Below are 144,179 nucleotides of genomic sequence, written 5' to 3'. Positions count from 1 at the left end.
CCTGGCTGCTATCTGCAGCCCGGGAGCGCCTCTATTAGCCAGCACGGGTCCTGTTGCCGCACCGGCTAATTGAGCATTTCAATGCAGCTGTCAAACCTGACAGCTGCATTAAAATGCTTTATACCTGATCTCCCTGGTGTCTAGTGGGTGGGATCTCCCCCTCCGCGATCGCAGAGCGGAGATCCATTCTTCTAGCCGGGCCGGGCCTCAGTGTCGCAATGATGCTGATCCCGGCTCGACAATACATTGCTCTGGCCTGCAGCAGGCCAGAGCAATGTATCTCTGATCTAATGGATCATTGCTGTGTATATACACAGCATTGATTTCTATAATAGATCAGTGCTGTGTATATAGAAATCCCCCAAAAAGACTTTTTAGTTAATGTAAAAAAGTAAAAAAATAAAATAGTGTTCTTATTAATAAAAAATCTTCTCCCCTAATAAAAGTCCAAATCACCCCCATTTTCCCATTTTATAAATATAAACAAATAAACAAACATATTTGGTATCAGCGCGTGCGTAATTGCCCAAACTATTCAATAATCACATTCCTGATCTTGCACGGTAAAAGGCGTAAGCGCCCAAAAAATTCAAAAGTGCAAAATTGTGCATTTTTGGTCGCATCAAATCCAGAAAAATTGTAATAAAGAGTGATCAAAAAGTCGCATATGTGCAAACAAGGTACCGATTGAAAGTACAGCTCATGGTGCAAAAAATGACTCCTCAAACAGCACCACAGACCAAAAAATAAAAGTGCTATAAGGATGGAAATAGAGCAATTTTAAACACATTTAGTTTTTTTAAAAGGTTTTAATTTTCTAAAAGCCGTCAAATGATATAAAAGTTATACAAGTTACATATCGTTGTAATCCTACTGATGTGAGGAACATAAATAACCTGTCAGTTTTACCATAGGGTGAACGGCATTAACGCGAAACTCCCTGAAATCAAAACAAATTCCTTTTTTTTAAGGGTATGTGCACACTGAGTAATTTAGACGGAAAGTCCGTCGCGTAATCCGTCACTCGCGCCCGCTCGCGGATAGCGGCGGGCACGCGTCTCCGCCTGTGTCACAGACTCCGTTCTGTGCACGGGCGGATTCCTCCCTCCGTCCAAAGAATAATCAATTTCATTCTTTGGACAAAGAAAGGAATCCGGGCTTTCATAGAATGGAGTCTAGGACACAGGCGGAGACGCGCCCACCTGCTGTAGTTCACGAGTGGGTGCGAGCTGGGAATTACGCGACGGAGGTTCTGTCTGAATTCCTCAGTGTGCACATACCCAAAATCTCGCTTACTTGTGGCAAACATCAGTGAGGCTAAATGAATCTCAGGGTGTTATAGACATCAGGTGTGCTACCCTACTTACCAAGCAACAGGTAGCGCTACCTAGTGGTGTGGAGGGTGATATCCAACATAAAGACAGAGAAAAGAAGGAGAGAACAGTTAATAAATATAAATTAAATCAGATTTAAAATTAAATCCATTAGGGAATCTTGAACCAAAGTTCAGTATCTAAAATGCTTCTCTGCTAAGCACCTTATGTTCCCAGTTGCCTCCTCTAGCATTTCTATCTACTTTTTCAATGCCATAAAATACTAGATGCTCAATTTTACCATCGTGTGTATGTACAAAATGACGCGCTGCTCCTGACATGTTGTGATTTTTTCTCTTAATATCATATAGGTGTTCAGCAATTCTCATTTTCAATTCTCTTGTTGTACAACCAATATAAAATTTGTCATAGTATTTACACTCTATACAGTAAATGACATGATCTGTATTACAGTTCATAAACATCTTAATTGTATGATTTTGTGTTTTATCTTGATTCTAAAATTCTTTAGTTTTTTTTACTTTTTAGCACGTTACATCGTGCTCCTCAATAAGGGAAGAAGCCATTTTGTGAGAACCAAACTCTTTTGTTATTTGTACTTTTGTTCGGTACAGTTGGTGAGATTAGGTTACCAATGGTAATCCCTCTCTTAGGTACCATATTCACACCTGCATGAAGTATACTATTTAGTTTTTCACCTTGTTGAAGAATGGATAAACACTTGGATAAAAATATATCTAATGGCCGAAAATTGATTACTGTATTAAGTGGAAAATAAAAATGTTTGTGATTTTTCATTCTTCTTTTTAGTATTCCAATCCCGTTCGTCAATCTCCTATTTGGCTTTCTCTAGCATCCAGACGGGATACTGTCTGGCTCTCGGTCGTTGGTCTATTTTTCCAACTTCATTTTTATAGTCGCAATCCCTCGAGCATGACAAATTTTATATTGGTTGTACAACAAGGAAAAAAAAATTTTAAATGAGAATTGCTGGACACCTATACGATATTAAGAGAAAAAGTCACAACATGTCTGAAGCAGCGCGTCATTTTTAGATGCACACGATGGTAAAATTGAGCATCTAGTATTTTATGGCTTTGAAAAAGTAGAAAGAAATGTTAGCGGAGGTAACTGGGAACATAAGGTGCTTAGCAGAGAAGCATTTTGGATACTGAACTTCAAGATTCCCTAATGGATTTAATTACAAATCTGATTTTTAATTTAAATCTATTAACTGTTCTCTCCTTCTTTTCTCTGTCTTTATGTTGGATATCACCCTCCACACCACTAGGTAGCGCTACCTGTTGCTTGGTAAGTAGGGTAGCACAGCTGATGTCTATGACACACTGAGATTCATTTAGCCTCACTGATGTTTGCAACAGGTAAGCAAGATTTACTACTTTAATTTTGTGTATTTAAACTTGATGTTTTAAATAGATCTCTATGCAGTAATTAAGACGTGTGAGACGTCGAAACATGTTGCACCTTGTACCTATGGACTGATTTTATCTGTGGTTTTCTAATAAAGCATATAGTTTTATGGGAATGGACTTGCCATGGATACCTTTTTCCTTTTGTACTCTTTAAGTATTACCTTGTTTGCTGAATGAGAGATGTGAATGTTAGAACTCCTTTCAGATTTACTAATAAAAAGTAAAGTATTGTGTTTCAGGGTGCGTTCACACCTACAGGATCCGCAGCAGATCCGCAGCAGATTTGATGGTGCAGATTTGATGCTGTGTTCAGTTATTTAAATGAAATCTGCTGCGGATCTGCTGCGGATACGCTGCGGATCCGCAGCAGAAAATACGCTGCGGATCCGGTAAGTGTGAACGTACCCTCAAACAGGTTTAAGGAGACTATGACCAAAAGAAACCCACAGTAAGATTCCCATCTCAACAACTCACTACAAACGCGCCACACAAACTACACAATTTTCCTGACCACTTTAAGATTTGTAAAAAAAAAAATAAAATGCATTTTTACGTAGGTTTCAATTATAAGGGTAGCTTCACATGTACAGGATCCGCAGCAGATTTGATGGTGCAGATATCAATGCAACTAAATAACTGAACACAGCATCAAATCTGCACCACCAAATCTTCTGCAGATCCTGTATGTGCGGACGCACCCTTAGCCCAGGTTCACACTTAGTAACACAGCAGGCGTTCTGTGACACGGTCGTGTCACAGAACGGCCACTGTTAGTGAAGTTCACGTCTGCCGGTACTTCACTTCTTTTGATTTGGAATGTGGCCACATTCGGGTGTGCCCGCATTCCTAATCAAAATAGCAGACAATATAAAGTGCGTCTGGAGCCGCACTTTACATTGTCTGCACTGTCAGTTTTGTGCAGCTGCTATTCAATGAATAGCGGCCCCACAAAACTGACATGTCAGTTTTGTATGTGGCTGCATGGAATTCTGTCCAGAGTGTATACAGAGTGTGTACTCTCCGTCAGGAATTTCACAAAAATCAATAAGAATTGATTGAAAATTAGTTATTTATCAGTTATTTATTTATAGTTATCAGTTATTTATTAACAAATTAACGTTTTGTCAACTTAGCCTTAATCTGTATGGTTTTCAGAAAAAGTGTTGGACTCGACCAGTTTGTCCGGTTAAGGGTGCGATCACATGTACAGGATCCACAGCAGATTTGATGCTGTGTTCAGTTAGGATCTGCTGCGGATCCTGTACATGTGAAGGCACCCTAAAAATGCAATTTGTGGGGTTGTTCAGATTTCTTCTGGTAAACATTTGCTAACATTTGGGCAGGTATTTTTCCTGTTCTCTTCCATATAAACTCATCTTTTACATTCAGGTTACCTTATAATATGACAAATACAGAAAGTAAAAAAGAATTGCCTCCTCTTCGCATGAAGTCATTGCACATATAGAGCCTACTGTATGTTTTCAGCAAAATATAATAACAAGTTTTCATTTAATATCAGAGAACTTTCTTGCACAAGACCTATCCCTCTTATGCAACTAATTGTATTACAAAATCGGAACCAGAACGCGTCTCAGCAGTCAATGGCGCTCTCATGTTGCCTGCCTATCATTGTCTTGCAGACTTGAACTCCTACACACTTTATGAGGGCAGAATTATGAGCTCAGAGTTGTACCCTGCAGGCTAATAACTAGTGCACATAAGAAGCGTAATTCTGTTGTATAAGCGACATTATTGCTGTAAAGACACTCATCAATGAAATACAAGGACAAAAAGTCATTGGAATCTGCCTATTAGAGGATCACGGTAAGTATTGATAAGGTTATAAATGCTTACCTCAATAATAACAGCCATTTCAACCATAATACAATATAATGGTATATATAAGACCCACATATAAGTTTGATCACATCTACGTACAGAAGCGTAACTTGACACTCCTGACCTTTATGCAATATCTGATACAAGGCCCCCAAATGGTAATTTATAGAATAGCGCCAGGCTCCAGGACCTAAGTAGAACAGCAAACTCTATACCCAATATGTCATGCATCCTTTAGGGTTTGACAGGACATTTATCTATTAATGGGGTGTTTTTTAATGTGTGGTCTGGGTTGCACTGAAAATAACAAATGGAAATGTAGACTCAGCCCACTGCTGCCGTTTTTTTGAGTGCTCCGTTTCCGCCACATTCCTCTTCTATACTAAGGGCCCTATTACACCATCAGATTATCTGACAGATTTTTTTAAAACCTAGGAATGGAGGGAGCCAGGAATGGATTTGAAAAGAGGAGAAAGCTCAGTCTTTCCTTTATTACCTGTTCTCTATAGTGTGTGCCTGGCTTTGGCTTAAAAACGCTGTCAGATAATCTGCTGGTGTAATAGGGCCCTAAGTCCTGCAACGTTCAGTGTTAATGGGAAATGATTGCTAAGCAGCTGAACTCTGTGCTGTAAATTCTCATAAGCTACCGATCAGTCACTTCCTGTCTTCACTAGAACTAGTGAAGAAGTGGACTGCAGCAGAGACTTGGGAAACTTGCAGAGGTGTGGAAGTGGGCCAGATGAGTAAACCACTTGGTTATTTTCAATGCAGCCCAGGCCACTTATTAAAAAGCACCTCCTGCCTGGACAACCCTTTTAAATCTAGACCCCCTGTAATCTCCAGAAATGAACCTTTAATATGAATGATGCAGTGAGTCACGCATGTACACTGATCCAGTAATTCTCTATGACAGCTGCCACTAGCAGCCGAACATTGTAATTGGCTGTCCGTGGCAGCTCTATACGGTAGTGTGTATGCTTGATTCAAAGCCGCATTCTGAAGATTGCTGGGTCCCAGTGGTCACGATCCCAGCTATCTGGCATATATGCCCTATCCTGTGGATAGGACATCAGTAATTTTAACTTGGAATGTTACTGGATCTGCAGCGGATTTCAGAAAAATGCAGTTTTACATGGGGCCATTCAACTTAATGGTTGACATGAGATATATAAATATATATATATATATATATATAGCTTGTTTAATGATAGTTATATTGCATTCTGTATCAGTAAAGGAAAAGAAATCTCATTAATAGCCAGCATGTGGAGGACGTATCATGACAATACGTTCATTCATCTCTCCTGTAGAATCTCATTAAGTGTCCAGGTGCATATCCAGCTTATATCATTACTGCTGCTCGGCAAGCACAAGCATACAACCAAGGGGAGCAGAGAGTCCAGTATAATGGCTTAGTTCATAGTGAAAGAACATTGGGATTGCATGCATTGCTGATTTTCATTCTACTGCTTGAAATGAATAGAGGGTACGCAGACTGTGTTTAAAGGGGGCGTTCAAATTCCCCTTTTTTGTTTCTATTAAACATTTCATTACAATTTTAAATCAAACAGGGTTCTCTGCTCCATAGCAGTTTACACTATCTCCCATGTTTTCATTGCTCGATCCTATCACTTGTTAACTTATCTTCCATTTATGTATCCAACAAGTAGCAATGTGATAGACATCTATAGGTGCACTCCTAAGGCAACAAGATACTACATTGCAGTATTGGGGATATCTTGGCAATGATTCCTATTCTCTCTTTTTAGGGGCAATTCACAGCATGTTTTGCCCACACATTGTTGGTATACACCAGCAGCCTGTCCAAAAGTCTATGTGCCAAACATATGCTATTTCTGTAGAAGACTCTAATGTGTGGTCTGCTGGGTTTTCAACCCTGCATAGTAACAGTACATATTTGGGAAATTTTAGGCCATGCTTTGTCCATAGGGCTTAATGGTACATTGAAAGTACTCTACGGTATATGCCGGTATACCAGGTTGCTGATGTAAACATGATGTGAATGGCCCATTACCCTCCTGTAGCTGTGGGAATATATGTTTGATCAGGCTAAAATCCCTGGTTCTATAATATCTATTTTTCTCCTATGCCAACGGAGCAGTTAAATATTACAAGATCAGTGATATTTACTTTTAGATTAGGAATGGTAAATACTGTTGGGTGAAATAAGTTAGCAGGAAGAATTAGACAACCTGGTATTGTGACTTCAATAGCCATTGTCTCTTATATAGTTGTGCTTAAATGTTTACATACCCCGACAGAGTTTTAGCTCACTTGTCCTTTTTTATTTAATATGAATAATAACACAAAAACTTTTTTTTTCCACCCATGGTTAGTGGTAGGGTGAAGCCATTTATTGACTCCTATCAAAAGTTTACCTACCCCAGTTCTTAACACTGTGTATTGCCCCCTCTACTAACAATGACAGCTTGAAGTCTTTTGTGGTAGTTGTGGTATTTATTTTCTCAGATGGTAAAGCTGCCCATTCTTCTTGGCAAAAACTGAACTGCGCGCTTGAGATAAGTGACTCAATGATAGGTCAGGAGACTGAGATGGCCACTCCAGAACCTTCACTTTGTTCTCAAATCCAATGAATTAATAATGCCAGTCAGCAGTGTTCAAACTGTGATTAACAAATGGAAAATAAGGGGCACTGTAAAAAAACAAACAACAGTTAGGCAGACCAACAAAAATTCAGCCACTGACAGGAAAATTGTGCAGGATGCAAAGAACAACCCACAAATAACATCAGCTGAAATACAGGACTCTGAAAAATAGTGGTGTGGCTGTCTTAAGATGCATATGTCAGGAACTTACCTGACCTGGCTCCAGCGGCGTCTTCTCTTGGCTCGGAGTCTCACGTGACAGTCAGCCGGCCGGCACAGCTGATGCGGCTCCTGTGCAGGCCGAGTGACAGATCGCTCTGCCACTCGGCCTGCAGCGCCGCAGCTGTATTGTTGCTGGAATCAGGAGGCCGGACCAATCAGTGTCTGGTCCGGGCTCCTGATCCAGTATAAAGTAAAGTTAGAGCCAATTGGTTATCGCTGGCTATTAGGTTCATTCTGATCCCATCTCCCCTTGTCCTATTCCTGCAAACCCCGTCCTAATTCCTTTTCTGCCTGACGTACTCGTGTTCTGACCTCTGCCTGACTTTTGACTATCCCTTGTGTTACTGATTTTGTACTGCGTGCCAGTGTGGTTTGACCCAGATTGTTCTACTATTCTATATTGTGTTTGTCTGTCCGTCTTGTTCTGTGTTTCACTTACGCAGCATAGGGAACACCTTTGTGGTTGTCCGCGACTGTTTAGGGTCGACCGAGGCAAGTAGGTAGGGTCAGTGGGTGGGTTCAGATCCAGGGCCCACTGTCTCTGTCCTGTCTGTGCTTGCCAGTCCTGACAGCACAATAAGGAGGCACTTGAAAAAAAATGGGCTGCATGACAGCAGAGACAAGCCTCAAAACTTCTGGAACAAGGTAATTTAAAGTGATGAGACCTAAATCAATCTTTCTGGCCACAACCATAAACGTTACATTTAGAGAGTCAACAAGGCCTTTGAAAGGAACACCATTCCTACTGTAAAGCATGGGGGTGTATCATGGGGGTGGATTGCTGATGTATTAGGGATTTATGAGCTACAAAGGCACAGGAAACTTGGTCAAGGTTGAAGGAAAGCTGAATGCAGCACATTATCAACAAAATTGGAGGCAAATTTGCACTCATCAGCCCTGAAGCTGCGCTTGGGACGTAGTTATAAGAGAAAATACAGTAGTTTGACAATAAATGGCTTCCCCCAACCACTAACCATGAGTGGAAAAAAGTTTTGGTGTTATTTATCATATTCACTTAAAAAAGGACTTAAAAAAGAAATTCTGCCGGGGTATGTAAACATTCGAGCACAACTGTATGTGATGTCACTTCCCGTAAGATAAATTTCTTCTTGCATTACTGTTCGGTTATGACTGCTGCCCAGAGAGAGATAGGCTGCATATGCTCCTGACAATGGCCTGACAACATGTGCTCAAATGAAGAAGATGGCTCTCAGGCTACTGTGCATGCCTAGGAACCATCCCATTACCTTCCATGAGAATAGAATGGCCTTTGTGCTGTTTTTACATGCCTGGGAAATATCCTATTTACATACATAGAACTGTAAAGAGGTGGCCAGGGAGAGATCTACCTATTGCACATGCTCTAGTAATACTGAATACTCTTAATAGCCCAATTATACTCATAGTAAACTGTGCAAATATAACCACCACTGCTGGTGGTCGTAACTAAAGGTGACTGAAAAAATACATAGGGACATAGGCAGGAGAAGATTTAGGTTCTCCCTCTTGGTACAGCTTTGAATAATAACCTTAACAATCTAACAAGGATATCCCTTTAAATGTGTTTCCTGCCAAAATCACAGAAACAGAGAACATATGATTTGACATGGCATGTGGTGCACTTGTACCTTCTGGACTGATAGATCTACTACTGCATACAACATTATTTGGATATGATGATGTTTCCGAGCACAAAACCACCAATTTCTCCAGCAGCAAGAGAATTTAATCAAATAAGTAATTGTTACAAATGGAAAGTCCAGGCCGGAGCTGGATTATTGTGGGACTAGCTGCTGATGGAAAAAATGAAATGATATTCAGACTAAGCTGCCAAATTCTTCCTCTGGGTGTACGATAAGGATTCAAGCTGTGTTCAGTTGTTATTACAAAATGCACAGGAGACAAGATAAAAGATTTGAATGGATTTGGAGCAGGAATGCTCTATTCTTATAGGAATACAATTTTTTCTATTTCCTGGCCCAGAGTATTACCAATATATATTTAGTACGGCTGTAGGTCTGTGGCTTGTACTGTAGCTTTGATTACTTCTGTGTATTCTAGATTGCTATACTGCTTTAGACTTACCTACAGATGCAAGGATACGGTTACTATAACTGAATTTAATAACCAATGTGCTAACAGGGGTCTGGGTGGTCTTAATCATGTTCTGGCCTTTTGCAGGGTATTGCAATATGTTCTGAGATGTTCTCAGGAATTATGGACAAACCACACATGTGCTAGCCAATGATACCTAATCGTAATGGTGAATTCTATTTACTATACCATATCTTATTAAATTTAGATGAGTTTTACAATCGTTGTATGTAAGCAGGGGTGCAACTTCCAGGGAAACTCACCTAGGAAGTGCTCTGAACTAATCGTAATGGTGAATTCTATTTACTATACCATATCTTATTAAATTTAGATGAGTTTTACAATCGTTGTATGTAAGCAGGGGTGCAACTTCCAGGGAAACTCACCTAGGAAGTGCTCTGAACTAATCGTAATGGTGAATTCTATTTACTATACCATATCTTATTAAATTTAGATGAGTTTTACAATCGTTGTATGTAAGCAGGGGTGCAACTTCCAGGGAAACTCACCTAGGAAGTGCTCTGAACTAATCGTAATGGTGAATTCTATTTACTATACCATATCTTATTAAATTTAGATGAGTTTTACAATCGTTGTATGTAAGCAGGGGTGCAACTTCCAGGGAAACTCACCTAGGAAGTGCTCTGAAGGCCAGTAGCTGAGAGGGTCAAATGAGCACCAAGAGACTGTGCCAGCAGAAGGGTATGTGTAGGAATTTAAGAGGTATTTCCATCTTATAAACTGAACTTGAAGTAATGTGTCCCTTTCATAGCAGAGTTCCCAACCCCAGGACTGCAGCAAGCTACATTTATTTGAATTGGATTGTGTTGCAGTTCCTTGCACAGCAAGGTCCATATAATATGGAGCTCCCCTCTAAGTGAAAAAGACAATATGCTACGTAAGTCATCTTGGGCCCCCAGTAATTCGCACATAGCTGCACTAGAATCAAAGCTGCACTAAAGACATAACGGTGCACATGAAATCTGCTTACCTGGCGGTATTAGGCTAGGATTACAATGTTCTATAGAGCCTATAGCCATAATTGAACTTGCAGTGATACTGAACCTGAAGCCTTAAAGGCAATCTGTCAGATCTAGATCCTGCTCAGAGCTTAAAGGAGTACTTTGGTGGTGGTGTTTTCTTTCCAGTCTGACACAATGCTCTCTGCTGCCACCTTAGTCTATGTCCGGAACTGCCCAGATTACAAGAAGGTTCTATGGGGGTTCCTCACATGGACAAGGTGGCAGCCAGTGGCGGATTAAATGTACCCTGTGCCCCGGGCTGTCCACCAAACCTGGGCCCCCCGTCAATCCGCCCACATTATACTCCGCTACTGCCCCCCCCCCCACACTGTCCCCAATAAACACTGCCTGCCTCCCCTCCCTGCTGGCCCCAATAAACATAATGTTTGGTCCCTTGCTGCTCCCAGTAAGCATTGTCCACCCCACCTCCACTGCCCCCAATAAACATATTGCCACCTGGTTTCAGGAGAGGAGGGAGCTGATCTTATAGGGGAGGTCGCAGGGTCACAGCAGCACAGAGGATGTCAGGAGTGGAGGGTGCTGATCTTATAGGGGAGGTCACAGCAGCACAGAGGATATCAGGAGAGGAGGGTGCTGATCTTATAGGGGAGGTCACAGCAGCACAGAGGATGTCAGGAGATGAGGGTGCTAATCATATAGGGGAGTCCTAGCAGCACAGAGGATGTCAGGAGAGGAGGGTGCTAATCCTATAGGAGAGGTCCCAGCAGCACAGAGGATGTCAGGGAAGGAGGGTGCTGATCTATAGGAGAGGTCCGAGCAGCACAGAGGATGTCAGGAGAGGAGGGTGCTGATCTGTAGAAGAGGTCCGAGCAGCACAGAGGATGTCAGGAGAGGAGGGTGCTGATCTAATAGGGAAGGTCACAGCATCTCAGAGGAAGTCAGGAGAGGAGGGGGCTGATCTTATAGGGGAGGTCGCAGCGTCCCAGCAGCACAGAGGATGTCAGGAGAGGAGGGTGCTGATCTTATAGGGGAGGTCACAGCAGCACAGAGGATGTCAGGAAAGAAGGGTGCTAATCCTATAGGAGATGGTCCCCCTCTTCCCCCCTTATAGATGGTCATCCTCTTCCCCCCTTATAGATGGTCACCCTCTTCCCTCCTTATAGATGGTACCCCTCTTCCCTCCTTATAGATGGTACCCCTCTTCCCCCCACCCTTATAGATGGTATCCCTTCCCCCCCCTTATAGATGGTCCCCCTCTTCCCCCCCTTATAGATGGTTCCCCCTCTTCCCCCTTATAGATGGTCCCCCCCTTCTAGATGGTCCCCCTCTTCCCCCCTTATAGATGGTCCCCCTCTTCCCCCCCTTATAGCTGGTCCCCCCTTATAGATGGTCCCCCTCTCCCCCCCTTATAGCTGGTCCCCCTCTTCCCCCCTTATACCCTTATAGATGGTCCCCCTCTTCCCCCCTTATAGCTGGTCCCCCCTTTTCCCCCTTATAGATGGTCCCCCTCTTCCCCCCTTATAGATGGTCCCCCTCTTCCCCCCTTATAGATGGTCCCCCTCTTTCCCCCCTTATAGCTGGTCCCCCCTTTTCCCCCCTTATAGATGGTCCCCCTCTTCCCCCCTTATAGATGGTCCCCCTCTTTCCCCCCTTATAGCTGGTCCCCCCCTTTCCCCCCTTATAGATGGTCCCCCTCTCCCCCCCTTATAGATGGTCCCCCTCTTTCCCCCCCTTATAGATGGTCCCCCTCTTTCCCCCCCCTTATACCCTTATAGATGGTCCCCCTCTTTTCCCCCCTTATAGATGGTCCCCCTTTCCCCCCCTCTAATAGATGGTCCCCCTCCCCCCCTCCCCCCCCCCCCCCCCCCCCCGTGCAGGCAGATTTAAAAAAAAAAAAAAAGAAAACTCACCTTACAACCCGTTCCCCCGTCGATCCATCCTCTCCTGTCCTGCAGGCTCTGTCTGTCCCCCGGCTGTTGTGCAGCTGCCGGAGGTGTCCCGTCCTATCCCCCAGCAGCGCGCGCATCACAGAGCTCCCCGTGCGCCGGAAGTCACAGCCACAGGCGCACGGGGAGCTGTCTGATGCGCGCGCTGCCGAGGGATAGGACGAGACACCTCCGGCAGCTGCACAACAGCCGGAGACAGTAAGAGCAGGACTCTTGTGACCGCAAGCAAAACAATGCTTGCGGTCACAAGAGCCTGCAGTGGCGAGGGGGGGGCCGGGCCGCAGCGGCATTATAATGTGGGCGATGTGGCATGGGCCCCCCGGAGCCTCGGGCCCCGGGCGGCCGCCCAAACCGCCCACATTATAATCCGCCATTGGTGGCAGCAGAGAGCGCTGTCTCAGATGGTAAGAAATCAGCAGGGCATACAGCAGCTGATAAGTACTGGACTCATTTTTTAAATAGAAGTATTTTACAAATCTGTATAACTTGCTGACACAAGTTTATTTGAAAAAATAATAATAATAATAATAATAATAATAATAATAATACCCCTTTAAGTGTCAGTGCCCAGGAAAAAATGTAGTGGGGGAGGGCTTTTTTAGGTACACTGAGCCCTGCAAATAGTTGAATATGTACAGGGAGGCAGGAAAAGGCGCTGTTGTCCTAGGGCACAGGCACCCTAGGCCAGGCCTCTATGACATTGTTCACCAGCAAGTAAATAATATTTTGCTAAAATCATAACACACAGACAACATATAAAGGTATTATTGTACAATGTTAGGCCACGTTTACACAACGTATATTTTATTTAATGAAAACTGCCGATCGCTTTAATTATTGTGGAATCCCGGCCGGAGTATACACACTGTATACACTGTGGCCAGGATTCCATGCCGCCATACAAAAAAAACTGACATGTCATTGATTAGCGGCCGCACAAAATTGACTGTGCAGACAATGTAAAGTACGGCTCCAACTGGACTTTACGTTGTCTGCAATGGTTAATTGAAACGCGAGCACACCCTAATGTACCTGCATTCCAATTCCAAATAAGTGATGTTGCTATAGTACCATCCGGGCTTAAGTGCACAGACAGCAGCCGTTCTATTACACGGCCGGGTCACAGAACGGCAACTTTCTTGCAAAGTGGGAACATGGCCTTAATAAGGATTAGAACACCAAAGTTTATAAAACTTGGGGGGACGGGGTGACATTTAAAATGACATTTGGCTGATGGAAAATTAGAGAAATTCTGTGGCCCTTAATGTACACTGACTCCTGATGTCCTTAGGAGGTTACAAAGAGTGTAATACCAGGACAAGCTCTCTGCCCTGTGTAGTAATTCATTATCCATGGCACTTTAGTATGTAAGATCGCTCAGTTAAGATAGTTAAGCATATGCTTTTTAGCAGTGCCAAGAACGTGAGGGGCTTATGATTCATCACATCCACAAATGCTTTACATTAAAGAGGGTTTTTTTTTCCTGGTGACAGATTCCTTTTACTCATAAAAAGTATATTTTAATGGATTAATAGATATAATATTTTGATGCATCACATTTAAAACATTTAAGACTAGTATTAATACACTGTAGGTAGAGAAGTAGAGAAAAGAATAATTCATGGAAGGAAGAATGATTTCAGAGAATCATTGTAACACCCAGCGGACACTCACAGCAGGTCCAGAAATTCAGAACGGACGTAGTTTCTCCTTCTCATCATCCTGGGTTATTATTTTAGGAATAAAGCCACCTGCCCCTGTTGTTAGAATATGTGCACATTAAATATTTCATCCATTATCTCATTTCTATTTCTATTTCGCTAGCAGTAGCATAAATAAGTAAACGTATTTCTATCTTGTGTAAATCTCTGATGGACCACAATGCAATGGAAACTAGGCACATAGGGGGAGATTTATCAAACTAGTGTGAAGTAGAATTGTCTTAGTTGCCCCTAGCAACCAGATTCCACCTTTCATTTTGCAAAGTCTGTGAGGAATGAAAGGTGGAATCTAATTGGTTGCTAGGGGCAACTGAGCCAGTTTCACTTTACACCATGTTTGATAAATCTCCCCCATAGTGTGTTTGTGTTACATCTTATTTCCAATGATAATTGATGAGATTTATGGTGCGTTTACACAGGCAGATTTATCTGACAGATTTTGGAAGCCAAAACCAGGAATGGATTTGAAAAGAGGATAAATCTCAGTCTTTCCTTTATGACCCGTTCCCTGTTTATGGTCTGTTCCTGGCTTTGGCTTAAAAAATCTGTCAGATAAATCTGCCTGTGTAAACGCACCATTATTGTGCTGTTTTAAGCCTGGGGCTTAAATGGGGCGTTCCCCGGTCGCTGCCGGCACTACAACACGCATCAGCAGCAAGCGGGTGAGTGCAGGGGGGCCACGGGGAGCTGCAGGGGGGCTGTCCGAGTGATCGCTAGATGGTCCGGGCAGCCCATAGCAGATAGCAGCAGTCTGCTGCCACTGCTCCTGTTCCACGGAGTGACGGCAGCATATTGCTGCTATCTAGGTCGTTTGTCTTTCAACATGTTGACAGACAACGACAGACAACGATCAGTGGACATCGTTCATAACAGCCGATAATCGTTTCGTGTAATACGGCCTTTATAGTAAGATTTTCTCTTTTGCCTATGCCAACCACAGCTCAGCCATTATTTCTCAGATGGTAAAAAGAAAAGGCTTGGTTGCTATGGGCAATAGAGAGAATCTTACTCTAAGAGAACTTGATAAATCTTCCTATATATGTTTTCCTAATAATTAGTATATACCAATCTAGAGTAAGCACAGTTTGTGAAGCACAGCACTGGTCTATTGTGAAAAGATAACCAAGCTCCGTGGAGCAGTGGTCCGGCATGCATGCTGCCGCTTTATTCACTCTGGGCTCAAGGGATCTTTATTCTCCTGATTAGTGGGGTCCCAGTTATAAGCGCCAGCTGACCTCTTTAATATTCATATTCATGGCTCCCCTGAATACTCCTCCACCAATCAGGCGAAATTATCTTTCCACCCCTGATCATATTTCATATTGTTTAAATTTTTTAATGAGATATGGATGGATTGGATTGGTGTTGACACAAACAGAGACCAGGAGCTGCAACTTAACTTTCAGCTGATAGCTGACAGTTTAGTGTAACTGCCACTGCAGGTTTCCAGCACTGCTGCTTCGGCCTCTAAGAGCGCCTTACCATTCCATCACATTCAGTCCTGCTCTGCGCTGTCCCGGCTGGCGTGCGCGCCCCCACCTCATAGGGCGTGTCCCCGCCTCTTAGGGCGCACGCGCCAGCTGTCGCAGATTTGGAGGGGAAGTGCGTCCCTAATTGATGCACCAATGACCTGCCCTATAAATAAAGCCCCTGTCCTGACATTCCCTGTTTGAGCATCTGCATTCTTCCCTTAGCGTGTGGTCCCAGCTCTCCATCGTTCCTGCCCGTGGTTTCTGCCCTTGGTTCCCTGGCCATGTTTCCATCCCTCCGCAGCTTTAGCCGCTAGACCTGTTGTATTTCTGCTGTCTGCTGTTCCAACCTTGAGCCCTGCTGTCTGCAGTTCCAGCTGCTAATCCTGCTGTGTTTCTGCCAGCCCACGTATCTCCAGCTGTACCTTGCCCGCTGCCATTAGCAAGGCTAGCCAGGGGTAGCAACCTGGTGGTCGTCTGCCGCAGCAAGTCTATCCTGCCTTGTGGCGGGCACTGGTGAAGACCAGCGACCCCTTAGACTCTGCTCCCTGGTGCGGCTTACACCATCGCTAGCGGTGGTAAAGTGGATCCATGACTCCAGTGGTTACACTTATAGGCAGGAAAATACAATACATAGGATTTAGAAGTACCTTTCATATCAAGATAACTTCATAGACATGCTTAACATTAACAAAGCCTTATCTTTTTCCATGGTACAGTAGTTTACAGTTCCCTTAACCCCTTAAGGTCAAAGCCAATTTTCGTTTTTGCCCTTTTGCTTTTTCTACTTTATGTTTAAAAGGCCATAGCACTTGCATATTTTCACCTAGAGACCCACATGAACCCTTATTTTTTGCGACACCAATTGTACTTTCCAATGACAGACTTTATTTTATCATAAAATATGCTGCGAAACCGGAAAAAAAATCATTTGTGTTATTGTTTTCATTTCAGGGAGTTTCATGTTTACGCCGTTCGCCCTGGGGTAAAACTATATATGTTCCTCAAGTTGTTACGATTACAACGATATGTAACATTTATAATCTATCTTTTATGTGATGGATTGTAAAAAATTCAAACCATTGTTAACAAATATATGTTTCTTAAAATCGCTCCATTCCCATACTTATAGCGCTTTTTTGCTTTGGTCTATGGGGCTGTGTGAGGAGTCATTTTTTGCGCCATGATGTGTTCTTTCTATCGGTACCTTGATTGCGCATATGCAACTTTTTGATCACTTTTTATAAAATTTTTTCTGGATTTGATGCGACCAAAAATGCACAATTTTGCACTTTGGAATTTTTTTGCGCTTGCGTTGTTTACCGTGCGAGATCAAGAATGTGATAAATTAATAGTTTGGGCGATTACACGGGCGGCGATACTAAATATGTTTATTTATTTGTTTATTTATTTATATTTATAAAATGGGAAAAGGGGAGTGATTTGGACTTTTATTAGGGGAGATTTTTACTTTTTTTTACATTAACAAGAAGTCTCCCTGGGGGACTTGTATATACACAGCACTGATCTCTCATAGAGATCAATGCTGTGTATATACACAGCAAAGATCCATTAGATCGGTCATACATCGCACTGGCCTGCTGCAGGCGAGTGCAATGTATTGCCGGACCCACTAGACACCCGGGACAAACGGAGCAAAGCCTCTAAATGCAGCTGTCAGGTTTGACAGCTGCATTTAGAGGCTTAATTAGCCGGCGCGGCAACGGGACCCGTGCCAGCTAATAAAGGTGGTCCCCAGCTGCAGATAACAGCCGGGAGCGGCGCCGTTCAGAGCGGGGTCCCGGCGGGACCCCTCTCTGAACTCCCCCCGCGGCACCATGACGTATCAGATACTGTTTGGGCAATGTGTTATCATGCTGCACATCCAGCTAAAAAAGATTTTTTTTTTCATTGAATTTGCTCAAATAACTTTTACTCATTCAAAAAGAATAATCCAGAGAGCTATATATAGCAAGAAGCAGAGCACTGAAAGAAGGCTGTTACTTAACAGCGGAGCCGCTATTTCTGATTCATCGGACTGTCCGGGAAATAATTACATTCTGCTTAGAGATGAAGTAAAAATACATTGACATTTATAGTACTGCTCGCCAAGTCGGACATTTGCTTTTTGTTTTTGGAAGTATTTTTTATGCTTTAAAGAGACAGAGAGAATCGTGTTTGGCAAGGTGTATATTACGGCATGGCTTTAATTACACATCAATGCTCTTTTTCTTTTTTACATCATTCACTGGGTAGTGTTCTTGAGAAACCTGTTCTGTTCTTTTAAAGTCAATGAGAAAATTATGTATCCATATTATTCACCCAGTACATGCTGCCATTTGTGATCTCTATCCTCCACTAAGCACTGATTCACCACTAGTTGGCTGGATACAATGATTTAAAGCTCAATACACCTTTGTAATAAATAGGCTGAAGCACATTTTAATTAAATGTAATTTTTGAGTATATATGTGATTATTTACAATAGTCGATGGTGCCTTATGGTAGGGCTGGGCGATATACGGCAAAAATACCGTTACCATCTCTGGCGTCGGTTAACCGACCTCAACTTCGCTAGGACAGTATCTGTGGTATTTTTATGTCCCCCTCTGAGCTATAAGCTGCCGCCTATCCCCGCTCCTACTACGGCCCCACATGTCACCTCCTGTGGCATGTCACACACACACACCCTTGGCATCCAGTATGGGGGGCGACGTCTCCTACACACCTCCCATCCCTCCTCCTTCCCCTTCTTGATGTTGGTAGTTACTGATCATCTCCCAATGACAGCTGCCCGACACTGAGCTTAGGACCCAGGGGAGTATGAAGCACCATGAGTAACTGAGCTGCACTGTGTGAAGTGGCTTCTATTGTTACACAAGAGAGCATTGCTCTGCAAGCTGTGTCTGGACTACAACTCCCAGCATTCACCGGAAGACCTGCTGCTACTGCTGCTGCGATTTGCATTGGGCTGGGTGAACTACAACTCCTAGCATTCACTACATAAAAAATTAAATAAAATTAAATAAAAAAATGATCACGGTGTTACATGTCTCCTAGAATGGTACCGATGTAAACCTCAACTTGTCTTCCACAAATATTTTGGCACCGCAAGGCCTCTGTGACAAGGTATAATGGCTAAAAAAGGCCCCAAAATTCACCAGGCCTCTGTCATGTCTGCGGCCTGTGGTTGAGTCAGGTGACGCACTGCGGCCACCTATGGGGGATTTCTAGAAACATTGGAATAAGATAAATAAATATTGAGTTCCATTTCTCAGTTAGTATTTGCTGTGTAAGAGGGAAAAATTGGATCAAAATGGAATATGAGCCAAAAAAAGAAAAAAATTAAATTTCTCCTCCAACTTGCTTCAATTTCTATGAAACACCTAAAGGGTTAATAAACTTATGAAATGTTACTTTGAATACTTTGAGGGATGCAGTTGAGTGGAGGGATTTATGGGGGTAACTAACATACAGGCCCCACAAATCCACTTCAGAACTGAACTGCCCCCTAATAAAATCAGAATTTGAAATTTTCCTGAAAACTTAAAAAATTGCTGCAAAATTTTGAAGCCCTCTAACATCCTAACAAGTAAAGGGACGTTCACCAAATGACGTCACCATAAAGCAGACATGTTGTAGATGTTGCAGTAATAATTTGTTTATATGGCAAGACTATTTTTCTTAGAACAAGAGAATTTTGAATATAAAGAAACTAAATTTTTCAAGTTTTTGCGCAAATGTGTTTTTTTACAAAAAACTACTGAATGTATCAACCAAAGTATACCACAAACATAAAGAGGAATATGCCACGAAAAAATAAATCTCAGAATAACCGCGATAATTGACAGCATCGCTAGTTATCTCTACATAAAGAGAGACAGGTCAGATTTGAAAAATAGGCCCTGGTCATTAAGGCCAAAACAGGCTGAAGAGGCAAGGGGTTTAAAGGGTTACTCCGGCGAAAATCTTTTTCTTTCAAATCAACTGGTTTAAGAGAGTTATATAGATTTGTAATTTACTTCTATTTAAAAGTCTCAAATCTTCTCATACTTATCAGCTGCTGTATGTCCTACAGGAAATGTTTTCTTTTGTCTCACACAGTGCTCTCTGCTGCCACCTCTGTCTGAGAGGAGAGGTTTTCTATAGGAATTTGCCACTGCTCTGGACAGTTCCTGTCTCAGAGATGGCAGCAGAGAGCACTGTGTCAGACTGAAAACAAAACAACACTACCTGTAGGACTTACAGAAGTTGATAAGTATGAGAACATTTGAGATTTAAAAAATAATAAAATACAAAGTAAAGGAACAAAAGAGAAATCTTAATCATCTCAATAGTTGCTGTCATCACTATTTACCTTTAGCGCCAATTCTTCTAGGTACTTGAACACAGTTTCTCAGCAAGGAGGTTGGACAACTAACCCTAGATGTTTTGTGGATCTCTTTATGTAATCCCAGATAGACTGGATGATGCTGAGATCAGGGCTCAGTGGAGCCATGTCATCACGTTCAGGACTCCTTGCTCTTTTCTTACTCTGACATTGACTGTATGTTTGACGTTGATGTCCTGACACTGAATAAACATTTGGAGCCAATCGGACCCCTTCAGACATCTTACTGACTTTGCCACATTTTTTGTGCACCTGCCTAAACTTTTGCACAGTTTTGTATTCAATGCCCAGATGGTAATCACCTATCAAGTGAATAGATGATAAATGTCCATTACAACCTCTGTCAGGGTAGGGCCACACTGCATCTTTGCTGTCAGTTTAATATATCCGTTTAATGGGAAAAAAAACTGATGCAGATGTAATTGGGTGCACCTATTTGGATCTTCTATTCCATTGACTTCCATCATAAAAAAATAAATTTAAAAATGTATCCGTTAAACGGACTGCAAAAACACAGTGTGAACCCAGCCTAAGTTGTATTCTATAACTTCTCAGCGTCTGAACAGCAATGCACCTGTAGGTTAGTACATTGTTTTCAGGCCAACCTATGCACTTTTGTCTTTATTGTCAATGATAGCATTAGATTGTAGAGGAACTGTAGCCTGACTTTCACATCAATCTGGCTCTATCATTGTGTAAAATGTTCCCTTGCTGTATCCTAGAGATACATATCTAAGATATTCCCTACAGTGCTGAAGACATCTGCTATAACCTTTCATGATGGCAATTAGTGGAAAGTAAACAAAGCCAAGCAAGTACCCGTAATGCTAAACCCTCCATTCCTAACAACTGTTTCTTCTCTGCTAACCCGGCCATTACCACAACACCAAATCAGCCCGTGTACGTTTGCCAGCTTCTTGTCAGTCTCGGTTCATGTCGCCTGTATGTAATTTAGATAAAAGAAATAACAGGCCACATATATAGTTTACATATATGCAGCCCCATGTATCTGATTACACCAGGGCACTCTGGCACACACAAACACTACTCTATTTGAAATTCAATTTCACTTTATTCCCCTGCCAGTCCTAATAAGTCTCACATGCTCGGACCTCACCAGATCCTGCAGCTGAATGTGCTCAGAATACAGTGGATAGAAACAATGGGCTGTTTGATTCCAATCTCTTCTTTACATATTCTTTATTTTCACTGCCTAGCCCGCCAAATATGCCGTCCCAGAAGGGATTTCTGGAGTGAGCCAAAGAGCAAGTGTTATCACAGGGGAATCTAAGGCCTGAAGTATAGAGGTTTCAGTTCTGTGACAACATAAAATTATAAACTTCAAGGCATGAAGATTACGGGGTATGAAAACAAGAAGCAGATAGTTCAAGAAGCTGTAGAGGATTAGAAAAACATGGCTGCTTTGTTCCAAAAACAGCACCACACCTATCCACTGGTTGTGTGTGGTATTACAGACACAGTCAGGTGAAAAGTACAGACACATAGCACTTTTTGTAGAAGAAAGCTGCCATGTTTCTCTAATCCGGTACACCCCACCACTACCTCAATAGTTTCCCAGGATTTTAGCTACAGAATACTTAAGAGTGTGTCTGTTCTTTCAACTGACTTTTTAGGATAAGGTATCCTGTGTGTCCATGAGGAGCACAACTACTGTATATCTGGTTGTTTTTTGTCTTGTATATTGCATTTTTCAGCAAGTTCTCTTTTAGCAGCCTGTCTCTCTTTTCTTTTTGTTGTTCCCAGGTCCTCCCCCTCCTATCTCTCTCCCCCTCCATAGATTTGTATCGCTTGGAATTTGATCCCAGTAAACAAAAATCATTGGTAAGCTGATTTTCAGAGTACATAACAAGTTAGCAGGGAATAAGGGGGGGTTCATAATGAGAGAAGTAAGCATTTTTGTCTGATAAGATATATTACAAAGTTTCTATCTACGCAAAGTTTGTTAAAGTGACAGTACCTATTAAGGCATAGGACACATTCATAAATAGCATATTGAGAATCCATAACAACATATAACTACATATATGTAGTATAACTACAACATATAACAACATATAATGGCCGCTATTTTAAAGTGATAGCCGTTCTTTGCGTAATAATGGCCGTCATTACAATATGACGTTATTTGGTGTCAAATAGCTAAAAAAAGACTGTAGGTGAACATAGCCATAAACTGTTGTCATTTTAAGTAGTTTTTTTTTCTAAAGTGGGACTTGACGAGATCTTAGCTGTCATGATGCTATTATAAACATCCAATCATAAGAGCTTTATAAAATGTAGGGTTTACTATGGCTAGTGTGTGTTTATAGTGATAGCTCACACTTCAATAAACAGATTCCTGAGACATTATCCAGTTTTATTTTCCCCATACACTTATGTCTGCAGGAAAATAGTGTCTAGTTCCTCTGGTATTCATTAGAAGTTGCGGCGGAACAGACATAGAAGTGAATGATGTCACCTGACCACAAAGCGAAGTTCACAAGTGTTCAGACTGTTACATGCAATCAGTTTGCACATGTCTATGATCTACGCTGAGGTTTTGGATGAGAAACTTTGTAATCATCATAAATGTGTATGTCGTAAAGCACAGGGGTATGTACATGGAGAAGATTAAATGTAATTCTTCACTGCTCATATTATACACATGCTTGTTATTTCTCCCAAGATGTTTTTTTCATTATCTTTTATAAAGTCTCTCCTTCTTCAGGTGGGTCTGCCTGAGGAATGTAGATACCAATCCCAGTTTTACATCTCATATAACATAATAGGTGATCAATAGTCTGCAACTTGTCAAGCTACTTCTGTTTCGGCCATCATGGCATGCTTGGAACTGGGGAGCAGAGCTTGGAACTGGTGTCTGATAGAGCCAAATGTTCTCTTTGTTATATTAGGAGATACTAGTATTATAAACTGCGTGGTGGTAGGTGGGGGCTCTATTACAAATTTTCCATAGGAGTCCATGAGCTTTAAAGGGGCACTATCAGCAGGTTTTCCCCAATGAACCTGCTGATATGCCACAGATGTTCTTTACCTGATGACTGCATTGCTGTTAACCATTCTTCTCTTCTCCTCCACATTATCTTCATATTCCCTAATTGCCCCTATCAGGGGCTTAAGAGCATTTGAGGCGTCACCCATAGGCCCGGAGCACCAGCTTGGCTCCTTATGGCTGTTATTTGTCTGTCTGGGAAAGATGGTACAAGGATGAACCATGGGAACGAGACAAGCCAGCAGAGGCAGTGTATTGTTCTTGGTAATGTTCTGCTATGAAACATTGTCCTGGCATTCACATGGATGTTACTTTGACACATACAACCTACCTAAACATTGTTGCAGACCTAATATCAATGGTCTCTGGAGAATAATGCACAAAACCACATTTTAGTCCTATCGAGCATCTTGGGACCTTGCAGCTTATAAGACCTTTAGATGCTGCTGCTAATGTGAGGAGTCCATGCCTCAACAGGTCAGAGGGAGACCTACCCAAAACCAAAAGGTTTGGGCTGATTAATGTATTATACCACTACCACAGTATTGCAGATGCAGCCCCATTATACATTGAGACATGCCGGTATTGGAATCGATAATAGACTATTTCATTCTGCTATGTCTGCGGTTGACATGATCTGTGATGTCAGAGCAGAGTCAGACCAAAGATTTCACAATCTCAGAATGTCTTAAATAACACAATGCCCCATTGTTTAAGAAGAAAAGTCTACAGTATAAACTACTTAAGAAATGTAAGAAAGGTATCATCCATAAGGACTACTTTTCAGGACTTTAAGGACTACTTTTATGTGTTGCCTCCTAACTCTAATGCCAAACATGTATGTGGCTATAGCAAAGGAGACTCTCTGGTAGACTCAGAGCATCCATATATTACAAATACAGCTCATTCCTCTACCAGAAGAACTTAGAGGACCTTCTGGATTACTGTAAAACTGGCCATATATCACATAGTTCTACAGCAGTGGTTATCAAGCCATTATCCATACCTCAACTGAGAGGCCCTCCAGGTTATTAATGGGCCTCCCATCTTCAACCAGTTAGACCTAAATACACATATGAAATATTTTTTCCTTGTACAGGGCAATTAGCATCTGCCTAAAAAGGCTGTGGATCAACACAGTAGGATTATAGATTGACCTTGACAGACTCTTGGCTAGTTTTGTAGAGAAATAATCACAGTGGGGCACTATAGGGCACGAGAACGGGTGAGTTCAGGTTGTTTCCTGGCTTTTTGGAATTAGGTGGGACTTCTCTTTTAATACTAGAGCTTCCTCAAGTCCCATATTTAAGCATTTAAATTGGCCTAATTCATAGATCCCCACACCTTTCCTCATGGTTCTTCTGCATTGTGCTTTAAACATTGTTAGGTTCTGATGTAGTCTGTTTGGTCCAGCAAAGCCAATGGGGTACACACTTTGGGGGACATTTATGAAGACCAACATACTCGTATGCCGGTTTAAAATTAGGCCACACCCCCTTTACCCCCAACCAGATTCACTAAGAGGCACACAATTCTTGGTAAACCCAGCCAGCCCCGTGCCTGGTGCAACAAATCTACACCTGCTTTTAGCAACTGTAGATTTGTATCATAATTAAGGCGTAAACCATGATAAATCAGGCGGGAGGAGGCCACACCTCCTCCCTGCCTTGCTGCCCCCCCTTTGCCTGCCCATTAGGCATAGGGCAGGCATACGCCAGGGAGAAGGGATGAATCTGCCTTGCATACGCCACAGGTGCAAGGTTCATAAATTTCCCCCATTATGTCTATTATAATACAGGTGTAATATGCCCATATGTGGAAGCCCAAACATAAAACGGAAAAACTGTCCTTCGTCCGGCTGGTGATGAGGATTATGATGTGACATTTCTCTAACACATCCAGTGTTCAGGAAAGCGCTAAATAACAATTCTGCCGTATCCAAGAATCAAATCAAAATATCTCGACTATCTTTTTATAGAGAAAAAAAAATGGATTCCTGCCTACCGTCCTGACATCAACTCTCTTTATTATTTAAACTTGGCTCCTATAAAATAAATTGTAGTTGTTTATTTATTCTGCTTCATACTTTTCGGATGGAACAAAAGAGCAGATGATGTGAATACAGACAATAATTAAACTCAAGATGATGCTTTCTCTTTCTAGCACTTACGGTAAAAGGTAAATTGTAGCCAAAACTAGAAAAAATGCATTGCAGTCTAGCCAATGTAAAAATGATCTTTGACAGTGGAATGCAAACTTCTGGAATAGCCATATCTATGTAATCTAGTACACTCTCTGTCACGTCCGTAGGGGAACAGTGAGCCCTAACTGAACCCAGCCCACTGTCTCTACCTACTTGGACGTACTGCCCTAGGTGGCAGACCCCAACTGGACGGCAGTCCCTACGCTACTAAGTGCAGGGCCAGACAAGGAGAAAAGTCAGCAGTCCGAGTCAAACCAGCCAGGTACGTATAAACCACAAATCAGAACCAAAATCACAGTCAGAAAACAAGCCAGAGGTCAAATCCAAGATAGCAAAACAGTACAAAATCACAATACAAAGGGAATACCGTATAAACAGGCCAAGGTCAGAAACACTGTCAGGAGCGAGGTACAAAATCAGATAACAAGCCAAAGTCAGGTAACAAATGCAGAGGTCAGGAATACAGGAAGTCAGAACACAGAGTAATGCTGGTGTAGTAAAGCAAGGCAAAACTATCACTGGCAGCTATTGAACCTCAGCTGCTTGTTTAAATACACCGCCCCTGATTTGCATGAAGCGCCTGGCAGCTCGCGATTGGCTCTGTGCTCCTGCACAGCTTCGCTCCTGCCCCCTACCTCTGATAGGCTGCTTATCTGCAGCATCAGCCGGCTGGGCGTGTATGGGAATGTCAGCCTGCCTCTGCCTCTGCAGCACTGCAGAGCAACCAGGTAAATACATGACACTCTCTATCGTCATTCATTTCCCAGAACCATACCCATATCTACATGACTTTCATGGTTTACTGGGACTATCAGACTTTAAATTATGATTTATATTGTTATGTTTTGCCAGAGATCCTTCATGTACAGTATAATAATTCAATGTATCCACTATCCCAATACCCCCTCTAAACATTGCTAGGTCTCCTCGGTCTACTCGAAGACATGCTGAAGAATAGTCACAATTTTAAGCTATAATTTTAACATTTTCTATTATTTTAATTTCCAGCAACATCTTATATATATTCAAATATATGAAAAAGAATTGAGCATTCATCCATTGGGAACATGCTACAGTGATTGTGTGCAATTATTACCTATATTTAAAAAAAAGTTTTCTAACAGTCAAAAAACTTATCAAATCACTGGAGGCCTATCTACTGGTACCATAAGTTGGGTAAACTTTTGACATGTCATAGAGAATTGTCAAAAGTTTTGATCGGTCCGGGTCTGAGTGTCCTTTCCCTGCTCTGTGTTAGAAAAAAAGAGCCTATGGGGGATATTTATCAAACATGGTGTAAAGTGAAACTAACTCAGTTGCCCCTAGCAACCAATCAGATTCCACCTTCCATTTTCCAAAGAGTCTGTGAAGACTGAAAAGTGGAATCTGATTGGTTGCTAGGGGCAACTGAGCTAGCTTCACTTTACACCATGTTTGATAAATCTCCCCCTATGTGTTAAGCCATTTTTTTTCGTACACAGAGCGGGGAGAAGACACGCTGCATTGTGGACCTCTCCCCACTTGTTTTCCCAGTCGGGAAAAAGGTCTGAACACTCAGAGGCAGACCGATCAAAACTTTTAACATTTCTCCATGACATGTCAAAAATTTTCCCAAACGGCAGTAACACTTTAAGAAAATGGGGTTCCCAGGTTCTCCTGGTTGAACAGAGTTAGGGCAAGCATGTGCATTGTTGCTCTATTCGAATACTATGGGACTACTGGATACCCGCCATTATCTCTTTAGCAGCAGGACCAGACTGAAAAAAATCATCCCTGACGCTCACACCCCAGCAAACCGCATACAATATCACTCCCCACATATATTAAAATAGTAGTACAATGCATGCTTTAGCACATTCTGCTTTAATTGGTCATGTCTCTCATCACCCCCTTAAACAATATAAAAACAAACATCACATGGTCAGGGGCAGGTATACACACTGGCTACCATAGTACACAAATGTCATCCTGCCCCCCAGCCAGCCTGTCCCTGACTCAAGCAGCCTACAGACTTCCAAATCTGAGCAGCCCACCATGAATTTGCCAGGTTGAACAGACTGTTAGTCCGGGCCTGTTTGAATGGAGCTGCATGTCTAATTGCTGCCTAATGCAAAAGCAGTGTGAGGAGGTCAGTGGCGATGTATAGCATCATCATTTACCTCTGTGGGCTATGCAGTTTCCTAGTCAAGCAGCATTAATACAGCAAAATGCTGAATTCTCAATCTTTATTTCCTGTAAAATTAATCTTCACAAACATCATAAAGTAAGTAAAAATGCAGTCTAAACTTTTCCTGTAAATTCACATTCTAATGAGATTGTTCACTTGCAATAACAATTGATGGGTCCTGACCTTCAGATACTTGGCTGACCTTGTATGCTGCTGTGCCAGCTGAGCTAGTTATTAATGATTGTGTGTGGCTTGTGCTATATTAAAGTCTATGGGAAAATGGCCACACAGTATAGAAAAAGGTATATAAAAAAGAAAGGCTCAAATACATTAACCAACTCAAAAATATTGTGATTATATGAACTTTTATCTAAGCCTTTGGGATGAGATGATCCCAACCCCTTCAACACACAAACATAGGGAACATAGGAAAACATCCACAGTGTATGCAGAAAAAAATAGGTGAATTCTAAAGTTTGATAACTTTTGGCAGCAATAATATCCACTAAACTTTCACTGCAGCTACAAATAAAATTTGTATAGCACTGAGGAGAAATCTTGGACTATTCCTTCCAGCAAATGTTTTACAGTTCATCAGTATTATTGGAGGAATGCTTACCATGCAAAGCCTTCTTTGAATCATGTTAAAGCATCTCAATAGAGTTAAAGTCATCGTCAGCCAGTCAGCGACTGGCAGAACACCGCCCCAGTTAATGACTGGTTGAGCAGGCAATCGCTCAGCTGGGTTGTGACGTTGCAGCTGGAAGAGCTGGGTACGTGACGTGCCCGGAATTCAGGCGGAAAATACATCTGGCAGCCGTTAGCAGGAACCAGGAGCGGTGCTACAGAGGCAGGGAGATAGGTCACTTTATTTAATTTATTTTTTTCCCGCACCCCACTGCCTTCCTTCCTTTTTGTGAATTTTGTGGGACTTCTCCCTGAGGTCATGTTCCACTCTGTATGAATATTGGCTGTTGTTTCACACGGCCGGTGTTTGAAGCGTCAAACATTGGCCGATGTTTTAGATGTACACCCAAACGATACTGCAGTATCGGCCAGGTAAACATCACTTTATTTTAATTGGAATGCGGGCATATTCGGGTGTGCCCGCACTCCGATTAGCCATAGAGAATAATGTAAAGTACGTCCGGGAGCCGTACTTTACATGGTAAGAACAGGCCTGCTTTTCACTGAATAGCGGACGCACAAAATAGACCTTTCAATTATTTTGTGCAGCCGCAGAGAACCACACAGAGTGTATACAGAGTGTATACACTACAGCCGTGATTCCATACAATGTTATGTAATTGTAATGTCATTAAACAAAGGCCGTTGTTGCAACCTGCAACAGCAGCCATTGTTTAATGTAAAAATGCAGTGTGAATGTGGGCTTAAGGTTATGAACTGCTACGCTGACTTTCTCTTAAAAGGTGTTTGATACATTGTTCCCTTGATAATGGCAATTCATTCAGGCCCTGAGGCAGCAATGCCCCCTTCCCTGTCTTTTTCCCCCTTACTGTCCTCACCAGGCTCTTCTCTCAGCTCCTTCTTGTGAGGATGAGTCATCAGCAGGAGGGCTGCTCTAGCTCCTGTTACACCAGCCTCCCCCTCCCCTGCCTTGTCAGGTGACTCTGCTTGCTCAGCTCCGATTGGCTGAGCAACTGCAAGTCATGTCACTTGCTTATCTTCTCTCCGTTAATGACTCCCATCACATAGGCAGCCCCCCCCCCCTCCCCTCATACTCTCTCCTGCTGCGGACTCAGTGAGTGAAGGAGTCATGTTTATCTTCCCTCATTGACAGACCCCTGTCTTATCTCTCCTGCTGCCCTGACCTGATTAGGGACGGCCATCCTGCAGATGTCACTTTGCTATGTACACTACATTGCAAAGTGAAAGTATGTGTGCAGCTTCAGTGCAGGGGCTGACAACCTGTGTGATTATATAGCAGCCTGATGGAAGAGAGAGAGGGGGTCATGTTTAGTGTATGATGGGAGTTGAAGTGAATGGAAGGGCAGGCACTTCCAATGTCACAGCAGCCAAAGTGCATCATGGGAAGCTGAAACCAGGAAGTAAGGAAGAAATGAAGACTGAGAATGAAGCTCAGGCCATGTGCAGACAGTAGGAAATTCAAACAGTAACAGCTCAGGAGGGATGATAAGTATATAAACTATGTTTCTGATAAAAATGTTTTTATTTATTTACTTAAAAAAACAAAAAACTAAAGTGCACCTATGTAAACTATATTCACCGTCAGCACAAAGTGCAAAAAGGACTACAACATGTTATTTTACAAAACACTACAACTGGCAATTACTTTAGAACCATGACATTTAAGAACTAGTCTTTTTTTGTGTTTGTGTATAACTTAGAGTGTTGTTTTCTTGAAGTGGGTGACCTATAAAGTACAATCTTGAACGTAAAATAATCATGTTTGATGCTATAGCGCCATCTTGTGGGAGAACAATAAAGGTGTCAAGAAAACCCGAACGCATAGCATAGATTTATATAAAAGTATTATAGGAATAATTAGTTAATAATATTTTTTGGCACAAAGTACAAAGTCCTTAAAAATTAGTCAATACTACTTTGTGACACAAAAATATTTAAGATCACAGTATTTTTGTCAAGACTGTGCCACATTATTTTTACTTTATACCAGTACTTCTCAATTCCAGTCCTCAGGCCTCAAGAACAGGTCATGTTTTGAGGATTTCCTTAGTATTGCACAGGTGATATAATTATACTCAGTGCATCAGGTATTAGCACAGGTTTCCTTTGTATGGGATAGACTCAAAACATGACCTGTTGGTGAGGCCTGAGGACTGGAATTCAGAAGCACTGCTTTATACTATTATTATGCTTGTTACACACACAATCAAAAGGAACATCCCTATAGTGGGTATAAAGTTTGTAGTTGCACACAGGCCCTCAAATGGATAGGGGTCTAATTGAGTGATCTTAAAAAGATCTACCATACTTTATTTTATCTTCTGCCATGAGGGCATTGTGGTACACTGTCAGGTTTATAGATAGTATTGATAGACAAAAAGGTAGATGATAGAGAGAGAGAGAAAAAAACATATATAGCAACACTGCCAATAGACAATATTCTATATGTACTCAAGCCAGGACACGTTGTCAATAAAAAAATTTAAAAAATTAGAAAAAGGTCATCTTCGTATTCTCGGATAACCCGTATTCTCACAATGGCTCACTCCACTTCTATCATGCAAGTTTCAAGCTTCTCTCCCGGCAGTACCCTGTCATTCCCTTCTTCGAAAAAAATTCCCCGAGGCTTTCTTCACCTGCCAGAGAGGCTACAGTGAAGAGGGTACCCCCACCTTCTGGAGCTGTCCCAAACTCTCATCGTTTTGGAAGGAGATCTGGAGGATTGCTTGGTCCTTCACAGAAGCCTTTGTTCTCCTGCATCCCTCTGACATTCCTTCTACTGAATCCAATATATTGAAACTATAAGACTATAAGTCTTTACTGCTACCTTAGTCCATAAATTAATTTTTGCTTTAGATAAAAAAAATTATAAAAAGAAGCAAACCACAAGAATTATTAATCAAAATTTTATTGATAAAAATAGTCCAAAATGCAGAAATTCACAGCATGTAATAATACTCTATATTCTTGAAAAGCACCCAAATCTTAGGTAATAAAATACAAAAGTAGTAAAGTTAAAATAAAAGTAAATGATCTGATCACATAGAGATTATAATGGCCGCAAAATACAGCAATGATTTCCTACAGTAATAAAGAAGTAAATATGCTCTAGAGGAAATCCGTATGTGACATTTTGGATGATAAGATGAATTTGATTCATTTATTAATAAGTTGAGCATCAGTAAATGACTCAGAACCTCTTATCAAAGAATAAGCTCATTTCCTATGGAGCACGCTATCAAACAAAACTCTATCCATCCAGAGGTCCAATCTATGATGAATGGGCGCTGTTAATAAAAACCTTTGACATGTCACAGGGACATTTCAAAAACTTTGATTGGTGGGGGTCTCAGTGCTGAGATCCTCTCCATTCAAGGGAAAAAAGACATTTCACTCCCCGGTTCTCATCAATTTCTGTGTTCATTATAACTATGGGGCTGCTGTGCATAAATGATTGACAGCGGGGAGGTAAAGTGTGCTCCTATGCACTTCTCCCCGCTCTTTTTCCAGCAGTGAGACTCGACCTATCAAAGGTTTTTAAGTGTCTGTTTTTTTATGACATCACTGTTTTTCTTAATGACATCTACACTTTAGGGCTATGTTCACACTACGTACATTTCAGTCAGTATTGTGGTCCTCATATTGCAACCAAAACCAGGAATTGATTAAAAACACAGAAAGGATCTGTTCACACAATGTTGAAATTGAGTGGATGGCCGCCATTTAATGGCAAATATTTGCTGTTATTTTAAAACTACGGCTGTTGTATTGAAATAATGGCCGTTATTTACTGTTATATGGCAGCCATCCGCTCAATTTCAGCATTGTGTGAACAGATCCTTTCTGTGTTTTCAATCCACTCCTGGTTTTGGTTGCAATATGAGGACAACAATACTGACTGAAATATACGTAGTGTGAACCAAGCCTAGAGGAGAAGTCCGGTGAAAATTTTTATTAAAGTATTGTATTGCCCCCCAAAAGTTATACAAATCATCAATATACACTTATTACGGGAAATGCTTATAAAGTGCTTTTTTCCCTGCACTTACTACTGCATCAAGGCTTCACTTCCTGGATAAAATGGTGATGTCACGACCCGACTCCCAGAACTGTGCGGGCTGTGGCTGCTGGAGAGGATGATGGCAGAGGGACAGTGAGGGACACAGGGCACTGGAGGGACACTGAGCATCCCTCTGCCATCATCCTCTCCAGCAGCCACAGCCCGCACAGCTCTGGGAGTCGGGTTGTGACATCACCATTTTATCCAGGAAGTGAAGCCTTGTTGCAGTAGTAAGTGCAGGGAAAAACAGTACTTAATGTGCATTTCCCGTAATAAGTGTATATTTGTGATTTGTATAACTTTTGGGGGACAATACAATACTTTAATAAAACATTTTGCCGGACTTCTCCTTTAAGGTTCTTTAACATGGGCTGATTATTAGCAGGCAGAAAAGCTTGGTGCCAATAATCGGGCCATGTAAAGGTGGTGTGACCTAGCTATATGAGTGATTAACCCTTGTAAGGGCTCTGCAAGCGAGTGCTGATCCCGCTGATCAGTGCTTGTTTTCTGCCTGGTAGGGCCATGTAAAAGGGCCCTTTAATGTCAAACTAGACAAAAGTAACAGATGTCAGTTTTTCTTATACCCTAGAGACATTCTCTTGTCATTCTTGGTTTGCAGAGTTTCCTGATATTTACTATTTATTGTGTATGTTTGTGTTTTGTTTTTTATGTAATTCCTAGGTAAGTATTTTAACTTCTGAACTGAAGCGTGTCATGCCATAGCAGAGAATCGAATGACAGGTTGGAGACCATTTTATAAAAGGACACACTAGTGTGTATTACTAAGCCTATTGACTAAGAAGAGCACCATAAATACAACCCTTGTGGATAATATGCTGATGTATTGAACTTTACGTACTAAATGAACATAATATGTCTGACATATATGTCAGAAAAGAATGCTAATATATTACCTATAGGGGTTCGGTGTAAACATACATACAGTGAAACCTCTCCAAAAGACCATATCCAGATCAGATTTTGTGTAATTTTCAGTCGAACATACATTATCCACAGTGGCCATTTCTTTAAGAAGACCATCCCCATAGAAGACTGCCTTTTAGTAGTTCCAATTTGGGTGATCTTGTCAAAGAGGTCTCTCTGTATATGTTTTTTTTAACATTATCCTATTGCATAGTAAAGAGTAGTCTACTATGCTATTCCTTTATTTATTTTTCTCCAATAGAGTGCCATATACTATACTGTATATCAGCCAAATAGAGTCCAATGAATACACTGCATGCTGGGAGTTTTTACTGGAATACAAACGTAAGCTCCAATTTGAGAAATGATTTGTAGATGACAAAAGGATACAGCATAAAAGGACAAAAGGATACAGCATAAAATACTGAGGAAAACATGCAGTTTTAAAAACGCAGCAGATGCAGCACATGTGAATGTAAAATTACTTGATAATTTGGAGAGCAACCAAAACACATCCCCCTGTAACAGCTCCCCCTAGTGGTAGCTGCAGACAACAGAATTTTCAGATTTTACTCAATTGTTACCCAATTATTTGAAAGAAAACTGGAAGTTTTGAGCTGTGTATCAGAAAAATTTGAGCTCAGACCCCTATAAAGTTGTAAAATTAATCAGCATACAATTTTAGACTTGCAGATTGCAAAGAAAACAAAATGAAATGGTATACAAAAGCAGACATTCATTTTAGAGTTTTAAAAAGTGCATGTGCAGGGTACACAGGTTAACACCACATGACATAATTTGTGTTTGGTTTATCCTTATATGCATAATCTGACATCTCAGGATAAGGAGCATCAGGCTCATGGATACAACTGACTGTGAGTCCACTTTATTCTTTCTTATTGGATCTTTTGTTTAAAGGAGAAGTCCGGCAAAAAATTTTATTAAAGTATTGAATTGCCCCCCAAAAGTTATACAAATCACCAATATACACTTAGTACCGGAAATGCACATAAAGTGCTTTTTTCCCTACACTTAGTACTGCTTTAAGGCTTCACTTCCTGGATAACATGGTGATGTCACGAACCGACTCCCAGAGCAATGCTGGCTGTGGCTGCTGGAGAGTATGATGGCAGAGGGACACAGGGCACTGGAAGGACACTGAGCATCCCTCTGCCATCATCCTCTCCAGCAGCCACAGCCCGCACAGCTGTGGGAGTCGAGTCGTGACATCACCATGTTATCCCGGAAGTGAAGCCTTGATGCAGTATTAAGTGCAGGGAAAAAAAAAACCTTTATGTGTATTTCCCATAAGAAGTATATATTGGTGATTTGTATAACTTTTGGGGGCAATACAATACTTTAATAAAAATTTTCGCGGGACTTCTCCTTTAATATGCTGCCCCTTTAGGGTTTACTAATCTTACACCTGCTGACTATATAGTTAGTGTTGGTTACAGGTTCATGATTAAATGTACTATTCTATATACCATTTCTGTCTTGTTTACCAGGGTATAACACTTCATCATCTGTTTGGAAAGAACCCGTTCCACAATAGATGGAAATCTTTAGGGGCTTGTTCACATAGGCAAAAATGTGTGGAAAAAGGAAGTGACGTCACTTTTTTCAGTGCAGTCCCACATAGTACCAGGAAGTATCCAAAAGAACCAGGGGAACTGGTATGACAACTGTGGTGGGTCGAGATAGATGAGTATACCTTCTATTTTAGTCTCACACCACTCCCAAGAATATGTAAAAAAATAAAATAAAAAAAAAATGTCATCCCCAGACCATAATAATAATTTATTTGTGAATAAACATTAAAAAAGGTCAAAAATCCCTTTTCTACGGGAGGAGGCGGCATTATGAAGCTATCACACCCAAATAAATCTATTGGCACTGCCCAATAGATCTCTGAATCACTATGCGTAATCATTATGGTAAATAGGTATTTGGTGCACATTGCGTACTACTTTGCACACAACGCACCAATTCCCTTCTGTAAGACTGCCTGCCCAACACGCCTGAGTTACAGTTCAAGGTGGATTCAAGATTTTGCACATTCACAATACCAGTGTTGTCTTGCATCATCCTTGGATCATGTCACTGCTCGAGAGTGGTGATCCCTAGAACTTAATTAGCATATTTAATAAAAATAAGTCTTAAATGGCCAAAGGTGGTGATGTACTGCATTTAAAGAGATTATTCAGCCCATTTTTTTTTAAAGCTGACACCTCTGTTCTAATGCTTCCCTGGTCTTCAGTAGGTTTCGAACAGCGGAAAAAGTTAGGTTCGATCAAACTCGAACCTAGCTGGACCATCCACATTTAATTGCTGATGCCTTGACCATCAAGGCATCAGGACCGTCAAGGCATCAGGAATAATAGACCGTCAAGGCATCAGGAATCAAATGCAGAAGATTCGGCTAGGTTTGAGTTCGATCGAAACCTAGCTTTTTCCGCTGTTCGAGCAAGCCTAGTCTCCAGCCTGTGGTGATGACACATCAACATCACTAAGATCACCAGCGTTGTCATTGATTGGCTCTGGCGGTCACATGTTGTTTTGACAAAATTTTACTAGAATTACGTGAACAGAGACCGGCAGATGACCAGGATTGTATTTGAACAGGAGCAGGGGAGCTTGGTAAGGTGAGTATTACTTCTTATGTTATTTTATATAATTATCAGCTATCTGTAAAAAGAAAAAAGATACACAGGAACTGTCTTAGTTCCTACCCTGGCGCCGTGGCCTCTCAGCGCCCTCCCCACCCTGTGTTTGTGATGCTTACGGCCTTCTCTGCCTCTCCTGCCTGTCACCGAACCCCCCCCCCCCCCCCCGCCTGTCACTGCCTGGTTGGCAGAGACCATATTATTACAATTAGAGATGAGCGAACCTTGAGCATGTTTGGCTTTGTCCAAACACAAGCACACAGCATATTGGTGGCTGAAAAAGTTAAGTGCAGCCCTAAGGCTGCGTGGAAAACTGGATACAGTCAAAGGCTACGACCATTTAATGTCTTTTATTGTTTGTTTGGCAGCCGTGTTTTTGGACAGCCATCATTTTGTGGCCAAATAATGTCTGTTACGTTATTTGGCAGGAAAAAAAAGATGTTGTGCCCGGTTGTGGCCAAAGGCTATATTCATGTTTTCCGGGACTCCATTGTTCATCCACTAGTAATCAAATGCCACATGCTCAGGTTTGGAATAATCCAGACATGCTTGAGGTTCGCTCATCTCTACTCACAATAGCTCAAGGCTGGAAAGTAAATGGTCACTATGTGGAGGGATTGGTAGCCCCTTAACATTGTCATCATTGTCTATAGAAATGATATTGTAAACAGTAGATAACTTGATACTCATGGTTTCAGAGGTGAGATAATGGTAATGATGATCATGACTATTCTGCATTGTTTAGCTGCATTTCTGTCTTATACATGTACATGAAGTGACACTACATGCCATCACATATACTGTACATCACATGTCTGTAGGCAAAATAGTTCTTTATTTTTAGTTACATAATAAAAATATATCTGATCGACTTATTTCCAGCCCCTAAAAACACAACACAATCGCTTCCACAACTTTTTAGATTCTGCTAAGCTCTCTACTTTAACCCCCTGATGAGACACCGTCCCCCTGATACTGCACACACCCTATCGATCAAAAAACAACTCACATTACCATTATAGTTCAATCAGTAAAAAGTACATTAGTATTGTTCACAACATAGTAATAAAACACACAATGTATAAACATCAGTTATCTAAATGGTCATTCACATTTTGACAATGAAGGTCTGAGGTACTTTGAAGAACACATGAAGCACCACTGACGTCGACCGATTCATGATGGTCACAGACAAAGCCTCTTAGAATCCTGAAGGAGAGAACGTATGGGAATTATCTATGGGAACGTGTTACACAGAAAAAAAAGTGATGGACACTGATCTGCTGCTCGTCCTCAAGTGGGAAGACAGAATTCCTAGATTCTAGCAAAGCCAGATTGAACATTACACTCTTAGCTCTTCTACAAATAAATACAACATTTTCGCATTTCAGGTTCATTTATTGGGTATGCAGCTATATCCTTGTTCTTGAGATCACGTTGCCTCCTTCATAATGCTGATGTTATGTCTTTATGCACTTAACATAGACAGGTCAAGGCGCTGGCTATCGTTTAACTTACGTGGGGTTCCACTTCTTCGTGGGGAGGGGCTACGGCTTCTAGATGTCTGAAAATATTTTAGAATAGAAAGAAAATGTATTAATATTTCCTTAAAGGAGAAGTTTGGCGAAAATGTTTATTAAAGTATTGTATTGCCCCCCAAAAGTTTTACAAATTACCAATACACACTTATTATGGGAAATGCACAAAATGTTCTTTTTTCCCTGCACTTACTACTGCATCAAGGCTTCACTTCCTGGATAACATGGTGATGTCACTTCCTGGATAAAATGGTGATGTCACGACCCGACTCCTAGAGCTGTGCGGGCTGTGGCTGCTGTAGAGGGTGATGGCAGAGGGATGCTCAGTGTCCCTCCAGTGCCCTGTGTCCCTCAGTGTCCCCCTGCCATCATCCTCTCCAGCAGCCACAGCCAGCACAGCTCTGGGAGTCGGGACGTGACATCACCATGTTATCCAGGAAGTGAAGCCTTGATGCAGTAGTAAGTGCAGGGTAAAAAGCACTTTATAAGCATTTCCCATATTAAGTGTATATTGGTGATTTGTATAACTTTTGGGGGGCAATACAATACTTTAATAAAGATTTTCGCCGGACTTCTCCTTCAAAAAGGTTCTACACATTTCTGTAATATTAATTTTGCTATGTTACAATAATATCAAAGTGCTTGGTAGATAAAAGTGTGGTTTGAGTGTTATCGTGCCTGCTTGCCCAGTTTTGAACCACATTTTCGCACCAAGAGAACTGAATCATTCAAACAGACTGGTTAGTAGAGTGTGGCTATCTGACTTTTTTAAAAGTCTACAGTTGTTATGCAGGTGTCATACAGTGCATCCCTCAACCCTGACCAGTCTTCGTCTCCCAATTGTTAGAAAATACCCCCACACCATGATGTTGCCACCACCAAGCATCACTGTATGCATGGTATTGGGCAGGTGATGAACAGTGACTTTATTCTATTAATCCATCCATATGGCAGGATATGTTGTAGTTTGATCAGTACATACAATACAGATCCCATATACAATTATACAATCATGTTTTTGAGGCTTAAATGAGATACTACCTGGGCACAAGAAATTTCATTTTTTAACTCAATTGTATGATTCATTACATTTATCTCAAACACAAGCACGTAGAGTACCACTTTAGTCTGTTATAGTTTAGGAGCTCATTTATTGCAATTGTGAATGTAGACACTTACAAAAGTCCGGCCTGGGCTGACTGATCGAGAACGTAGAGGGCTGCTGCTTCTACTTCGGCTCTTGCGTGGGCTCCACTGAAAATAAATTATACAAGAAACTGTATCATCACATATTTAACAGTTCTTTACATGAGTACATACTATAAAGAGTACCACTTCAGCCTCTATAAACTATGATTATCTTGTATACCTGGTGAAAAGGTACATTATACACAGTGAATTTTGGTAGCTTACTATAAAAATTCTTACTATAAGAGTCACATGTGAAGTGGCCAATGAGGTTAAAGAAGAGTTTAGTCTTACCAGTGCACCTCTCTTTGTTACAGCTTCTCCCTTCACAACAACTACGTCATTTTCCATTAGAGCGGGCCACACGTGGTAAAATATCAATGGAGCAGTGAGCTCAGAGTCATATGTACGGCGATATCTAAATGCAAAAAAACAAACATATTGTTATACACTCAGTTCAAGGGCATACCTTTAAGGAGTGCAAAAATAGAAGCCACCAACTGGCATTGAAGACCAAAGAACCAGAATCTTCATGTTACACCCCTGACTCTGCCCTATCACATACTATATATACTGCACTCTAAACTACATGGACAAATAGCTGCCTTAAGTGGATAACCCATGTACATATGGCCTACATTTAGACTCCTCCTTACTTGGTTTCACTAAACAGTTCTCCGTCAACGGCAAATGCAATGTCCAATGGGGCCTCCAGGGTTTGCATGGCAAATGCAACCCGACACACTTCCCGGATAAAGCCACTGATCAGAATGAAGTCTACTTCAGCTGGGAATGAGATTTTAGGATTGACATTCATGGCACTGATTACCTCCTAAAATAAAAATTCGAAATAAAAAATTATTCTTGTAATATTCACTTGGGAAATAACAGGAAAAGCAATACATTTCACCAACAGGTACATAATAAAAACAATCCCGCTGTGCTCAGTGTGCTGCTGTATGTGAATGAGAGGGCGCGCGCTTGTCTGCTGCCGCCGCTCTCCGCTCGGTGAAGTAACATGTTATTTCTTTGGGCGGAGAGGAGGCGGACGAGCGTGCCGTGTTTACTCAGTGTGAACTGGCCCTTATAGTGAATTTCATAAATACTTACCTATGTAAGGAAGTTTGTGCAGCCCATTAATTCCATCATAGTCCGCAGCACATTCCCATTTACACTGGAAGATGTTCAGCAAACTAACAATGATTTTAAAGGGGTTGTCCAACCCCTTTTGTGCCATGCTTGGGGACAGGATGAGCAAAAAAAATTACATAGACTTATTTCCTGGTTCCCGCACTGCCGCTTGTGCCGCCACTTCAGTTCCCATTATGCTGACACTTTTGGGTTCTGAGGCATTACGTAGCAGGCCCACTTAGCCATTCAGTACAGTGGTAGGACACAGCTATGTCCGCTGAATAGCTGAGCAGGCCTTCTACGTCATGTCTCAGAACCCAGAAGCATTAGTACATCAGGGACAAAAGCAGGAGTGTACGGGTGGCAGCAGAGGAGCCAGGGAGATAAGTCTATGATATTTTTTCACTAACCTCCTCCCTGGACATTCTGCAATAAGGGGTTCTGGTCAGACAACCTCTTTAATGAGTGCACAAAAGATGCGATCAGTTGACGAACCATTTTTTCATTTGTCAGCTGATTGCTGGCCCTTTCACACAGAAGCATCTATTAGTTATCATGTGATAATGAACTTTCCCTAGATATTTTTTTATCTGTAAACTGGAAAAGTATGGGATTCTGTTATTAGATTGCTGGACAGGCAACACAGAAGTAAGTTAAAAGCCTCTGATTGACAACCCTTGACACTGCAGGGGTGCCAATTAGAACACTGACATCCATGACACCTGTCAGTGGACCTCTTAGGTGCCACAGTCTCTAGTGATCATGGAACTTAAGGGGTTAAATGACAGACATCGGCATGATCACTGATGTTTGTCATTTACTGTGAGTACCAGCTGCCGATTTCAGCTCTGTTGCGTAATGTACTGTATGTCATGTGTCATTAAGGCACAGGCAGCCTTGATATATATATACGCATTTCATATGTTGCTATAGGGCTAACAAGACACATTTAATCAGGAAGATGCAATAGACTAAAAATATATCCTGTGTATATCCTCAGTGCCTTATGCATTGGAAATGTAATTTTGAAAAAGCCATACATTAACACTAGACTGGACATCGTAGAGATCTAGATTGCGGACAATGTAGTCAATCACAGCATCCTCCAGGGATTCCGGTCCCATGTGAGATGGAGACAATGACTTTCGTACTCGAAGTTTAAATTGTCTGAACGCCATCTTGGCGGCATGGAAGGATTCCTGCATAAAAGAAAAGTAAACAAAATGTTGTATAATAAGATTTTTTATCTACCATGGCGACTATACCCAAAATTCATCTTGAACTATAACGGAATTTTCACCTACCACAGTTGCAATAAAAATGATCCTTTGCACCATCTCTAGGTCTTCAACGTAACGCCTCAGTAGGTTCTGGGCATCTAGACGATCATTGGCATAGATGTCATTAAAACGGGATATTAACCGGCTGTGGCGGGAGGAGTTGGTGAGTTGGGCAGCAGTAGGTGATTCACTTCTGGCAAATGGACTGGCTGACCTGCTGGAATGGCGGATTGGACTCGGAGAGCGGCTTCTGGAAAGTCTGCAACATAATGATATATATGCACAAATAAATATACACGACATGGCAACATAGAGGTTTTGAATTGTTTCATTTACTTGAATTCCATTTCTCATATAGTGTCATACATCTGATCACTGTAAGGACACCACAGATTTGGCCGCAGAAAAACTGACCCACCATTCACATGTGTTAAATGCAGATTTGGAGAGGACTCTACGGGGATTTCATTCATTGCAGCATGAAACTTGCCTAATTGTTTTTAATTTTAAAAGACATATTTTTTTTTTGTCAACCAAGCCTTATATTGGCTTGATTTCCACAGGACAAGTTGTATTTTTAATATGTAATACATATAAAGTATTGTATAGCATCTGTTCTTATCTTTTAATTACGGCATGGAAATTGTCACTGTGTTTTGGGATACGTTCTGAAATCATTCAATCACTCCGAGCCATATAAACAACATTGCTAATTGTATTCTGCAGGTTGTTGTGATTGTGTTGTTACCAAATTTATACAGTTTTATGTTTTTACATTTTTGCAGAACATAGGTAAAAAATATATAGTTTGGGTACCTATAGATACGGTGAGAGCACTTTTTTACTTTATTTTTCCCCCATAATAAAGCATCTTTAGGCTATGTTCACACAACATATATTCTCTTAAAACTACAGCTATTGTTGCCGGTGTTGTTGCCGTGATTAATACGAATATATACATAACATTGCCGTCTATGGAATTCCGACCGGAGTGTATACACTCCAGCCGGGATCCCTAGCGGGGCCGCGAGAAACTGACATGTCAGTTTTCTGTGGCCACTATTCATTAAATAGCGCTCGCAGAAAACCCTGTCAGTGCACACAGTGGAGCAAGCGGCTTCGGCCACACGCTCCATAGTGTGCAGTGGGTAATTCTGATGCAGGCGCGCACGGATGCACCCGCATCAGAACTCTGCTGTGCTAAAGATCATCCGGTTGGTACTGCAGTACCGGCCGGGATGATCTTTCCTGAGACCAGCCGTTCCGTGACCCAGCCGGGTCACGGAACGGCCCGTCTCATACTAAGTGTGCGCTTAGCCTTAGGCTGTATAAACAACAGCTGTTGTTTAAAAATGCAAATTGCATTGAAGTCTGTGGACAAAGGCCGGAAATAATTGACATGATCATTATTTCAACGGTCATAGCAAACAACCGCCGCTGTTCAATACATTGTGTGAACAATGGCCATTGTTTGCATTGACTTCAATGCAAATCATTTCATTGTGAAAAGAATGGACACTTTTTTACATTTTTTTTATTTATTAATGTTACTGATTTTATTTTTACAATTTTTGCAGTCCCACTAGCGAACCTGACCACTTGTACTGCCATGTATCATGCCTGTCAATGATATATTAACATCCAGCCAATCATGGTAGGCCTATAGGCTTACGTCTATCATAGTTTTGGAGACCTGTATTAAACCCTTTGTTGCCATGGCAACCCCATGGCACCAGGGGCACCAATAGGGTTGCAGAATTGTCTGATTGGTATCTACATAAAAGTAACAAAATTGTTTGCCTAATAGTCCCTGTACACAGGACTCACTTCTTGAGAGCTGAGTGCATTCATGTACATGCTACCTCTGTCTCCCCCTTGCCTCCTCACATTTGGATGGAAGCAGCTACTGAGTAAACCTGGTATTCAGAAAAATAGCATAATATTTTTTAGGCCATTTGACATAATTACCAGTTGAGCCTCAATTAATAATACTATATATATATATTGTAAGGATCTTCCCGGGGGATGGTGTGTTGGACACAGTTCAGCAGCACACTTGGACTTATAAAACAGCTTGGAGTTTATTTGTAGCATAAACAGTCCATAACAGAAATATAGCAACACTGTGCTTAAAGACCAAAACAAAAGGTCCTGCCCGTCTGGGCGCTAACTAACACAACAGGTTACCTCTCTGGCACTTCGATAACAGTATCGCAGGGTATGGACAATCCCCAGCAGCAGTGGTATCCCTTGCTCCCAGCAAACACAGCATGCAGGCTGTTCACTCCTGGCTGAGAGCCAGGACCTGTACACTGTATGAGCTTTTTGCCTTCTCAGGCTGATTGGGATCAGAGCTCACCTGATCCCAAAACCCACACTGGATCGAGGGGGAGGGAATGGCAGATCCCACTACCAACCTATCCGCCATTCCAGTAAATCCGGCGCGGAAAACTTAAACAACGACTCAGCAGCATATCACTGCTGAGCAACCGATCTCTCCCAGATTTACCATCTCACACTAAGCTGTAACCTAGGTGAGATGTACACCTCCTCGCACACTTTACCAGTGACATGTCTACAATATATATAATCATAATAAATAATATATACTGCCTTTAACTAAATGCAGCATCTTTTTTTTCTAGCAAGACATCACCCCACTTTTTTTTTGTAAATAAACCACTATAATGAAGACACCTTGAAGTACACTCCCAGCTTAGAAAATTGGTTGCCACCTATTAGCCATTCAAACTAAGTTAATTATGTCACGCTATCCTACTTACCTTCCATGCAGTATACTCTTCTCAGCTGATAAGATAGAGATCTCATCCTTCAGTAATCTTATCTGGCGCTGGTAATCCTCCTCAGAATCTAGTTTCCTCAGTTCTAGTTTGTCATGAGCTGCCCTCAGACTAGAAATATCCAAAAGAATAACAAATTTATAACTTACAATCTCTCACAGTGAATTCATGTGATGGTGCCCATACAAATAAACCATGTCTAAACCTGCCAAGAATCTGCAAACAGTGTAATGTGTATGAGAGCCACCCAACCCTACCTTGATGGCAGAAGGACTAGGCATATTGGACACTGTTAGGAGACAGGAAAAAAGGGCTACTATGTTATGTACAGCAAGCCTCAACTTTACCCAGAGATCATTGAGGCTTTTCAAAGTAACTACTACTGTATGCTGGGATGGATTTTTCCCATGCAGATATTGGGATATCAAATGTTATGTGCGTCCGGAGTAATTTAAATTTAAATGTTTTTAAATAAAACTATGAACCAAAGGTAAGTAACTTACTAATATAGTGTTACCAGCATGTTTTACTTGCTTTACAGGAAGTTCAAAATGAAAGAACTTCACAAGGTGTTCCTTCTATCCTAAGACAACAGATCATCTTCTGCTGTCTCAGGAGTCTTGGCTGGATTTAGGTACTTTATGCTATAGATTTTCCACTGCAGTAAATCGACAGTGTATCTGCCCTGTGTGACTATACACTAAGCAAGGTAAAACATCAGAATATTGAGGTGAGATCATATCCCCTTACTCTGCTCTTAGCTGCAGTATCTCATCCTCTGTGGCTAGGAGGGTAGTTGCTGACTTGGTTTTTGTTTCGTCAAGATCCATTTGAGCTTCAAGAAGGCTATAAGTAAAGAAGAAGAAATGTTTATTCTCTTCTCACTAAATTTAGTAGCTCACAATATGAAACCTATGGTTATCTGAAAAATTTAGGATTTGAATTGATAAATTTTTTTTGTAATATAGTTATAGCAACCTGACAATTTTTTTCTGCAATTCTGGCATTTGGTATTCTGTAGTTTATGCCGTTCATCATGTGAGATCAATAAAATTATATTTTAGTTGGTTGTCCACTGACAGAGGCGGGTTGGCCCAGGGGGCAGGATGGCATGTGCCAATAATTGGTTGGGGGGTCCACTAAGACTCAGTCGACAAACCCCAAAATGCCTCCCGCGCCCAGGCTGAATCCCTAGCTACGCCCCTGAGTATGTTTTCAAACAATGTCTTTTGAGGCGAAAATACAGCCCTATTTTGATAATTACAGCCGTAAATAATGATAAAACATGAGTCGTGATCAAGCATCAAAGGTTGACACATATCAAAACCTCATAAATAGTATGGACTAGCACCATGGTTTGCTTGCCTTACTGCAAATGAACTTGTGTCATTTCCTAACATATGATACATGTTATTTACATCTGTATGTAATACAAATACATAATTCCTGACAGGTAACTTACTCTTGTCTCACTGAGTTCAATTCCACACGCGTAGACGCCAACTGAGCCTCCAGCTTGTGCAGCTCTTTCTCTTGAGAGGATGACAGTTCCCTCATTCGTTTGTCCCTTTCCAAAGAATCCTGAAATGTAATGTTGTTTCAATTACTCTCTCAAGCAAATATACCATGTTAATACTAGAGCAACTGATGAATTTTGTTAATGTGTCCAGTGCAAGATCAGACTATTTTCCTCCTCCTAATAACAGGCTTACTAGTTGTCACTCCTAATCCATTAGAATTATCTTTATATAAGGTATATGGCCCAGACCTATCTGCTTGAAAACTACCTGCTTTACCCATAGCAAACAAAGTTTATATCTTTCAAATTGCAGCTCCTAGAGCCCCATATATACAGCAGTCAGAAGGGCAGGGATGGTAATAAATCTGACTTCTCTATGGGTACAAAACTCCCTGCATCCCTATAGATTTATATGCACAATGGGGGATATTTACTAACAAATCTAAAAACACGATTTTGTCAAAGATGTTTTGGCATAATTTCCAGTCTAATGTGTTTAGTCAAATTTATGTAAATTGTCTAATAGCATAGTAAATGTGTCTTAAAAATAATGGTCTTTTAGTCTAATAAATTCACCTGGTTCGGAGCAGACATAGTGATGCGCCAATATATGCGACTTTTTTAAAAATTGCGCAATTAATAAATTTAGCTAAAAAAGAATTCTGCCGCACTTTCGATCCAATTAACAACAAAAAATCTAATTCAAAAAGTTGCTTCTAATTTGGATAGTCTTGTCTTAAAAAGCTTCATAAATTCATATTATAAATTCATTATTTCGAGCGCAAACTAGATATATTAGACTAAAAACAGTTTGATAAATGTCCCCCAATGTGAAGATATTGGACATTTTGCAAAAAGTTTCTCTCTGTCCTTTTGGAGAGATTGCCTGACTTGGCATATGGCCCCTAGTAAATGATCTAAGACTCCCATAAGGAGTGAGACACTGACTTGAAGGGACATTTCTTTGCCTAAGAAGTGTGAGAGCTATTTTGCATATCCTTTTTTCTCTACATATAGTCAAGCGTCAGCCACTAACTACCGCTGTACAAAAAACATATGCTGCATGGTATTTTTATTTTTTTAATGTTTCAAAAAAATAGGATGTGAACAAAGCCTGTCCAGGTTACTTTGTGTTTGTGATACTGATGGTGATGTACCTGGAGGAGAGAGAAGCTGCTGTCTGCACTGGACGTGTTGGAGAAGCAGGTACCGAGCCATGGCAGAAAACGACTCTTAAGTGTTTCAACTCCTGCATATTGACCTCCTTTAATAGAAAGAAGAAAGCATGTAAAATACTCATAAAAACATACGAGTAAAAATAATATCTTCATTGCAATGTGTAATGTATTGTATTGTATTGTAAAGTGCCAGTAGTAAGTAATGAGATTATAACAAGTAATACAGAAGTAGTGCCATCTCAGCTTGTTATCTTGTATAACTCGTGCGGCGGGAACCCGACGATCAGCTTGTTTTTCACAATGACATTAAAATCTATGATGTGATTACCCTTTTAAGAATAAGTACAGAGGCAGTAGACCTATTCCAAATGAGAGAGGTCAGAGAAACACACCACTGACAATAGGTAATGGGGAAAGCTCAACCTCTCTCCCGTTTCCTCCCCAGAGTGACCTCTGCACACGTCACAGAGCATGCCCATTAAACTGTGACAAGGGGGATATAGTGTAAAGCACCCATCTTTGTTTTACTATAGGATCCATGCCTCTATGTGTGTACAGTACAGAGTTCATATCTGTACATTATATAGGGTACATGTTTGTGATGAGTTTGTGCCTCCATATGGGGCTGTTTCTTACCTTCTCTTGCTGTGAAGTTGAGGATTGTAAACAGCTGTCCTTGGATTTTCGAGTTTAATTCAAGAAGTTCACAGCAAATGTTCAGGTTCTGATCACAAGAATTGATCTGTAAAAGTAAAAATAGAACACAATTGTGCGACTGATTTAAAGCCAATAGAGAAGCTTCAGCACAAGCTGTGCCAGGAGCATTTCATGAAGTGACTATGTCTCTTCTGATCCTCCAAGGATACAGTCCCTAAGGTTCATGTAAATGTCAGAACCCAGTATATAAGGAATGTACAAGAACAATACATTATACGGCAGGGAGCTGCATGAAAGAGGATATTCAGAGGTCAGAGAGGTCAGTGCTGACTTAAGAGGAGATAGCCCGGTGATGTAGCTGTAAATTAACTCTTTGTTGTCCTGTTTTGGTGCCTCATCTCCCTCAAACCCTCCCCTCTCCAAGGAGAACAATGAAGACAGGGGGAAGAGCTTTAAACTGCTTTTTAATTATAAAAATGCATTTTTCGGCTAATAAACCCAATTACAAAGTTTGTTAAAATCCCCTGTACTATTGATTTCTGCAAAAAAAATAAATAAACGAAAGTGACACTTTAAGAGCATGCTTCTGTATGAAATTGCAGATATAAGGGGGTACATGAGAATCATTATTGTTATAGCTGAAGAAAATACTTGTTCACATCTCTGTAGACTTAAAGGGGTATTCCCCCCAAGAGCTAAAAAAATGAAATGCTCCCAAACCTAGCTGGTCTTCCTCACCAAGTCCCCCTGAGTATTTGAGCCGTCTCCCATCTTTCTATCTGCTGCCGTTCCTGAGTTACAACTTTTTCTAAAACATGGTCTATATCCAAGATAGGAAACTACATTTCCCATCATGCAATGCTACTGCCTGATGATGGTGAAGTAGCAGAGCTGAGACAATGAAGGAGATGATGACAGTATAGCAGAGCTGAGTTGGCTGTGTCGGTGTAGCAAAGCTGAGTTGGAAGTGACGGTGTAGCAAAGCTGAGTTGGCGGTGACGCCGCTGTAGCAGAGCTGAGTTGGCGGGGACGCCGGTGTAGCAGAGCTGAGTTGGCGGTGACGCCAGTGTAGCAGAGCTGAGTTGGCGGGGACGCCGGTGTAGCAGAGCTGAGTTGGCGGTGACGCCGGTGTAGCAGAGCTGAGTTGGCGGGGACGCCGGTGTAGCAGAGCTGAGTTGGCGGTGACGCCGGTGTAGCAGAGCTGAGTTGGTGGGGACGCCGATGTAGCAGAGCTGAGTTGGCGGTGACGCCGGTGTAGCAGAGCTGAGTTGGCGGTGACGCCGATGTAGCAGAGCTGAGTTGGCGGTGACGCCGATGTAGCAGAGCTGAGTTGGCAGGGACGCTGGTGTAGCAGAGCTGAGTTGGCGGGGACGCCGGTGTAGCAGAGCTGAGTTGGCGGTGACGCGGGCGATTGCGAGGGGCGGAGCTTGTCGCGGGTGATCGCGGGGGGGCCGAGCTTGCCGCGGGCGATTGCGGGGGCGGAGCTTGCCGTGGGCGATTGCGGGGGGGGGGCGGAGCTTGCCGTGGGCGATTGCGGGGGGCGGAGCTTGCCGCGGGCGATTGCGGGGGGGGCGGAGCTTGCCGCGGGCGATTGCGGGGGGCGGAGCTTGCAGTGGGCGATTGCGGGGGGCGGAGCTTGCAGTGGGCGAATGCGGGGGGCGGAGCTTGCCGTGGGCGATTGCGGGGGCGGAGCTTGCCGTGGGCGATTGCGGGGGGCGGAGCTTGCCGCGGGTGAGTGGGGGATGCCACGGGGGATGCCACGGGTGATGGGGGGGGGGGGGGCGGTTGGTTGTGGTGCGGAGGGCTGTGTGCTGCGGGTGAGTGCTGCCAGGAGGCTCTGGACACAGGGGGTGAGCTCTGGGCTGGGGGTGACCGGGCGGCTGCTGTTAGAGAGGGATGCAGTCACAGCTGCGCTGATCATTGTCTCCCTCTGTAACAGCAGCCACCCCATCAGTCACTTCACTGTGCTGGGACTGAGGACACGTGATGCGGGTGGGGGCCAGGAGCAGGGAGCGTGTGGGTGTGGACTGAGGTCTGATGATTCTATGCAATCTGTGGAGGTGAATGCAGCTGGATAACAGCAAAACTGTGCAGAATCCATAATAACTGTATATTGGAAAGATGGAAAGCTACGGGTGGCCAGCGTATTAAAGGACAAGTGCCATGAAAAACTTTTTCCCAGTAATTGAAGCACATTACAAAGTTATATAACTCTGTAATATGCTTCAATCACCTATCTGCCTCCCCTCCCTGTCTTTTCCCCCTTCCTCCCCCCACCAGGAAGTGTCCTGACTCACACAGACCTGATTACTGTCGTCACCGTCATCAGCAGGAGGGCTGCTCTAGGTCCTGTTACACCAGCCTCCCCCTCCCCTCCTTGTCAGGTGACTCTGCTTGCTCAGCTTATCTTCTCTAGTGACATGACTCCTTCACTGAGTCCACGGCAGCAGGAGAGAGGGTATGAGGTGAGAGGGAGGGGGGGGGGGGCTGCCTATCTGCCGGAGTCAGTCGGAGGGAAGAGAAGCATGACATGTGACAAGTGATGGCTTGCAGTTGTTTAGCCAATGGGAGCTTACCAAGCTGTCACCTGACAAGGCAGGGGAGGGGGGAGGCTGGTGTAACAGGAGAAGGAGCTGAGAGAAGAGCTTGGTGACGGTGACGACAGTAATTAGGTCTATGTGAGTTAGGACACTTCCTGGTGGGGGGTGGAGGGGGGAAAAGACAGGGAAGGGAGGCAGATAGGTGATTGAAGCATATTACAGAGTTATATAACTTTGCAATGTGCTTCAATTACTGGGAAAAAGTTTTTCATGGCACTTGTCCTTTAATGCAAAAATAATTTGGGGGGGAATACCCCTTTAAGCTCTATAAAGATGTTGCTATTCAAACATTGCGGAACACAGAACATTTTCAGACATTACAATGTTAAATACTTTTTTACTTATCTATGTTTACTTGTGGCTTCTGCTCGCTTGGCGAGCCAGTGCATTATATTACATGGCAACCATTTTGCCTTGCCTTGACAGATCATCAACACTAAGTAGGAAGAGTCCGGCTCTACCTGTGTTTACAGTAAGTGAACAATAATCACATCAAACGTTTCAACCACGGCTGCAAGTCTATACATGTCAGCAAGCGTAAAATGGAAAATAAACATAGGCTCCTTTTACTATATGCTCCACATCCTGATAGTAAGAAATCTGAGTACTTTACTGTTAGGCCAGCCATACACAGGAGCTAGATGACTACAAATATACTCAGCTGAGCATGGGGAGTGGGGTAAAAGCCATTGCCAACCTTCCCTGGCAGAGGCTTATCTCTATAAGAAGGACCTTTACTGAATAGGGCCAGGTACTGGCCTTTTTTTTAATTAATTTTTTATACTGACCAGCTTAGGCAAGCTGAGATTTAACATAACCAATGTTTTGAGGGTTTTTTTTAAATCAGCTGTGATGGTTGCAGAGTTGAGAGGTCCTCATACACATTAGACCATCAGAAAACTTCCCCAAAAACTGTGGTTTTATGTTGAGTACAGCACTTTGCTATGTCTTGCTCCTCCACAGAGAATGACTTGAGCTGCGGGTCACACCCGACCCGCAATTCCATTCAAACAAAGAAGTTGGGCCGTCATTCTAGAGATCCCTAGGGGGCCCAGAAGTCAGAGCCCTGCGATCTCATACCCCTGTGAATAGGGGTCAAGTTAAAATAACTTGGCAAACTCCTTAAGTAGATTATATGTAACATACGACAGTCTCTGCCATTATTATTACTAGGTATAGGATAGCCTGGATCGCTCGATGATAAAAAATTAATCATAAATTATTTCCCATGCCTTTGGCACCGGAGGAATTATGATTAACAAATTATATAGAATAGCAGGAAGCTTCAACCCCAGTCTGGACTTATAAGAACAGTAGACTACTAGCTTGTATTTACACAGACTATGCTATGGTAGATTTATAATGGGTGGGCTCAGAGATACTGTGCTGGCCACAACTCAGAGCTGTTTTAATATGGGGTGTCCACTAAAAACAATGAGCCCTAACTGTACCAACAGAATGAATTCATCTTAGTTCCCGCCAATAACCAAGAAAAAAAAAATTGTCAATACTGGTGATTAAATAATTTCCAATTTCTGGTTTTGAGGATTGGCGTCTTCTCTGATCTTCTCTTTTCTGCATTTACACCAGACCCTGTTTAGTAGACTGATCCAGTGCACTTTTCCACAGCTACCTGCAAGAACCTGACGTATCCCGATATATCCTGTTGTTACAGTTTATTTGATGTCATTAGCTGAGGTTCCATCGACCCAAACATCTCTTGGCCGATACCTGCTATCTAAGTATCCAGTTTCCATATACATGACTTACCTCTATCTATCCTATTTGATCCAGCATTCATACCTACATATAATCACTCTATCTGCATCACTAGACCCAGTGATCTTTACAATTTCAGTACTTTACAAAATTACAAAGTTTAGATAAAAAATGTTGTCCAAATACATATGCCACTACCATCAAGCATTAAAAACAGCAGCATGTTTCCAAAAGATTATCATTGGAATTTTTAACTCCCTGAAGGATTCATTAGAAGTGTGAAGCAAATCCTGACTTCCTTTCTGGGTGACCACCAATTGAGTACATGAAGCTACATGGTTACAGGTAGCGCTATCTTCATATGCACAGTAGGCTTATTAAGGTCACTTGCGGTATATTCATATGGTTAAATAACCACTCTCGCTATTTGACGACACTGTGTGAACAAACCCTACGGCAATAGTGAGCATGAAAACAATAGCCAAAAAATAATGCAGCTCCAGGATAAATACTTTACAATACATAAAGGACAGGAGTAGGAACAATTCACAAGTTATGTGATATGTACCAATGAAAGGGAGGCTGTATATAAAACAAAGAAGGGCATTAAAATAAATCTATCAGTTGCAGTTCAGGTTCAAGCTGCAAAGGAGACCTTTCATATATCAGTCTTTGATTCCATAGCTTTAAAAAATGTCTTTATTCTTTGGTGGCCATTCCCGGTTACTGAAGCTCCGCTCCAATTTAAAAGGGTACTCTGGTGGAAAAAAATGTTTGTAAATTAACTGGTTCCAGAAAGTTATACAGATTCAAAATCCCTAGCCTTCCAGTACATATCAGCTGCTGTATGTCTTGCAGGAAGTAGTGTATTCTCTCCAGTCTGACACAGTGCTCTTTGCTGCCACCTCTGTCCATGTCAGGAACTGTCCAGAGCAGAAGAGTTTTTCTATGAGGAGTTGCTACTGTCCCAGACAGTTCCCGACATTGACAGAGGTGGAAGCAGAGAGCACTGTGTCAGACTGGAAAGAATACACCACTTCCTGCAGGACATGCAGCAGCTGATAAGTACTGGAAGACTGGAGTTTTTTTTATAGAAGTAATTTACAACTTTCTGTCACCAGTTGACCTGAAAACGATTGTTTACCCTTTTAAGTGAATGGGAGCTGAGCTATAGCAACCCAACAGATCACCGCACAGTAAATGGAGTACAGCACCCCTGCTGAACATCTGATTGGTGCTTTTGCTGGGTTTTGGTATTGCATTGATCTCCATGATCAGTCCTCCTTCACAGAGACTTCACAATTAGTTGTGTGGTCCTCTCCTGCTACCAGCCATTGGCTGTTCATCTCCTTTTACAAGGGGAAATGTGCAGCTGATGGGGGATGATTTTTTTTCAGATCTGAATGGCCTGATGAGCTGACAAACAGACATTTTCTCATTTCCTGGCTAATCGCTAGCCCTATAACATAGGCCAATAACTGCCCTTGTAGTAGGGCCTTTTGACCTCTAGGAATATATTTAAGATACTGCAGATATTCTTACTGTAGTCTAATTATGTTATGACATGTCAAAAGTTTAGATGGGTCAGAGGCTCAGCACTGAGGCAGAATGTGAAGCACGCTACTGCACACTTCACCCAGCTATAACTAATGGTTGGAGGGGGTCTCAGTGCGGAGACCCCAACTGGTCTATATGTTTGACATTTCTGTGCTACCCATCAAAAGTTAATACAAATGACAGTAACCCTTTCAATGGCCTAGGTCACAATGGGCACTGACATTAAATGCTTAAAACCACCATGGATCCTAACAATAATCCCTTTTCAGGAGTTCCTTATTATTGCACAGATTCTAGAACTGTCTACCACACAATGTATTGTCACATATGTTCTCTCTATGGGATTTAGCACTTAAAGCTCCCTAGGACCTGGGAAGGGAAACCTCCGGCTGTTGCACAACTACAATTTCCATCATGCCTGGACAGCCTCTGCTCTAGACCATCAAAGTGACCAATAACAACGCCACAAACTTTTGCACAAAGGTCCATGAGCCTCAAAGCAAAGCTAGTATTTAAAAAATGCCATGTTTCCCTACAGTAAAAATATTATAATAAGGCCGCATTCACACAAAGATAATCAGCCTTCATGTTACATCACATTGTTGAAGACCACAATATGGAGCTAATGTTATGTTGAGTTTACACACAGAGATTTATCTGACAGATTTTTGAAGCCAAAGCCAGGAACAGATTATGAATAGAGACCAGGTCATAAAGGAAAGGCTGAGATTTCTCCACTTTTCAAACCCATTCCTGGCTTTGGCTTCAATAATATGTGAGATAAATCTGTCTGTGTAAACACACCATTAATGTATGGGGCTAGTCACATAGGGGGGTAAAATCTTTACATATTTAAAAAATATATATAAAAATATTATATATATAAATATATATATAAATATATATATATATATATATATATATATATATATATACAGTGGTGCCTTAGATTACGAGCATAATTCGTTCCGGGACCGTGCTTGTAATCCAAATCCACTCTTAAACCAAAGCAAATTTTCCCATAAGAAATCAGAGAAATGCAGACAATTGGTTCGACACCCCCAAAATAATGATTTATTATTCTGAATAACATGTAAAACAAATGAAACAAACATTCAGAAACAGCAGAATATGTGATATTATAAGTTACTGTACAGTAATGGAGAGGATGGGAAACACAAGGGCTGACAGAGACTGCAGGGAACATGAAGGAATGAGCAGGGCAGATGTGGGCACATACATGCAGCACTCTCTGTCTGGGGAGAGAAGGGTTACAGCTATGGAGAGATTACCTCCACAGTCCTGTCCCCTGAGGTAAGCCCCAGCCTGAAGTGGATCTGCTATGATTTGGAAGGTGAGGGAGACTTCCTGGGTCAGAGTACAGTGCTGTAGACCCCGCTATGCAGACCATGCCCCTCCCCCACTCACGCTCCCACCCAGTACAGGGGGCTCTTAAACCAAAGCAATGCTCTTAAACCAAGTCACAATTTTGAAAACTGTGAGCTCTTAAACCAAAACGCTCTTAAACCAAGTTACTCTTAAACCAAGGTACCACTGTATATAAAATGTCTTGAAAACCGTGCAAGTAGAAAGTTACTAAGGTGGGTGCAATAAATATGTTTATTGTATATTTAGTATTTTTTATAGCATGTTCATGTGTAGTGAATATGCTTATGTAGCATTACATTTAGTATTTATATTTATTATATATTATTAGCGTTATTGTAGTTAGTTAACATGGTTATTATATATGTAGTGGTATTATATTTAGTAAATATGCCTACTATATTACATATTATTAGTGTATTTAGTAAACATGGTTATTATATATTTAGTATATTTGGTAACTATGTTTCTTATATATTTATTAGTGTATTTAGTAAATGTTTCTTATATATTTATTATATTATCCGTGTATTAAATAAACATGGTTATTATATATTTAGTATAATACTTGGTAACCATGTGTATTATATATTTATTATATTATTAGTGTATTTAGTAAATATGTTTCTTATATATTTATTATATTATCCGTGTATTTAGTAAACATGGTTATTATATATTTAGTAAGTATGATTATTATATATTATTAGTGTATATAGTAGTAGGCATTATTGGAGTGTATAAATGATGCTATCACTATTCTTGCCGGTCAGTAGTGCCTGTAGGTCAGTACAGAGGACACCCTCCTCCCCTGGAGCATTGTGTGGCCGCCATTCTAGCTGACTGCACATGCGCACTGACTGCCTCTATAGTTCCCGGCACTGGTTTCTGCCTTGAATGCGCTTCCTGTCTCCATGACAACGAGCGTCCTTGGTTACCGCTTTCTTCTCCAGCTCAATCACAGGCCCGGGCAGTGTACACACCTCACACAGCTACAGTGTATATATACTGGGATAGAACCGCAGCGGTAATCCCTTTAGGACACCACAACTTCCCTACTACCTGTATGATACTGTATATATACTACACCTAATACACTGTATATAGTCCAGCATACTACATAGGGATGTGCTGGATATGGAGATGTCTGTATGCACAGGCGTTACCGCATCCATATACAATATATACAGTGCTGATATGTAGAATGTGTGGCAGCATGGAGCCCCGTGTGGCTACTCACATGGTAGTCCTTGTACCAGTCGTCCAGCTTGTCCTGCAGCAGCCTGCACGTCTCGCTGTTGGTCAGCCTCCTCAGGGTGTCTGCCATGGCGGCTCCTCACTGCTCACTAAGATGTCGCTGCCGTGGGACCTGCGCCTTTTATAGAGCGGGGCGAGTCCTGCAATCTCTGTGGCACCGTTGCTCCGCTCGGGTGTTAGGGACGCCGCTCTATCAGCCCGGAGACTTTTCAGTTGTAGCAACGGCTTGTATCCTGCCCACCCAGCCAGCCACCCAGCCAGCTACCCCCTCCTCCTCCTCCTCCTCCTCCTCCTAGCAGGCTGTAGTAGTGGGGGACAGTCCCTGCTCCATCCTGGGAGATCTCATCTGATTTCCTTCCGCCACATACAAGTATCACACTTCCCACCTATGTCTAGCCAGCTGTTACAGAACTACAACTCCCATCATGCCCTGCCAGCTACAGGCACAATGGGGGAGATTTATCAAACATGGTGTAAAGTGAAACTGCTCAGTTGCCCCTAGCAACCAATCAGATTCCACCTTTCATTCCTCACAGACTCTTTGGGGCAACTGAGCCAGTTTCACTTTATTCCATGTTTGATAAATCTCCCCTAATGTGTATGTTTATTTATTTCAGTTTTTATTTTTTGTAAAATTTCCTGATAGGAATCAAGTGGATCCCATTATAGCCAATGGAGTCCATTGGGGGCGCTGTCAGCATCCCTCATATGCAAGTCCTGGAAGTACGGTTATTTTCCTTATTCTGTCCCTAAACCAGATCATAGAAAAATGTGCCATGAAATATTGGGTAGAGATTGGGAGGCTAGCCTTTCTAGTAGAGATAAGCGAATCTTTTGCTCCAGCCTATGTAAAGTGCATGCAGCAAAAAATATGCAAAGAAGTTCACAGTATAAACTGCTGCACATATTCCTATTAAAAGCAATGGAGTGCAGACTGTACACATTGCATACTTTGGTATGTGGTGCCCACCAAATGGCACAGTGAAAAATGCTATGTGAATGCATTAAAAAAGCTTGTGAAATAAAAGAAAAGCTAAATACGACCCTAATTTTGAGTGAGCGGATAAAAAAAAAGCCTGTATATGTATATGAATTTGATGGTCATAATCAATTAAGCCCATTATTCCCAATTTCCCATGGAGTAAAATGGAGCGCATTCTTTTATTTTATTCCATTTATTTTATTCCGGTCATCAAAATTGGGATGCTTTGCAGCCAAGCACATGGATATCCATAAAGACAGTTCAGATTCCATCATCATACCACTGCACCCCCCATCATCCTCTTGTTCCTCCATCATCATACCACTACACCCCCCATCATCCTCTTGTTCCTTCATCATCATACCACTACACCCCTCATCATCCTCTTGTTCCATCATCACCATACCACTACACCCCTCATCATCCTCTTGTTCCTTAATCACCACACCACTACACCCTTCATCATCCTCTTGTTCCTTCATCATCATCATACCACTACACCCCCCATCATCCTCTTGTTGCTTCATCATCATACCACTACACCCCCATCATCCTCTTATTCCTCCATCCTCATACCACTACACCCCTCATCATTCTCTTGTTCCATCATCACCATACCACTACACCCCTCATCATCCTCTTGTTCCTTCATCATCATACCACTACACCCCTCATCATCCTCTTGTTCCATCATCACCATACCACTACACCCCTCATCATCCTCTTGTTCCTTAATCATCATACCACTACACCCTTCATCATCCTCTTGTTCCTTCATCATCATCATACCACTACACCCCCCATCATCCTCTTGTTGCTTCATCATCATACCACTACACCCCCATCATCCTCTTATTCCTCCATCCTCATACCACTACACCCCTCATCATTCTCTTGTTCCTTCATCATCATACCACTACACCCCCATCATCCTCTTGTTCCTTCATCATCATACCACTACACCCCCATCATCCTCTTGTTCCTTCATCATCATACCACTACACCCCTTATCATCCTCTTGTTCCTTCATCATCATACCACTACACCCCCATCATCCTCTTGTTCCTTCATCATCATCATTCCACTACACCCCCCATCATCCTCTTGTTCCTTCATCATCATACCACTACACCCCCATCATCCTCTTGTTCCCTCATCATCATACCACTACACCCCCCATCATCCTCTTGTTCCTTCATCATCATACCACTACACCCCCCATCATCCTCTTGTTTCTTCATCATCATACCACTACACCCTTTATCATCCTCTTGTTCCTTCATCATACCACTACACCCCCCATCATCCTCTTGTTCCATCATCATACCACTACAGCCCTCATCATCCTCTTGTTCCTCCATCATCATACCACTGCACCCCCCATCATCCTCTTATTCCTCCATCCTCATACCACTACACCCCCACCATCCTCTTGTTCCTTCATCATCACCATACCACTACACCCCCCATCATCCTCTTGTTCCATCATCATCATACCACTACACCCCCCAAAAACATCTATACTCACCTGAATGGTTCATCTAGTCTTCTAGTCAGGCGCGCTGGCGGGATTCTCGCGGCGGAGGGGGCGGAGCTTCGCGGGACCTGGTTTTTTTTATGCCTAGGTGATGCTCCCAGCCCCGCAAGTCAGCCGGGGCCTGTCCCAGCCAGCCTCTTGTGATCGCAGGCAAAACATTGCTTGCGGTCACAAGAGGGAGGGGGAGGCGGGCAGAGCAGTGGCAAGGGGGGGGCCTCACGGGCCCCCTCCCTGGTAGCGGCCCCGCTGCGACCGTGGTAGCTATGCCACTGGTCCCCCCTCTCCCCCCTTATAGATGGTCTCCTTCCCCCCCTCCCTTATAGCTGGTCCCCCCTCTTCCCCCCCTTATACATGGTCCCCCTCCCCCCCCTTATAGATGGTCCCCCTCTTCCCCCCCCCTTATAGCTGGTCCCCCTTCTTCCCCCCCTTATAGCTGGTCCCCCTTCTCCCCCCCCTTATAGATGGTTCCCCTCCCTATAGCTGGTCCCCCTCTCCCCCCCCCTTATAGATGGTCCCCCTCTTCCCCCCCCCCCTTATAGCTGGTCCCCCTCTTCCCCCCCTTATAGTTGGTCCCCCTTCTCCCCCCCCCCTTACAGATGGTCCCCCTTCCTATAGCTGGTCCCCCTCTCCCCCCCCCTTATAGATGGTCCCCCTCTTCCCCCCCCCCCCTTATAGATGGTCTCCCTCTTGCCAGCAGATAACACAAAACAAAAACAAAAAACTACACAACTCACCTCCCGTCCGTTCCCCCGTCGAGCCTCTCTACTTCTGCAGCCTCCGGCTGATGCGCGGCTGCCGGGGGTGTCCCGTCCTATCCCCGGCAGCGCGCGCATCAGAGAGCGCACGGGGAGCTGTCTGATGCACGCGCTGCCGGGGATAGGCCGGGACACCCCCGGCAGCCGCACATCAGAGAGTCAGTGGCGGATTATAATGTGGGCGGCATGGCGTGGGCCCCCTGGAGCCTCGGGCGGCTGCCCAAACAGCCCATATTATAATCCGCCACTGAGCAGGAGACAATGTGGATTAGGACAGAGGACATTTTTTTCCACTTCCTGGATTTCTATCAGCTACCAGTGTGGCAGAACTGTACAGATACGGAAATACATTGTATAGACACATCTATATAACTTTTAATGTACTTTTAATAGAAAACAAGTTTTTCTTATCCGGAGTTCCCCTTTAAGATCCAAGAAAAAACCTCTAAGGATCAAATAAATATATTTTCACCTTCTCTGTGCCAAAAGGCATCATTTCTTTACTTTTACACTGTCATAGCTGTATGAGGCTTGGCTTTCTAGCTGGGTTTGTTCTATGTCTCTAGTTTTAGCCTAGGTAGCCTTACATTGTATTTGTGATGGCGTAATATAAAAAAATAAATACCATTATTTTCCCATATGCATTTAATTCTAAATATACATTGAATGCTAAATATGTAAATTAGCTGCTTTAGTAAACTGGGGGTACCCCCCGGCCCTCCAGTGCACCGTCCTGGCCCATCCCCAGCTTGTTCTATGCTGCTTAATTATGCAAATACATAAAGTAATGAAATCTTCTTCCGTAGCCAAGATCCTGTGATTATACAGTAACAATGCACAGTCTAGGCCAGGGAGGAAGACGTCACTGCTTTATCTATATACATAAGTAGGCAGCGCAAAACAAGAAGGCAGGTGGGCGGGTCAGTGCACCAAAACAGCTGAAAGAATATCTATGGAATCTGCATCATATTGCCTACAGGTACATAACAGCAGCTTCATATGTACAAACCTGCTCTTACTTTCCCTTTAAAGTTCAGTTCACACTGATCTGACTAATTGTCAATGTATAGCCTAACATATCTCAGGAATAGGATGGTGTATCAAGAAACTAAAAGGGTAAGTGTAATCAGGACACCCTGAGATATGTAATGCTAGGAACATTTATTTTTTTGATTGGCTACAGATCCTCTTTAACCCCTTAAGGACAGAGCCTGAAATGGCCTTAATGAGAGAGACAAATTTTATGAATATGACCTGTGTCACTTTAGTCATTAATAACTTCGGGATGCTTTTACCTATCCGGCTGATTCTGAGATTGTTTCTCGTGACATATTGTACTTTACATTTCTGGTAAATTGGAGTTGATACTCATAACAAATCTTTATGAAAAAAAAACAAATAATGTGAAAAAATGTGAAAAAATGCATTTTTCCAACTTTGAAACTTTTTTGCGTATACAGAAAGTGGTTATACCACATAAATTATATATTAAATAGCATTAGCAACATGTCTACTTTATGTTGGCGGCATTTATTAAACTATATTTCATTTTTTTTAGACAATAGGGAGCTTAAAACATTAGCAGCAAATTTCCAAATTTTCAGTAAATTTCAAATCAGATAGTTTTAGGGACCTGTTCAGGTTTAAAGTGTATTTGAGGGGCCTGTATGTTAGAAAGCCCCACAAAGCACCCCATTTCAGAAACTGCACCCCCCAAACTCTGCAAAAGCATATCCAGAAAGTGTTTTAACCCTTTAGGGGAGTCACAGAAATAAAATCTAAGTGTGTAAGGAATTTGAAAATTTTAATTTTCTGTGCAGAGATTTTATTGTAATCCAATATTTTTCATAATTATAAACCTATTACCAGAGAAATGCACCCCAATAATTATTGTCCCGTTTCTGCAGTTTATAGAAATACCCCATATGTGACCCTATTGCGCTATTTGACGCAACCACAAGCCTCAGATATAAGGGAGCGCCTAGTGAATTTCAACGCCTCCGTTATATTTGGTCATTTTTGACTGTACCACTTCAGGTTGGCAGAGGCTCTGGGGTGCCAAAACCCAAAAAACACCCCTAAAGGGACACCATTTAGAAAAATACACCCCTCAAGGAATGTAACAAGGTGTGCGGTGAGCATCTGGACCCCATAGGTGCTTCACAGATTTTCCGAACAATATGGCGTGAAAAAAGAAAAATTTATTTTTTACACTAAAACGTTGTTCTAGCCTTCAATTTTTCATTTTCTTAAAGGGATAAGAGGCAAAAAAGACACAAAATGTGTAGCGCAGTTTCTCCCGAGTACGGAAATACCCCACATGTGGTGATAAAGTGCCAAGGGGGCGCAGGAAGAGCCTCCAAAGGGAAGGAGCGCCAATTGGCTTTTGGAAGCTGAATTTCACTGAAAAGGATTTCAAGCGCCATGTCGCATTTACAGAGCCCTCGTGCTGCCAAGACACTGGAAACCCCCCACAAGTGACCCCATTCTGGAAACTACACCCCTCAAGGAATCTAACAAGGGGGGCAGTGAGCATATGGACCCCACTGGTGACGGGCACAAATGTGGAACAATGTGACGTAAAAGTAAAAAATTTCATTTTTTCACTTTCATGGCACAAATGTGCCCGTCATCAAGGGGTCCATATCCGCACTGCACCCCTTGTTAGATTCCCTGAGGGCTGCAGTTTCCAGAATGGGGTCACTTGTGGGGGGTTTCCAGTGTTTTGGAAGTACGAGGGCTCTGTAAATGCGACATGGCGTTCATCATCCATTCTAGCCAAATCCAACCTCCAAAATCCAAATGGCGCTCCTTCCCTTGGGAGGCTTGCCCTGCGCCCACATGGCGCTTTATGTCCACATGTGGGGTATTTACGGACTCAGGGGAAATTGCTCTACACATTTTGTTTTTTTTCCCTCTTTTAACCCCTTGTGAAAATGATAAATTCAAGGCTAAACCAACATTATAGTGTAAAAAATGTAATATTTCATTTTCACGCCACATTGTTCCACATTTGTGCCCGTCACCAGTGGGGTCCATATGCTCACTACACCCCTTGTTACATTTCCTGAGGGGTGCAGTTTCCATAATGGGGTCACTTGTGTGGGGTTTCAACTGTCTTGGCAACACAGGGGCCTTTTGAATGCAACATGGCCCCTCGAAATCCATTCCATCCAAATCCAGCCTTCAAAAACCAAATGGCGCTCCGTCCCTTTGGAGGCTTACCCTGCACCCGAATGGCGCTTTATGTACACATGTGGGGTATTTCCGTACTCAGGGGAAATTGCGCTACACATTAAATGTTTTTTTTTATCTTTTAACCCCTTGTGAAAATGAAAAAATCATGACAAGATTAATGATTTAGAGTAAAAATTTTACAAAAATTACACTAAATGTTGGTCGAGCCTTGATTTTTTTCCATTTCCACAAGGGGTTAAAAAAAAAAATGAACACAAAACGTGTAGGGTAGTTTCCCCTGAGTACGAAAAGACCCCACATGTGGACATAATGTGCCATATGGGCACAGGGCAAGCAACCAAAGGGACAGAGCGCCATTTAGAGGCTGGAATGGAGGATAGAGGCCATGTCGCAATTACAAAGCTCCTGTGCTGCCAGGACAGTAGAAACCCCTGACAAGTGACCCCATTATGGAAATTACACCCCATAAGGAATCTAACGAGGGGTGTAGTGAGGATATGGACCCCACTGGTGACGGGCACTTACGTAGAACATGTGCCGAGAAAATAAAAAATACAATTTTTTTCATTTTCACGTCCCAAATGTGGCCGTCACCAGTGGGGTCCATATGCTCACTGCACCCCTTGTTAGATTCCTTATGGGGTGTAGTTTCCAGAATGGGGTCACTTGTGGGGGGCTTCTACTGTCCTGGCCGCACAGAGGCTTTGTAATTGCATCATGGCATCCTCTAATGGGAATGGCAGCCATACCTACTTAGCTGGGGAAAAGGGACCATTCTAATTTATTTGGGGGTATTAGGCCAATTATTAGTTTATAAGGTTGAAAATGACAGGTGTCCATCAAATTCAACCTGTGTTGATCCAGAGGAAGGCAAAAACCCCTCGTGAGGCAGACGACAGTAGCCTCATCACAGGGGAAAAATTCCTTCCCGACTCCATAATGGCGATCAGAATAATCCCTGGAGCAACGTGACCCCTGAAATAGGAATAAGGGACAGAATTTAGATAATGTAGAACCCCAATGACGTGTGGTACGCCTTGGAGCGATCCAGTATGCAGAGGCCGGGGGTAACAGATCCCCCTGTTACCCCACACTCTGCACTTCTTCTGGGGTCTCCCGTTCTCCAGTGTGGGGGACGTCACCTGGAAAATGTTTCCCTGGTGCGATACGGGGTCCTTCATATCCAGAAGCGCTGGGTCCGCTCCATGGCCGCTAAACATTAGGGCTCTATTACTACTTCTGATATGTTCGGATCGTGCCGCAAGCTACAGTAGCTCGGGCAGCGAGGGACCGGAAGAGGGGGGTGCTGGTATAAAAGTTATCCCCATACAGGTGGTGACCTTTATCCAGCAGTGGGAAGATCAGTTCCCGGACGATCTTCCCACTTGTTCCGAGGATGGGGGGGGGAGGGGGCATCTGGGGGCATCTGGGGCTGGATTCGGGTGTCCCTTCCTACATACACTCGAAGGGTACGTGCACACTGCGGAGTCGCGACAGATAACCCTTCGTGCATTCCGCAGTTGGCACCCGCCGGCGGACTGATGCAGGCGCATGTCTCCGTCCGTGTCATAGACTCCATTCTATGCACGGGCGGATTCCGCTCTCCGTCCAACGTGTTCATTCTTTGGACGGACGATGGAATCCGCCCATGCATAACATGGAGTCTATGACACGGGTGGAGACATGCGCCCGCATCAGTCCGCCGGCGGGTGCCAGCTGCGGAATGCACAAAGGGTTATCCTTCGACATTCTGCAGTGTGCACGTACCCTAAATCTGTAAGTACACCCTGAGGTACTCTCACAGAGTTTGTAGAATTTCACTCCATACTGTCATCTCTTATTGGGACGGTACTGGCGGAAAAGACGTGTCTGGGGGGCAACGTACGCTACGCTACCCCCAGACACGTCACTGGATGATGAGGATGATGAGGATAAATGGAGGAAAGAAGGATCCCCCCATTCATCCTCACTGGCTGTTTCGGTGTCGGAGGCCATAACGTATGTGTCCGACACCGAAAACACCCTGGGGGCAATCTTTATATGGGGACTAGTATATGGGGTATGTAGTGGTGTAGTGTCAAACTTTATTCAATGTAGTGTGGTGTAATGTAGTGTTTTTTACGTGTTTTTTTTACAATAAGTATATAAAAAAAAAAAACTACGCCAACAAAGGAGTTGCTGATAAATGCCGCACTTATGTGCGGCACTTATAAGCAGACCGTGGCAGTAGAATATAGAAAAAAAAAACCCTATGCCAAAAAGGAGGAGTTGCTGATTAGCAGCGCACTTTCGTGCGATGCTGATCAACACTCAGCAGCGATAGGGTGCGGAAAATAGAAGAAAAAAAATTAAAAAAAAAAAAAAAAAACTTTTTCTACATTCTGAACATCCCTGTAGCTGCTGATAAGTGTATTACACATATCAGCCGCTAGAGGGCAGCAGAGCGCAAAATACGGAAAAAGCCGACGCTGGAGCCGAAAATAGCCGAGAGAAGCCGAACGTGACGTCACGGAGGAAGCCGAAGACCCGAACAAACACGAGGACGCCGCGAACCCCGGAAGACGCCGATCAGGAGCCCGGGACAGGTGAGTAATGTACAAATACCTGCTCTGGACCCCTCGGCTACCTAGCTGAGGGGTCCAGGGCAGGTATTTACTATTTTGTGGGACTCACGGGGATCAGGCCAGTGGCACGGTGACCACCATTACTTTTTACAGTAATGGCGGTCGGTGCCGTCCTCGGACAGCACCGACCGCCATTTTTTTCCGGGTCATCGGGTCACCGATGACCCGGAAAGGTTCCGATCGCCGCTATTGGCTGATCTGAATTGATCAGCCTATAGCGGCGATCGTAAGCACGGGGGGTGTTAACCATCCCCCGTGCCGTGAAGCTAAGATGGCCTGCTATGATTTATAGCAGGCCATCTTCCCCGACCGCTGTGTGTGAACACACAGCGATCGGGGAAACATCGGGCGTACCTATACGCCCGTTTGCGTTAAAGCCCACCCTGCGGGGGCGTATAGGTACGCCCGATGTCGTTAAGGGGTTAAAGGCGAAAACCAGCAAAAATTTTTTATTAAGGGTGCGTTCACACCTACAGGATCCGCAGCAGATTTGATGGTCCAGATTTGATGCTGTGTTCAGTTAATTAAATGAAATCTGCTGCGGATCTGCTGCGGGTCTGGTAAGTGTGAACGTACCCTAAAGAATTGTATTGCCCACCAAAAGTTATACAAATCACCAATATACACTTATTACGGGAAATGCACATAAAGTGCTTTTTTCCCTGCACTTACTACTGCATCAAGGCTTCACTTCCTGGATAACATGGTGATGTCACTTCCTGGATAAAATGGTGAAGTCACAACCCGACTCCCAGAGCTGTGTGGGCTGTGGCTTCTGGAGAGGACTGAGGGACATTGAGCATCCCCCTGCCATCATTCTCTCCAGCAGCCACAGCCCGCACAGCTCTGAGAGTTGGGTCGTGACATCACCATTTTATCCAGGAAGTGACATCACCATTTTATCCAGGAAGTGAAGCCTTGATGCAGTAGTAAGTGCAGGGAAAAAAGCATTTTATAGGCATTTCCCTTAATAAGTGTATATTGGTGATTTGTATAACTTTTGGGGGGGGGAATACAATACAATAAAAGTTTTTGCTGGACTTCTCCATTAAGGCCATGTTCACACAACGTGAAACACCGGCCGTTCTGTGACACAGAACGGCTGGTGTTAGTGAAGATCATCCTGGGCGTAACTGCAGTAGCGGTCGGATGATCTTCATTTGTACTGAATTGGGATGCGGGCGCATCCGTTCGCATCCGGACCTGCAGCTACAGACTATGGATGTGCATCTGTAGCCATCTGCAATTACATGGATCTATTCATAAGTGAATGGTTATTCTGCCTGCTTTTTTTGCGGCAAGGATCACAGCCCCAGCACGGACCCATAACACCTATGTGGCGTATGAATTGGACAAAAGAAATACGGTCATGTGAACATACCCTAAGGCTGTGATTCCATATTTGCATTCAGAATGCAGTCCGAACTTGATGAAAAACAAACCTATATTTCGGGGTGCGAGCATACTGCGGGTGCTTGGGACATTTTGTGCAGATAAAACTACACCTGCATGCAATGTCCATTAGCTGCCCGAAGTCACAGCGACTTTGGTAATATCGGGCAGCTGTCACTTACCACAACATGCTCCTGCCTCCCTCTTGTCTGCAGAAGTATCAGCACAGATGGGCAGATGGAGCAAGTGGAGTGCCAGAGAGCAGAAAAGATAGGACCTTTCCTGCTCTCTGGATAGCCCCTTTAAGGGTAGCTTCATATGTAACAGAATCGTAGTGAAATTTGCTGCGATTCCCCTCCTGTCAGTTTTAATAGGATTACATACTTGCAGAAGAATTGTCATCCTGCTGCGAGTATGTTAGCAGCAGCCCCCTTAATCCTCTCATTTAAACAAACTTCTGACACGTCATAGCGACTTGTGAGGTTTGTATTAGTGGGGTCTGGGTGCTGAGACCCCCGACAATTGCTACGCTCTTACTTAAAGTGGCGGGGACAAAATTATAATGGGAGCCTATGGAATTCCTGGCAATCACGTCTACTGTAAGTTCCATTGGCTCCATTATAATTCCTTCCACCAAGATTTTACAAGTGAGAACAGAGATGAGGGAGCAGAGGGCACACAGCCTTCATTCTAGCAATCGGTGGGGGTCTCAGCACCTGAACCCCCAACGATACAAACTTCGATGACATGTCAGTAGTTTGTATAAATGATAGCTACCCTTTGAAATGTCCTTGTAGTTATAATTTATAAAATCTAAATCAACAGTGGATGTGATATAAAGCAAGTTTGCAATTTACATTCATTATTTTTTTTTTAGGTATTGCGCTATACAACAAAGCTATACTTACTTTTATCCAGGTCCAGTCTCCTGAAGGCAGTTTCATAGTCTTGTGCTGGTTGAAAAAAAAGGGACTAAACACAGGAAGCCCCGGTCATGAATTGCCAGAGGCATTGAGCCGCTACACTCTGTACTGGCTGAGACTTTATGCCAGGCCTTCCAGCATCCAGTTTTGTAAAAATGGATCTTTATTTTGCGGCAACAGTGACACTGACACAGGTTTGTGACACTGTTTGCACATGCCCTGCTCTCCGTCTTTATATTGCCCCCTCCCCCACAGAGAAAGACTAAGGGCCCTATTACATGGGACAATTATCGTGCGAAAAATCAATCGTTATATCGTTCGAATTTAAACGATAATCAGTCTGTGTAATTGTTGGCAACGATCGAAAAGTTGCTCATGTGTCGTTGATAGTTGATTTAGATCTGAGCCTCAAATCATTGTTAATCGTTCACTGATCACTCACTGTAATTCCACATTCTTTCGCTCAAGTTCCGCATTTGTTCACTAATCGTTCAGTGTAATAGCACATTGTTCATTGTTTTGCTGGGAGCAGAAGGAATAAACGATCTTAGTAACGATCGCAATAACCATCGTAGTAACAATCGTAACTAACGACTATCATTCTGTGTAATATGGTGAACGATTTCAGGTTAACGATAAACAATCCCGTTTGTGATCGTTTAACGTTAAAAATCGCTCCGTGTAATAGGACCCTTACAGCCAGCTCATCTTCTGGCTGGAGTGCCTAGTGGGTTCCAAAAGTGTCACAGACCCCCATGTGTGACATTGTCAGCCCAAAATAAATGCACTGATTTTTATAGTGTGTGATAAAGAGTGTCAAGGGCACTAAAAAAAAAAAAACACTAAAAAAACTTTAACACTTCAAAATCAGCATGGATTTGATGTGGCTTTGCACGTTTGTTTGTTTTTTTGCTTTTTTAGGGTATAAACCCACACACCGTATATGCAGCAGATATGCAACAAATACGCAGCAGATTTGTTGGTACAGATTTGATGCTGTGTTCAGTTATTTAGATCTAATCTGCTGCGATTTTGCTGCGATTTTGCTGCGAGTTTGCTGCGTATCGCAGCAGTAAATACGCTGCATATACGGTGTGTGGGTTTATACCCTTAAGCTCCCATTGATTTCAACGGGAGCTTCCATGTGGAAACACACTGACGGGTGACCTGCCATTATCTGCGCTCAGCACCGGATAGAAGGCACGTTTTACGAAGGTTTTTTTTTTAAGGTAAAAACTTTTTTCTGCAAAAATATACACCATCCTATATTTCTGATAACATCTAGTCAGCTGCTCCCTTCCTTATCTGTTATACTGTAATGGCTGAGCCTCCTGTATCCACCCTAGCAGCTATTTATACAACGTCCTCACCACTGACCAAAATAGCCCAGACTGCCAGCTTCTCCCACCACTACATTCCTATGGACCACTGGAAGAAACCATGCCATGATAGGTGGGGGGGTCAACGAAAAAAAAGACTAAATTATAAGTTACACTTTAACATTAACCCAATATCATGAAGTGGGTTAGTGATGTTTTAGTTTCCATCTACAAATATTTATATACCTTATGTATAACACATTCACTCAGCATTGTCCTCTCCCCCCGTCGCCTGGTGGTATAGTCCGGCGCCGCCTCTGTGTTCTCGCTGTCAGGATCAGGGCGGAGGGAAGATGGCGGCGGCTGAGCAGGTCAGTCCTGAGCTGACTGCATGCCGGTGTGATTCCTGCTGCTACGCGGCTCTGAGAGATAGAAGAGCCGGGGATTTAGCTGCAATAAATAACTACAAAGCCTGCTGTCCTGCATGTATACACTGACAGGCTCTATACATACTTACAGCTGCAGGCTGGAGAGATGCTTATAGGAGGGATCAGCCCGGATTTATTCTATTGTAGGTTATTTATTGTCTTCTAATACCAGACTAACCTATAATAGTCCCACGTGTGGCATACTGGTCCCCAGTGTCTCCCAACCTGTTACTGGCAGGGCGTGCTGGGAGTTGTAGTCCTACAACAGCTGGAGAGGTGCAGCTGAGTGTAATATATTCTTTATGCTGAAGTCTCCTATAATCCCCATGTTATAGCATTGTATTGCAGCAGGTGTTCCCATTCCATATATTATTCTTCCATCCATATAGCCGCATGAGAGTTCAATCTATTGTGGAATGGATTATATTTCCTAACTCTACCATTTTACGTGTTGGAAAATGTTCTAAAAGAAAATCCAACTTTCTTTTGTTTTTACGTAGTGTAGTATAAAGTGACACGTGGGCTTTATTCTGCTTAAAAAAATAAAGACCTTTAAAAATATATGTATTACGGTCAATAATGTTTTAATAGTTTTGATAGATCCACTCAGAGTGATACCAAATATGATGTACATTTATTATTTATAGGATAGGACTAGGGAGTGATGAGAACTTTTAGGATGTCTCCTATTCGGAGCTGTAGATCAGTGATGTAACCATAGATCAATGGGAGCACCTGCAGCGCTATGGTGTCACAATTCTCTATGGACTCAGAAGGATGGAGATAATCAGGTTCTATTGTAGCCTCAGTAACAAGTTTTGTTTCAAGCGACTCTGTGCCCACAATCTGAACCCCCCCAAACCACTTGTACCTTTGGATAGCTGCTTTTAATCCAAGATCTGTCCTGGGGTCCGTTCGGCAGGTGATGCAGTTATTGTCATAAAATACAACTTTAAAACTTGCAGCCCGTGCCAAACGGGAGTATCTGTGCCCTAACTTTGCACCACCCCTCTGTCCCTCCTCCCACCCTCTCCATCATTAGGAATGCCACTGAAACATTTACTCCTGTCTGAACATTTGCACAGGTGTCTTAACGATAATAGGATACAATCTGCGTGGAGCATTCCTAATGGGGAGGAGGGACAGAGAGGTGGTGCCAGCCTAATGCACACACAATCTAGGCCACGCCCGTTGGGCACGGGGCTGCCGGTTTGAGGGTACAAACCCACACACCGTATACGCAGCAGATACGCAACAAATACGCAGCAGATTTGTTGGTACAGATTTGATGCTGTGTTCAGTTATTTAGAGCTAATCTGCTGCGTATTTGCTGCGTATCGCAGCAGTAAATATGCTGCGTATACGGTGTGTGGGTTTATACCCTAAAAGTTGTTTTTTAGGACAATAACTGCATCACCTGCCGAACGGACCCCAGGACAGATCTTGGATTAAGAGTCGCTTTCAGGAGACATCCCAAGCCCACTCTTTTTTAGAGAATCTGTTAGCTAACAGCTAATGTTCCAGGTGGCTGACGCTGTTATATCAGGGAGACACCTCTTAACTTTCATACACAGTGGTACCTCTGTGTTTAAAGTTGAACAATTCAGTATTCCAATTAGACTTTGCTCGGTATCTGAACAAAACAGGGGGAGATAACTGTCAACTGAACTATTGTTTAGGATACTGACCACCATTCTGCTCTAAAAGCTGTGATTGGACTGAGATAGCTATATTTCGGTATACTTATTTGTATACGTGATATATACAGTACATCTCTATACATCTATATTATAGCTATATATACATCATACAGATCCCTGCTTTTAGAGCAGAGTGGTGGTTGGTAACCTAGACAACAAGCTGTCAATAGGAGGGAAAGAGCAGCATATCAGGAAGAGGAGACAAGTTTGCTAACTGAATGTACAGTATTTGCAAAAATATTTAACATGTTGATCCCTACAAGTATAACTACATTAAGATGGGGAATATCCCTTTAATGGAGTTGCATTAGTTCATGCTAATATGCAGTCTACAATCTGCTGCTGCTAGTCACCCTCTGGCAGCGACCGTTCTCATGTGGAACATCATGTCCAATCCTCCTTTTAATCAATATGTGTTGGCATGGAGAGTTGTGTGATTTCCATCTCCCGCTGAAATTGGCACGTTTGGTGACATTTGCACTCAAGACAATATGGATGCTGGACCAATCACACCTATATGAGCTTTTTATTAAAGGGGGACTTAAGGAGAAGACCGGGAGCGTGGAATAGAGTATTAACTGTTGAGGCAAATGTCAGCCACGCATCGATATTGCTGGTAGCTATTACACCTAGCAATGTGCGGTTGGCGGACGTGATTTTAGGTCTGCGTCTAAAGAAATGATCAGCCAATGATCATTTCATCAGCTGATCGTTTTCTTTATTACATGGAGCGCTAATCGGTCAAATCGGCCCCATTAGGCTGATTATCACTCCGTGTAATAGGGCCCTAACACTGGCTCAGCTCAATTAGCTTTTGTTTAGTGTAAGTAGCATTAAACTCTCCTCTTCTACTCCTTAGGCTGTGTTCAAACATTTCATTTTTGCTGCGGTTTCTGTGAAATTGGGGTAAAACCACAGCAAACATGCATTAAAAATTTCAGTGTGTCAACGCAGCCAAAAAAAAAAAAAAAGCATTGTAATTCTCCGTGTAAATATACAGAAGCTTTATTTAGTCATCATATAATGAGCATTAAACAGGTGGTGTAATATATAAAATGTCATTTTTCCCCTTTTACCCTAGAGCTCGAATGGGCCAGTCAAGAAGTCCATGCGGGAGAAGGCAGTAGAACGCAGGAATGTGAATAAGGAGCACAACAGTAACTTCAAAGCCGGATACATTCCCATTGATGAAGATCGCTTGCATAAAACTGGCCTGCGCGGCAGGAAGGCAACTTAGCCATTTGTGTCATTGTCCTTCTGTTTATCTTGGCTGTCATCAACCTAATTGTAAGTACAAGCTAGGAGATGTGTGTACAAACACTGGAAGGTAGTGTTCATGTCCTCTGCTGCTATGTGAATTACTATAAGGTGTGTATGGCCAACCCCACCACCTAAAGCCTTCAACAAAACAACAAGAAAAAGTGGTAGAAAGTTGACCATACACATAAGATAGCAGTCAGCAAATCCTCTTAGGCTGCATCTCCGCATTGCAGACCCCACATATGTTTGAAAACCATTCTTCTTTGTATTCTCCAGTAGCTTTGCTTGTGTTGCTGAAAATCCCAGCAACATGTTTGGAGGACACAAAGGGGTGAGGTTTCAAATGCTTGTAGCGGGTTTATCCATCACTATAAGGTATATGGGGCTCTCCTGAACACCACTGACAGATGATGCTGGTGAAGATAGGGGTCAAGTGTTAAAGTCACCGCCCGACCCCTTTGTTCTGGGAGAGAGCTTTCTGGTGATGCGTAACGATCCTCATAAAGAACACAGGATTGTTTGGTTGTGCTGAATGTTCCTGTGTATGGAGAGAATGGGCTGTAAGTTATTAAAGGTATATGAGGACCTTTACAGCTGACAGTTACCTCTCCTAATTCTTTTTATTAATTTGTCTCTTCTGCTCACATATTCAGGTTTTTAATTGCAATTAACTTTAAAGGAGTCTGGGGGAACATAACAAACTCAACTCATCTCTCCACTGCTGCTCCTGGGACCTCCTGCAGAGCCATTGTCACGACCCAGTTGATGGACAGCCCCCTCAGCTAGTCAGTGACTGGGGCAGGATGCCACTGTAGTCACTGATTGGCTGAGTGGGCTGTCCATCAGCCGGGATGGGCATTTTGCCTTCCGGCGGGGGTCCCGGAGCCTGTCAGACAGCGCATCACGTGCACAGGGAGAGGTAAAGCAGTGGTTGATTGTTATGTTCTCCCCTGCCCCTGTTGGCTCATAGATGATTTGCAGCAAATTTGCATTGACATCCTTCTGCAAGTATGTAAATGACAGCCCCGTTACCACCCGCCCGGCTGGAGCATACTTTACCTGTTCCATGCTCTGGCTTGCTTGGGGGGTTCCCAGCTGGACATCCCGCTCAGCCAATCAGTGCGCTGCCCCGCCGCAGTGCACTGATTGGCTCAGTGGGACATCCAGGCGTCGGGATCCCTGAAGCAAGCCAGAGCGTGGAGCAGGTTATGTATGTATTCTCATTCAAACGACCGGCAAGGGATCTGCAGCGGATTTCGCTGCAGATCCCTTACATGTGAATCTATCCTTTAAAAACAATACTAATGTTTTAACTCAGGAAGAGTTCAGAATCAATATTTGGTGGAATAATCATGATTTTAATAAGATTTAAATAATAAATAAGTTAAAATAAATAAATAAGATTTAGTGTACTTGGTTTGGAATTTAACTGACACTGGAATAGAAAGGCTGTCTGACCTGTAGAGATGCTGATTTTTAGAAAGCTGTGCAGTGGTCTCCTAATTTTTTGCCAGAGCTGTAAGTGCCTCAGTGAGTTACTGTTTTCTCTCCTAGAAAGCAATATCCTTACATCAGCGTAATGAGCCATTGTTGTGTTTTTATAGATCACTTTGGTTATATGGTTTGTCATCCGTATTGGTCCGAATGGCTGCGAAAGCATGGAATTCATGACAGCGGTTTACTCCGGTTCAAACAAGTTTCTGACATGGGAGTAATACATCCATTATACAAGAGTACAGTGGGAGGACGACGCAGTGAAGACCTAGTGATCACTGGGAACAACCAGCCTGTAAGTTACATCTACATCTCCTTAATGAGGAATTGTTCTGTGAGCAGTATTGAACTGACAGTACTACAACCAAGACACCTTTTAACAACAGTAACTAAGGGCCTTATTCCCACCCATATGAATTTATATGCCAGGGTTAAAATAAGGTGATGCAGGGCTCCTGCTGTAACTACCTGGGTTAGTTTGACCCGTTACATACAGAAATCATGTCATGACCCGTGGCATATAATGGATCGGCCAGTGTCACTTACCCCATTGGCAGTTTAGCAACATAGTCGCCGGCTGCTGATGGGTATCCATGGCCTTCTGAAGCCCCCAGGGCTGCCATATATGCTGCTATACAACCATGCTCAAAGCTCAGCTGTACAGATTGCCTCTCAGCTTAATTCTGACAGGCTCAGTACACTGCACCACAGTACTAATGCAGTGTATTGTATCAGCGACCAGGAGATTGCTTTTGAAGGTGCACTAATGGAACTAGTGCAAAGGAAAAACAAAAAAGTTAAAATATAATTAAAAATGCAGCCAATTACAGAACAGCTTTCAGCCTGAGTTTTCATGTACCTAAGGGAGTTAGATGTAATAGCTGTTGGCCATGCTGGCATCTGGCTGACATGAATGTGTACGGGCAGTCTTATATATGTACGCACACTCCAGCTTACCTTCACCTCCAATGTAGTGCACGGATCCGCATCCAGCCACATGCAATAAACGTGTAATCAAAGAAGAAAGTTGATCCAGCACTTAGTAAAGCTTTCAATGCTTAGAAGTAGTTGTTTAAATTCTGATGGTGTCTTGCTGATTTTAATCGTATGGAATAAAGCATTGAATGTTTTAAGTGTTGATCATCTTTCTTCTTTGATTACGCGTATGGGCAGCCTTGCAGTATGTTCACAAAACATTTTTCCACATGCATCCAAGGCCAAAATGTGTGTGCAGATCATGTGGATTAGCCCCCTATAAAGGGGGCTAATCCGTATACGAATACTGCATATCAAAATATTTCTCTGCAGAATATATTATGTGCCAGTAATAATATTAATGGATACAGTCATTATTACAGTAAATACTATTATGATGCAATGAGATATTCCTGGATGGATGTTTAGTTACATTTTTCATATGTAATCTAGACCTACAGTAGATTGTGTGCATTATATTCATGAGCAATATCATTTTTGTGTTTTTAGACCTGGTGGGTGTGACAGCATTACTGATGGCCATCCCTATGTCTGCCTTGCCTTTGTATAGTGCACAATGCTCCATTTGTATACTGATTTTACTTTGCAGCCTGCACACACTAGGTTTCCTCAGTAACTCACATATGTCCTCCCAGACATGTAATGAATTGGTTTTTAGCCTTATGTTACAGTATATTATTGGTCTTTCATTTCAAGGTAATTCTTCAACAAGGCTCGACAGTTTTGAAAGTAGACAAGGGCAAGACCTCCATTACCAGTGACATTGGCATGGAGTTTGTGGACCCTCGAACTCAGAACACCTTGTTCAGCACAGATTATGAGAAGCATGAATTTCATTTGCCAAAAGGAGTAAAAACGTTGAATGTGCAGAGAGCATCTACAGAGAGGGTAATACAATTTTTTTTTAACTCACAAACTTCTTCAGCCACTGATAATCAAATGCAGAACGCTCTGGTTCAAGCTTGAGGTTTTCTCATCCCTATCAGCTACCATTCTGCCACTAGTAAAAGTGAATGGGGTATTTCTTGCCTTGTTCACAGGCTTCAGAAAACTCAAAATCCACAACATACTTATTAATTAATGAATCTTTTATAGGTGTTTTTTACTTGTAATTCCTTTATTCCATCTGTTTATTTTCCAGATCACCAGTAGCGCAAGCAGCGATCTTAAAATAAATGTTGATGGAAAAATAACTGTACGTGGAAATGAAGGCGTCTTCATTATGGGAAAGACTATAGATTTCCGCACTGGAGGAAACATTGTACTGAAAGCAGTAAGTGCAATTCTGTATCACTTTTATTGATTTAATAAATCTGTGTGCCTCCTGGATTTTAATTTTGTCTTTTTTTGTCATTCGTGGCATTTGGGTTATTTTATTTTGCTTGGATCAAGAGAAAAATACAGATAATTGTAGATGGGAATCTGACAATACAAGATCTGAATTTTAGAAGATTGTGAATGCGGGCGCTTTATTTGTACAGTGTTCTCTACGGATACATATCGAATTAGCTTCTTTTTCAGAGTCACTAAGGATCGACCTCTCATGTGTTTTTTTTTTTACTAGGAAAACAGCATAGTCCTGAATGGCAGCGTGATGGTCACTCCTTCCAGGTTACCTACTTCCACTGGGGAGCTGATGTACGATGATGGAAACAGAGCGTTACAAGCTGTGCATGTGTGCAGATTGGGACTCTATTCAGAGTACTGGTGGAGAGTCGTAACATGGCTGCCAAAACTTCAGTTAACCCTTGCAGAGCAACATTTTAAAGAGCAAAAAACAAGCCAGCAATTCCCGCAGTATTTTTCCTTGAGTGTTTGTGTGTGGACTGTTCGGATGCTTTTACTATGTTTGCAGGCCTGTTTCACAATATTAAAAGGTAACCTATCATTTAAACAAACTTCTGACATGTCATATCGACATGCCAGAGGTTTCTGTCGGTCGGGGTCCAGTTGCTGAGACTCCCACCGATCGTTAGAATGAAGGGGCTGACATGCACAGTAGCTCACACTCTGCCTCTTCATCTGTGTCTCACTGCTAAAGTGGCAGTCGACTGAATTATAATGGAGCCCTATAGAACTTCCAGTAATTGCTCTACCAGAAGTTTCATAGGGTTCCATTATAATTCCATCAACTGCTACTTTAGCAGTGAGACAGACTTGAAGAGGCAGACCAGGAGCCACTGCGCGTGTCTGTCCCTTCATTCTAACAATCGGCGGAGGTCTTAGCACCCGGACCCCGACCGATAGAAACTTCTGACATGTGGCTATGACATGTCAGAAATTTGTGTAAATTATAGGTACCCTTTAACCGTCTCATAAATTAGAAATGACACTCCATGTAAACTTCCAGGACATTGCAGCAACCTTTCGGTCAGGGAGTGTATCACTAGGACGTATCTTTATTGCACGTATAGGTGACCCTAGTAATCATAACAGGACTGTGAAATCAAACTCTATTTTTTCACTCCGTCTCCAGATCAAACTTTGACTACTTAATGAATGTCTTATTTTATAATAATGAATAATACTAAATGTACTGCATATAAATATGCAACATATGCATTTAGTAAATTAGTATACAATGTTAAAGGGGTTTTCTAGAAAGATACCCCTGGTGTCCCTCCATACCTACTGGACCGAAGTTTGGCCTTGTTTATTATTTTAATGCACAAGATTCGCAGAAGCAGAAGGCACAGTTTTATGTTTCCCCAGAAAACCTATTAAATAATATTTTAAAGGGGTTATCCAGGATATAAAAACTACAGCTATTTTCTTTGAAAAAAAAGCAACACCCCACACCTTCAATGGAACGGAGCTGCAAACCCAAACTGAGGGTAAGAATGATGCAATTTATGGGAGAAAGTCACCTTGTTGTTCTGAGCCTGGATTACCCCCTTTAGGCTATGTTCACAACATTAAAATAAAATGCAGTGTGAAAGGTGGAAAAATTGTCAGGTTTTTTTTTGCAGAAGTTCATGCTCATTATTTTGATGGTCATAATCAGTTACTGCTGTTATTGTACACTGTGCGCATTGCCGACCTATTTCCTATTGACTATAATAGAGCACAATACTACTTTGAAAATTCAGCTGTATTTTTAACTTATAAATACCACCATATTTTGCTTTTATTTTACTGTTTGTAAACATAACCTTAATATTTTTAATTTAAATCTGGAATAGGTACATTTCATAAAACTACCCAAAACTGACTTCATAGATCTAAAAAATTTATATATTAGAAGCTTTTTTATACCCCCAGACTTAAGTTTATAGCGGTCTACAAAAGAGCCCTCTTTCCTAGGGCAGTTATCTAAGAAAAAGGCCAATATTGCCCCATATAATAGGCCCAGCAAGCGGCTAACAACATTTTTTGGCTGATTGCTTCATTTCAAACAATATAAACAAGCCTAGTTTGCGACTTTTTAGATATGCATGTGTTTTTTGTTAATGGCACTGAGATTATGTGAATCAGTATACATTCAGATACTTTCTATCACTTGTAGGCCCTCTAGATTTATTCTAATCTAAAAGTGTCCATTCACATTAGATTTTAACTGGAATGGCCAGCTATCTAGGGGCTGCTTTACACAGTCCGATTGTCTGCCATGAGCTAAAAATGCTCATTTGGCAGATATTCAGCCCGTGTAAAAGTGTCAGCGATCAGCCAAGGAGCAGGAAATCGCCCGTTCCTCGGCTGTTCACAATGTAATGTATTTAAATGGCCACACGAACAATACAGGGATTGTTCATGCAGCCTGGGCGCTCAATTAATGTAAGGGCACTTGTAGACCTTTACTTGTAGAAAGTCCCAGAGTGTGTGAGGAAAGAAGGAATGGCGTGTTGGATGTCAACATGCCCAAAGCTCTTGTTTCAGGGAAAGGAAAGTTGGAACCAGTAGTATCTGGCAGCAACAATGTTCCTCCCACACATGGCATAATTTTGCGGGAAGATTGCTTCTATGTAAAGTGTACCACTAACATTAGATTCTAAATTTTTACTGACACCAAACCAATTCACACCAATTCACACTAGGTTCACACTGAGTGTTTGCAATCCGTTTTTTTCTTAAATTTTTTGCAAAAAAACGGATGCATTTGTGTGCATCCATTTTTCCATTGATTTCCATTGTAAAAAAAACCCAGATCAAAACGGATCAGTTTTTTTTTGACGGACACAAAAACGTAGCTGACACTACTTTTGTGTCCGATCAATCCATTTTGATCCGTTTTTTTTACAATGGAAGTCAATGGAAAAACGGATGCACACAAATGCATCTGTTTTTGCAATCCGTTTTTTTAAAAAAAGGCATTGCAAAAATGCAGTGTGAACCTAGCCTTATCAGGGTTTTTACATTATGTTATAATGCGGGATGCAGATAATCGGTGTAAACAGGTTATTTCTCTGAGGGAGTAGCCGCCCTGTGGAAAACACCTGCATTGTTAATAGGCGTGAAGTGGTACAAAGTTCTTGGAGAATTATATGGTTAGTCTTTAAAGGTATATACACACAGCATTCTTTTCATGTGTATTTCAGCCTGTCTTCCATGCTGAAATATGCATGAATGTCATGCATGTGATTGGGGTTTCCTCGTTCGGGTTCACATTGGATAATTTACATCCACATTGTGGAACATAGTGAGGATTATACCTTTGAGCAGGTCAGATCATTGTGCCTATCAGGTGCCCATCTGCAGCTGAAAGTCAAGGCTCCCCCCCATATGCCTACACTTGCAGTGGTTTATTTTGCATTAGCTAAGCCTGGAGATATGAGATGTGTGTTATTATATTTTAGTAGATGATGACCATCATATGCATCTAGCTTATTCATTTAACACATTTTACATTTGAATTTTCTGTTTCTGTTAAATGGATGTGTTTTGCTTCATTTTAGCAAGACAGATTTGCCTTTCTTACTAGAAACAGAAAAAAAATCAGTTGGGTTCCCAGTGGTTGGGCATAGATGGCATTTATCGTTAACCCTAACATGATATTCAGAAGTTTGGCTTGGAAACACTAATCTCTTTGACCTTAACCAATGTGCACTAATAAACCAATACAGTATTATATATGAGTGTGTGCTGCTGATGCTAAAATATTTATTTGTGGTATGTCAGAACTTGAGTGTTTTCCAGATTGCTGTATAAAAAAAATAAAAATAAGTCTTGTACATAAATGCACTGTGTTGTATGTTTGCTTTATTTCTTAGTGAAATTATCTTCATTAAGGCTGGGTTCACACTACGTATATTTCAGTCAGTATTGTGGTCCTCATATTGCAACCAAAACCAGGAGTGGATTAAAAACACAGAAAGGCTCTGTTCACACAATGTTGAAATTAAGTGGATAGCCGCCATTTAATGGCAAATATTTGCTGTTATTTTAGAACAAAGGCTGTTATATTGAAATAATGGCCGTTATTTACTGTTATATGGCGGCCATCCACTCAATTACAACATTGTGTGGACAGAGCCTTTCTCTGTTTTAATCCACTCCTGGTTTTTGGTTGCAATATGAGGACCACAATACTGACTGAAATATACGTAGTGTGAACCCAGCCTAAAAAGGACCTGTAGCTAACTAAACATATACTATAGATATCGCTATCATCCAATAGCTAAAGGTCCCAAGGCATTTTATACTCATGTCGCCGAGGGGGTCTCCGAGACTCCACTGACTGATGATGTGGGATCGGGCATGATGGAATATCACTGCCCTACCCATTTGTTTTCAGCTAGATAATCTGCCAGCAGAGCAGTCTGCCTCTGCCTTACCCCTCCCCTACCCGTAGAGAACACAGGAACATTCGGCTGTGCCAAACATCATTATTATTATTGAAAGGACATGGCCTTTAGATATGTGGGTTTATAGTTTGACAAATTAGTTAAAGGGGTAGTGCGGCGCTAAACAATTATTCACTAAATAACACACATTACAAAGTTATACAACTTTGTAATGTATGTTATGTTAGTGAATGGCCCCCTTCCCCGTGTTTCCCCCCACCCACGCTAGACCCGGAAGTGTAGTACTCTATACTCACCTGATCCGTGTCGACCCCCGTCCGCCATCTTGCGACAATGATGTAGTCTTCGGGCGGCTGGCTGAACCGCTCCGACCGTCCCTCGTGCTGGCCGCCCTCTACCGCGTCATCAGCTGCTCAGCCGCGATTGGTTGAGCATAACTGTGCGAGCAGCTGATGACACGGCAGAGGGGGGGCCGGCACGAGGGGACGGGTGGAGCGGTTCAGCCGGCCGCCCGAAGATTACATCATTGTCGCAAGATGGCGGACAGGGGAGGTGAGTATAGTGCACTACACTTCCGGGTCTAGCGTGTGGGGGGGGGGGGGGGAACACGGGGAAGGGGTCCATTCACTAATACAACATACATTACAAAGTTGTATACTTTGTAATGTGTGTTATATAGTGAATAATTGTTTAGCGCCACACTACCCCTTTAATAGTCAGATTGGCTTGATTTTAATATGAGTGACTATCAGGTGATGGGTGTGAATGATTTATATTTAGGGGTATGTACGCCCCTGGCTATTTAATCACACCCATCACCTGATATTCACTTTCATTATTACACTTAAGTTCACACTCATCTGTCTATTTACTGAATTGTCAGACAAATAATGTACCCACGTGTGTCTGGATCGGAAAAGGTGTAAAAAATGTGGGTAATCAGCAACCTCATTTAATGACTCCTCATTTGAGCTTTGGATACATGGTGGTTTTGGCCATGACAGGGGTAACACAGCCAAATATCACTGTGTCGCACTGTGGGGATCACGTTGCATTGCACCTAAGGTTAGTAAGTAGGGTCATGTTGTGATCTGTAAAAGGCTGGATGGATTTCTTGCGTCTGCCGAGTCACAATGCAACCCCATTTACTTACAGTAGGTGCAATCCAGTCCAATCCACACAGCGCAACATGGCAAACTTTAACCAGGCCAAGATCGCTGTGTAGCCCTAACCTAAAAGGAGTTGTCATAACTGGGCAACTCCTGTCTTTATGTCATATTGCCTCAGGTAGCCTCACATTTGTGCCATCAGCATGCATGGGTTTTTTGTTTTTTTTACTGTGTTTTAGACAAATTAGCATTATTTAATGGGACTAACCAGGGTTCAGGATTTCTGACATACTGTCTTCAAGGAAAACACATGGAATATATTATGTCATTTATTACAAGATATTCATGCACATATTCCCATTCAAATGAATGGGATGCACATTGCCCTCATTATTTGCCAGAGTACCCAGCTTTGGGGTAAATAGCCATTATAGATAGGGTTTCGGTCTCCCCTATAGGACCCACCCCTTTTAACCCAACACAGTGTACTGACATATAATGAAATGTAGCACATGTGACTTACATGGTTTATTGAATATGCTGTAAATATGAGCGTTATCATAGTTAATAAATAGCCAAGGGAACCTCTTGCTATAATCGATCATAACTTACCATTTGTAGGAGTACACTTATGGTTACCATACATACGTATCACCCAAGAATGCTAAGAATGTGACTGGGATTAGCATTGGTGATCCTGTATTCCATATTTACTATACTTCTCTCTCTCTCTCTCTCATCTCTCTCTCTCTCCTCTGTATATATATATATATATATATATATATATATATATATATATATATATATACACACACAGTGGTACCTTGGTTTAAGAGCTCACAGTTTTTCAAAATTGTGACTTGGTTTAAGAGCATTGCTTTGGTTTAAGAGCTCCCTGTACTGGGTTGAAGTGCGGGTGGAGGAGGGTCATGGTCTGCATAGCGGGGTCTACAGCCCTGTACTCTGACCCAGGAAGTCTCCCTCATCTCTCAAATCATAGCAGATCCACTTCAGGCTGGGGCTTGCATTAGGTGACAGGACTGTGGAGGTAATCTCTCCATAGCTGTAACCCCTCTCTCCCTGGACAGAGAGTACTGCAGTCATGTGCCCACACATCTGCCCTGTTCATTCCTTCATGCTCCCTGCAGTCTCTGTTAGTCCTTGTGTTTCCCATCCTCTCCATTACTGTACAGTAACTTACAATATCACATATTTCTGAATGTTTTTTTCATCTGTTTACATGTTATTCAGAATAAAGAGTGGATTTGGATTTCAAGTGCGCTCCTGGAGCAAATTATGCTTGTAATCCAAGGCACCACTGTATGTGTGTGTGTGTAGATATATATATATATATTTTTTTTTTTTTTTTTTTTTTTTTTTTTTTTTTTCACTGTATCCTGATAATAGGGTAAAACAAAGCTTGCCCGGCATACAGGAAATGTGCTTCGCTATAAATAGCAGTCCAATATCATTGACCTGAGAAATACAATAGTAATATTCCAGCCCTAGTATACAGCTGTGATGGTGTCATTGCCAAAAATTAGAGAAATGTTAATATTATTTCTGCTGTTGGCCAATCTTACACTGGCTAACCCGGCTCCTTATCTTCACAAGACTTTAACCTTGAACTTTTATTGTGATGGACATTAAACTACGTGGAAGTAGGATCACGTCACAATTAAAAGATGTATTGCAATAACTTTCACCTTTGTACATTTTAACCTGTTTCTAGAGGACACTTGCTCCCCCTCCTGTATCGGACCCTGCTTGATTGACAGCTTCGGCTGCTGGTGCTTGCAGCGTTTCAGGAGCTTGGGAAAGCTTGCACAAGAGAATAAAAGCACAGCTGGACAGATGAAAGGTACCATGTGTCTCCCTGACCTAACAGCTGTCTAACAGTGTCAGCAGGTTAGCAACTGAATTACAGCTGACACTTTGGGCCATATAACATTGGGGTACCTATCATTTAAACAAACTTCTGACATGACATAGCGACATGTCAGAAGTTTGTGCCGATCACGGGTCAGGGTGCAGAGACTCCCAATGATTGTTAGAATAAAGAAGCAGATGGCTCCTTATCTCTGTCACACTGCTAAAGTAGTAGTCGATGGAATTTTAATGGAGCTCTATGGAACTTCAGGTAATCGGTGTACTTCTGCCCCTTCATTCCAGCAATCGGCAGGGGTCTCAGCACCCTGACCCCGACTGATACAAACCTCTGACATGACAGAACTAAGACATGTCAAAAGTTTGTTTAAATGATTGATACCCTATAAAGGGGTCGCCCCGGAAAACTGAAGGTTTTCAGGCTTGGACCCATCTCGAAGGCACTCGCTCAATTATGACAATTGCAGTGTGAATGGTTGCATGATGTTAAGGCAGCATTGTATAGCCATTGGCCAATGCATGTGGGATTGGGTTTGCACTTATGAAATGATAAAAACAGAATACCCGCCACCAGTCCAAGGGTGGAGGAAGTTGGACTCCCAAGATGGGACTAAGGGCCCTATGCCACCGGACGATAATCGTTCAGATTATCGTTAAATCGTTCGAATCTAAATGATAATCGTTCGTTTGAATAGCAGTTAACGACTAACGACCGAATGAGAAATCGTTGATCATTTAATAAGACCTGGACCTATTTTTATCATTGCTCGTTCGCAAATAGTTTGCATTGAATAAGAAGTCGTTTGGTCATTCGCAGTAGTGACGAACACAATAGCGACGACAAAACGACCACAAGAACGATCATAAGTAACGATTATCTTTCCATGTAAATGGGCGAACAATTTCAGGTCTTTCATAATAGCTGTCGTTTGGATCGTTTATCGTTAACGATTATGCGAACGATAATCGTTCGGTGGAATAGGGCCCTAAGTCAGAAGCAGAGCACTGACAGTGAGGAAAGGCAATACCTTCTTGGCCTTCAAAATCATAGGGCCTTGCTGGGTATATTTTCCACCATTGCATATGTAAACAAGGCACAAGACTATTACCTCGTTCACCTCCGAGGCGTTGTACCTCTGCTAATAATTACCTTCCAGTTTCTGAACTTTATTAGTTGAAACTATGTGATTGAATATTAGATGTCTTCATTCCCAGTCATTGTTGTAGACTTTGTCCAGTAATAAAACATGTAGGAGGGAAAGTGTCCTGTATCCAGCAGATATTCTAGAGACTGGATACTGACAATACCAGAGCGGGGAAACCTACAATTCCCCAAGCTGCTTCTAATTACTACAAGACTTACCGTTGACTGACCAAGTTTCTAATATATTGATAGCAGGAAAATGAAAATAGCAACACAATCCTAATTACTCGGTTACTTTGGTTACGGTTACTGTTACTGTGGACGGAGACTACAGCGTGCAGGTATTTTTAACCTTAAACTTCAGCTTTCCTGGATATAGATATTTGATATGTTATGCTGATTAAGCTATTAGGACAGGCAATGGAGCTCAAGTCTGATGAGTTATATGTTAAATACTTCTGTAGGTTATTGAGTGAACAGTATTATTAGGAAATGCTATATTCTGTATATCAATTAAAGTATAGGTATATTTTGGTATTTAGTGTTTGCATGTGTAATGTAAAAGCAGCAGTGTAAATGTCTGTGTAACATCATCTATATGCACGCAGCTGCCATCATAGCACCGAGCCCTGCCCTGCTCCACCCAAGCTGCCTGTCATCGAGAAAATCTACAACTTAACATAAAGTTATATTGCTAGACTGTACTGAGCATACATATCTTTTCAGAAAAATCTTTACAGTTCAACAAAGACCTATACAATTCACAAAATCTGCTTTAAAAGGGACTATCAGCATACTTGCTGATATGTATCTGCAGTCGCCTACCTCATCTTTCCAGTGCCAGTCTTGTTATTGTTTGTAGGTCCCTGCCATTTTGGAGAACCATTTAATCCGAATGAAATAGGTAAATTAGCTCATCTGGAGTACTGGAGGTGTCTCCCCCCCCTGGAGTACTGGGGGTGTCTCCCCCCCCCCCCCAGTGCACCGTTTGGCCCACCTGCCACCTTCTTCTGTCATGGCTGGCTAAAGACCTGCCTGCTTATGCATAGTTAAATATGAATAGTAGGCATGACCGCAGTTGTGTGTGGTGTGGGGGGGGGGGACGAGAACTCCAAACAAACAAATTTACATATTTAATTTGGATTAAAGTTCTCCAAAATGGGCGTGACCTACAAAGAAAACAAGGTTTTTTGCTGATAGTTTTCCCTTTTAAGTGTATGTCCACGCCCTGCAGTTTGTCTGCAGCAGATCTCCAGCTAATTCAAAATACATTGATTTGTTATGGTGCAAAAACACTGAAGAATTTCTCTAATTGTTCTGCAGCCGATCCACATGTGTAGTGGTACCCTAAAGGGAAAATTGCATTGAAATGATCCCCTGATATGCACATGTACGAAGAACCACCTCTGATGTACGGAATTAAAGGTCTCCATACAGCACTGAGACAACCTTTGAGATTTATGTTCCTTAGAGTTCTACACAATATTCTAAGCAAACAAATGGTGAAATCAGTTATATCAGTGTTGAATGCTCTAATTAACTATTCAAATGCAGCTTGTCAAAGCTGACAGCTGCATTTGAATAGTGTATGTGGCCCCCTGTCTCTGGTGTCTAGTGGGCTATCTCCCCCCCCCCAACCGCCCCCCCCCAACCGCCCCCCCCCCCCCCCCCCCGATCGTGGAGGGGAGATTCCTTGTAATGAGCCGGCCTAGGGCTCAGCGGTTGGAATGACGCTGATCCCGGCTCGGCAACCTATTTAGATGGTCTGCAGCAGACCATTATAATAGAGCACCGATCTGATGGATCATTGCTCTATTATATACACAGCATTGAGCTCAATGGGAGATCAGTGCTGTGTATATAGAAGTCCCCCAGGGGGCTTCTAATTACTGTTAGTAAAAAATAAAAGAAAGTGTTTTTATTAATAAAAAATCCCTGTTTGAATCACCCCCCTTTTCCCATTTTATAAATAAAAATAAATAAATAAACAAACATGTTTGGTATCGCCGCATGCATAATCGCCTGATCTATTAATTTGTCCCATTTCTAATCTTGTACGGTAAACGGCGTAAGCGCAAAAAATCCCAAAGTGCAAAATTGCGCATTTTTGGTCGCATCAAATCCAGAAAAATTGTAATAAAAAGCGATCAAATAGTCGCATATGCGCAATCAAGGTACTAATAGAAAGAACACATCATGACGCAAAAAATGACACCTTAAACAGCCTAATAGACCAAAGGATAAAAGCGCTATAAGCCTGGCAATAGAGCGATTTTAAGAAACATATATTTGTTAACAATGATTAGAATTTTTTTACAAAGCCATCAATAAAATAAAAGTTATACATGTTACATATGCGTTGTAATCGAAACGACTTGAGGAACATATATAACATTCAGTTTTTTCCATAGGACACACGGCGTAAAATGAAACCCCCCCAAAGAAAAAGAATTGCGTTTTTTTTTTTCAATTTCACCACGCATATAATTTTTTTCTGGTTTCGCAGCATATTTTATGGAAAATTCAGCCTATCATTGCAAAGTACAATTAGTGACGCAAAAAAAGGGCTCATGTGGGTCTGTAGGTGTAAAAATGCAAGTGCTATGGCCTTTTAAGCACAAGGAGAAAAAAACAAAAACGCAAAAAACGAAAATTAGCTCGGTCCTTAAGGGTTAAACACTTCAGTAAGCCAACAGCACAGTATAACGGTATGATGAAGAGATTAATACAACAACACATTACCATTTATTTAAAGGATGTAATGCTTAGAAGTCCCTTTAACGTTTGCTACATCGGTATTGTCAGAAAATCTAATCTATCCTTGTCAACTATTTACATAAACTGTAAGGCAAAATTTTAGGTGTACATTAGTATATTAGCAGCTATTTTTTTCCTCCAAAATATTACATGTCAGTTTAGTAGCTTCAATTTCAATATAGATCCTATGATTTTGTTTCTACTTATTTAAGGTATCATGGGAAGTTTATGGCTATTCTTGGTTGACATCTTGTCTACTTAATGGATTCTCTAAGAGGACAGAAATCCAAGCCCACCTCTGGATGTTTCTCTGGGATAACATGTATTCATATTATTGCACTTCAACTGGAATCACTGATCTTGATGGTATAGAAACAAGGCAGCAAAAAAGTACCTTCTTGGCCCAGTTTACCAAGATTGCAGAGGACCATAAAGAAGATTGACTTGAGCAATAAACATGATATCATCATTACATATCCAAGTTTTTCACAAATTCTTTTCTTTGGAAACATTGAATGTCAGTAATAATTATATCTCAGTGGTTTTAGAACAGAAGTGGGAAACAGCTTTGCCTTCTTTACGTACTTTCTGGATTGACCGGAACAGGCTTACCTTGGTTCCAAAAGGTAAGACCACATAGCATAGTGGCAAATGTTATTATGTGCCGTTTTATTGAGTTTACAATTTAGGCTGGATTCACAAGTATTATAAGTCAGTATTCATAGCCAAAGCCAGAAGTGGAAAAAACACGGAGGAAAACTGTTTTTGGATCCTTTCCTAGTTTTGGACCAAATCTGGACCAAAATGTTTATCTGAGTGCTTTTTTCTCTTTGTTCTAGCGATTGGTGGGGGGTCTTAACAGCTGCCAGAATATTTGATGGTCTAAAAGTCTGTGGTATCCTGCCTATAATTGATTTATATCATATTCTAATAAACATACTGTACTGTCAGTGAACTCTTTACTAACATCATGTCTTCTTTTCTATGTAAGGCCTTGGGAGACTGCCATCTTTACAGACATTAAACTTATCTGCCAACAGTATTGTACGGATACAGAGAGACGACTTTGCCAACTGCACCCAGCTCCACAACCTAGATCTGGGAAACAATAGAATTTACAAAATAGACGCAGATGCTTTTAGAGACTTAAGGAATCTACAGGTGATTGCCTTCTCATAAAGTACTATACAAAGGTTTTTATTCTGCAGGTTTTATGTTGCTGATTAATGCCATGTATACTACAAAGAGAAGAAGGAGTGGCACCACAGGGCGCACATAGTGTAATCCGCAAACTGTCAAAGAGGGGGTACAGGTGGTGAGAGAATTGCATCTGATGCGGTCATGCTACGAGCACGGCACCGCTGGGCGCAAGTAGATTAAGCTGTCCACTGCCTTCCCGACTCTCCGGTCTCCCGGAGCAGACTATGAATGAAGCAGGTAATACGATTTGAGGTCCACAAGTAGCAAGGATTTAGGTGTATACCAGCGCCTATGCACCCGAATCCTTGCTACTTTTGGACCTCCACTCGTATTACCTGCTTCATTAATGCCATGTAGATCAATCTACATAATTCACTGAAGACAGCATGAAATCTGCATTATTATACCACAATAATGATCATTTAAATGAGAGGTCACTTATTATGACATGGACAAAACTGTCTTTGCATCATACTAAAGCAGCTGAATGATGCAAAGTGAAAATAGGATGCATGTCATATAGGAAGATACTGTATATAGTACACGCATCAGTTTCCTCTTCCGGGCCAGTTTAAGTTGTCTCAACTAAGGGCCCTATTAGAAGACCTGACACAAGACCATACGGAGTAAACTACAGTCATACCTCTGTTCTCGAACTTAACCTGTTCTAAAAGGCTGTTCCAGAACCGAGCAGTTTAATAACCGGGCAGAGATTTTCCATAAGAAATCATGGAAATACATATTTTTTTACACTCCATGGGTCAGGTGCAGAGAACCTGGCCCACAGAGTATAATGAGTTAAGTAGTGATGCAATAGCATCACCACTTACCTCCTCTGGTCATACAGTAAGCAGCAGTGCATTGAACACTGGCTGACTGGCATACTGAAACGCCAGCAGCAGCAGTACAGACAGGGCTCCCTCTAGAGCAGAAGTTTTTTGCCGCTAGCTGCAGCAGTACAGACAGGGCTCCCTCTAGAGCAGAAGTTTTTTGCTTTTGGACAGGAAACCTTGTTTAGAGGAGCAATTATTTTTTTGATAATAAAGGGATTCCCTGCTGTAAACAGTGGTACCCTAACTCCTCTGATAGCTGTGGGCTGAACAATAGTTTAGCCGAAAGTTATCTCCCCAAGTTTTGTTCGGATACCGAGCAAAGTTCGAACTAACAAAGGACCAAACAAAACTTTGGAGGAAATGGTTCTAGAACCGAATTGTTCACTGAGGTACCACTGTCCAGAGCAGGAGAGGTTTTCTATGGGGATTCTCATAGAAAGCCTCTCCTTTTCTTTAGTGTTCCTATCTTGGCCAGAGATGTCATCAGAGAGGACTGTGTCAGCAGGGCCGTATTAGCAGCTGCTGCTGCCCTAGGCTCTAAACCTGATGTCCATCTCTTTACTCTCCAATCAGCATCAGGATTTTCTAGTTCTGAACATTATATTGATATCTGATCAGTCTTAGGCCAAGTTCCCACATTTACTGTACGTCACCACATGCAGCTGAAACAGACCCTCATACAGTAACCAATAGGTGTATGGCCAGCAATCCTGGTAACAGCACATAAATACTGGGAAATGAGAGCGTGGTTTCAGCCACAAACATTTCTCTACATGTAGGAACATTGTCTGAATCACGTTTTTCATGGTTTTTAACAGCTTAAAAAACCGCCATACCAGACCTTACCAATAACACCATATTCTCCTCCCCTATCCTTTAGAAAATACACCAGATTCAATGTCAAGTCTGAACAGGGAGGTGGTAGACTAAAAAAAAAAAAAAAAAGTTTCCTTCCTGCCCTAGGCACCGGACCACGGGCGCTTAGTGGTAAATACGGTCCTGTGTGTGTCAGACTGAAAATAAAACATTTCCTGCATGACATACAGCAGCTAATAAGTATGGGAAGACTTTAAATTTTTTAATAGAAATGAATATAATAAACTTGTAGAAATAAATAAACTGAGCTTATATGCCTTTTACAGTCAATAATATATGGTATTTGTTTGTATTTTTCAGATTTTAAGGCTTAGTAACAATGCATTGGTCAGCATTACTCCACTGGTCTTCTTGTACGGTCACATTTTAAGGGCAGATATTGATTTATCTTACAACCGCTGGTCTTGTGACAGTAGGATTCTGCCTTTGAAACAATTACTGACATCTCTGCCTATGGGTATGAAGAAAGACTGGAATATTACGTGCAATACACCTCTGTCCAGGGCTGGAATTCATCTGCTTTCCATAGACGAGAGTAATGGACCCTGGGAATTACCTGTGCACGGATATATGTACGCTAGAAGAATTATAGTTAAGAGATTGGAAAATAGGTATCTGCCTTGTAACATCACAGACACAACTGGTATGTGTTTTTAAAAAATTGCAGGCCCAAGTTCATAACAATCGTATTATACTATATAACATAAAAGGAATTTACTTATCATTCTATCATACTTTTCTATCTGCATCAATACAGGTTTTAAGTATAGGACAAACTCTATTGAGTTAGAGGGGTCTTTGCATCAAAAAAATACAAAATGCAGTTCCTAGGTGATCATATGATTGTGCTATGATTGGGCTGGAGAAATTTATGGCCAGTCAGGCATTTCCTTTGCAGCGGACGTGGCAGGGAAGAAAAAGTATTACATGGCCATCCATGTATTAAACGACTGCATCTAATCCAGGGGCAACTATTACATGTTGGCTCTCTATTCTGGCTGATAGGAGGGGGCCTTGCTATGATTATCATATAACCTGTGGGTATATGAATGAGGAAACCTTATTTTTTAAATACTTGTCTATGTTTTAAGGCAATTTTTGCTTCATTCTGAATGCTAAGATTAGAAGTAGAATGATCAATATACTTGATAAAAGTATTAGCTGAGCATATCACAACTAATTGATAATAGAAAAAAAATCTCTTTAAGGGCCTTAAAGTAAAACTGTGTGATAGAATTTATTTATGTGCTTGTGTGTTGCAGGATTGAATGAAGCTTTTTGGTGGACACCACAGGGTATCCTTTCCAGAGAATCCTCAATAACAAACTACTACATTGATGCAATGAATAACCTAATGCTAATAGACCCCAACTATACTCATGAAGGGCTTTATATCTGCATTGCTGACATGAAAAGAATTGTGTACCAGGTACATATCCAGACCAATGCAGGAAAAACCTTAATAAGGAGGCCGCGTGATACACAACTATTGAACGCCAGAATACGGACAGATGAAGACTTTGCACGAGCAGTTGTCCTTTCTGTAGTCATCTCATTTATCTGTGCCTTTTACTGGGTGTATTCCTTAGACCCTTCTTGAAAGGTTATGGAGGAAGCTCTGCAAATCCAAAAACTCAAATAAAAATACGCCAACAGAGGCATATGACAATGAAGGTTTTTCTGAGGAAAACGTATCAAGCCGACATTCTTCTAATGGTCCAGGTAGTAGTTGGCAGTTCATGTGTCCAAAGCCAACCCTTCTAGTGAAAGAGATTTTGAAGAACCAGACAGTTCCAAATATGATAACATCACATATAATGAAAGAGAAATCTACTATAAGGAAGAGCGGTGTAATCTTGATACTCAGGTCCCTACAAGTAGTGAACTTCCGGAGAGGAGAACTGGCATGCACGAAGATGTACAAGCTACAGGGAATTCACATTCATCAAACTCAAAGAAAGTAACATGGGCAAGCAATGTAGAGGGTAGTCCTACAGTCAACCTTAAACATGTAATGTCATTGCTAAAGCCTATTAATATCATAGTACCTGAGAATACAGATCATCACGATCAAAACATCAGACCAGGTACTATTCTTCCTAAGAAGAACAGAGGGAGTTTTTCATACAGCACTTCCTCAGGTGAATCAGAGTTTTGGGATGCAGAAGAAGTTATAGTAAATTATGTGTCTACACAGCAAGTTGGAGCTGCAAGTGATGGACATGTTATTTTTACAGTAAACCTCCGACATGTCATGTCTTTATTGAAACCTATCAATTTTTGTTCCAGAATCTACTACAAATCCTGCAGTGGCTACAAACTATTATGAAGGCCTCTCAAATAGTTCTTATCAGTTCAAAGACAGTACCCAAGACTATGAGAGTAATTTGTCCGATGATGGGTCAAGTAGCTCTGTTGAAGATCCCAGTTCAGAAGAAGGGTATGCAATCACTAGAAGAGCAACCACAGACAATGACAGCTCTAAAGTAAATATAAAACATGTAACGTCTCTGGTAAAACCTATAAATATAGTTGTTCCAGAGTTTACAGAATGTGACATAGTAAAGAGTCCTACACGGAAGCAATTCTTTCCTATTGTTTTACAAAGGGATCCTGAATACAGAATGGAAAACATTTATGATCAGCATTTCCAAAATAACACACAATCTGGAGGAGTAGATGATAAGTCCCACAATACATCATATCACAGCAGTTCATCAGATGATGGGTCCATTGATTTTGACTACAGTTCCGATGAGGCGGTTACATTGAATCCTGTTTTGCTCCCAAAAAAGCAAGTATCATTGAAAACCAACATTGATACCAGTCCTACTGTGAACCTTCGACAAGTCATTTCTCTACTGAAACCTATTAACATCACAGCTTCAGTGAGTGACTTAGAAAGAAATCCTTTACAGGAAACATTTCACCCATCTAGTATACCAAGACTACCAGAGCAGAGAATGGAAGAAAGAGATAATCTTTACAATAATTATCCAGATATGAAACAGTCACCTGTTATACCAACATACATGGAAGGTAAGGAAACATCTTCGGACAGCAGTTCTTCAGAAGATGAATCAAGGGAACATCACAGTTCAGATAGAGGAAATCTAATTCCTCATATTTTGCTTCCAACATGGACAAGAAAGGAAGACAATGTGCCTACAGTGAACCTACAACATTTAATGTCTCTTGTAAAACCTATTAATTAATCATTCCTGAATCTAAAATTATGGATCCTGGAAAGAAACCTGCAGATATAAGCTTTATCCCAACCAGTGTACCTAAATATCCAGAGCACAGGACTGAAGATAGTCAACTTCGTGACAGCAGTTCATCTGATGATGGGTCAGAATTTGATTACGATGACAGTTCAGATGAGGAGGTTAAACTGCATCCTGGTTCACCTGTAACAAAGCAGACATCATGGACAAGCAACACTGATTCTAAGCATACAGTGAACCTTAAGCAAGTCATTGCTCTCCTTAAACCCATTAATATCATAGCTCCAACATTTGACAATGTCATGGGAGGTAGAGATAGTCTTCTTTACCAGTCTCAAGAACTCAGAGATCACCCGTATGATCCAAAATATGAACACAATTTTGTATCATCAACAAGACCAACAAATGACATGGGAGGAAAGCAGATATCTTTGGACAGCAGTTCATCAGACAATGAATCAAAGGAGGATGAAGAGGATCATGGTTCACGTGAAGGAAGTATAATTCCTCCTATTTTGCTTCCATTATGGACACGAAAGGAAGACAATGTGCCTACGGTGAACCTGAAACATGTAATGTCTCTGGTAAAACCTATTAATATCATCATTCCTGAATCTAACATTATTGATCTGGGAAAGACACCACAAGTAAGCTTTATCCCAACCAGTCTACCTAGATATCCAGAGCACAGGACACAAGATTCAGGTAGTCAGGATTATGACAGCAGCTCATCGGATGATGGGTCAGAATTTGATTATGGTGATAGTTCAGATGAGGAGGTTAAACTGCATCCTGGTTCGCCTCTAACAAAGCAAACATCATGGACAAGCAACACTGCCCAGGCTACAGTGAACCTTAAGCAAGTCATTTCTTTACTAAAACCCATTAACATCATAGCTCCGAAGTTTGAAAATGACATGGAAGGTAGAGATATTATCCTTAACCAGTCCCAGGAACTTAGAGATCAGCCATGCAATCCAAAATATGAACACAGTTTTGTATCATCCACAAGACCAACAAGTGATATGGAAGGGAAACATACATCTTCAGACAGCAGTTCATCAGACGATCAATCAAAGGAGGATGAGGAGGACCACAGTTCAGATGAGGAGATTAAAATAATTCCTGTTTTCTTTCACCAAAGCAAGGATCATGGACAGGCAATGTTGATACCAGTCCTACGGTGAACCTTCGACAAAACATTTCTTTTAAAACCTATCAGCATCATAGTTCCAAACTTTGAGAACAGAATAGGAGAAAAGGATACATTTCTAACCAGTCTCAAGAACTTAGAGATCCAGAATACGATCCAAGATTTATATTGTCCACGAGACCAACAAGTGATATGGACGAAAAGCAGAGATCTTCGGACAGCAGTTCATCAGATGATGAATCAAAGGAAGATGAAGGGGGTGGCAGTTCAGATGAGGAAAATAAAATTCCTCCTGTTTGGCTTACAAATCAACCAGCCCAACAAAAAGATATCCCTACAGTGAATCTTAAGCATGTAATGTCTCTGGTAAAACCTATTAATATCACATTCCCAGAATCTACAAAAATCGATCTAGTGAAGAGTCCTTCACAAACACAGCTTATCCCAGGCAGTGTATCTCAATATCCAGAGCACAGAATGGAAGAAATAGAAAACCTATATTATCATAAAGATATGAACCTTCATGGAGAACCCCAAAATAAGCCATACCATAAAGACCAGAGCTCCCCTATAAGTCCTACGCCCTCTGTAAGTGATGGGGACGGAAAGAAGGCTTATTCGGACAGCAGTTCATCAGATGATACCATAGAGGCCAGTTCAGATGAGGAGGTTAAAGTGATTCCTGGTTTTCTTCCAACAAAGCAAACATCATGGACAAGTATTGATGATGTTAGTCCTACAGTGAACCTTCAGCAAGTCATTTCTCTTCTGAAACCTATCAGCATAGTAGTTCCAAACTTTGACAACAGGGTGGAAGAAAATGATAATCTTCTTAACCAGCCTCAAGAGCTTAGAGATCGCTCAACTGATGAAAAATATGAACCAAGTTTTATATTGTCCTCACAACCAACCAATGATATGAAAGGGAAGCAGACATCTTCGGAAAGCAGTTCATCAGATGATGAATCAAAGGAGGATGAGGAGGATCACAGTTCAGATGAGGAAAGTGTAATTCCTTCTATTGTGATTACAAAAGAAACAACTTTGGCAACACAAGAGAACATTATCCCTACAGTGAACCTTAAGCATGTAATGTCCCTTGTAAACCTATTAATATCACATTCAAGAATCTACAAAGATTGATATAGTGAGGAGTCCTTCACTGTTGTTCCCAGACAGTATATCTCAATATCCAGAGCATAGAATGGAAAATCTGTATCAAGACGCGAACATACAGGGAGAACCAGAAAATCAGCCGTACAATAAAGATGATAAAACTCCTGCTCTCCCCATAAGTGATGGAGAGGAAAATAAGACATTATATGACAGCAGCTCATCAGATGACACAATGGAGGCCAGTTCAGATGATGAGGTTGCACTAAATTCAGGTTTGCTTTTAACAACACAACCAGCTTGGACAAGAAATGGAAATGAAAGTCCCAAGGTGAATCTCCGACAAGTCATTTCTCTGTTAAAACCAATTAATATCATAGCTCCAAACTATTCAGTAACAGAACCAGTTGGAAATACTTTAGAAGAATGTTTTTTTCCAACTGGTAGTAGCAGTGAAGCTCTTCTACCATCCGCTATACTTACAAGTAAGCAGATTTATTACAGCAGTACATCAGAAGACGAGTCAGATAGTGATCATGCATCAGATGAAGAAATTATCGAAAATTCTGATTTATTGATAAGGCATGCCACATGGACACCCAAAGAAAATGTAAGTCCAATTGTGAACTTGAGACGTGCAATGTCTCTAAGACCCATTAATATCATAGTTCCTGAATACACTGCAATTGAGAAATTGCAGAGTCCTTCACAAAAACATTTTTTTCCAAGCGTTATACCAAGAATACCAGAACAACAAATTGAAGATATGCAACTATCTACAGAACCGCAATATCAATCACACAGTGCAAACGATAAAGCCCTCTCTAGTCCAACAGAATATAAAGAAAGCATACAGAGAATGTATGACAGCAGTTCATCAGAAGATGAATCCAAGATGGGTCACAGTTTAGATGAAGATGTAATGTATTTGCCTACAACAAAAGCAGCAACATGGACAAGTAAGGACGTTGTGCATTCAGTTAACCTTAAACAGGTCATGTCTTTGCTAAAACCTATTAATATTGTATCTCCAGAGCCAGTGATTGATATAAAGATGTACTATCCACATGGTTATCAGTATATCGAAGAATATAGTGGAGGTGAAACTCAATCGCAAGATGTAATCTATGAAAAACATTCTTCAGACATAATCCCCAGAGCCACAAAACATGAAAGATACCAAGAGATACCTTATGACAGCAGTTCATCTGAAAATGGTTCAGAGCAGGAAGAAGATAACAGTTCAGATGAGGGTGGTGGGATGAATTCTGATTTACTTGTAAGGGAAAATGATACATGGACAAGCTTGGAAAGTATTAGCCCAAACGTAAATCTTGGATTTTTAATGTCTCTAGTGAACCCTATCAACATCAAAGCTCCAGACAGCACAGTGACTGAAGCACTAAGACGTTTTCAGGAAAAGTATAATGTCCAAGTGTGTAGGCATCAAACAGTAAACCAGCTAGAGAATACAACACTAAAAGATCCTTCTATAGATAAACCCAACATTCCCAAGACAACCATAGATGAGGAATCCAAGCACTTTGTGTATGAGCCAGATCTGGAGTCAGATACCAGCAAAGCAAATACACAGCTGTTAACATGGAAATATGAGGAAATGCCAACCCTAAGGTGAACCTAAAACATACAATGTCTCTCCTAAAACCCATTCATATCATAGCCCCAGATTACACTTCCACCATGGATGTGAAGAGCCATGAGCGGAAATATATTTTGAACATATATCAACCAGACGATAGAATGGAAGATGCAGACCCATACAACCGTCACCATGATCAAGACAACAGATATCATACAGGCAGTTCTACAGAACAGCTATGTAATACAAGTTGTAAAGGCCTCAATAGTTCAAATTCAGACATAGCAAATAGTTTCTACAAGAGAGAGGACGAGCCACGTGATATCAAACATTCTGTTCATGTTACACCCAACCAGGCACCTTTAGTAAGACATTACAGCACAAGCCCCAAAGTAAACCTCAAACATTTAATATCGCTATTAAAACCTATTAACATTGTAGTTCCAGACACTACATTGACTGATACTGTAGAGAGTCCTACAAAAGTATTATTAGGAGATCGACTGTCACATAATACTGTATCTGAGTATTTCACCGATACCATCAATGATAGTTCATCAGATGACGGCTCATTCTTTAGCTTTAGTCGATCTAACTCATTATCAGATGACTCTGAGAAGATAGATATTGCCAAGGGTAAGGAGGTTGGTGTCATGGATATTCAGTCAAGTAAGAGGAGAAAGGAAATAGGCAGAAGTAAGATTTCACCACCAAGAGAGTACAATGTTAATGAATTACCTGAAGCAAGTGGGAAAAATGAAGCCATAGACGTTGCAGAGGGTGGATATGAACCTAATAAAGGAAAGGATGTTTTTCATTGGTTAAACACTAATACAAACGACGAACAAAACTATGAATTTCCATCTGGCAAAAATCTTCCAACAAAAAAATCTGAGCAAGAACCTGTGTTTGACCTGAATTCACACAAATGGACTACAAGGACTATTGTTATAAAAGAGACATTGACCACATCAAGGCATGAATCTAAGACATTTGGGAACAGCACTTTCCTCATGCCAGATTTGGGTGAAAGCAGCACTGATGGAAATCTAATAGATTTTACCAGCAATGACTTACCACCTGAACTTGATGGAAAAATACAGAAGGTGGTTTCATCCACAGTGGACCATTCTACGTCAAAGCATCATGGGAGTTACTTTACAAATAGAAGAGTTTTTGATGCATTTTCTGAAACCTTTAAAAATGAACAAAGCTAAAAAGGAAGTAGGTTCCACCACCTTAATATTAAGGTATTAAACGTAAAAAATATGTAAACTATGATTTTTACACAATTTTTTAAAACAAAATCTAAAAAAGTGCAGACTTTCTCTTTCAAATTCTCTGATGCTAGGGCAATGCATATCAATCTTATGTAATTATGATAATTCATCACATACAAAGACCACTGAAGTGCGAACTCTACCAGGATCCACTAATGTAATAAAACTTTCTAAAGATTCCTATAGTTGGAGATATGTTGGTTAAGCAATGATCATAGGGGGGTGATTAGTTTCCTGACTTTGTTCATTGACCACTGCAGTCAGCCTCTTCCTGGCCCGGGAAGCTTATATAGAATATTGTATTTTTTGTACAGCAATTGGAGATGACATTTTGGAGATAAAATGATTGTTTAAAATAAAGCTGAGTTTTGCACTTTTATAGACATTACCTGTTCCCTCCACTATTCAGAAGTGCAGATTTTATCTGAAATACAATACAATACATCTTCACAGATACTGGTTGATAAACTTTCAGCCATAAATCTAAATAATTCTAAAATGGCAAAATGTGTGATGGTCTAGGTCCATGAACCTAATTTATAGTATTCTTTTTTCCCCCCAAAACGTATTTTCTAAAATTTTACAAATTTGTAGAGGGACAGGAATGGAGAAGGGAGGGGCATTGGAGACGATGAATGAGTCCTGGAAAGACCATGAGGGAGATTTATCAAAGGGTGTAAAATATAGACTGGTGTAACCTGCCCACAGCAACCAATCACAGCTCAGCTTTTATTTTTCAGAGCTGAGCTGTGATTGGTTGCTGTGGGCGGTTTACACCGTGCATAAGTTTCTACAGTAAATAGTGAACTGATGCATGTACTGTGACAAAATAGTCCAAGATGTAGTTCCCTTGATGGTACAATTAGGAACTTCAGAGTATGGAGAGATGAAAAGAGGGAGGACTTCAAAAGAGTAATAAGATGTTTGTGAATTTATCAGTAAATTATGTGCCAATAAACATATGTATGACTGGAGATACATACCATAGAAGCAGGCCTTTTTTGAGGTCATTTTTTTTAAAAAGGGGAGCCAATCATATTTTCCTATTCTCTTTTCTACTGGTTGACACAAACTTGTGCAGTTTTCCCCTCTAAGGGTAGCTTCACACATACCGTATCGCAGCAGATTCTCAAATCTGCTGCGGATCCTGTACGTCTAAACGCACCCTAGAGGAATGGTATTGCTAGCAAACAAGATGGAGGATTTACCTAAATGTCATGGAAAATGTGAAAGGGAAAAAACACAAGACACTGTTCTGGGTGGCCTTTTCATTTATGGGGCCCTTCTGTTAGGCTGGGTTCACTGCGTTTTTGCAATCCAATTTTTTTTTTACAAAAAAAGGATGTGAAAAAATAAATGCATTTGTGTGCATCAGTTTTGATTTGTTTCTCCACTATAAAAAAATCAGTTAAAAACTGATCCGTTTTTATAACTGACACAAAAATGAGGTTGACTACATTGTCTGTTAAAACAAATCAAAACGGATGCACACAAACGCATCCATTTTTTTCATCTGTTTTTTTTGCCCAAAAAATGGATGAAAAAAACGGATTCCAAAAATGCAGTGTGAACTTAGGGCCCTATTCTACGAGAGCGATAATTGGCCCCATTAGGCCGATTATAGCTCGGTGGGAATAGAGAGAACGATCAGCCGATGATCGTGTCATCGGTTGATCGTTCATTTAGGGCCAGACCTAAAATCATCGGTCCCCCACCGCGCATCGCTACGGTGGAATAGCGGTGCGTGGAGGGCGACCGACGATTTGAGAAGCAGCACCATGCTTTACCTGTCCGGGCTTCTCCTGCGCTCCGTCTTCCTCCCTGGGTCCTGCTCACAGCATCAGCAGCTCCGGAGCGGCCTGACGGAGCAGTCAGACCGCTCAGCCAATCACAGGCCGGGACCGCCGTGGCCAGTGATTGGCTGAGCGGTCTGACAGCTCAGTCAGGCCGCTTCGGAGCTGCTGATGTGCCGCGGGACCCAGGGAGGAAGACGGAGCGCAGGAGAAGCCCGGACAGGTAAAGTATTGCTGCAAGGACATCAGTAATGATGTCCCTGCAGCCCTTGCTTAACGATCATCAGGGCCATGGAATAGGTACAGTAAACAATGTATACAAACACCAACAAAGAATGGCTGAAAAAAAGTAAACTGCACCTCCTGATAGTGAAAAAAATATATCTTTGAAATCTTTATTAATACATAAATGCAAAGGGACAAACAATTAAAATCATTTAAAAATACACACATGCCGATTCACCGGTTCTAATCCAACACGGCGAAAACTGACCTAACATGGACTGATGCACGGAGCAGCAACAAAAATCATACAATAATACCCAAAAAATATTATAAAAAAAAGAAATGTGCAAAATTGCAAATGATAAATCCTAGAAACCACCAAGATACAAGAAAAATGATTTAAGGCACTGGGCCAAGGATAACCTGAAGAAATATCGAATGCAAAATAATAAAAGTATTAAGTGACTGCTGCCACTCCAAGTTAGGTCAGACCAGAAAACCCCACGCGTTCCGTCACTTGAAAATTAATGATGCTCCTACTATAACAACTGTGTTTCAGTGGTAAACACAATAAAAATATTACAACAGTTAGTGTTCTTCTAATCCAAATGGGCTCCCTGCAATTTAGGGCTGGTTGAACACTTGAATGGGGGGGAAAACATGAGAATCACATAGGCTAAATGTGTCCTCTCCAACAGTGGTAAATCTACAAAGTATATATAAAAGTGAGCCCTATGTATTTGATAGTATTGTATATCTCTATCTACCACCTGCAATCCTGTTAATATTTTCATAAGAATAACTGAAGGATGTCTCTAAACAATCAAATATCAAACTTAAAGTCACTCTGTACCCACAATCTGACCCCCCCCAAACCACTTGTACCTTCGGATAGCTGCTTTTAATCCAAGATCTGTCCTGTGGTCCGTTTGGCAGGTGATGCAGTTATTGTCATAAAAATTTACTTTTAAAATTGCAGCTCAGTGCCCTACGGGCGTATCTGTGCCCTAACTTTGCACCACCCCTCCGTCCCTCCTCCCCGTCCTCCTCATCATTAGGAATGCTCCAGGCAGATTGCCCATTATTCCCCACCTGTGTTACCACAGCACATGGGCTGCATCGTTAAGACACCTGTGCAATGTTCAAATAGAAGTAAATGTTCCAGTGGCATTCCTAATGATGAAAAGGGCGGGGAGGAGGAACGGAGGGGGTGGTGCAAAGTTAGGGCACAGATACGCCCGTAGGGCACGGGGCTGCAATTTTAAAAGTAAATTTTTATGATAATAACTGCATCACCTGCCAAACGGACCACAGGACAGATCTTGGATTAAAAGCAGCTATCCGAAGGTACAAGGGGTTTGGGGGGGGGGGGGGGGGTCAGATTGTGGGTACAGAGTCACATTAAAGGGAATGTGTCATCAGAAAATTACTTGTTGTTTAAATCAGGGTTTTATGTTAAACATGTATTTAAGAATTCTTGGTGGTTTTTTTGGGGTTTTTTTTTGCTAATTTTGATTTTGCTATCTATATTATAAATACTCCTAAAATTGAAGTTTTCATTCTGACCACGAAAACTAACCTCTTTTATCACTTCTTAGAGCTCAGCCCTCAGCACAGGTCACAGGGCATGCCTAAAAAATGTCCTCATTCATGTGTAAAGGTTCTGAACAAGACTAATATATGTATATCCATGGGGTTTGCTGTAAAGCATACCTCTAAATGCTGTTAAAAACAGCTCAGGCAAGATGGCAGCCCCTATAATAATGTACAAAAATAAATAAAAATTTTGCAGTTTAAAAATAGAAATAGATTAAAAAAAAAGAACACATTTTAATCTCTAATCATTAAAAAAAACACACATTCACTCTAAAGTGATCTTCCCTTTTTGTTAAAAAGCAAGTGTTAAAATTCCCTGCAGTTCCATCACAGGGAATAATGAAGCATTACACAGTACTTAAAGAGGTTGGCCACTTTATAGTAAAATTGCTCAGTGTACAGTATTAGTAAGTGTACTCACTGTATATACTGACAGCAGCTCCCTGTGTACCCCATAGAGCTAAAATCAGGCTCCTTCCTTTCAGGCTGTTTTTTCCTTATGGAGCATGGCCCCACCTCCCAGTGTCCTCCATAGGCATATACAGGCTCATTGATGGACAATAGGGGAGGGGCATGGTCACATGCTCCTCCATGTCGGCAATCTTGTGGACAGAATCACCACAGAGCAGGGCAGCACAGCCTGGAGGAAGGGAGTCTGATGTTAGCTCTATGAGGTACACAGGGAGCTGCTGCCAGTAAGTTATGTGAGTACTAAGTATTAATACTGTACAATGAACTGTTTTACTATAAAGTGGCCAACCCCTTTAATCATTGAACTAGGAAAAAGTACATATACCTAGACACTGTAATTTATTTAGTCTTGTAAAAGTTCTTTCACTCTCCAAGTCCAAGGAAGAGAGAACTTACAAGGGTAAATTATTTGATAGCTGATTCATTAGTTTCAGGTTTGGTGAATCTTACTGCAGAGTTCCTTAACTCTACTAGTGACACATAGCATGTATGTCTGCAGCCATGATGAAGGATTAATCCCAGTATGTCACACTCGTTGCCCTTACACTGAAAGTACAAATCACACGAGAACAGAATTCACAAATATAGTTTATTTGTGGGTACAATGGAACAGTTTTAGAAACAGAACAGAAGCTGCCAAACATGTCAGATGGCAGAACAGTATTTGAGTCACACGACCTTAGCCCATCATGTATACTCAATGAAGAATAATCAACACAGAAGCATGGGACTGATCTCTACAGTAACAATGTAGCAGCTTTGGAAAAACTGGTTATATAGAATTATAAAAATCAACCAACATTTTGGTTCAACTTCAGACAGCTTTGCAGGTAGAAAAAAAAAACTCCATATTTACACCGGAAACACATTCTGTTATAAGGCTAAAATACTTCTAAGGCGTGTGGGGGCATTGTAGCAGCTATTGGGATAATAAGGATCAGGAATAGGAACTTCACAAGAAGGGTTTCAAGGTCGGTGTCAAATGATTATTTGTAGTGTTCTTTTAACACAGTTACTGACAGAAAACAAAGAGCATGCAAGACAAAGAATTGTAATCTTATTAAAACAACTAATACACCCTGTAAAAAGGCCTGAATTAAATTAAATGCGACTCTGTACCCACAATCTGTCCCCCCCAAACCACTTGTACCTTCGGATAGCTGCTTTTAATTCAAGATCTGTCCTGGGGTCCGTTTGGCAGGTGATGCAGTTATTGTCATAAAAACAACTTTTAATCCTGCAGCGCTGTGTCTAACGGCCGGGGCTTACATTTGTATATGCATTAGGCTGGCACCACCTCTCCGTCCTTCCTCCCCACCCTCCTCATCATTAGGAATGACCCAGGAACATTTACTGCTGTTTGAGCTTTGCACAGGTGTATTAACAATCCAGCCCATGTTCATTATACACACAGGTGGGGAATAGGAAGCAATCTGCCTGGAGCATTCCTAATGATGAGGAGGGTGGGGAGGAAGGACGGAGAGGTGGTGCCAGCCTAATGCATATACAAATGTAAGCCCCGGCCGTTAGACACAGCGCTGCCGGATTAAAAGTTGTTTTTATGACAATAACTGCATCCCCTGCCGAACGGACCCCAGGACAGATCTTGGATTAAAAGCAGCTATCTGAAGGTACAAGTGGTTTGGGGGGTCAGATTGTGGGTACAGAGTTGCTTTAAATGTGAAAATTTCTATGCCATTCATACAGGGCCATATTTACAGATGCTGCTGAATTCATCCCATTAGGGTGAATTCACACGTCGTAATGTTTAAAGAGGTTATCCAGGATTTTAAAAAGCACAGCTAATTTCTTGCAAAAACAGCACAGTCACTGTCCTCAGGTTGGGTGTGGTATTGCAGTTAAACTCCATTAACATTCAATGAAAATAAGCTGCAAAGCCACACCCAAACTGAGGACAGGATGGTGCTGTTTATGGAAGAAAGTGACCATGTAAATCTGAATAACCCCTTTACAGATACAGATCTGTCCCAAATATCTGAGCTCACCTCTATACACAGAAAGTGGTAGAATCAATCACATATCCAAAACATAATGCATACAGCAGTTCTGACCCGTGTGGATTTCAAAAGGGGGAAAAAAATTTCTCCAGATCACAAAATGGGGGCGGCAACGCTATCAAAAGTATTACAATTTTTTTTATTTATTTACTTAAGTGCAGCTCCCCTGAACACACTAGCCCCCTGTCGCACTAGGCACAGGCCCTCGGATGCATGATGACAAATACAGCCCTCTATAGAGGTCCTGGAAATCTGCGTGACTGCCGCTGTTAGCATTGTAATGGCCGTCACCCAATGTCTGTTACCTATTACAGACTAAGACAGCTCATAAACAGATAAGTGACATATAAAATTCCTCACATAAGCATTCTATATTTTCTATATAAGAGGAAAGGCCTACTTTGATTATGTCTCCCCCTTTCTATACTGTATCTTTCACAGTGTTTTATGGTGTGGCAGTGCACATGCTTAACCATTGCTCCCTACAACTTATCGCCACAAGCTGACCGGGGTCCCCTGACCAAATGATTGTCAAATTCTCAGTGATCTAACGTTTACCCCGTACCACTCTACTGGGGAAACCTATAAAAATTTTGTCAGGAGTCAAAACCACGTCCACAATCAGTGACCAATAGCTCCTTAAAGTTGCTGATCTTGCGTAGACATCTAGCAGCTATTGAACATTGCATGAAGCATGGTTTCACACACAAACACTGATCGTGACTGGCACCAGTAGAAAGGTATACTCCAGAGATGTAAAGTAAGGCGCAAGGGAGCAGGACAGGTAAAGGTAGGCATACGCCTTCAATAACTGACAGCCGAACCATAAAGTGTATGTGGACACGAAGACCTGCTCTGCTTCCCAGACCCCTTTTAGGCTGCTAGGAAAGCACACTCCTCAACTTGAGATGAACCTTTGGTCCCAGATACAACGTGATGACATTTTTAGAATTACATTGATGACTATAACATAAAATACTGTAGTTATTGGGTGTACACTTCTGACGTGGCTACATGGTGATTTTTGCCACAACAAGGCCCATGGGAACAAAAGATCGCTGTGTTCCACTGTGTAGATCAGTGCTTCTCAATTCCAGTTCTCAGGCCTCACCAACAGGTCATGTTTTGAGGATATCCCATACGAAAACAAGCGGTGATTACCTGATGCACTGAGTATAATTATATCACCTGTGAGATACTAAGCAAATCCTCAAAACATGACCTGTTGGTGAGGCCTGAGGACTGGAATTGAGAAGCACTGGTGTAGATCATGGGTCTCCAAACTAGTCCTCCAGCTGTTGCAAAACTACATTTCCCATCGTGCCTGCACAGCCAAATCCAAAGCTTTAGCTGTCCGGGTATGATGGGAGTTGTGGTTTTGCAACAGCTGGAGGGCCATATTTTGGAGACCCATGGTGTAGATCATGCTAAATTGAAGCTAAGGTAAGTAAATGGGTTGCAACTGCTGGGTCGTTGTCACAGGGCTATCCACGAGTCACATGGCAAACTTTTGCATGACCTCTGTGTCAGCCAGAATTGACATGTAGCCCTAGTCTTAACAGCAACTATTGAGGTATGTCTGCCCCAGACAGCAATCTCAGATATGTGGATGATCAAGTTGTTGTATTAATCTAGTAAGGTATCTGTTATTTACCCCTCTCTTATGACATGCAGGCAGGCACAGTGAAGCCTAAAGCCTACAATGGCCTAAAGTCTAACCTATAGGATGCTTGATGCCTGGGCCAGGGCTGGAACTGGTGGCAGGAGACCCCAGTAGAACTTTTGCCCATGTAACAAATTCTCATACTGTACAGATTAAGAGACACTCTGTGAGAATTAACAGTGAAAGGCTATATTCACACATGGTATTTTCATCAGTCTTTTGATCAGTATTTTTTTTAACCAAAACCAGGATTGGATTAAAAACACAGAAAGGCTCTGTTCACACACTGTTGAAATTCAGTGGATGGCCGCCATTTAATGGCAAACAACGTCTGTTATTTTAAATTAAAACAATGGCCTTTGTTTTAAAATAACAGAAATTATTTGCCATTAAATGGTGGCCATCCACTAAATTTCAAGTGTGTGAACATAGTCTTTCTGTGTTTTCAATCCACTCCTGGTTTTGGTTGCAAAATACTGAGCAAAAATACTGTGTGGGAACATGGCCTAAAGGTAAATACTAGCAAAAGGTGCAGTTAAGAACGATATGTGTATGTGGTATGAAAGTGTTGTAAACTCGTAAGTAACCTCCTAGGATTCTATTACAGCCAATCAGCCAAACGGGGTTAGTGTAGAGTAATAGGGCCAATGATCGACCAATAAATGAGCAAATACTCATTTGTCAGCTGAACCGGCTGTTCTCAAATGCTGAAAAATTGGCTGTCAATGGCTGATTGCCAGAAACGGATCCACAAATAATCCAGCAATTGTTTGTGCAACCAAGCCACACAACTGATTAAGCCTTGTGAAGGCCCTAGAAATGAGCACAGATCACAAAGATCAAAAAGATCAACGTTTACGGATGGCATTGGGGTGTCTAATAGGGACCCTAGATCAGGGTTACAGGGTAACATTTACTGTATTATACCCATCACAAAGATGTTAGAATTCCCAGCTAGATGACAAGAATGGAGCAGAGAGAAAGGAAAGGCTTAATAATGCATACATTCAACAAATTACTGCAATAACTAGAAATTGACTCCAGGTAGAGAATAAAAGGTAGAAACTGGGATAATTATTAGAGTGTATTTTATTAAAAGTTATCATTGTGTCAGCAGATGTCACTTTATTTCTAAAACTAGTTTTGACTATTATTTTCATCATATAGCTTCAGAACATATAACTAAAAATATCCTCCTATAAAGTGATAGAAGCAGCACCCCATCTACTATCGAGAAAATACATGGACATAAAAACAAGATTAAGTTGTGGCCTCTTTGAGATGAAGATAGACATTATCTATATGGAGGAAGTATGACCACCTACATGTGTTTTGGACTTAGCCCATTCATGGAGTTCAGTAGAGTTAACTGGCATTACAATGAGAGGTGACAACCATACTGGGAATTTCAGAGAAGGGATCTAATGGACTGGTCACTAGCAGCCATTTCCTTGGCCAAATAGAACAGGTATAGACATTTGCCCTTTAAACACACTAAAGAAATCTACTAAATGTAGCAATGAGATCACCGATTGTGGATAAACATGCTGAATATCAGTGTATAAAACAACTTCAAATTGAAGGGAGTAAAATCTACAGAAATAGCTACATGTTCATGGCAGTGGAATACATACAAAAATTACATATTCTTGATGGTTTTGTCAGACAATTAAAACCACCCAAAAATAGATACCATTCTTCCAAAGTCAACGTTATGAGAATAGATTTTCTAAGCACATCAAAAATAGATTTTTGTGACCCAAATTTCAAGGGAGTCTGTCAGCACCTGGACCTGACCCAAGGTGCTGACTGTGCTTTAAGTGACAGTTTCCTAGTTAGTAGGATACCTCTGTATTAGCTCTTGGAGAGGGAACGCTGCACAATTGAATTTCTTCCACTGTTATCAAATGTCAAAGAGGAGTTGTGGTAAGACGCTAGTGCTGCACTCTGGCACGCCTCACCACTCCTTCCTCCTCCCTTTCTCCATAAATATTCAGCACCGGATGGCCTCCAGCACGACCGCACCAGCCTCCATGTTCGTGCAGATTTGCCTATGCTGTCAAGGGTCATGCGTGCCGTCCTGACAGTTTGTCACTGATATCACAGGCTTTGCACCTCTTTTCTTCGTTGTTCGCACAGGCGCCGTTGACCGAGGGAGCGACTTTAGCCTCTCAGCGTGCGCACCATCCAGCACACAAAATTCATGGAGAGGGGAGGAGTAGCGAGGTGTACCGCACTCTGGCACACCTAATCACTCCTTTCTCCTCCTGTTGTCAATGAATATTCTGTGCCAGACAGTACGTTCGCACTGAGGGGCTACAGCCAATGCCCACAGTTGGGACACGCAGCGGGTACAATGCACCCCTGGTCTATGGCGCCTGATTACAGTGGAAGATATGAGATTGTGCAGCATCCCCTCCCGAGAGCTAAAGCAAAGGTATACTTCTAACTAGGAAACTGTCACTTAATGCACACCGTCAGCACTTTGGGTCAGGTCCAGGTGCTGGCAGATTCCCTTTCAGTATCTGGCTGGTTCATATCCCTCCATACTTTTTTTTACACAGGCTGATTATCGTCCAGGAGCGTTGGGGCTGATAATCAGCCCATGTAAAAGTGTCAGTGATCAGCTGAGGAGCGGGAAAAACACCTGATCCTCGGCTGATTGCATCTTTTGTTTGGTCTCAAAATGTATTGCTATCAGCCAATCATGTCCCTGTGTAAACAGGGGATATGCAGCTGACTGCAATATATTTAAATGTCTGCACAAACGATACAGTGATCATTCGTGTTGCCTGGACACTTGATTGGTATGCCGTCTAAAGGCACCGCAAACAAGTGCTGATCTTGCTGACTGGCACTCATTTGTGGCCACGGGCGGCCGAGGATCTTCATATGTGAAAGGACCCTTCGGGTGTCTTCACAAAGAGAGATTTAGCTGACAGATTTTTGAAGCCAAATCTCAGTCTTTCCTTTATGACCTGTTCCCTGTTTATAGTCTTTTCCTGGCTCTCCAGTAGAGGTGGCAATAAATGTTCAATTAACATAGAAAATCCAACATGTCCAATGCTTCTTGCTACCAAATACATGTCACTGGAGAGTCTTAAGGTCCATTTACACAGAAAGATTATCTGCCAACGATTTGAAGCCAAAGCCAGGAACAGACTATAAACAGGTCATAAAGGAAAGCCTGAGATTTCTCCTCTTTTCAAATCCATTTATAGTTGGTGGGTTTGGCTAAGGGGCTTATTACATGGGGCAATATCATAAAAAGATATCATTTACTATTATCTTAGGATAGATATATGTTTATACAAGGCAGGTTTACATTCACTTATTTTGGATTTACCAACCACATCTGCTGGAAGCTTGTTCCAAGCATCTACTACTCTTTCAAGTAAAGTAATATTTGTTATTGTCAGCAATGAGCCAATGACTAAGCAAACGCTCATTACTGATTGGGTCCTCACTCATGGATCACCTTGGCAGCACATCTCCCTGTCTAATGGGGGACATGCTGGTAATAAGTAATGAAAGCTAAACAATCTAGTGATCATTTGTGCAGCCCTCCGAGCACATTTAGGGAGTCTGTACATAAGTGCCAACCTGGAAGGTTGATGCCCATTTACAGTAAGGCTCGGGCTATCTATAGGGCCATAAGGTGTATGGGAACCTTTCCTTAGGGTAGCTTCACACACACCGTATCGCAGCGTATTTTCTGCTGCCATACGCAACAGATTACATCTAAATAACTGAACACAGCATCAAATCTGCTGCAGATCTGCTGCGATTATTGTGTGTGTGTTTGTACCCTAAGAGGGGGTCCATTATGTTCAGCATTTTGCATGCAAAACACATTTTTACATACAAAAAATACAGATATGCAGAAAGTATTCAGACTACTGCTTACACCCTATAAGAAATGAATAGATATAATCATCTGTCCCCATGCCTACACGTTCTCAAACGTGAAACATAAGTACTGTGTATACAGAATGTCACGGCTTCAGTAAGTAAATAGTTGATTCATTACTGAATACATTCTGCTGCTTGTCTGACTGCTTTACTTCCTTGCAACTATAGTTATGAAAGTTTTCACTTGTGCTTTGTTCATTTATTTATGAAGACAACCCTTTTTTAAAAAAAGAGATGAGCGAACCCGAGCGTGCAGCATTAGATTATCAGTGGCTGAAAAAATTGGATACAAGTATAGGCTGTATCCGTGTTTTTCACGACTCCCTAGGGCAGCATCCAACATCTTCAGCCAATGGTAATCAAGTGCAGAGCATTCAGGTTCAGAAAAACCCAAGCATGTTCGAGGTTGGTGTATCTCTAATCGCCAGCGAAAGCCAAGAACAACCAAGTAATTCCTTTGCAGTGGTCCCTACAGGAGAGATGTAGCATTACACATCAGTCATCCATATAGTTCTGTCCATATAACGCATGGAAGTGATTGGCTGCTAAACCATTTTTACAGGGGCTCTCCATTTTCAGATATAGTGCGGAGGATCCCTCTTTAATGGCCTTAAGGCCCTATTTCACCAACAGATCTGACGACAGATAATCTGCAAAAGATTTGAAGCCAAACCCAGGAACAGACTATAATAAGAGAACAGCTCATAAAGGAAAGACAGGATTTCTCCTCTTTTCAAATCCACCCTGGGTTTGGCTTCAAATATTTGGCAGATAATCTGTCGTCAGATCTGTTGGTAGAATAGGGCCTTCAGGCTCCAATAGGGTGTATTGGGGGGGGGGGGGTTATCACGATGGGACGCCCTTATTGAATTCTAATTCATTCATAATGCTGCTGGCTACTCATGAATTTAGTCAGTAGCATTTGCTGGCAGATTCACTACAGACAGCTTTTGGCCACACAAGCTCCACCATATGCCATTTGCTCCTTGTATGTTTTACTTTAATAGGAAAGAAAAATAACATCAAGTCTTGCTGGGAAACATAATCTGCAACAGATTGGATTTTTCTGCCCCCAGTTCCATTAATGGGCTCTTAAATCTGACCCAGGGATAGAACGGCGCCGTCACAGGTAAGCCGGTGCCATGGTCCGCTTTTTGAACCGCGGCCCGGTTCCCGTGTACGGCGCCGTTCTATCCACAGGTACCGGGCCGGCCCACCCCTCTATGACGCGGCTCCATTGATTCTAATGGAGCCGCGTCATAGAGGGGAGGGAATTCCCTCCCACTGTAGGCAGGCCGGCCCGCTTCCTGTGCTTCAGCTCCGGCCCATGGATAGAACGGCACCGTACACGGGAACTGGAACGCGGTTCAAAAAATGGACCGCGGCATCGGCTTTCCAGTGACACCCCCATTCTATCCCTGGGTCAGATTAAAGAGGATGTACCTGATGATACATCCTCTTTAAAGTGGCACTATCCTGCTGATAGGCCGCAGTAGCAGAGGACCGTAGTAATATATAGCTATTAGTTTAACCCCTCTACGCCCACGCATTGTTTGTAAAATCGCTAAATGCTGTTATACAAGTTACTTGCATAAGAGCATTTAGGGCTTTGCTCACCGCCAATCCTCCCAGAGGTCCCTCAGGACGTAAGTATAAGATAAACTGTATACTTGCGTCTTGAGGGACCTCTGGGAGAGTCGGCAGCGGCCCGGTGAGGTTCACGCATGCGCGGGAAGCAGCCTGTGCTTCCCTGCGCAGCCGCAATGTATACAGCCCACTATGCAGTTATGAATATGCATAGTGGGCAGGACTGGAGGAGGCGGGCTGGGCAGGACGGGAGGGAGGAGGCAGGCTGAGCGGGGCGCGGTGATGCTCTCCAGCCCAGAGCAACGTCCTAAATGCTCTTATCCAAGTAATTTGCATAAGAGCATTTAGCGATTTTACAAACAATGCGGGGGCGTAGAGGGGTTACACTAATGGCTATGTATTACTACAGTCCTCTGCTACTGTACCTGCTGACAGTGCCGCTTTAAATAGATCATTGTTAGCTACACATGCCCTGTTGACATATGTGTAGTCAACAACTATATTATTGGCTGCACAAAAGATATAATCAGTCCGTTCATTTGCAGGTGTAATGGGGCCTTTACACAGTAGTCAGCCGAGTCATCCTAAAATTACCTGGCTCAGAGAACCTTTCCTATATGTATATAGCCAGCTCAGATATTCTTAGATTACTGTACAGAGACTTGCAAAAAAAGACTACACCTCTCAGAATTTAGAAAAGACTAGATCTATGGACACGCTGCAATAGAAGAAGAGGTTGCTGAAAGACCAGTCAATGAAAATAAACTATAATGATAATGTATATGCTGTAAGTAATCCTCTGTAGATAACAGGCAAAGCATGTGTTCTACATTATATATAGACTGCAGCTGTGTGTACAATGGAAAGTGAATTTAGGCTTATAATAAATATCAACTTCAGCCCTGAAAATCTGACAAGTACATTGTCCTATAGAATTGCAAATGAAATAACATTTCTTATAGTTGTCCTGTGTATCTTTGCTGCAATGTAGCTGCCTAGCTGAAAGAGAGCAATATACTTCATACATAACCACCCCAGCAGAAACACAATATTAAACCCACTGTATAGGGTTTCTATAAAGAAATAATCACTTTTACAGTATTTTGGTAATCTTGACCAGAATTGACCAAAAAAAATAAATAAATCTGAAATGTAATACAAGCATAAAGATCACTAAAGCATGGAAGACAGGAGTTACTTGCCCTGGACCATATGTTACATGTACGATCCATGCTGAGGGCGTTACAGGGCTTCATGGTGACTGTGGGATCCATATTGTCCTTCTCCACATCTCCCATAGTCACGTAAAGCCCTGTGAATTACTGCCTCGAAATGCGTCCGACAACATTACTGGAGACACTATAACCAGTGAAATAGTGCTAGGCTATGTTCACACAGTGTTCTTTGAGGGTCCAAATACTAGTATTTTATGTGCAAAATAAGCCTCCTTTTTTTTTAACGAAATCTAGGTTATTCTTGTAATTTTCAATTTTGCCAAAGCATTTACACTCATGGACATGCCAGAACAGGTGAAAAAATTAAATTGTTGCATCTCAGACATATTTAGAGACCAATTTTATGCCTCAAATGCACCTAAAAAAAATGGTACATGAATATATGAGTATGGCCATGTTCACACCATACGTTCAGTCATGAGGAGTATATGTGAATTTTGTCATGTCATGATTTTTGACATGTAACACAGCATAATTGTTTCAAATGTTCAGTGGACAGTACAACACAAGGCAAGTCACTTAGATTTAATAAAGCCATTTTCACTTCTTCAATGTGATAGTATGCTGAGGCTTCTATCTCTGCAGCATGTCCTCTGCTTTGCTGCTTAGGGTGCGTTTACACAGAAAGATTTATCTGACAGATTTTGGAAGCCAAAGCCAGGAATGGATTTGAAAAGAGGATGGGTCCCAGTCTTTCCTTTATGACCTGTTCCCTGTTTATAGTCTGTTCCTGGTTTTGGCTTCAAAGATCTGTCAGATAAATCTGTGTAAACGCAGCATTACATGCAGCTCAAACTACGGGCAGTATGAAACACTGGCAGACTCCTTGTCACAATGATCTGTAAGAGAGTCAATAAGTCCCTACTGAATACAAACAATTGCTTTGTTAGCTCGACGATCTTCTTTTAGCCCTAAGCTTTTGAAGTCTGTGCTGCTCTGCCCCAGGTACCTGGAGAAGTAGAATCCAGTCCTGTTTCCCAGGACTGGATCCAGCTTTTCCAGGCACCCAGAGTGAAGCAGCACAGCAGGGGCGGATTAACTTTACCATAGGCCCCAGGCTGTTCACCTAGCCTGGGCCCCCCACCCCACTGTAACTATGGCGGCACTAGCCTGGTGTTCATAGTACAGTATAGATAATGTCATGATGTCCTGATTTGTGCAAAATTACCATAAAAAAAGTGATTTTTTGAAAATCATGGCAGAAGTGTAGCCAGGAGACAGTACAAGTATAAGTCTTTTTGGGTGGTCATGGGCCCCCCAGGAGCTTAGGGCCCCAGGCTGCCGCCCGGAACGCCCCTATTATATTCCGCTACTGCAGCACAGACTTTAAAAGCTTCAGGCTGATAAGCAGATAGCCGAGCTACCAAAGCAATTCACTTTGTTTATACTGTACATTCACACATCTCTAATTCTAATGACCCAAATGAACAGTATAACAGATCTATCTATGATGCTGCTAGTTCAGCTTATAAGATCAGCATTTAACCCAGGTCGTGTAGCTGAAGTATAGGCAGGAAAATGCACCTGTCTGAAGGAGACTCAAGGGCCAGTTCAGACGCAGCTGATTTGTTGCAGAAATTTAATTGACTGAAAATTTGTTCCATCCCATTTCATATATTACTAACGCAGCAGCAATGAATAATCAGTATAGGATGTGCCTAGACAACCAACTATGAAGCTGACTATAATACAAATGTAACAGCTGAACCTCCCATGGACGTCACTTCCCACCTCCTGATGACGTCCATGTTTGGACGAAACTAGTTGAGGGGCTGTGTGTTTGTGATTTTATTATATCAGATCACCAGTAGTCTCTATATTAGATAATAGACGTATAGTCAGTAGTCTGCAGCTACATGTGACTTCTTTGACAGACTATGTATCTGAACAGACTATGGTGACTGAGTGATCTTATTTACTTTTTGTCTGTAAAAGCTACATTTTAGATAGGAGAGCAGATCAGTGTGTTTTGGGCTTTAGGCCCTTAGTTTTTTTTGGTCTAGTAAAAGAGTACCTAACCATTTAAGCAAACTTCTGACATAGTGACATGTCAGAGGTTTCTATAGGTAGGTTTCGGGTGCTGAGAACCCCCACCAATCAACCCTTTATGTCCACTCTCCTTTGTAAAGTAGCAGTAGACAGAGTTATAACGGAGCCTATGCAACTTCCTGTAGACGCGAATGACGATGTATTTTATGTGTCTCATATAATCTATTAATGTGTGTAAAAAAAAAAAAAGTCAAATATGATATTTTGGTGTGCTGTAGGCCACACATCGCCAGGATTTTTCCTTAATAAGTGGCAGGAGGAAAGGTAAGGCAGAATATTTAAGATCTTCAATAAAACGTTATACTGTGTCACACATATTGTGACCCAAACAGTTTCAGAACATAGTACAGCACACTTTATATTCAGCTTGTTAATTATACTAATAGGACAATAATTAACAGGAAAACTAACATTCTTGTTTACAGTTCACTTCTATATTAGCGCACAGCCCAAACCTTAATGTGAAACTCAATAGTCCGACAATTCTAACAGCATTTGGAGTATCCTTTCTGGAAGTAAAGAGAAATTCCCCAGACATCAAGAATGGACAATGGTCCAATCTCACAAAGATGTGTGCTTGGTGAATGGAGCATATATGTTGCAAGGTAGGTAGGACAGGGCTCTGAAACTTACAATGCTACTACAGACACTTGGCCATTTACCAATGCTATCCAGATAATTTCTGTTGGGTGCCTCTGGATATGCATGCTCAGGCCATGCTTCCTTCTCTTCAGCTATTCCCCCTTCTCTTCAGCTATTCCCTATTTTCTTCCTATGAGTGAAGTGTCTAGCAGTAAACATTTGAGCTGTAATTGCGGTTTTATTTAGTCGGCAGTATTCTTAGTCTTTGGTTAGCAACAAAGATTTCTCATATTCCTAAAAGAGGTGCTCAATAAGTGGTCAGCATGGCTGCCTTAGGCCTTGTTTACATCATGATGTAAAATTCCCCATGTATACTGCTCATAAAGGGCTGCAATATATGCTTCCACTACAAAAAAAAAAAAACAGTATATGGAATTGCACAGTCTGCTATTCCTTACAGAATAAAAAATAAAGAAGCATATCAAACCAGACAGGCCAAATGAATACTCTTTTGGCTTCCCATGCTTGGCATGCCAAGTAAAGGGCCATAATGTGATGTGATCAGGGCCTTAAATGTATGTTAGCAACTTAAAGAGAACCTATCACCTAAAAATCACTGTCCCTATTATTAAAAGTCCTCTCTCCCTAAGTCTATTCCTGAAGATACAGACTGCAGTCTGTATCTTATTCTTTACCTAATCCTCTTCTTCGGTGTAGTAATGCCGGGGCGCCGCCATCTTGATGACGTCACGCTGGAACGCACGTGCGTTCCAGCGTGACGTCATCAAGATGGCGGCGCCCCGGCATTACTGCACCGGAACAAAGGAGCAGGTAAAGTATAAGATACAGACTGCAAATGCAGTCTATCTTTATGAAGTCTATTTATAAAGATACAGACTGCATTTGCAGGCTGTATCTTATACTTTACCTAATCCACTTGTTCCGGTGGAGCAAGGCCGGTGTCGCCATCTTGATGACGTCACTTTGCGTTCCACCGCTGGAACGCAAGTGACGTATTCAAGATGGCGGCGGCAGGCCTTGCTGTACGGAACAAGAGGATGAGGTAAAGTATAAGATACAGACTGCAAAGGCAGTCTGTATCTTCATTTTGTCTATTTATGAAGATACAGACTGCCTTTGCAGTCTGTATCTTATACTTTACCCAATCCTTTAGTCCGCTGCCGGGCGCCGCCATCTTAATTTAGTCACTTGCGTTCCAGCGGTGAAACGCAAAGTGACGTCATCAATATGGCGGCGCCCCCGGCATTGCTGCCACTCTGCATGACGGGAGCTTCCTGTCTCGCGCCGGCTCTTTTGAAAAGAGCCGGCGCGAGACAGGAAAGTAAAGTGTGTATATCTAAAAAATACAGTTAAAAAAATAATTAAGTGTATTTGCAAATATTAATAAATTTTAAATGTACAGCTAATTAGCAAAAAAAAAAATTTTTGAATTTCGGCCATGATTGGTTCTCTTTAAGTATTTCCACAATTTGTTACAAAAGACAAGTCACTAATGGCACAGATAAAATATACAGATTCCTCTTATGCAAAGGTCTACAGATTCAGTGTCACTTTGTTCCACAGTAGCAAAGTACACAGTGCAATAATGCATTAAGATGGAAACACAAACTTGTGTCTTACTCAGAATTTTCACAAAAAAAGAAAAAAAGTAAAATTCTTCATTTATTCCCATCTGTCAAGCTGTAAAAGATTTCTTAAACAGGGTTGTCTCTCAAGTTGGAAATGGGAGCCTATAGATGCCATAAAGAGGGCATCTCCTCTATAACCCCTAAGTAAAGAGTAGCTCTTGCAGACCTCCCCATCTATACACAGCTGACTATGCCAATACTATATTTATTGTGTGGTGGCCACTATGGGGGCCGGCTGTCAATAGTTGATACCCATGGCTTCTGAGGCCAGCTTATCCCAGCTATACAGAGACATTCCCTGGTTCATGTAACTGCACAATAATCACCTACCTACTGTATTCAGACTTTCCTTTATAGTTATACATGTACAGCATATGTATTGTTACATTTCATTTAACAACTTAAAAGACAAGGAGAATTCAAATGACTTCTACATACTATGGGCACAACTAAACTCAGATATATTTCCTCATGGAAAATAGTAAAACAGAATTAAAAAAAAAAAAAAAATGTAACCAGTATGAGAGAACGTTATTTGTACAATGTATGTGAGCAACCGAAAATGTTTAAGATAAGCATTTATGTACAGGCATATACAAAAAATGAACAGCAATATACACGGTATCACAGTGAGGACATTGGCATATTCACCAATCTGTAGTGTAAATACGAAATGCAAAGCAGCCTGTAAAGAGAACAGTGCTACACGTAAAGCCAGGCCTGTCAAACAGCTAACGCACCGGGGGGCCCGGCGGGAGGGATATACTGTGCAAATAAGCAACATGCATTTGATACAAACAGCAATTTATGGCTAATGGTCGATGCAAGTGTGTTAACAATGACTCTTCAGCTGCAATGCATAGTGGATCTGTTATACCATCTGCTTTTCCTTATACCACTCCACAAACTCATCCAACAATACTGGCCCTGTGGGGAAAACAACAGTGGATTAGAATCTATAGTAAGCCTGAAGTGTAAACCTAGATATTGCTCTAGAAATGTAATATATGGCAGATTATCAGCTTACTTACTAGAGGCCCATAAGCCCTTTGAGACTGGAGCTTATATCACTACATCCTTAAAAGAGGACCGGTCACCCCCCGTGCCGTGCCGCTCCCGACCCAGTTAGATCACCCTATACATACCTCATCGCGCCGGGTCCCGCTTCCTGAGCCGGTCGGGTGACTAAGATTTCAGCGACCGAAGCCCGGCGCGCGCGCTTACAGGAGAGTCAGATGCTCAGAGAATGAATGGGAAGTCCGATGCTCTGTCATTCCCGGCGCGATGAGGTAAGTATAGGGGGATCTAACAGGGGGTCGGGAGCCTGTCACCCTGGCACGGGGGGGGGGGGGGGTCACAGGTTTCCTTTAAGTATGTATTCACACTGCCCCACAATACACAGGTACATAGCCGGTGTCACGTTTATCAAACCTTGATCAATACATACTATTTACCCCCAAAATGAATCCTTTTAATTAATCGTGATGTCAAGTGGGTTTCTGCTGTGTAATGTGATAGACCGGTACAGACATTTAGTGAGGTCACCATTGGGCTGTAGAAGAACAGGTAATAATGGTAGGCTGGTGGAAATATTGTATGACAAATTCTGTGTGCCAGGACCATATAAATGCCTGATGAAAGTTCAAATCTCGGCACTCACCATTTTCATGCTTCCAGAAATCTTTTATTATAGAAAATTCATCAGATTTTTTTTTCTTACAGCGGTAAAAAACAGGACGTTTCGGCATCAAGCCGCTTGATGCAGAAACATCCTGTTTTTTACCGCTGTAAAAAAAATAAAAATAAATGAAATTTTCTATAATAAAAGATTTCTGGAAGCATGAAAATGGTGAGTGCCGAGATTTGAACTTTCATGATGCTATAGGAATTTTTTCCTACTACGAGCACCACCCACGACACAGACGTGCTGCCTAAAAAGAATTTCTTGGACTCATGTAAATGCCTGGGCACCCAACACCCATGGATATGGCTTCATGTCATGCTGGATAATGCTCCTTGCATGCAGGTGAGGAGAGGTGTGCACTCCTTTGAGGAAAGAGGACTTTACAGGTTTTAAATTATTATTTTTTTTTAAATCATTCTTTATAATGATCTATTTAGACCTCCACCACAGATTCCCTTTAGCAGCAGCAAACAGACAGGCAGTCTGCTGCACACCAGACACCAGCAGAGCACGACAACCCCCATGACTTTAATGGGGTCCATCAGTTTTCGTTAAGGTGTCCAGTCCACTTGTTTGGGCTGACTCTGCAATGGAGATCCTAAACAGAGCCTTAAATGCAGATCTGAACCTAGCCTTAAGGCCATTTTACATGTGCTGATTATCGGCAAGGAGCGTTGCTAAAAACACTCCTTGGGCTGATAATTGGTCCATGTAAAAGTGTCAGTGATCAGCCGAGGAGCAAGGAAACACTCTCAGCTGATCCAATCTCTTGTGCTGCGCAAATTATTGAGCCTTCTGAAGGCACTGCAAACCAGCGCAGATCTCGCTGATCGGTGCCCACTTGCATCCCTGCAACACCCCATATTGGCCTGTGTAAAAGGACCCTTGGTAGAGAAAACCTTTCCTTATCCTCTCCATAAACAAGTCAGTGATACCAGTAGTCTAATGGTAACAGCCCACCAGGTCACTGGTAACTGATCTGTAGACACACATGCAGGGAAAACACAGATTGTCTTCTTTGTAGGTCTTCAAGCCTCCCGAGCACCCCCTGTGGAATCCCTCTGATGTCACAGGTTCCCTACAACCACCTAAAGTGGTGGCTTCTGCTCAATATGAGTGCCGCGCTTTATATTTTCCAAGGACTTCATTATTTTAGTTCCATCAAAACACCGAAGCAGGTTGTCAGAGTAAGGATCCTATTACACAAGACAATTATCAGCCGTACTTGGCTGATTATTGGCCACTCTGGCCGACAATCGTTTTGTGTAATAGCTCATGTTGGAAGGCAACGATCAGCTGACATGAGCCCACCGCAGCTCAATATCTGTACATGTAATAACACAGACATGAGGAAGCGAGTGCTGGTCTGACAGTTTGACGCTCGCTTCCTCCTGAACATCAGGCCGTGTAATACGGCCCTAATGGTCTGATCCTGCCAATGGCACTGTATGTACTGTAGGGGTGCAGCGTCAACAAGCCTAGCTCTTCAATAAACTAGGTTTCTTTCCAAGGCTATTAGCCTGGTGTGTAAAGTGGTGAGGGCAGGAATGGATTAAACTAGACTGCACCAAATTACACACTCTATAAGCAAAACCAATATGGCTGTCAGGAAGGCCTAGTAATAGCCTCCCCCTGCCATAACAACTGATCAGCACCCTGAGATTGACCATCGCCTCCATAACGCAGTCATTGGCAGCGGTTACTTTGTCATTAAAATTCCGCAATCACTATTAGTCAGGGCATTTAAAGGGTTAAACGACTGATAATGCAGACAGCAGCGGAGATCTTCTAAATGTGGAGTTTCTAAGCCTGAGCTATACTCCCTTTCATGCCCCTCTTATAGAATGACAAACCACAACCATTTCTAATAAAGAGAATGTACTTACAAGCCCCGTCCTCATCGTAATTGCTGAGGTCCAGGTTTATTGTGCGACTGAACTCTAGAACATTGCACCATTGGTCCTTGTTAATAACTTTGTATTTTGACTGCTGCAAAGAAACATTGATCATTAAGTGTATGGAACCGCATGGGCACCGGAAACAATATGCAGATAAACTCAAAGACAAGAAAGATGAGTACTACCATCATGTAAACTATTAGGTCCAGATAACAGTCCGTGTAACTTTTTTTTTTCCACCAGCAGTGCTATTCTCTATTACAGGAATATATCTATCTATATATATATCTTGTGGTGCCACCACCCATCATTTTAATAGCAGGACCGCTAAAATTTCTAACCACCCATTTCCCATATCATGTCCTATGCAGTAATATTAGATTTTACTGAGCAGTTTTATAAGCATTTAGTCATCTACAGAAGTACCACTACATCTGAATGAAGTCTCAGACTAATGGGGACGCAGCAACAACAGACTAATCGACAGTATGAGAATGTAGGATAGAGGCACAGCAGACATGTCACTGTACACAAAGCGACCATTGATTCAGACATCTTGACGTGACATTTCAGCAATGAGCAAGACTTTCTGAAGCCCAGTATTTATAACTGCATGGATGTTGTTCAAAGAGTCTGTCCTGGCATCTAAGTGCTTAAAGAGACATGGTTGCTACAAATATTAAATTTTACATATTACATTAATGGGTTAATTTAAATGCAAATGATCAGATATTGTTGCTTATAACTAGTGTTGAGTGGAGTTGCTGAACTCTTTGAGTTCAGCAACGTTCTCTGAACATTCGGCATTTGACTCCAAGCATCTGGAGTTAAACTTTACCTATTCACTATGCTCTTGTTTTACAAGAAAAAGCTGATAAAACTGGAAGAAAAAAAAAAAAAAAAAAAAAAAAAACACCACCACCAAAACACAGTAAAAACTGCCAGTTTGAGTGGTGTTTTTAGGCCAAAAAACGCCATGCAAAACTTGTGTCTGATGGAAGCCTAAAATGTCCAGTGAAATCTAATTCAATTTAGCATATTGAAACAAGCTCACACAGGAACATAGAATATGCAACAGCGCCCCCTTTAGGAGCTCAGCAGTCTCCAGAGGGATTAGGAATGTAAAGCTAATAGCTATATACAATGTTTTTTTTCACATTTTATTACATTTTGATCATGAAATAAAAACGCTGTGAAATGTTTCAGTTTTGCTGGTTACCGGCAGTGTAGTAAAAAAAATGTTTCACATGTTCTGTAGACATGGTCTGTGAACAGATGATGTGCTACAGAATGCTTTTTTTTTTTACCTACAGACCCACACGAGCACTTTTTTTTTGTGACACCAAATGCACTTTGCAATGACCAACTTATTTTTTCCATAAAACATGCTGCGAAACAGGGAAAAAATTTCAATTGAAAAAATAAAAATAGTTTCAATTTTGGGGGTTTCGTGTTTATGCAATTCACCCTATGGTAAAAGTGAAATGTTATCTATGTTACTAAACTCAGTATGATTACAAGGATAGACAACTTTTAAAACTTATTTAATTTGATGACTAAAAAATTAAAACCTTTTTTTAAAATAAACTAAAATCTCTTATCTTTTGGTCTGTGGGGCTGTGAGGTCATTTTTTGTGCTATGATCTGTACTTTTTATCGGTAGCGCACATGGTGATAGCAAATATGTTTAATTTTTTCATTTATAAAAAATGGGCAAAGGGGGATAATTTAAACTCTTACTATGGGATGAGATTGTTATTGATAAAAAAAAAATGAAAAAAAAATTGATTATATTATAAAAAAATTTATATATATATATATATATATATATATATATATATATATGTATATATTATATATATATATATATATATATATATATATATATATATATATATATATATATATATATATATATATATATATATATATATATATATATATATATATATATATATAAAATTTATTTACTTTTTTTCACTATAACTTGAAGTCCCCCTGAGGGACTTCTATGCTAACTACACTGATCTCTCATACAGATCAATGCAATCGAGTGCATAGTCAGGATCAGCTTCATTGCAGCACTGACTGCCAGCACAGATTGCCCCTCTGTGATCGCACCTGGGGGTGATCTGTCCACTAGACCACCAAGGTGAATGATTCGTTGAGCAATTAGATGCAGCTGTCAGTTTTGACAGCTGAATTTAAGTGGTTAATTAGCCGGGTGTGGTGATCGGCCACACTGGCTAATAGCCACTGTTCCCTGGCTGCGGGGCTTAGAAGTGGAGTCACATTGTGACCCCTCTCCCTTCCCGCCACAGTACATACCAGTACGTATTGTGGTGAAGGGGTTACATATTTGTTATATTGTACTGACACAGTCGTGAAATGTAAAGGTGTGTGTACTTTTTTTCCACTGGCCTCTAAAAAAGCAAATAAAAATCCAGCCTTATAAGTTTTGTTAATGACAGTTGACTCTTAATGCAGCAACATACCTCTAGAAACTGATGAAACACTGGAAACAGGGGCCATGTTTTTCCTAATAAGAGTCCTAACATACACTTTGCTGTATTCATATCTAAGCTCCGTTGATCTTTTTCCTAGAAAACAACATGACAAAGATGAGAAAAAGATGTAAGGAGGAAACAACTTTACAAATATAAAAGGAAATGTGCCATCCTCTAAAATATCTGGAGATGTAGTCACAGAAGCCTTTAGTAAAGTATGTGCAGAATTATCACCTTACCCACAAGTAGTAGAGACCCTGGTGGCAGTAATAATTTCTCTATAGTACTAATAGCAAGCCATATGGACTGAACACAGAATAAAGTCAGCAGGTATTAATACATCATCAGTGAATATTTATCTAATGTGACCTCATTAAGTGGTCATCCTGGCTTTAAAAGTTGATGATGTATGCTTAGGGTCCATTTACACAGAAAGATTAGGAGACAAATTATCTGCCAAAGATTTGAAGCCAAAGTCAGGAACAGACTATAAACAGAGATCAGGTCATAAAAGGAAGCCTGAGAATTCTCCTGTTTTCAAATCCACTCCTGGCTTTGGCTTCAAATCTTTGGCAGATAATCTGTCAGATAATCTTTCTGTGTAAATGGACCCTTAATGTAGTCTATCAATATAAGATTATAAGATCAGTGGGGTCCAACTCCCAACAACCCTGACAACCAGCTGTTTGATTGTTTTACCCCATTTAAACATTTAATGCTTTTACTTAAATGGAGAAGGGGGTTGAATTTTAAAAATTCAAGTTAGTCAGAAACACAGGACTAGTTTGGCTGGTGCATCTCATGGCTTTCATAATGGCACTTTTCAGCAGGATAATGCTCATCCACACATAGAGCAAAGGTTTCCCAGGTATATATCCAGACTGCAACACTTTCTTGGCAGATTTATACATTTAATTTAAGTATTTATGGGACCAATTGATGCCAGTTTTAGCAGTCTGCAGGCCCAGCTGCATTACCTGTAGGCACAGGAGGTCATACTGAACCTGCATGTCTCTATAACCAACCATATACCATATTGTAACAAGGCTAGAAGAGGCCCAACAGGGTAACAAAGCCTCCATTCAATAGTACAGTTTCCCGCAATATACTTAGCCTTTCACTATAATATTGTAATCACTTACATATATCAGTACAGTCACACATATAAAGTTTCATTATATTTCAACAACTCCTTTTTAAAGGGGTATTCCACACAAACACAACTTTCCATACATTTCTGCACATGGTGAGACTAATACTTATCATCTATTCAGTCTCCTAGCCATAGTTTTCAGCTGCTGCTTTCTGCTGAAGACACAAAAAACTGTGTGAGCTTTTCTCTCCGTCTCCCCCTACCTCCTGAGACGGCTGATGTAAACAAGTCCCTGGCTGGCTTTCTCTGCAACATTGTAGCTTTTTTTGTAATTCTGGGAGGGTTAATCACAGTGAGTTTGTTGGCAATTTTACCTCAGATTAATCCTCCCAACATTACAAAGAAGCTACAATGTTGGAGGAAAGCCTGCCAGGGACTTGTTTACATCTCAGAAGGGAGGGGGGAGGAGGAGACAGAGAAAAGCTCACACACAGATTTTTGTGTCTTTAGCAGAAAGCAGCAGGTCAGAACTGTGGGAAGGAGACTGAATAGATAAAAACAAGTATAGAAGGAATTGCTAGTCTCACCCTGGGCAGCAACATAAAAAAGGTTATGTTTCAGTGGAATACCCTTTTAATGTTTTTTTTTTGTCAGTGAGTGCATATAACATATATAAAAGGTACATTTATTTAAAAGAGGTTATCCAGGGTAAGAAAATGCACAGCAACTTTTTTGCAAAAACAGCACCACCCCTGTGTTTAGGTTGTTTGTGGTATTACAATTCAATAGAAGCAAGCTGCAAAACCCAACATGAGGTTCTGTTTCTGGTAGAAGGCGGCCATGGATAACATATTTAATCCAGTACTGATATTTTTTACCTGGTACCTGATCATCAGTCATAGAATAGTATTTAAATCTCAACTTTTTAAATAAAATTGAGTTTCCCAATTTTTATCTCAAAATCTCAGCTTTGTCTGGTCTTGTGAAATTTTACATCATATTGCAGGTCTGCACATCTATCTTCGATATGACGTGGCTAATTTAAAAAAGTTACTTACCCGTGCAAAATCAAAAGCATATCTATAAATAAGTTTAAAATTAGCTGGCTCATTTAATAAAGATCTCAAGTAATCCAAAGTATTCCTAAGTTTCTCAGTGGCGTCACATCTGAAAGAGAATGCACAATCTGAGTTTTGACTGTTGAAATGTGAGGCAGTTTCATACAAGCAGTTACGGTGTAAGAAAAGTGATCGGGATGCCCACCATTACTCCACCACTACTGAAGCTATAAAAAACTGCCCCCAAATTAACAAGCACACACCTAAGAAGTGGTTCTTATGTGTATCACATGAATTTTACACAAAATTATGACTGCTAGCTCGTACAGGTGTGTCAAGCTGTGGCCCTCCAGCTGTTACAAAACTACAATTCCATCATGCCTGGGCAGCTGTAGCTTTGGCAATTGTAACAGCTGGAAGGCTGTGTGTTTGACACCCCTGCTCTAGTATAAAATAAAAATCCACTCTAAAACCTATATAACGCATGACTATCAAAGGCAAACAAACCCTACATGCAGAGACACAGGTCACAATGGAGGATGAGGTTGATGAGGCAACTGTCTAAGGCCCAGTGACTACATTGCACAAGCCCTATTAATTAAAATAGGACCTGTGCACAGAACTCAGAGCCTCAGCAACCCGCTCCCCCGTGCGGCAGCACATTTTGGCAGTATGTAGCGTGTCATAATACCAATAAGTTATTTTGGGTCCGAGTGGTTAAAATAAATCCTAGATATCTTTCGCATGGAGGAATTACAAGCAGAACAACAAGGTAAACAGGTTCCAAATGTGTTATAGAAAAAAATGGGATGAATTCACTTCCTCAACAACTTTCCGTTTTGATCTCTCTACAAATAACTGACCAACACCAACCATAGTAATTTGTCTTTTTTTCCCTATCAACCCCACTGAAGCCCATGCTGGCATTCCTTCCTCCTTGATAAGGTTCCTATATTGAGTTTACTCATAAACATGTTGTGTACTGACACCCATTAAATATAACTGTGAATATAGAATCATTACTTAAGCATGTAATCAATAGTTTTCGCATAAGATTGTCACAAATCGGTTTATCATTACTTAATGCCCACAGGAAGGAGGTGGCTGAGAGAGAAGACGTCCACTCACCTCCCCAGATCCAGCGGTGGGTCCCGTATCGCGGCGCTCCGGTCCCTGGTTCCCGACCGCTTCCTAGTGTCTGAAACGGGCTTGAGACGTGACGTCTCAAGTCTGCTCAGCCAGTCAGTGACAGAGGTGGGATCCGTTTCAAGTCCGCTCAGATCCCTCCTCTGTCACTGACTGGCTGAGCGGACTTGAGACGTCAAGTCTCGAGCCGGCGTCAAGACACCAGAAAGCGGCCGGGAACCGGAGCCTGCGATACGGGACCCACCACTGATCCGGAGAGGTGAGTGGACGTCTTCTCTCTCAGCCACCTCCTTCCTGGCCAGATACCAAAATAGCCCCCCCCTGCTGGAGTACCCCTTTAAGGACCACGCCAATTTACAGTTTTGCATTTTTGTCTCCTTGCCTTCTAAGAGCTATAACTCTTATTTTTCCATCTACAAGGCGATGTAAGGGCTTGCTTTTTTCAGGAACAGGTGTACTTTGTAATGGCGTCTTTCAATCTAACAATATGTATGACGGAACCCCCAAATTATTTATTAGGTGAAATTTGGGGGAAAAAAAACATAATTCTGCAAATATTGTTATATTTTAAAAGATCGGACGATTACACATGCTACAGTATATTATGTTGTTTATTTTTATGTGTTTTATAAAATAGAAAAGGGGGGTGATTTAAACTTTATTGGGGGGAGGGGCTATGGTGTCTTTAAAAAAAAAAAAAAAAAAATCCCCATTTTTTTCTTACTTTACTTTTTTTATGTCCCCTTAGGTACCGGTTTGTCATGGGTCCTTAAGGGGTTAAAGTGAAAAGCCACTACACCTTTTTGATGGTATTGTGACATATACCTGTGGTACACATACACACGTGATGCTAATGCCCCCCACTTGGACATTACAATGTATTGCAGTTTTTACGCATCAGACCCATGCTATAGCAAATACATCAAATGGCACAAAAAGAATTCTTAATCACAGTCAGTCCTGTGACAGCATGTAAGAGAGTGTATTATTAGGGCAATGGGAAGCACACACGTTTGGCAGATCTTACTTGCTATATAAAATTACACAGATTATCGGACCACTTACTGCAATGTTATAGTGAAAAGAGTTCTGACATCTCATAAATAAGCATGCACTTACTGTAGGGAGGTCATTCCTTTTAACCATTCTTGTAATGTAAAGTAACCCATATTCTGTGCGTCCAATTTCCAGGCTAGGACAAGCATAACTACCTGTGGGAGAGTAGAAGGTTACAATGTTTATCTGCCCACTAAACAAATCTCCAGAACCATAGAAGACAGCCAGATACCCATATGTATGACCACCACCAATACAACCATAAGAAGCAGTCTGTCCTAGCTAATAAAGGGTACACCTTCTCTCTGACATCTATTTATATGTATTCCATTTGTATACACCCCGGAGAATAAAGGCTGGAATCTGATTGTCTGCTCTTATCTGTATACCTTATATTTTTTACATAAAATATGCCTTACATTTTCAGGTTCTACACCAATGTCTTCACAGAATTTCTCCATGCCTTCAGGACCTACTATGTCATCAGTCCCTGGGAACAGAAGTATGCCATTGTATTAGATTCCAACATCACAATCATTTAACATCAAATTTAGCAGTGTGCACTTGGCTGTTAATCCGCCTTTACACCCCCCCCCCCCCAAATGGTACAGATAAAAAGTTGTTTCACAAAAAAATGAGCACCCCCATATGGCTAGGTTGATAGGAAAAATAATAAAAGGTTAAGGCGACTCTGTACCCACAATCTGACCCCCCCCCCCCCCCAAACCGCTTGTACCTTTGGATAGCTGCTTTTAATCCTAGATCTGTCCTGGGGTCCGTTCGGCAGGTGATGCAGTTATGGTCCTAAAAGACAAACTTTTAAACTTGCAGCCCCGTGCCCAACAGGAGTATCTGTGCCCTAACTTTGCACCACCCCTCCGTCCCTCCTCCCCACCCTCTTCATCATTAGGAATGCTCCAGGCAGATTGCCTCCTATTCATCAGCTGTGTCCTATTCATCAGCTGTGTCAATACTGAACATGGGCTGGATCGTTAAGCACCTGTGCAGTGTTCAGCATGGAAAAAATGTTCCAGTGGCATTCCTAATGATGAAGGGGGTGGGGAGGAGGGATGGAAGGGTGGTGCAAAGTTAGGGCACAGATGCTCCTGTTTGGCACGGGCTGCAAGTTTAAAAGTTTTTTTTTAGGACAATAACTGCATCACCTGTCAAACGGACCCCAGGACAGATCTTGGATAGAAAGCAGCTATCCGAAAGTACAAGTGGTTTGGGGGGTCAGATTGTGGGTACAGAGTCACTTTAAAGCACTTGGGAGGCAACCATAGAAAAACTGCACCATTTACAGTCAGATTCTCTTTTTGAAATTCTAGAAGCCAAAAGGATGCTACTGCTCGCTCCACAAATACCAACATTATTACTCATCCACAAGGTATGGTGGAAACTTAGAGATCTATATGGCATCCCAGGATATACGCCGTACACATCCATGTGGTACACTCTGTGGTTTGGAGAATTGTATTTCTTGGAGGGGTTTTCCGCTTGGAAAGACGTGGGAATTAGGAAAGTAATGCAGCTGTATGATGGAAGACAAGTGAAGCGTTTTGACAAACTACAAAGTCAATTCGTTCTACCCCACACTCAATTCTACAAATACCTACAATTGTGTCATGCATGTGAAGCGGAAGGGGAGATACTGGTATCAGGTGTACAATATTTGCCCCCAATGAATATTGTCGGGGAATCAGAATCCACTAAGGGACTTATATCCTGTCTATACCAACATTATTTCCAAACACCTAGACAGGTTCCCACTCACGTTGGGGGAAAAATGGGAGGCGGACATTGGCCCCATAGAACAATGTCAATGGAAAGAGATATTAGAAATGACACCTAAACTATCCCTAGGGGAACAACATGGTCTCTCGCACCTCTACCTGTTACACCGGGTGTATCGCACGCCGCAATTCCTTTACCGTATCAATGTTCGGGAAACGCCCATGTGTCCGAGATGTCATGTCCATGAAGGGGGCCTCCTACACATGTTCTGGCGTTGTCCCAAGCTGTTCCGCAACTGGAGAGGGGCGGCGTCAGCCATACATAAAGCCTACACTGTGGAATTGCAGCAATCTCCACTGGTTTATGTATTAAGATATGTAGATGATTTAGCATTAAATGTAGTGGAACAAACTGCAGTAGCCCGTATTTTGTTCATGGCGCGTAAACTTATTGCCCAGCACTGGCTTGATGAGGCCCCCCCCCCCTCAGTATCGGAATTTGTGGGAAAGGTTAACTGGTTGATTGGTATAGAGAGGTACGCATATGAGAAACGAAAAGCTAACAAGAAATTTGAGAAGCTTTGGGGAAGGTGGATGGCTATCCCTGAACTTGCATCCCCAGGCCCCCGCACATAAGCTAAGCTATGTTGTATACAAGCTAGAAGGATGGTTTGGGTCTCCTCTTTAGCCCTCTACTTACCACATGTTGGTAGACATCATGAAGGTCTTGGCCTAGCTAGACTCTTTACTTTCTTTTTCTTCTTTTCAGACTATTACTTGAAAATATTCAGGCTGTAAAGTGATGTCATGGTTTTTGGAACGTTGCACTTTATGTACGTTCACATTGACTGTGGAACAGGAAAGCTTGGGGGGTGGGGGGAGGGGTTGGGGGGTATGCCCTCCGGGAACCTTTTGTCTATATTGGGAGAAAACTTTCAATAAAAATATAGAATTAAAAAAAAAAAACATAGAAAAACTGGGCATTGAGGTACAGAATGTACAGTTTTTCAGGTAAACGGCAGGCTAGCAAAACTGCATAGTCATTAAAGGGGTTATCCAGTGCTACAAAAACATGGCCACTTTACCCCTACTGTTGTCTCCAGTTTGGGTGGGGTTTTGAAACATAGTTCCATTGAAGTAAATGGAGGTTAATTGTAAACTGCACCTGAACTGGAGACAACAGTAGGGGGAAAAAACGCCATGTTTTTGTAGCGCTTTAACAACTAGAAACCCAGTCAACCAGCATGGGTGGCTATGTGGTGGCCACTGTGCAACACTATAACCCTTAGCATTATGGATCTGAATTTTCACGTTGGCTTATATGGATGAGGGCCCCAAGGGGTTTTATATGACAGGGCAGATAATTATTTTACCTTCAAGTATAAGGCTGTATTTAATAATGGGAGCAGAGAACATACCAGCATATTCATAAAACCATTCTAGGCACCTCTTGCTTGAAAAAGCTTCATCCTCTGCTCTTATTCTGGAGGAGTCATATTTCTTATACATTCTTGAAGACAAAACAGAGGGAGATAACATCAAAGCTTGGTTATTTTGTTTATTAATACAGACTGTCAATTCTCTAACCACTTACTGTCCATACACATTACTACTCCTGCAAAGCCCCATCTACAGCTGTAAACAACTAAGGCTAGGTTCACACTACGTTTTCAGCATCCGTTTAACGGATCCGTTTTTTTTTTTAACGTCCAGAAAAATAGGGTCAGCAACGTTTTTTGGTCCATTTTGGTCCGCCAAAAAAAACGGATCCGTTTTTTTTTTTTTTATAATGGAAGTCAATGGAAAAACGGATGCACACAAATGAATCCGTTTTTTGCAATCCGTTTTTCATGCGTTTTTTTCAAAAAACGGATGCGTTAAACGGATGCTGAAAACGCAGTGTGAACCTAGCCTAACTGTACAAAAAAAGTTAGGAGTAAAATTTGTTGCATGTTGCACCTATACTGAAATTGTGTGCTATTCCAGCTATTTCCACAATACACACACACTGATTTACCTGATAGCCAGGATTTGTACAACGGCCAGTGTTTTGTTCATTCATTGGCTGAGTGAATCTTATGTTTGGCCATATAAATTATAGCTCTTGGCCACCCATCTGCTTGTCTAAACAGAGGATGTACAGCTAACAACATAGGGGGAGATTTATCAAACATGGTGTCAAGTGAAACTGTCTCAGTTGCCCCTAGCAACCAATCAGATTCCACCTTTCATTCCTCACAGACTCTTTGGAAAATGAAAGGTGGAATCGGATTGGTTGCCGGGGGCAACTGAGCCAGTTTCACTTGACACCATGTTTGATAAATCTCCCCCAATATATTTAAATGGCCACACAAATTATTCAGCAATCGCTGCATGGGCAGGCCACACATTTCATCAAGCCATGTAAAGGACTCCAGCACACCAGTGCCGATCTAGCTGATTGGTGTTCATTTGCTCCCTGACATAGGACCGCATAAAATGTAGCTTAAAGAGAACCAATCACGGAAGAAATGTAAAAATTTTTTATTTCCTAATTCAATGTAATTATTTATTTAATTAACATTTGTAAATACTTTAATTTATTTTTTTGGCCGCGTTTTTGTTTTATTCACTTTCCAATTCACGGTCTCGCGCCAGCTCTTTTCAAAAGAGCCGGCTCGAGACAGGAAGCTCCCGTCATCCACAGCGGCAGCAAGGCCGTCCGCCGCCATCTTGATTACGTCATTAGCGTTCCAGTGGTGGAACGCAAATAACGTAATCAAGATGGCGGCGGCCGGGCCGAAGAAGAGGAACAGGTATAGTATAAGATACAGTCTACACAGCAGTCTGTATCTTCATTTTGTCTATTTATGAAGATACAGACTGCCTTTGCAGTCTGTATCTTATACTTTACCTGATCCTCTTGTCCGTTGCAGTCCGATGCCGGGCGCCGCCATCTTGATTACGTCGCTTGCGCTCCAGCGGTGGAACGCAAGCGAGGTAATCAAGATGGCGGCGCCGGCCTTGCTGCAGCAAACAAGAGGAACAGGTAAAGTATAAGATACAGACTGCAAAGGCAGTCTGTATTTTCATAAATAGACTGCCTTTACAGTCTGTAGCTTATACTTTACCTGATCCTCTTGTTCGGTGCTGGAAGGCCGGGTGACGCCATCTTGAATACGTCACTTGCGTTCCAGCGGTGAAACGCAAAGTGACGTCATCAAGATGGCGGCGCCCGGCCTTCGTTCAGCAATCAAGAGAATTGGGTAAAGGGATAAGATACAGACTGCACAGGCAGTCTGTATCTTCATAGATAGACTTAGGGAGAGATTTCCTTTGATAATAGGGACAGTGATTTTTAGGTGATTGGTCCTCTTTAAAGGGGTTGTCCGGCGATAAAAAATTATTCACAGAATAACACACATTACAAAGTTATACAACTTTGTAATGTATGTTATGTCTGTGAATGGCCCCCTTCCCCGTGTTTCCCCCCACCCACGCTAGACCCGGAAGTGTGGTGCATTATACTCACCGCATCTCGTGTCGTCCACGGTCTCCGATCGTCAGCAGTGACGTCTTCTTCGGGAGGCCAGCGGATCTTCCCGAGTGCCGGCCACCCTCTGCAGCGTCATCCGAAGCTCAGCCGCGATTGGCTGAGCATAACTGTGCTCAGCCAATCGCGGCTGAGCGACTGATGACGCGGCCACGTCATCAGCTGCTCAGCCGCGATTGGCTGAGCACAGTTATGCTCAGCCAATCGCGGCTGAGCTTCGGATGACGCTGCAGAGGGCGGGCGGCACTCGGGAAGATCCGCCGGCCTCCCGAAGAAGACGTCACTGCTGACGATCGGAGACCATGGTCGGCACGTGACAGGTATGTATAGCGCACCACACTTCCGGGTACACGGGTGGGGGGTGGTGGGACACGGGGAAGGGGGCCATTCACAGACATAACATACATTACAAAGTTGTATAACTTTGTAATGTGTGTTATTCTGTGAATAATTTTTTATCGCCGGACAACCCCTTTAAGCATACCTCTCATTCAAACAAACTTCTGACATGTCATAGTGACACATTAGACGCTTGCATTGGTGGGGTCCCAGGTCCTGAGCCCGGAAGTTCCATAGGCTGCCATTATAATTCAGTCTACTGCTAGTTTAAGGCCTAGTTCACACACACTGTAAAGTTTTGATAAATAACGGCTGTTGTAGCAGATTGTGACACTGGCCTCTATTTATTAAAAAAGGCGAATTCACATTGTTTCCTATGGAATCCCATGGGATTTCATGCAGCTGCACAGAAAACTGACAAGTCAATTTTGTGCTGCTGCTATTCATTGAATATTGGCCACACTAAATTGACTGTGCGGACAATGTCAAGTGCAGCTCCGGCCATACTCTGCATTGTCTACTATGGTTAATTGCAACGCGGGCACAACCGAATGTGACCGTAATCCAATTCAAACAAAGTGATGATCATTCAGTGAACTTCACAGACGGCGGCCGTTCCGTGACACAGCCGTTTCACAGAACGGCCACTGTCTTACAGCGTCTGAACATGGCCTTGGGGTGCAGGCAGTTAGTTACCCACTTAAAAGGAAAAAGATTGGTTAAGCAGAAATAGTTATTGATAGGACAGAGATCATGGAAATGTTGGACTCCACTTGTTCAGACCTTACTAAACAGTTAGTGCATGAAATATTCCTATACACATTATGGCTGTTGATCTCCTACCCATCGTGTCTACTTTTTTTAGCCAACAGGTCATCGCCAGCAGCAGGTCTCCTCTTTTTCCGTGGGGGCATGGTTTTAGTAAAGCAGTCTGAGGTACTGCAGGAACGCAGGCTCCCTGAAAGGAAAGAACATTTTGGTCACCATGACGTAGTACAACAACATTTATAGCAAGGATAGAGATAACAGCTAAATCATGCTAGGTCTCCACTGCCAAATATTTGCTCTCTAAAATCGTATTGCTTGAAAGCTTTCAGCCTCCTCCAACAAGCCAGTCACAAGATGGCTATGTTATTTTTGCTGACAATGCATGCAACAGATTTTATATAATAATCCTCATACAATATATAGTGTTATTGCAGAGATAGGCCCTGTCCACATTAGGGTGGGTTACATCTGGTTCATGTGACACATTCTGTTATCTATTACAACTTCATTGACATCAGAAAGTGCTACACTGGTGTGAACAGAGCCCAGCATTATTATATGTGTGTCACATTACTATATAAAAATTTGTAAAAGCTAGTCTTTAAAAGTGTACTTTTTTATAAGATTTTTTGTTTAAGACCTGCATGGTCTTAGATTAACTTAGAGTTGTGAGCAAGTGATTTTAGTACTGTCACTACTGTTATTGAGCCTCAAGAGTCCCCTCCATGGTGCACAGCTATTGTGCAGTATCCCCATTTCAGGGGACAGGACCAGGGCTGGGCTGTCTGCCAGAAGTACACACATTTACTTTCACTTACTTGTCTGGCCTATCACAGCATGGCACTGATTTACAGTACACTACTTACAGATGCTATATGAAGGGAGAAGGGGTTACTGATTCACTGCTATGAGTAGAAATGAAAAATAGCAGCATCACAGTAAGGAAGGGTTAGACTGAAATAAACTGCTGCTACTGCTGCCTGTGTTGAGATAAAAGAAAGCCTTGATTTTTAGAGAAAGTGTGGATCCTTTGAAGGACAGATACAAGTGCACATACCAGGCACTCTCTCGCTCCTGCACACAACACATGCTAAGCCCTACTCATGCTTTCTCTGCTCTGGCTTTGTATCTCCCTTACTGGAGATGGGCTGAGCCTAACATGCTGTGAACTGTAAATTGCTGAGAAGGAAGACAACTAATAGTCAAGACTTCAGGTTTTTTTTTCTGGGATATTGAAGTCATTTACAAATATGGAATCATATAGGCATTGCATGAAGGGAAGCTGTTTAAATCAACAGTGACCATTTAACTATACAGAGGAAAATAGAGAAATAAAGATTATAGAAAGTCAAAAGTCTACCTGTCTGGTGATCGTCTTGACCCACGTCTTCTGTCAAATTCTGCAAATTGGTTATAAGAGTTTAATCTACTAACATATTATATTCATCTGCACTAGATCAAAAAGAAAAGTCAGTACCACTTAACAGAGCTAATGAAAGGCATACATTACAAAATTCAATATATAGTGCAATATGTTACAGCTTTCCCATCAGATCAGAGTAAGAAAAATGCAGTATAGAGCTTTATGCAATGTGACTCATACGGGGACCTATAAGCTTATAATAACCAGACAGCCACATATTGTCACTGTTTATGCAACTCCCACAATCTCTAGTAGTGTAATAACTTCTGCATACAAAAAATACAGGCATTGTCATAATCTGCTTCCAGACAACAAACCACATGCAACTATTCCACAATATGTTCATGCAAACACTATGTTCTCACCAGCCGGTTGAGTGTGTGGTATATCTTGTGAATATTTGCCAGTGTTGATAGATGAGAGTTCAGTTGAAAATCTGTGTAATAAGAAATTAGAAAAAGAGTTAGAAAGATGTCAATGGCTTTTAGACTAACAAAAAATAAATATATAGATTAAAGTGACCCTGTACCCACAATCTGACCCCCCCCCCCCCCCCCCCCCCCGCAAACCGTTTGTTCCATCAGATAGTTGCTTTTAATCCAAGATGAGTCCTGGGATCCATGCGGCAGGTGATGCAGTTATTGTCCTGAAAAACAGCTTTTAAACTTGCAGCCCTGTGTCAAACGGACGTGGCTTAGAGTAACGGTGCATTAGGCTGGCACAACCTCTCCGTCCCTCCTCCCCACCCTCTTCATCATTAGGAATGCTCCAGGCAGATGGTCTCCTATTCCTCACCTGTGTGAGCATGGCACATGGGCTGGATCGTTAATACACCTGTGCAGTGTTCTGACAAGTGAGGAATACGAAAATACCTGGCTTGGCATTCCTAATGATGAGGAGGACGGGGAGGAAGGACAGGGGTTGTGCCAGCCTAATGCACAGACACTCTAGGCCACACCAGTTTGGCACAGGGCTGCAAATTTAAAAGTAGTTTTTCAGGACAATAACTGCATCACCTGCCGAACAGACCCCAGGCCAGTTCATGGATAAAAAGCAGCTATCTGAAGGTACAAGCGGTTTGGAGGGGGGGGGGGGGTCAGATTGTGATTACAGAGTCGCTTTAAATGCAATAAATGTACAGATGCTATTAAACACAATGCAAGTATACTGTACTTGCCTACTTTTGCAGGGTATCTGAAATTTCCCAAAATAGGAAGGATCTTGCGGACCCCGCACAGCTGGCAAGACCTGCATGTGATGTACCAGTTATATTTAAGAGGTTGTCCATGGAAAACAAACTTTGCCCACAGCCTCTTAATGGCTGATAAACCAGCCATATTACTCCCACCCTGCTCCTCCAGGCTTCTCCTGCTCTGCAATCATAAAGTCCTGGTGACTTCCGCTGATGTCCGACCTGAACACCTAGAGCCTGACTGTTCAAACTTTTGCTGTGTCTGTTCTTTTTAAAGTAACAGTGCCTATTAACAAAAATAATAAAAAAGATGCAAATGATAAATTCCCCCTAGGTGACCCACATATAAGATGGAGTATTTGTGATACAACTATTTAAAAAAAATAACCCTGCTCTATTAGCTCCTGACGGTCAGCTGTGAGAATCCAGCTATACATATCATCGTCATATGGTCGTTCAAAGATCTGCATTTCTTTTGTTGCACTTTTCATCCCTTCTGAGCCAAACAATGTGAACAGGCCCATATTTCAGAAGACGGCGAGAACAGAGATTGTCAGAAATCTCCAGGGGTTCACATTGTATAGGAATGTTTTACTGACCCATACATCAGACTGTCAGTATAAAGGGGTGATTGTATAAGGAAAACATACCATAAGCCTTGATCAGATGTAACTTCCAGTACCTGCACTGGGAATAAGGGTCCATTTACACAGAAAGATTATCTGCCAAAGATTTAAAACCAAAGCCAGAAACAGACTGTAAACAGAACAGGTCATAAAGGAAAGCCTGAAATTTTTCCTTTTTTTCAAATCCATTTCTGACTTTGGCTTCAAATCTTTGGCAGATAATCTGTCAGATAATCTTTATGTGTAAATGAACCCTTAGTGGGCATCCCAAATGTTTACATACGCTGCCTACAGGACACGGTGTGCACTGCAAGTTTTATGCTCCCATATCATGTGCATGGGCAGCATTCACTGAATGGCCACTTTATGGAGATACCTCCATATCAGACAGGTGACCTTAGAGTACTGCAAGTTAGGTTTCTGTGGATTTGTTTTAAATGTCAGTGCCTTGTAACAAGGCCTGGTGATTGGTGCTAGACCAGTCGGGGCCAGGATTTTATATGCAGTGCTGTCAATAGTATCTGGGGACCAGAGTGATCAACACAGAATGGCCTGTGGGTCCTGCGGCCCTGATCGACTTGTCAATGAAAGCGTCAAGTGCATCGTGGCTTATCACTTTATGGCAGATGTCTGCAATTATGGACAAATTTTGCAGGCGTGTGAAACTGGCCTTATGGTACTTTTATGCTGCGTTTACACGTAACGATTATCGTACAAATTTGCGCGATAACGATCGAATTCGAACGATAATCGTATGTGTAAACGCAGCGAACGATCATACGACGAACGATACATCGCGCATTTTGATCTTTCAACATGTTATCAAATCGTCGTTTGTACAAAAATCGCAAATTGTTCCGTGTAAACAGTCGTTCGCCGATTTAACCAATGTGTGAGATAGGCTTAAGCGTTCGCAAAACGATCGCACAACGAATTTTCCGTACGATATATCGTACCGTCTAAACACTGCTCGTTATGAAAAAATAATCGTTACTCCGACATCGTTAATCGTACGATCGGGCCAATTATCGTTACGTGTAAACGCACCATTACACGAAGCAATAATTCGCCCGATCACGCGATTAAGGATTTTGAATGAACAATGTTTTTTTTATAACGATCACAGTTTAGACAGAACGATACATCGAACTGAAAACTCGTTATGCAATTGTTTTGAGATCGCTTAAGCCTATCTCACACATAGGTGAAATCGTTCAAAGAATTTGTTTACACGGAACGATCTGCGAATTTTTTGCGAACGACCAACAATAATTTGAGAACTTGTTGAAAGATCAAAATGAACGATTTCTCGCTCGTCGTTTGATCATTTGCTGCGTTTACACGTACTATTATTGTTGGAATACGAGGACCATTAGGGTCCATTTACACAGAAAGATTATCTGCTAAAGATTTGAAGCCAAAGCCAGAAACAGACTATAAACAGAGATCAGGTCATAAAGGAAAGCCTGAGATTTTTCCTCTTTTCGAATCCATTCCTGGTTTTGTCTTCAAATCTTTGGCAGATAATCTGTCTGTGTAAATGGACCCTTAGTGCATATAGTTTTACATACTATAGCCAGACAAACATTGCGATCCCCTTTAACCACCCTATTAATGAAAGCATGGACAGAGTCTAGAGAAGAAGGCGGTTGCCACAGTGCACCCATATACTGTCCTGCCACCCCTATTCAGCAAGAAACAGATGATGATGATCCAAGGATGGAGAAGAAGAATAAAAACTGGATTTTTTTCTGTACAGCAGACAACCCGTTTGGAGTCGCAGGACAATACTCTAAATAGAGACAGGGATCCCCTTTACCTACCCCAGCAGCACACATAGGACAATGGAGGCCTTCACCTCAGCACTGGCACTGCTCCATCCCTGACGGTAGAGACTGTACTGGGCTGCACAAGAGTCACCTACAGCACACATTCATTTCGGGATATTCCTGCTAAAAGACAGTCAGCTTGGACAATATTTTAATGGAAAAATAAAAAAAATATTTATCTGCTCATATGCCTTCCGTCACATGGGAAATTGCTAGCAGGCTGTGGATGTGTGCCTGTATACGGACATTTACAGCTAATCTATAATGTACATTATAAGACTATTACAGGTCTGTAAGGAGTTCCAAAATCTAGTCTTCTGATAATGTGTCCTTTATATTAGCATGGGTACAGTATTCCCTATCACACCTCAGGCGCTACCAGGGGAGGGGGCAGGGGAGGTGCTTTCTGTCCAATAATCTATAAGAAACACCCTCATCATTTCCATAAAGATAATCAGTATAATGGCATTTGGCAGCAGCCAGGGCAAAGTAAGGAGGCCTATAAGGACTATTCCCATCTGAGCTCCTTATCCTCTCCTCACAGAATCATGGATAACAAACAGATCCCTGGGGGTGCGCACAATCCCAGGAGAGAATGGGGGCAGAATTGCTCAACGCGCCTGCACAGCCACCACTATATCCCTTTAAGGCTGTACTACAGAGCTGAACAAGTCGACATAACCCTGTGCAACAGGGCCAACAATCCGGTGCTTATGTTTCACCAGATCATTTCCTTTTTACAGGTTCAAGGTAATGCTACGTTTACACGGAACGATAAGTCGCCCGATCGTACGATTAACGATGTCGGAGTAACAATTTTTTTTTTTCATAACGATCAGCGTTTAGACGGTACGATATATCGTGCGTAAATTTGTTTTGCGATCATTGTGCGATTGCTTAAAGCCTATCTCACACATTGGTTAAATCTGCGAACAACTGTTCACACGGAACAATCTGCAAATTTTTTGCGAGCGATCAACGACGATTTGAGAACTTGTTGAAAGATCAAAATGAACGATTTCTCGCTCGTCGTTTAATCGTTCACTGCGTTTACATGTACGATTATCGTTCGAATTCGATAGTTATCGTGCGAATTCGAATGAAAATCGTTCCGTGTAAACGCAGCATAAGAATGTCCTTTGTTGCTCATTAACATATGAAGACTGAGCTGTGATTGGTTTCTATCATAAGACAGCTTGATAAATCGGCCTCAAAGTGAATTTTCTTCCAAATTAAAGGGGTACTCTAGAGACTGATCAAAAACTTTTTTTTTTTGCCAATACATTGTTTTGTACTATAAATTTAAGAATTTTTTAGTTATATAGCCACTTCCATTGGAAGGTAACTTTAAGGGGTAACACTGTTTCCTCTCCTGCCACCAACCCTTAGGGTATGTTCCCACTACGGAATAAGCAGGTGCGCAGCCTCCGGTTGAAGTCCCGCCTGTCCAATATTCTCAGTAATATTTGCTGGTGAATTCTGCCATCCGCCTATAGAATTTATATGTCAATTCTTTGGGCAAGCGGTGGACTTTAAGTGGAGGCCGAAACTGCTTGAAGTCTTCACACCTATTCCGTAGTGCAGTGTTTCTCAAACTATTTCTACTGAAGCCTCACCCAACAAACCAAGGCAATGCCTGGGCCTCACCAGACTCACCAAGAGGATGCTGGGGCCTCACCATCTGTGCTAAAAGTCCATTTAAAAGCTCAAAATAATGCTAGGACTACCTTTCATCCATCTCCCAAGCTCTATATACTAATAAAGCAAGTACAAAATCAATTAATAATGTTGCTAAAATGGAGATTTTAGAGGACTGTGCAGATCATAGTTAGCTGGGCCTCACCAACAACTAGGGGGCGCCTCACTGGTGAGGCCTGCCTCACAGTTTGAGAAGCACCGCCGTAGTGGGAACATCCCCTTCTGTAGAACACTGCAGGGCTATCTAAACCCTACAGTTCCCAATCTGCTGCTTCTTCATTGTTTACCATGCATTGTTGTAGTGGCTGTGCCTGGTACTGCACCTCAGTCCAATAGAAGTAAAAGGAACTGAGATATACCAGGAATCCCCACTACAAAACATATAGCGCTGTGCGTAGTAACGGATGAAAATAAAACATTGCTTTCTGGCTTCCCATGATTGGTGCAAGGGCTGATAGGTTAATAATTATTAATGGCTTGGCAATAGTAATGTTCTAAAATCCCCAATAATTCCAGCCTGAGCCTGGACACAGGCTACCATTAATAGCAGTCTGTATCCTGCTGAAAGAGAGAGAGAGAGAGAGAAACCCACACAATGCTACCCTAGGCCATGGTCAGGATTAGGGATGAGCAAACTTGCCAAATTGTTTGAGTTCAGCAACGTTCTCTGCATTTGACTCCCGGTGAGGGATTGGAGAACATTGCTGCACCCAAACAGTTCAGCACGTTCGATCAACACTAGTCAGGCTCACACTGATTCATAAAAGGTGTTGACCTAGAAAATACACAAATACATACCTACAACTATTTATGAGGAAATGCCTTAGAGTTTTTTTTTTTAAAGTGATTTTGAGTGCTTAAAGTGAACATACCATCGGAGCCGGGCTGAACACTGGAGCCGGGCTGAACACTGGAGCCGGGCTGAACACTGGAGCCGGGCTGAACACTGGAGCCGGGCTGAACACTGGAGCCGGGCTGAACACTGGAGCCGGGCTGAACACTGGAGCCGGGCTGAACACTGGAGCCGGGCTGAACACTGGAGCCGGGCTGACCCACCCCCAGTGGGAGGAAACCCCCGCCCCTCTATAATACAGCTCCATTAAAATCAATGGAGCCATATCATAGAGGGGCAGGGGTTTCCTCCCACTGGGATTGGTTCGGTCCGCCTCCAGTGCTTCAGCCCGGGTATTCCCATCTCAACTTAGTTATACAGGCAAGGCTGGTTAAGTGAAATATATTTGCAGATACAATAATTTGGCAAACTCATCTCCTGTTCTTTTCCTCCCATTGTTGACAGCTCATTGTTTAGGTTACCGATCACCACTCCCTTAGTGGGAAGAAACCCCAGCCCCTCCATGACATGACTCCATTAGAATCAATGGAACCCTATCATAGAGGGGCTAGGGTTTCCTCCTACTAAGGGTGGGTCGGCCCGCCTCCAGTGCTTCAGCCTGGGCCTGGTGGTACAGTCACTAACTAGCCATGCTCCAGGGGGGCATGACACTGACCTGTCCCATTCTGCTACAGCTACCACTTCTGAGTGGGGCAGGTAATGCTGCATTTACACGGAGCGATAATTCGCCCGATCGTACGATTAACGATATAGAAAGAATGATGTTTTTGTTTTTTTTATAACGATCAGCGTTTAGACTGAACGATATAGCGTACGGAAAAATAATTTTGCGACCGCTTAAGCCTATCTTGCACATAGGTAAAATCGGTGAACGACTGTTTACACAGGACGATCTGCGAATTTTTTTGTGAACGACGATTTTAGAACATGTTTTAAGATCAAAATGAACGATTTCTCGCTCGTCGCTTGATCGTTCGCTGCGTTTACACTTACGATTATCGCGCGATAATCCTTCCGTGTAAAAGCAGCATAAGTATACATCATTACACGTCCCCAAAGCTAATTAAGCCTTTATACTGGACAACCCCTTTAACTTAAATAGAAGTGATTTGTACACACAACCTGAGGACTGGTGTGGTAATGCTTTTTGGAACGCAACTATGTATTTCTAATCCTGGATAACAGCTTTAATAAAACAGTCCCAGGAACCTGTAGACACAAAGAAAAAGAAACAGACACTGCAACTGTGCTGGCACCATGACGCTGCATCCATAGACCACCAGCGGGTGATAGGGCAACACCTTACAATGGACTCTTCATAAGTATTCGCTCTCCTACTACCACATTGGGCACATCATATACCACTTCACATCTTCATCGATATAAAGTAGGCTGCCAGGGCATGATGGGAGTTGTAGTTTTCCAACAGCTAGAGAGCCATGTTAGGGAACACTAATATATTGCCATAAAATGGTAATAATATTTTAGAAAAATAAATAAACTTTGGTAAAATCTCATTGCACTCTTACAGCAATGGGTGAGATGGCAGCATGCAATGTAACACAATGACACATCAGAGCTGTCATCTGTCAGTCCCATAAGTGACAGCTCACCACACTGCCATGTGCCCCCACTAGGGGGCGATCACCCCCTCTAATACCCGTACACAGTGTCTATACCTGCAGCTCCAGCCACCTAGGTGTCCTGACAATGTCAATACTGTCTGCGGTACCTGCGCACAAAGGAAACCTGTACAGCGGAGAGCCTGAGGCTGCTCTGCCCTGACACTAGATGGCAGCACTGAGCCAGGGACAGGCTACCTCCCCACTACAGGCTCCTGTGCCCCCCAAAGGCTGGCATACTCCGGAGCCGAGCTCACAGCCCACAGGGGTGGGGGGAGAAGGAGGTCTGTCTCGGAGAGGGGGAGGGAGCGCCAGACGATGATGGCGGCCGCTATTATTACGCAGCAGCAGCAGCAGCCACTTCTTGCACAAAGCCCCCTATTGCCCCTGCGATTACAGCTAGGGGGCGCCAGCAGCGTGACATATGACGCACACAGCCCCATGTCTGGCCCGGGCTGCCCTCCTCCGGGGACAGTGCACAGCGATAACAGGTGGAGCCGCGGCCTGTACTTACTGACAGCATCCGAGTGCATTTTCGTGTGACGCAGACAGACAGGCACTAGCCGCCCGGTCCCCCCGCTTCAGCTACTCGACCCGCACTCACTTCTCAGGGTACACGCACTCCGCTCAGACACGCCCAAGGGTGCGCTGATTGGACGTAAATTTATATAGACCCGCCCCTCGATGACGACCATTGGGTTAGAAAGGAGATGGGCGGGACTGAAGGTTGCGGTGCTTGGGGCGGGCTTTATTGGTTTTTGGGAGGTGGGTGGCGGATGACGTCATAATCTAGTTGGTTTACCAAACCACGCCCATAAACAGACAGGCGGCTGTGTACTGAGCCATTGTTTGTGTCCTTAGGGCTTCTTGTGCGTGACGTCATGAGCAGCTTGGGAGGGTTTGTGTCTCTGTAGGGTTAGGTGTGGGGACAGGAAGGAGGCAGGCACATACCCAGGAGAAATCTGATTCATTGGGTTGTTTCCCTTAAAGGGAATCTGTCAGAGGCAATTCAGATTCCAAACTGCTGACACTGTTAGGGCAAGGAGTCACATGGTACCCTTCAGGTATCCATCTGTGCTTCCATTCTGTACAAAAGCACTTTAAGGGTCTGTTCACACGTATAGACTCGCTGCGTAAAACTCGCACAGAAGTCACATAAAACTTGCATGAATGTAGCTGCGTTTTTGTGGTGTTGAACTTGCCTGTGAAAATCATGTGAAAATCAAAACTCGCATGTAAAAATCGC

General features: G+C 42.0%; 4 protein-coding genes across 7 annotated transcripts; 2 read left to right on the top strand and 2 right to left on the bottom strand.

The window, feature by feature from the left end:
* Positions 1-37,134: 37,134 nt before the first annotated feature.
* Positions 37,135-55,833, bottom strand: SPATA18 (spermatogenesis associated 18). Of its 2 annotated transcripts, XM_069977615.1 has the most exons (12): positions 55,552-55,832; positions 47,029-47,134; positions 46,372-46,478; positions 45,158-45,276; positions 44,446-44,541; positions 43,678-43,806; positions 40,919-41,153; positions 40,655-40,813; positions 39,140-39,315; positions 38,778-38,901; positions 38,475-38,549; positions 37,135-37,321 (listed from the first exon to the last, which is right to left on the bottom strand). In XM_069977615.1, exons 1-12 carry the CDS (start codon positions 55,636-55,638, stop codon positions 37,226-37,228), a joined length of 1,509 nt encoding a protein of 502 aa, XP_069833716.1. In that variant the 5' UTR covers positions 55,639-55,832; the 3' UTR covers positions 37,135-37,225. The 2 variants fall into 2 exon arrangements, with proteins under 2 accessions (XP_069833716.1, XP_069833717.1); XM_069977616.1 differs by lacking the exon at positions 44,446-44,541 and having other exon boundaries at positions 55,552-55,833.
* A 12,796-nt stretch (positions 55,834-68,629) lies between these two features.
* SGCB (sarcoglycan beta) lies at positions 68,630-76,011 on the top strand. The gene is given in 10 exon segments (XM_069977618.1): positions 68,630-68,669; positions 71,508-71,649; positions 71,652-71,713; positions 73,291-73,348; positions 73,351-73,475; positions 74,873-75,064; positions 75,318-75,449; positions 75,741-75,829; positions 75,831-75,861; positions 75,863-76,011. Coding segments are annotated over 10 exon segments (930 nt in total). The 5' UTR covers positions 68,630-68,651; the 3' UTR covers positions 75,944-76,011.
* An 8,304-nt stretch (positions 76,012-84,315) lies between these two features.
* LRRC66 (leucine rich repeat containing 66) lies at positions 84,316-91,325 on the top strand. Its single transcript, XM_069977614.1, has 5 exons — positions 84,316-84,398; positions 87,027-87,440; positions 87,806-87,975; positions 90,024-90,366; positions 90,986-91,325. The coding sequence occupies exons 2-5, from the start codon at positions 87,272-87,274 to the stop codon at positions 91,321-91,323; spliced, it is 1,020 nt and encodes a 339-aa protein (XP_069833715.1). The 5' UTR covers positions 84,316-84,398; positions 87,027-87,271; the 3' UTR covers positions 91,324-91,325.
* A 26,112-nt stretch (positions 91,326-117,437) lies between these two features.
* DCUN1D4 (defective in cullin neddylation 1 domain containing 4) lies at positions 117,438-143,687 on the bottom strand. 3 transcript variants are annotated; one of them, XM_069976530.1, is made up of 11 exons: positions 143,538-143,687; positions 135,479-135,549; positions 135,051-135,090; positions 133,766-133,880; positions 130,470-130,561; positions 127,738-127,808; positions 127,382-127,473; positions 125,117-125,225; positions 122,954-123,058; positions 120,447-120,549; positions 117,438-117,803 (listed from the first exon to the last, which is right to left on the bottom strand). In XM_069976530.1, exons 1-11 carry the CDS (start codon positions 143,626-143,628, stop codon positions 117,748-117,750), a joined length of 945 nt encoding a protein of 314 aa, XP_069832631.1. In that variant the 5' UTR covers positions 143,629-143,687; the 3' UTR covers positions 117,438-117,747. The 3 variants fall into 3 exon arrangements, with proteins under 3 accessions (XP_069832631.1, XP_069832632.1, XP_069832633.1); XM_069976531.1 differs by having other exon boundaries at positions 143,448-143,614; XM_069976532.1 differs by lacking the exons at positions 133,766-133,880; positions 135,051-135,090; positions 135,479-135,549; positions 143,538-143,687 and adding an exon at positions 131,069-131,221.
* Positions 143,688-144,179: the final 492 nt, after the last annotated feature.

This window comes from Dendropsophus ebraccatus, chromosome 7, assembly GCF_027789765.1.
Source record: "Dendropsophus ebraccatus isolate aDenEbr1 chromosome 7, aDenEbr1.pat, whole genome shotgun sequence".
In the NCBI taxonomy this organism is placed as follows: Eukaryota; Metazoa; Chordata; class Amphibia; order Anura; family Hylidae; genus Dendropsophus; species Dendropsophus ebraccatus.
The sequence above is the reverse complement of the archived record's forward strand: the minus strand, read 5'-3'. Positions and strand labels throughout refer to the sequence as shown.

Bases quoted from the DNA above. Each gene is read 5' to 3' on its own strand.
- SPATA18 (XM_069977615.1), bottom strand. From the start codon at position 55,638: ATGGCAGACACCCTGAGGAGGCTGACCAACAGCGAGACGTGCAGGCTG. The intron at 46,479-47,028 runs GTAAGAAACAGC...TTTCTATTAAAG, and splicing joins CAACTTCACAGCAAGAGAAG to GAGGTCAATATGCAGGAGTT. The intron at 38,902-39,139 runs GTAAGGAGGAGT...TTTTGCATTTAG, and splicing joins GAACTGTTTAGTGAAACCAA to ATATCGCCGTACATATGACT.
- LRRC66 (XM_069977614.1), top strand. From the start codon at position 87,272: ATGATATCATCATTACATATCCAAGTTTTTCACAAATTCTTTTCTTTG. The intron at 87,441-87,805 runs GTAAGACCACAT...TTTCTATGTAAG, and splicing joins GCTTACCTTGGTTCCAAAAG to GCCTTGGGAGACTGCCATCT. The intron at 90,367-90,985 runs GTATGTGTTTTT...TGTGTGTTGCAG, and splicing joins TAACATCACAGACACAACTG to GATTGAATGAAGCTTTTTGG.
- DCUN1D4 (XM_069976530.1), bottom strand. From the start codon at position 143,628: ATGGTCGTCATCGAGGGGCGGGTCTATATAAATTTACGTCCAATCAGC. The intron at 125,226-127,381 runs GTAAGTGCATGC...ATTCTCTTTCAG, and splicing joins AAAGGAATGACCTCCCTACA to ATGTGACGCCACTGAGAAAC. The intron at 117,804-120,446 runs GTAAGTACATTC...TTTTCCCCACAG, and splicing joins TTACGATGAGGACGGGGCTT to GGCCAGTATTGTTGGATGAG.